The sequence below is a fragment of the Lygodium microphyllum genome, chromosome 21 (assembly GCF_053477565.2).
Source record: "Lygodium microphyllum isolate KBCC chromosome 21, Lygodium_microphyllum_v1.1.10, whole genome shotgun sequence".
Taxonomy (NCBI): Eukaryota; Viridiplantae; Streptophyta; class Polypodiopsida; order Schizaeales; family Lygodiaceae; genus Lygodium; species Lygodium microphyllum.
Genome location: NC_141155.1, coordinates 94,877,735 through 95,021,913, shown reverse-complemented (window position 1 = coordinate 95,021,913; position 144,179 = coordinate 94,877,735). Strand labels below are relative to the sequence as shown.

The window sequence follows — 144,179 nt, the reverse complement described above, 5'->3', positions numbered from 1 at the left end:
AATATCTTGTCAAATCTTCTAAACAACAATTAGAGGAACCAAAATGTCCTAGCTTCTGTCTTTGGGATAAGGTGGCAAATGACAAGGATGCAAAGGAATGTTTGGACCCTGAGCAAGAAGAATATATTACTAGCAAACTAGATGTTCCCCAATTCAAAGCTGAGACCATAATTGAAGAAAACCATGTAAATGTAGATATTATAACTGACTCTTCTTTCTATACCATTCCTTGCCTTCCAAATTTCCCTGTTAAGAACAAGGAATACATATTGCTATCAGACATCCAAAGGCTCTTCAATCTTAGGGAGGATTATTATTAAGCAATCATTGCATAGGCTTTCGATGTTGCAAATGGCATTGTTGATCAAAAATGAATCAAAAGGAGAGTTACTCAAACTGGATACTAAAATTACAGATGACAAGTTTATTTATGCAAGGGATTCCCTTTCTCTTTGTTTTAACAAGGCAAAGAATGCTATGAAAGAGTATGGGATTACTGATAAGGAGTTCAACCACCTTCAAGACCGACTTGGAATTTCCAGTTTTGGAATAGAGGAGTTATGTTAAAGAATTGGAAGATACCGATGAGGCACAACCATCAATTAATATATGGAATCCAACTAAGCTAGAGAATTATGAAAATCAATTGGTACTATTATCTCTAGTTTTGTAAGATACATTAATATGTTTGATTTCAACATTCATTTGACATTCATCTTTTTTTGCAGTTGGAGATTGAAGATTTTGATAACTTCTTGGGACGAAGTAACGGGTTGAGAACTGGTATTAGTTCACCGAAAGATGTTGAACTTGGCCATTACTTAGCAAGGATTGATCTCCACATTTTCTTGGTATTTGATAACATCCTCTCAGAGGAAGCAACACGGCCTATACTATGTATCAAGGCACTTACAAGGCTACTTGGTTTCTCTAGGTTACAGTACAATGCACACAAGGTGATGTTTTTGGAGAAGACCACATCAATTAGGATTTTTTGTTATGGTCCCAGCTTGAACAATGTGATATCATTTTCTCCCCGTGCCTCCTCTATTTCTTGAACAAGATTTGTAATCGAACATTTGAACTCTTCTGAATATGTGTAGGTTGTCTTTTGTTGCTTGAGGATCTTTAGGAAAACATCGAGGTATCTCCAAACTTCCATCCTTAGAAATGCAAGTCATAGAGTACTTGCAACATTTATCATTATCCCACACAGCTCTCTCCAATACTCCCAAGTAATGCTCACCTGTTTTCCTGTATGGTTTCCTAAAAAGAATCTAGCTTTTAAGCCTCCCATTAAGACATCAACCAAGACATCTCTTGTTTTCCCTGAAAATGTTGGATCTTTTCTTAAGTGAACTTGACCTCTGTGAAAACCTATGTTGGAGAGTAATGCCTCACACTTGTCAGTACACTCATCTGATAAAGATAAGGGCTTAATTAAGTATGCATAGTCGAGATGCAACTTGAGAAGTTTGTCAATATTTCTAATCGTTGAATGCAAAGTACATATATGAATATTTATAAGGGGAATTGAAAGAATGGGATCCCATATATCTTCTTTGTTTTTATATTTACTCAGATCTATAGAGTCTCTAGTTGGGGCTCTTCTTTGCAAGACGCAAGTTGCTCCAATCTTTAGACCCAACACTTTCCATGCAATAAATACAAGGATATTTTGTATTTGCCCCATTACATATTCTAAGCATAAATTTAGTTTTTAAGTTAGCGCTCATATACCATTCCACATTAAAATTACCAACCCCATCAACCACCAACATTTCTCCTTCACTTTGAGACTTAATAATGTTTGGAATACCTATATGAGTGAACAACCATTTCAATGTTTGATGATTCTCAATTGGTACTTGAGCTGCACCAACCCACCAAATCTCCATCTTAGATTGGAACTTATGCACTGATGCTTGACCCCCACCATTGTTGTAGTCCAATACCTTATTCATGATGCAAATGCTGACTCTTTCCATCTTTTGTCCTTTTTGAATTTGTGCTTCATCTAACTTCAAAGCAAACTTCAAAACACCATGGCATTCCTCTAACGTGAGTCTATGCATGTGAACCATTGCAATGTGCACTCTTCTTAGATCAACCCATATATTGTTAAATGCATTGTATTCAAAACTATATTTTATTTTTATCTTTTCATATGGCATAGATGCCTCAATATGAATGTGCTCCCCAAAACATGTGGAATCTTACGATTCATGGCAGTCCTTACAACCGATATTGCAAGGGCTTGAGGCAATCCAAATGCAATTATTCTATTATATTTAAGATTTTTAAATCATAATCTAGAGATAGAACAATAATCTTTTCGGCTAATACCCATAGTATCACATATCTCTACAATTTTGTTTGGTTTTAATGTGTCCTTAAAGTCCTTTACCAATTCTTTGAGAGTTGGGCCTCTCAAATCCACGTTCTGAGGTGACTTAAGAATCCTTAAAATATCATTCTTATTCATGGTCTCTTTTAAAAGACTAATTCTCTCCTCACTCTCTTGAATATTAATGCCTATCGATATGTTAGAGACATATTTCTTTGTAAGATCAATCTTTTTTTCTTTTCTCTCTCACACAAGCTAGTTATATTTGTTAATGCTCTGTTTCTCTCTCTGAATCCTATCAGAGTTTTCTTTGAGTGTGCTAGCTTGTCTTGTAATGACTTATTAGCATTTTCTAGACCATCAATCTTATTTGTAAGCTTAGAAATTATTGTTTGTGCAATTAATAATTCATTTTTCATTTTGTTCATTTGAGCCATGTATGTGTAAGGTGTAGAGTATAACCTTGTACAATAGCCAAGCATCCCATTATAACCTTCCCCAACGTATCTCACATAGTCATGAATATTTTAAAAATTAGGAGGTTTACCTATGGAAGGATCCTTGGGATAAATATTTCCTTCCACCCACAAATCTATATGTTTCTTTCCTTGAGTTCGCAATCTATTGACCTCCATCTCATCTATTAATACTCAACGATGTATAGTTCTCCAAGATGAATAAATTGGATCTAGTTGGATGGTAAGTTTGTACTTGCATGTGCCCGCATTTGTATTACTTGTAGAGGTATTGCTAATAATTTTAGCAAATCAACAACAAATGAATGTCACAGTGATAAGAAAGTGAGCACAAAGAAGAGAATGGTGAAATACTATGTGAAAAGAAGATGTGGAAGTAGACAAACACAATTTAGGTGGACATATCCCAAAAATACAAATTCTCCCAAGTTTCAAGACAAAAATTGCCGAAAAGATGATCCTGACATAAATTAAAGATGAGGGGCAATTAATGGTTGACATCTTCAATGAATTAAATATTCTCTCATTAATCACATCTAAGCGACCAAATTTCACGGTTTCATTCTTCCAAAATCTCAACTAATTAGAATCGTTTTCTTACAAGTGCCTTTTTTTATGTATTGTTGGTCCTAATGGAATTGTTTAGAGAATGATTTGAAATATGTTGGAAGGTTTTTGATGGATTGAATTGGTTTTACTTTGAACTGAATGGTTTTTTTACTTCCTATTCACTTGTTGAGCTTATGTGGATCTTCTGTTATGTTCTATTTGCTTCTATGAATGTTTTATTGAATGAATGCATAGTTTGGGAAAGTTTTTTAGTCTTGAAAATGGAATAATATTAGCTCAAGTGAGATTGAAGAATTGAAGATGTAGCTGATGAAGACTTAAAGTGAAGACTGAAGTGACAGTGGTGCCAGTAGTAAGCTCTAAAGGATTGCTATAGTGGCTCTATTATCTATTCATATCAAGCATACCTCTTGAGAGGTGTATTCATGAGACCAAAAGGGGATTATTGTGTATTATTGTATGGTATTCCATGAGGAATGTGACATATGAGTAATTGAGAGCATGTGTGAGAGTACGGCTGAGTGAAAGATAGCCATTTCAAGGCATGAAACCAATGTATCTATATGAGAGATTATTAGAGATTGAGAGAAGCAAACTTTATAACATGAATAATGAGATCTATGTGACTAACTTCATTAAAAATTGAGTGTTCTCTTGTTCAATTCATTGTTGATTTGCTGCTATGAAGAATGCATGGTGATCTATAATAAATCCATGGGAGTAATACATATGATATTGCATACAAAGTTCTTTTGTTCCTAGTTTTCTTTTTTCTTCTCGTGGTTTCCTAAAGCATGAAGAACATGCTTGTTGTTGAAACAAGATAGATTTTTTTGTAGTAGTTTCCTCGTGTCTTTTGTGTTTCTCTTGGGGCTCCATGCTTTTAGAGTGCAACCGAGGAAAACTACCCTCAATAAGCATCTAAACAGGTTGAAAATGAAGAAAATTGCACTATTGAGAGATGAAGAATTCAATGGATACTTGGAGAGTCTCTAATATCTCTTAAAATTTAGAGATTTTCCTTGCCAATGCTACATTCTGTAAAAATTTCATCCCTCAACGGCGAAAACATATCACTATCTTGATACTAGCACTCTATGGTAGATTAATTCCATAGTCTTCTAAAGCTACAGAAAGTTGTATCACTATAGCCAATTGTTTCCCACAAAGCTTAAGAGCAAAACAAAAAGAATGAGAATCAATGGAAGATTTGGCCTTCATTGAAAAATTTTCAAACATCATCAAGTGAAAAATTATAAAGAAGCTTCAAGAGTCGTAGTTCATTAGAGATTCATAAGAATAAGAAAGAAATGAGTTGGGACTTTTTCGTGGACACACAATAGTAGGATACATGGGACACTTGGTGTATAGATCCAAGGTAATTCAATATATGTCTACCCTCTATATCAAGTGCGTTCAAGGCCTATTTATGAATATCCTTATCTATGAATTTTTCCTTAATAAAACCCTTTTCTATTCAATCTATAAGTAACTGCTTTATATGGGACCCTTATGTATGTAAAAAATGTGTAAAAATGGTATTTTAAAAATCCCTTATGCCAAACCCATCTGATACATACATATATTTATGAATGATCTCCCAAGGGCATAGATAATATTCTATTTATCCAATTGGCAACCAACTAGAAGTTGGTAGATTGAGTGTTCTTTATAGCATACACAATTGAGACCCTCCAAAGTTGGTACTATTCGAGCGATGGCACTATGGCGATCCTCATAAGAATAGACTTTGATATCTTCAAAATAGAATATATTCCACTCTACAATGGTATGAAAGCTAAATTTAGAGACTATGGGAAGAAATAAGTAGAAGAAATGTTGGCAAGTGAATCCTTCAGAGACTAAATCCTTTTCTGTTCCCTTCTCTTGAGCACAACTAAACTAGGTAGAGCCAAAGTCCCTCAAGAATGAGGCAATAAACAGACAAGCACTAGAATGAGCCTAGAAGTCCCAATGGTGAATCAAGGTTCCCTTCCAAGCCAAATCCGTCATAGAAATATTGATGACATGCTTGCAAATGTAATCCTATTCCCAATTTTTAAGGGAGAATCCAATGAAGACCCCAATCTTCATGTAGCTGAGTCCATGCTAGTCTGAGTGGCTAACAATGCTAGAACCCCAAAGCATTGGTTGTCAATACTCCTCGTCACTTTCAAAGGCATGACGTTTTAGTATTATGAGAGACAAGGAATAGGAACTTTTGGCACATGGGACAAGGTGGCCTTTCTCATCAAATTCAAGCATGAAGGTCTCAAAGAGCATATGCAAGAGGAGTTCATGAATTTGAGTCAACAATTCTCTATAGAACGAGTGGAAGCATATGTCTGTAAAATGGAATCGATACTAAAGAGATGGACCAACCATAACTTTGATGAAGGCGCCTAGAAGAGAGTTCTTTTAGAGGCTTATAGCCAAATTTCGTAAGTTTTTAGAGCTAAGAAGACTAGTCAACATGCAAGCTATAGTGGAAGGTGTCATACTATATGACAAAGTGGAAGTAAGGTTATCTATGATCTCCGGAAGAGGAGTCCTACCTTCTCCAATCCTAAAAATGGTCTATACACTAAATGTAGCCCTAGAGATTATTTTCTACCCCTATCCTCAAATGCAAATAGTGTCACTGTATAATGCATCGAGTCTAGAGTGGCAATGCACACATTGCCTCAAATGATGGTTTAACCACAACAATAGTGGCCTCAAATAGTTCCTCCAATAGAAAATCAACATCAATGGAACCCTACTAATTGGAATCAATAGCCAATAGCCTCAATAGTAGCTTTGAAACTAGAGTCAAAACAGAGGACCCTCTGTCACATTAACCTAACTAGTCTATGCAATGATTACAAAGACTTCCCAAACCCTTACTTCAAGTTCTTCAGGAGGAGAAAATTTGAAGAACTATTTGTCCAACTCATTTACAAGCCTCAAGAGAGAGCTCATGGATGTGATCATAAAATAGCTGTAAACACTAAAAGTGAATATTATTAGCATATCTAATACTGCATGAGTAGGAAGAGGTGTGATGCGGTTGAATATCCGGTGTGGAATGTGCCATCAAGCGGGATATTTAGCCACTAGATGTACCAGAAAGCCAACTATCCCTAGAGCATTCTATTGTTACTGACTAAGGAGAAGAACCATACAGAAGACGTCTACTCTTTGAAGGAGATACATGACAGAAGAAAGAAAGATGAGGAAGCAAGACAAGAATCCAAGATGACAACCCGAGACATTGGACCAAAGCCTAGAGTATGTTATTTCCCAATTGTTGAAAGAAATTTCAAAGCATCCTGATATGGAGACATGGGTTAAGGATTTCTCCCCCAATGGCAACCAAGTCCAATAAGGCTTAAGAGCCAATAAAAGAAGTGGATGTAGCCAATGCCTTCTTGGATCCCAACACCCTAGAGACTGGCATTTGGATAGAAGTATATTATATTCCAAATGCTTTGATTGACAGGGGGAAGGGGGGTTCATAAGTTAAAAAAATGACAAATGTGATAATGAAGAATCTAGGCCTAAAATATGCAACCTATAGAATGGCTTATCAGACTAGCAAACTAGAGTGGAATCAAGACTTTTGGCACTCTCCCATATGTTAAGACAACCTTGGGGCAAGAAGAGATTATTGGCTTACCTATTTGTTGGTGGTGAAACCAAATTCCTATGGGACCTCCTAACCTTTGCTACTAGGAAGACCATGGCTATTCGAAGCAAGAGGAACGACCTTGACCTTAGGCATAGGACCTAACAAGGTGGTTTTGAAGTTTTATGGCTCACAAAAAGGTAATGGTTCCACCTCCATTGAAGTCTTATCAGACTCTTCCAATGAGATTATAGATGGCACATCAGTAGGTAGAAGAAGCTCTCAAATAGATCTTTCCCAAGGAAACGGAGGCAGAACCTCTGATAATGGGTATTGTAGGTCAAGTTCCAAAGGAAGCAAAGTCATTAACCATGGGTGAATACCTCTTTCTAAAGCCTAGAGTTACCTCTAAAATTAGTTCAGACAAGAAAATAGAAGCATGGATGTACTGCTCGCCTTGTTACATAGCAACATTGCCAGAACCAAAAGAGTACTTTGAAACAGAGAACCTCTTTTTATCCTATAGAGACCTTACTTAAGCAAAGACAGAGCCTACAAAGGAAGATGATGAAAGTGAAGATGAAAGCGAAGAGCAAGATTATGAAGGTGTCATAGAGACCTCAAAGACTGAGGATCTTAGGCTACTTGAAGGAATGATGACGGTGTTGATTGGATTGATTAATGGATCGCAAAGCATGCAAATATTGTGTGAGCAATGTATCAAGGGCACCAAGGTTTCCTTCACGAGTGGCTCTTGCCACCTTGACCATTTATGTTGAAGACAAGATGAGATTATGCCCCCTGCCAATAGGCACCAAATCCTCCAAGGCAAAGAAACACAAAAGGTTCATGTTATATGATACTTTTTCATGTGTTCTCCAAAGATGAGTCCTCAAATATAAAAGGAATTTCCCCTAAAGTAAAAGTAAAAATAGTATTGGTAGCATTCTAGCAGTCCAAAGCACTAGATGAGTTAGCGGTGAAGAAAGAAGAAGCTAGTTCTAGTAGAGCATTAGAAGAAAAAGCCACTCCTTTTTGAAGGAGTAAGATTTGTACCTAGAAGCAATTCGAGGGACCTTCATCAAAGAAGGGGAAGGTGAGAAGCAATTGACCTTTATTGACATAGATGGTAGTAAGTGTCACCTAAAATTGGGAAGTAGTCTCCCTGATGAGAAGTTAGTGGTTATTCGAGACCTTTTTGAAGGATAACCTAGATGTGTTTTCCTAGTCTTATAAAGACTTAAAGGATATTGATCCCTCAATGTACCAACACCACATTGATCTAGAACCTGATGCCAAGCTAGTAAGGCAATGTCAAAGGAGAATGAATCCAAATTACTTAGTCTTGGTGAGAATAGAGTTTCTAAAGCTCTTGGAAGTTAAGCTCATTTATCGTGTGGCAAATAGTGAATGGGTCTCACCTATCATGGTCATGCTTAAGAAGAATGGAAAACTACAAATATGTGTGGGCTTTCACAAATCAAATTCCAAAACTAAAAAATATCACTTTCCTATTCCTTTCACATACTAGTTATTGGACACAGTTACAAGACATGAGCTCTATTCGTTGTTAGATAGATTTGGTGGATATAATCAGGTGGTGTGGATCACCAAAGGGGACTGATCCAAGACATGCTTCACCATGGAATGTGGAACTTATGCCAACAAGGTGATGCCATTTGAGATTTGTAACACCCCTACCACATTCCAAAGAGTGATAATGGTTATGTTCCAAAATCATCTGCATGATTTCATTGAGATATATCTAGATGATTTCTATGTATTTACTCTTCTCTAAAAACACTAGAGACACCTGCAACAATGCTTTGATTGATGTCGGGAGCATGGAATCTCTCTCAACCCTAAAAAAGTGTATATTTGGAGTCTCCTCAAGTGTCTTGTTGGGCCACATTGTTTCTACAGAGGAGATAGCCAAGTACCCTACCAAGATTGAGAATATTTCCACCTTAGCTTCACCAATTAACCTCAAATAGTTAAGGGGATTTATTGGCCACCTAGGCTACTATAGGAGGTTCATTGCACATTTTGTGACTAAGGAAACTCTTTTACAAAGGCTCTTGAGAAAAGATGTGGAGTTTAACTAGGAAAATGACTATAAAGAAGCCTTTAATACCCTAAAGGAGTGCCTCATTAGAGCACCTATCCCACAATCTCCCAATTGAATGAAGGAGTTCCATGTATACACTAATACATATGTCAAAGGGCTAGGCCCTGTCCTATGCTAAAAGGGCTCTTCAAAGTCAGATCAATTGATCTACTATGCAAGCCTAAAGGCCAGTGATAGAGAGTGAAATTATACAATGACAAAGCTTGAGTGCTTGATGATGGTGTTTGCCTCTCGGTACTACCTGCTCTATCAATCAATTTCAAATTTTGTGTACATCATGAAACAATGTCATTTATGATGAACAAGACAGATGTCAAAGGATGAATGGTAAGATGGCTCTTCCTATTTCAAGAGTTTGTCTTTGAAGTGGTTACCAAGCCCGTTCACTCCCATGTCTTAGCTTATCATCTCTCGTGAATCCCTTGGAGTGAAGAAGAGAATCAACATGATCCAAACCTACTTGGTGCAACCCTATTTCTAATGGAGACTCTAAACCATTGGTATGCAAACATTGTCAACCTCCTCTGGTGACTCAATAGTGCACTCCTTGCCTCTCCATCAAAGAGAAGAAGAAGCTTCTATTGGAATCATCCCCCTATGTCTCGCTAGGCGATGCACTATATAGCAAGGGAAAAGATAAAATGTTGCAAAGATGTGTCACATGAGATGAGATTAGGATTGTTCTAAAGGCTTGCTATGAAAAACCATGTGGAGGACACTTCGTAGGAAAAGCCACAGTAGGGAAGACTCTGCTCATAGGATACTATTAGAGCCAATCATCCACAAGGATGTCGATGATTATTGCAAGTGATGTGATGCCTATCAATGCATAGGGAAGCCCACCAAGTCTAGTGCCATGCCGCTATAGTCAATCCTTCCCCTGAAGCCATTCAAGAAAGGGGCATCGTCTTTGTGGGCTCGATTGATCCTCCAACCAAAAGAAAGAAGAACAAATACATCTTGGTTTATGCAAATTATGTGCCAAAGTGGTGTGAAGTCAAAGCTCTCAAGGGGGATGATAGCAATAGCATGGCCCTATTTCTATACGAGAATATCATCACCATTTTGGTAGTCCCTTAAAGCTAGTAATTGGTAGAAGCACTCATTTTCTAAATAAGATCATGGATGAGTTGACAAAGATTTATAAGATCCACCATCGCAAGTCCACAACCTACTACCCTAGAGCAATAGCTGAGTCAAAATTACCAATCCTCTACTCAATCTTGACATGGATGATTGTCACACATCACCACAATTAGGATGATCGACTTATAGAGGATCTCTAGGAATACAGAACCTCCCATAAGGTGACTACAAGACAAACACCCTTTTAGTTGGTATATGACACAAAAGCTGTTTTTCATGTGGAGTTGAACCTTCCCTCTCTATGAGTGGCTATCAAAGAGCACCTCAGAGATGATGAGCCCTTGTAGCATTGTCTTTTGTAATTGGACTGCTTGGACAAAATATGACAAATGATCCTACAATGCATGGAAGCCACACAACCTTGACATAAGACCTGCCATGACAACTTCATGAAGCAAAAAGAATTTAAAGAAGGCGATCTCGTCCTAGCCTATGATTCGCACTTTGGCAAGTTTCCAAGAAAGCTCCAACTATGTTAGATAGACCCTTGTAAAGTGTTAGTAATCAACCGTAAACGGCTCTATTTAGATACAAGCTAACCATGCTCTTGAGGATCCCTTCCTAATCAATGAGTATCACTTGAAGAAGTACATTCCTCTGTAGGGATTCTGACAATTAGAGTAGTCGATAGTCCCTATCTCTCTTGGGAGTTGCTCATTCCTAATTTTCATGTTGTTATTGATATCCATATTTCTCATGTTTAACGAGGTGGATGAAGTCCTTTGTCCCCTTAGCACTAGCTCTTGTCCATGTTTTGTTACCTTTCCTTTCAATCCAATAGACATGGTATGGATGGTCGTGTAAGAACATTGTAAGAAGGTAAATTATGTATCTGTATGAGTACATACATACTACACATACATCTTAGTTAGTTCATCATAATCTAGCTCGAAGCAAAAATCATGATTAGAGCCTACATGCATGCATTATGAGGTCTCCAATAACTTACCGCATCATCCCTAGTCCTTAACAAGAGTCATGGCGAAAAAAAGGACTTCATTCCCTACCATACTAATCTAATTTTTGAGAAAATGTGGAAACACTCGAGAGTAAGCAAAAAAAGAAAAAATAAATAAAATAAAAAATGCAATCAATTATGGGAGAAAATAAAGCAATTTCCTACCACTGTAGACATTGCTCCAAGAAAAGATACCGACACCCTTTGGGCGAGAAGCTGGCTATGGAAAAGGTGACAACACATAGTAGTCCTCATTAGCTAATTCATTAGTCAAAACCCTCTAGGATGGAATTCCCAAGCTGCGTCTCTCTTGGTGCATTTATCATGTCACTTCAAAAGCGTATCTGACTCCTACATAGTAGACGAAATCTCCTACACCTAAACCAAGTTCTAAATCTATTGGCTACCTTCTTGGGTATGTCTTTGCATCAACACCATAATATCAATGGCAAGTGATCTTCATCAACAACCCCTTGAGTGACATAAGCTTTTATCCTAACTCGATGGGGATGTGAGCATGGGTTTCCCTTAAACCGTGACATAGAGGATGGGGTGAGTGACCAGTCTTTTTCCCTTCAATTAATGTGAGGTAAGATATGTAGAATGGAGCATTGCATGCATAAGATGGGTCTCTCGATACAAAGTACGATATGTTTTGTGCACAGCACTATAAGGCTCCATGGCCTTCCTTTCTCACATTGTATGCCAACACGGGGCAAGATACATGATTGCACCATCAACTACCCATAAGGTATACAACCTCTACACAAGTGACATTCACAATTATAACAATGGGTATCAAGAATCAAGTTGCCCTCTTGTGTCCATCAACAGAGTGTGAGACAGAGAAGGGGGAAACTAAGCATGAGTGATTTTTCCTCCAAACAATTGAGAGGTGAGAATTGAGAGAGGTTGCGACAATTGGTGATATGTATGTTCTCCTTTCCTTTTGCATGTACAAGACGGGCCTTTGCCACCACCATAGGAAGATACGTTCTTGTTCTTGCATATTGCACTACAAGACTTCTTATTAGTCTTTCTTCTTATACTTATGCCAACCACCAGGCTGGAATTTAGAGATGCCCCATCACTTGTACACATTGGTACATACTTCTCATCTAAGCCCCTCGTGTCACATTCTAAATCGAGAGTAAGATCATGGGTACTCCAATCCTCCTTTGAGCAATGCGAGCATTTGGGGTGAGTGAGTGATCTACTATGTTTACCTTGAGTGACACATGAGTTGAGTACTTCATTCTTTGGTAATAACAACTCGATGGCCTTCATCGACAACGCTACCTCCCTACATGTTGCATGATCCCTACCATGTGTACATGTATTGTGCTGAGTTGTGGCACCTTCTGCAGTTGCTTGTGGTACCTTATGCCACAACGATTGTCTACTTCAACGATCTACTAAATGGGCCAAGTGTTTCTAACCCTACTCTCATGTTTATGAGTATATGTTATGTATTAAGTGTGGGAACATCAAGATCAAACTATCTATTAGTATATAGACCCTGTAGGTTACCATTACCTGATCCAATAAAGTCATAAGTGTGGGAACGCATCCCTGCACGTCCATTTTGCATAAACCCATGTGAATATCCTTTACACTTGACTGATTGAAAATATTTCTTTTGTAAACCCTACTTGAGTCTCTATTCCACCCATCCATAATGTCATACCCCTCTACTGGAGGTCTTTCCCTTTCCTTTTTGCACTTTTTTATTTTTTAGATTTTTTATATAAATACACCCTAAGTTTACCAAAACTAAAATCTAATGTCACATCCAATTTGTCCTTTGACTTGGATGCTTTTCCCTTGTATAGTCAAGTGTTTCGAGGAACAACTCATTAGTTATTAATTTTGAAAGGATCTTACGTGAATTAGATGTGTTTACGTACAAATGCACCTTGCTCACATCGGAATGGCAATTTGACATCATAGCCTTGACCTTCCCCTTTCCTATAACATTTGCCCTTTTACATCCCGTTAATCATATACATGAATTGGTTGTTATTATTTTTTGTGTGTTTTTGGCTAATTTTCGACTGCATTCTTACAATTTTTCCATGTGAACACGATCTATTTTCCTCAAAGTTGTGTTCTGACCACCCGATGTCCTATGGGCTCGTCCAAGCAAACATTTTTTCTTTTCATCACCCTCTGTTCCAACAAATGGATTTGTCATTATTAATTTTTCAATGTGTTTTTGGATATTTTTCCATGTGAACACCCCTTTTTGATGCCCAACACCTCGTTTGGGTCGTCAATCTTGTTTTTGCGATTGCCCTGCCTACTTTTCCTTGTTTTCTACATCTTACTCCAATAGATGGATGTTTCACAATCAATTTTTCCATGCTTTTGCATGTTTCGGACTCCCCATGTGCCCAAGTGAACGCATGTTTTTAGCTTCATGCCATGCACCATCATGTCCATGACATGTTGCCTCTACCTATCTGTGCTCCCACGTGTCATTTTGATTCCTTCGTCGTAAATTTTTCTATCTCGTACCGTGTGCATGTCCGGAATGCAAGGGAGCAAGGAATGGCCACACACTTATTTAAATTGGTTATTAATTTCTTTTTTTTAGTTCAAATCAAATAATTTTTTCGTCTTTCTCCTCCCCCTCCCTCTCTGTCGCTCACAACCACCTCTGTGTCCCCTTTTCCTTCTCTCTTGCTCTCCTCTTCCTTCTTCTTTCGTTCCTCTCCTCTCTCCTCTCTCTCTCCCCACCAACCTCTTCATCCTTCCCTCTCTCACCTCCACCTCCTTTCTTCTTTCCTCCCCTCCTCCTACCTTCCTCCTTCTCCTCCCCTCCCTTCCTTCTCTCTACCACACCGCCCCTACAACCGCACTTTCCCATGCCCTACCATTGCCTCCCTCCTCCTTTCCCTCTTCTCTCCCATTTCTCCTCCTTCTCTACCCTCTTTGTCAGTGCATTTTCTCCTCTCTCCTACTTGGCTGCTCGCCCACCACTGCCACCCTATTGGCCACCACCCCTTACCGTCCTCAATGGCCCCTCTTCCACTTCTTCCTCCTCGCCCTCCTCCTTCTCCAACTCCTTCTCCTCCCCTCCTCCCCTCCCTTCCCTCCCCTCCCTACTCAATCCCTTCTCGGCCCCCCCAACACCATTATTTTCTTAAAACACATCCCTTAGCCCCCCTTCCCACCCCCACCCCTTCACCCCCCTTCTCATGACATCCTCTCATCCCTCCCCCCCCCCCCCCCCCCCACACACACAAGAAACCCTCTCTACCTATTTATATCTCCCCCACCCTGACATAGTGGCCCACACCTCAACTCCACCCTACCACTAGCCCTTGTTCAAATGTGGGATTGTAGTCCCATTCCTACATCTCCCTTGAAAGCTATTGTTCGTGTGCAAGATTTGGCTTTTCATGGTTTGTTCGTGTGTGCATACTTTCTTGTTACCATTCACGTGCAAGGAAGCACGTATTATTTTTACTATGTCACGAAGTTCGGAGTTGTTATTCACAAGCATGTCGCCCGGATACCCATACTTTTCCTCACCAACAACCAAAAGGGGGTGCAAGTCCTTAATCCCAATATGAAAGGCGGACCTCTCAAGGCTGTAGATAGTAAAGCCAACCCCAAGAAGGATAGGGAGTCGCCAAAGAAGAAGGCAAAAGCCAAGAAAGAAGCACCAAAGCCGATTCAAAGACCAAAGGAGAGAATGGACTGGCGAGAAAAGCGAGCTCTTACTAGCTATCATGATTTGATTTAGCGAGTTCTCTTTGCAAAGTTAAGCCTGATGTAAATCTTCTACATTTGATTAAGTTATCTCCAGGAGTGCACAAGGAATTTAAGAAGATTCTACACATCGGGTATATCGTTGAGCCCTTGGGAATATCGATGTTTTTCAAACAAAATTTTTTGAAAATACATCATATATTTAACAATTCAAAACATTTAAAATTTTAAAAAATAAAAATCATGAAAATTTCTAGAAAAATAAAGTCCTTTTATCCTAATTTAAATTTTTGAAAATTATAAAAAAGTTAAAAAATCCTTGAAAACCCACATTAAAAACTCAAAATTTGCAAAAAATAAATCAAAATTTGCAAAAAATAAATGAAAATTTGCAAATTTTTTGAAAAAACAAATCTTTAAAAATTTACAAAAACAAATTCCAAGAGAATCAATAGAAACCCAATAAAATCAACCAAAAATAAAAATAAAAATTCACCCACATAGATTCATACATGTGTGTCTATATTACTCTTTTTTTTGCTATTGTGAATAGTTAAGTTTTTTAATTTTTTATTTTATAAGAGATAAACTATTTCTTAGTCACCTATCTATTTATTTCATACATGGATTTCTAGTCATCGCAGAAGTTGAGGAGCCATATCTTTATCGTTGTTTTCTTGTCAGACCTTATGGGTAGCCCACACACTGTTAGGTTCTTTTTATTTTTCCTTCTCCACATGTATCCTTAGACACAATTAAATTGTAATGAATTAGGGGTTGCACCCTCTTTGCCACCCTACCTACTTTATGAAATCTAGGTCGTTCAATCCTTTAAGCATGCTTTGTCCTATTCTTAACGTAAATAGGCCTAGCTTATGGCATTGCAAGTACAAATACATGTGTGTAACCCTCAAAATAGTAATGCATGAGAGAATTACAACTATGGGCAATAATACAGTGTGCATAAGAGTGAGTTTGGCTCACAAAAAATAATACAACCATGGTAATCTGATGTCCTTGAAGTATAAAAATAATACAAGTGTCCAAAAATAATCATTAAAGCACTCCAAAAATAATAATCCACCATCAAATAAATCATTCTTTACCATCAAATAAATGTGGCACTTGTACTTTGGACTTTTCCTTCTCAAAATATTGTTAGCAAAGACTAGTGTGAAAATAATGAAATATCACTCTTTTTGGAAATAGTGAGGTAAAAAATAGATTAGACCTATTGCCCTTCAAAGAAACAAGAGAGAGAGACTTCATAAATGATGCAAAAGGGAAGAATAATAGTTCTTCCAGTTATCTCTCCTTAGGGAAATAAGTATAGACTCCAAAATAATAAAAAGAGAGAGAGAAGAAGCAGCTCAGTTGAAACCAAAGGGTAATAACTCTACCTATTAGACAAGAAAGAGTAGCCTTGATGAGAATGTTCAAGAATGTGCTTATGTATCCATGGAAGTTGTGATTGACAACATTAGCTCCTCTAATTACAAACTTTGCTTTGATACCAATGTTATTAATCATCCACCATGAACCACAAATTAATAATATTCTCTTGCACAAAATTCAAATTGTACACAAGAGAAGAGAAGAGAATGAAATGCAAAATGTGTGTGTGTGTGTGTGTGTGTGTGTGTGTGTGTGTGTAAATACATATATATACATATACATCTATACATATATATGTATATATACATATATGTATATATATATACATGTGTGTGTGTGTGTGTGTGTGTGTGTGTGTGTGTGTGTGTGTGTGTGTGTGTGTGTGTGTGTGTGTGTGTGTGTGTGTGTGTGTGTGTGTGTGTGTGTGTGTGTGTGTGTGTGTGTGTGTGTGTGTGTGTGTGTGTGTGTGTGTGTGTGTGTGTGTGTGTGTGTGTGTGTCCTCAATATAAGATATCATGTCCTTGCAAGGAAGGCTACCATGTTGCATACTTTCTTTCGTCAGCAACAGCCGTGGACTTGTATGCTAGCATCCATGTGTGCCAACATGAGCACTTCTGCATATGGTCATTGGATTACGGATTTCTGGGAGGTTGTCATTGGCAAATTTGTGGGCAGAATACCTGGCTATCCTTTCTCTCCTGCTTTGATACTTGATTGGAAACAGGTTCTCTCTAAGGTCAAATGGGCTTCTGATAGTTGTTTGGGGACAAACTCCATGCGAAAAGAAAGCATTCATTGGAGTGCCATTTTTGACATTCCTCTTGCTTTACAGGAACCTGTTCGGGCATACAATCTTATGAAACTGGGAATTAGGTACATACAGGATGTGGTGGATGATCGGGGATATACTTTATCCTTTCCTCGAGCCATGACCTCTTATGCATTGGGAATGCATCATAGGTTTATATGGAAGAAAATTGCTGATTTACTGCATCCCTTTCTACCAATTCCACCTATGCTTGATACAAACAGGCTTATGGATTGGCAATTACAGCCATCTGCTACATGCATTCGTCATGTCTCTCTTTCTGCCTTAACTTCCATCAAAGTAGACAAGCTTCTTCAGCCTGCCCCATGGATTCAGCAGCATGGTAATTCTCTGTGGCACTTAGTGAAGTCTCTTGCATGGTGGCGGAAGAATCTTAGGATGCTCTGGAAGTGTAAAATACCACTGAAACAAAGGCTTTTTCTTTGGAGATGTTTGACAGGCACACTATCAGTGGGGGTCACACTTGTTAAACGTCACATTGCATCATCCACATGTCTGAGATGTTTGGCTTCCTCAAAGACTGTCCCTCATTTATTTTGGCATTGTCCTTGTTCCAGGATCCTCCTCATGAGAATTTTAGATTCGCTTCGACTTTGTTTCCCGAGTCATAGCTTTGGGAAACATTTTGTGGCTCTTTGGCCAATTTATGTGTTGTTTGTCTCAATACTCACTCTTTCTTTTTTGGGTGAGATATTGGGCTCTTTGGACAATCTGGAGTGATCATAATTTGGCATACTTGGGTCGCCAAAATCACCAGCAATATGAATCCTTATGAGCCTCACTGCGGCAATCTCTATATGATGCCAGCTATGAGGGTGACATGGATGCTTCCTGCATAGAGCTTTTCTTTTTATGTTTCTGATAGTTTGGGATAGCCCCCTTTTCCGAGGTTCCCCAGCTTGTAAATTTGTGAGCACATAAATATACTGCACTGGATATTACCAAAAAATGTGTGTGTGTGTGTGTGTGTGTGTGTGTGTGTGTGTGTGTGTGTGTGTGTGTGTGTGTGTGTGTGTGCGTGCGTGCGTGCGTGCGTGCGTGCGTGCGTGCGTGCGTGTGTGTGTGTGTGGTCACTTCGAATAAAACAATAATCAATAATCATACCAATAATGATTAGTTATAAATATATAAGTTTAATCATTTATTAATAATATAATATAATTATTAGTTAATTTAATAAAACTTTGTAAACATAAATAAATAGACATTTGATAATCTTAAAAATTTTAACCTTTTGTTTTACAAGGCCTAAATAAGTAGTGCCCCTATTATGCTTAGATACATGTGTAGTGTTGGTCACATTGTGCCTGGTAGATAGATATGTTTTGTGTTGTGTACTGAGTAGATTATTAAATGAAGTTATGTGAAATCATTATTTTGAGTGGATTAATTATTTTTGGACACATAATTAGCATCAAATTAGTATACTATTGGATGCTCTTTAGCACAAGATTATTGTATATGCATATGCATAATTTATATGTTTTATTATATTTGAGCAAGGATTAAAGGACTATAATATCTTTGTATAAGCTTTAGAACAATTTATTTAGTTAGAAATGAAAAGAATTAAAGTCCAAAAAGTAAAATTTGTACAAAGAAAGCAATATCCCCAAAAAACGTACTTTTTAATTTATTTTGAGGATAAAGATATAATACAAATACATAAATATATACACAGGGGAGGTGCTCACCCATGCATTAAGGAGATTATACCTATTTCTCTTGTCTCTATTTTCTTTCTTCTTATAATTTGTGTGTCCCAACAATTTCTTATTAATTTATGGTATTGTATGGTCAAGAGCTACACTATAGGACAACAACATTTACCATAAATTGATAGACTTGATAGCATAAATTGAATTGCTTACAAAGAAATAGAGAGACAAATGAAAAAAAGAGAGAGTAAAATATAAAGTGTATATGATCTCCTCATGCATTGAGGGGCCTCTTCTCAATGCAAGTAATTATGGATTTCATGGATCTTGTGTCCAAGCATTGGATATTACATCCTCACTTTTACCTTCTTTTCATGTCTATGCCTATTTTTCTTATCTCTAAATAAAATATAAATTCTAAATAATATATTTGGGCTTAAATAAGTATGTCCAATCATAAGACTACAAAATAGAGGTATAAAAAATATAAAATGTATTGTGCAAGCATCAAAGCACACAAATAATACATCTTAAAAATATTAAAATAATTATCCACACTCCTCACTCCATATAACAATAATAATTTTCTCCAATATAATAATCTACCCACCAAAAATACAAAACACTTCAAATCCCCTAATACCCACTTAGTATGATACAACCAATGCTATATGTTTACATGTACAACAAGTCAAGACCATGTGGCAAATAATCAAAAGTAAAAATCCACATAAAATGTAATAATTGATCACTTATTTGAATGAAACTAAATCAATAATCATAACATTGCCCAAATTATGATAATTGCTATGAAACTATTTGTGTAAATTTTTATTTATTTATTTGCCACATGATAGTGACTTGTTGTACATGGACCAACATATAGTATCTCTACTAGATAGATGGTGGAGAACTAATATGTTTTATATTGCGGTAAGTAGACTATTAGATGACATTATGCAAAATAAATGTTTTAACTACAATGCATTTTAGTGTGCAAGGATTAATTATTTTTTGGATACTTATTTAGCATGAAATTATTGTATTTTTATATTCTTTCTAGTGTGGAATTATTGTATGTGCACACATTTAATTTATTTCTTTCATTGTAGCATTTAGGCAAGGCCTAAAGAAATAGACAATCTTTTTTGTACAAACCTTAGAATAGTCTATTTAGTTAGAAGTTGAAAAAATAGAATGTCAAAAAGCATGTGGTCAATGCAAGGAAAGCAATAGCCCAAAAATGATGCTTTTTCAAATGTATTGTAAAAATAAAAAGATAATAAAAATCCATAAATACATACATGGAAAAGATACTCACTCATGCATGGCAGGAGATTGTACCCATTCTCTTATCTTATATACTCTTCACTACAAGATACAGGCCTCATACCGACATTCCAAGCGAGGCAAATGTTCATAGAAAAATTTACCCCCGTCGTCACTAAAGCATCAATATAAAATACAACACAAATAGCAATGCAGATAGCAACGGTTTGTGACATAGATAATGACGGCAATAGCAACGCAGAGAAATCAGTGGCTCAAATAGCGATAATTAGAAAGGGGAAAAAATTTTGTGGCATGTCTACAAAGCAATTACATGTTGGGTACACAATGTCCTCAAGATTAGCACAAAAACTACTTAAATCCACAAGACTGATAACTCATAGAATAAGTACAAGACTAGTGATGACAACTCGTGATGACATTACATGAAACCATGGAGAGAGAGGAGAGCCAAAACAAACATGAAAATCTATCTGTAAATATCACAAGATGTGATTTTATACAAAGGATGATAAGTGCATCTAAGGAATACTACATGGAAGATGCCTACACAGATCACAAGACTAAAAAAGAAGAGGATCTGTGCTCCATGAATCTAAGCGCGTGCTACAAGTCCTCGCCATCTGAATAGCTCGTCTCGACGTAAAGGAGCGTCAAACGGATTAGGTATCCTTTCTTCGTAGAAAGCCATGGTGGGATATTGTGGTTAACAAGGACTACTACATGCCACACATTGTAAGAAGTTGAGCAAAGACCAAATGGATTCATGCCATCCATAGCAAGACTGAGCCGAAGATTCCTTACCTCTCGTGCAAAGCCTAGAAAGGTGGAGTCAATGTGGCTCCATGCACATGAATCTACTAATATTTGTCTTACTCCATTTGTGGATCTATTTTATGCATGCCACATATCAAGCTCACCATGCCCAACATACAAAATATGTGACATATACGCCATATAAGTGGAAAGTGTTTAAGAACTTTCTGAGGGGTGGTTTGCCCTTGCTAGTCCTATCAATACATGTGAGCACCACACTTTGAACATGTCTCCATAGTTCCATAGTCTCCTCGAAACAGTACACAATCATTGACACATGCATAGATGTTGTTGTAGTCCATACCAAGCTTTCGTAACACCAGTTGCGCATCATCACGAGACTTAGGCATTGTGTTTCTAGGTGGTAATATATGATACTTTCGCAACCTGAAAAAAAATCAAAAGATGCCTTGAAAAGCACAATAAGTGTTTTTAATAATAAAGTTAAAAAAAAATCAACAAAGCATAGAATGTACATGAACAACTCGGTCACACTCGCATCGCTCCACCCATACTTTGCATGCACATTTAGGAGCACAAGCAGCGTCTTTAGACAAGATATTTGGCACCCATCATATAGTAGTATGGACACTTCCTCTCTCAGTGGATTAGAAGACTTGGCATCCATGGGCATTAATGTATTGATCATTGCCTCCATCTCAAGCTCCAAGATTGGAGAGGAAGATTCAAAAGGCCAACTGTCTTCTTTGTTATCGAGGGTGTAGACTGAGTCATACCCTCCAATTGGTGTATTGGCTTAGGCACTCCATCCATCGCATCCCCAGGAACTCTTCTAAAGGGCCACAATAGGTGCATTCCTTGGGATGAGGCGGCACCTTCCTGTTCAAATTTCACAGGCACGTCTAATATTTTTGTATATGATATTCAATTACTTTGTGAATGTAAAGCATGATGATACACACTTTTATCACTGTTCACTCAAAGTTTGAGATCGCATGATCAATTATCTCCGATTGAAACTCGCCAAAGCATTGTACGTGTTCTATGGACAAGCGATGCTTTTGTCTAATCATCAGCTTGCATTGAGTATAAGGATACGAGACACGCTAATTAAGATATGCCTCGTGATCTTAGATATCATAACTATCATCCTTCTCTATTTGGTCTATGTTATGACAAAGAATAGGCTTTTGTTTCCCTCATTGATGATTTTCCTTCATTTTTATCTCTACTCCTCCTTCTTTATTTCTCTTCCCACCTTTCAAACTTTCTCTTTCTCTTTTTTTATTTATCTCCCTTCATCCCTCTTTGTTTCTCTCTCCCCCCTCACTCTCTCTCAATGTTTCTTTCTCTACCCCATCTTCCCTCTCTACACTCACTTCTTCTCTCTTTTCCTTTCCCTCCCTTCTTCTGTCTATGTCTTTCTCTCTTTTCCTCTCCACTTGCACTCAATGCATCTCGTTATAATCAAAATCAAATATAGAAAATAAAAAACTCATAAAACAAGACATTGAAAGACCCTCTCGTCCCACCCCTCTTTGTGTCTCTCTTCCCCCTCTCCCTTTATTTTTCTATCATTCTATTCTCTCTAAATCTCTCGTTGTTTCCATTTTTCTCTCTCCTTCTCTCTCGCTCTCTATTTGTTGTTCTCCCTATCTCTCTTTTCATCCCTTTTTCTCCCCTTGTCTTTCTAGCTCTCTCTTTTCTTTTCACTCTCCTTCCTTTCTTTACCTCACCCTTTTATCCATCTCTTCGTTCACTCTCCATTTTTTTTTCTCTCCTCCCTCTCTTTCTTTCTCTCTTTCTCTTTCTTTGTCACCTCTCTCTTCGTTTATCTCCCCCCCTTTGTTTCTCTCACTCATTCTCCTCTCTCTCTCTCTCTCTCTCTCTCTCTATTTGTTACCTTTCCTCTTTTTCTCTCTCTCATTCTCTCTCCCTCTCTCATTTCCTCTCTTTCAATGCATCTCATTACAAAGAAAAACAAAAAGGAAAAGAAAAGAAGAAAACACAATAACAAAGCAAGAAGAGGTAATGTATCTACCACAAAGGCCCAAGGATGGATTCTTTGTCTCCTCTTTGCGACATCCCTTCTTTCTCCCTTGCACACTTCTCCCTCTTCTTCGTGTATAGTGGTGACGGCGACGGCAGTGACGACGGTGAGAAGCTCTTATTCTCTCTCTTTTCCTCTTCCTCTCCCTCTCCCTCTCAAGATGATGATCTCTCTTGCTCTCTCTTTTACACTCTCTCTCGAAAATGTTTGCAGCAAATGCCACGCTCGGGTTTTCAGCCCTTTTTTTTCTTAGAGCTAAATTTAGCAATGCTATTTGGAACGCAAATAGCGATGTCACTATTTTACATCACAAACTGCCATCCTTATTTTCCCATTCCTTTGTAGTGCTTGTCTCTCTTTTTTTATTATTGTATTTTGTATATTCTGACAATTCCTTACTAATTTATGTTATTATATTGTGAGAGCCATAATACAGACCTATAATATTGGTATTAGAGCAAGATTATCAGTATTCAAATTAACATCATAGAGAAGGCATGCATCCATCCTTGGAGTTAATATCATCATCAAACCTTGTTAGCGCTCTCGCGAGCACACTACCAAGTCCCATGGACTGCTTATTGCTTCAAGTATTTCAAGCTGGGAGCTATGGCTACCTCTCACATAGCCATGCACAATCTCTCACATGCACAAGTGTAGTGAGCTTACCTTTAAATCAAATCAAGTTGCCTCCTTTCATGTATCCTTCTAGTAGCTTCATGATCCAAGATGTGCTTTCACACAAGCTCCATCTCCAAGCTCCAATCTTCAAGCTTCATAGCCATGCACACGAGAAAAGAGAAGAGAAGAAGGAGAAGATGAAGAGAGGAGAAGAAGAGCTTCTCATAGTCTCTCACTCTCACACACACTCACACTCTCCCTCTCTCACACTCCCTCTTTCATATACAAGAATGAAGCAAGAAACAAGAAACAAGAAGAGAGCAAGTTTTGCCACACACCAAGAATGAGTCTTCATTCACTTTTTGGCTTTTATACATGCCCTATCTCCTCCTTGGGCAGGCATTCCTTTTTTGATCTGATATTTGTCCATTCCTCCACTCTTTCCTCCTCCTTTCCTATTAGCATGGCCTTCATCAGTGCCTTTTATTCTTTACAACTTGCATCGGAGAGAGCCCAGCACTCTTTTACAAAATAAATTGAAAAAATATTAAGCTGTACTTAGTGGAGCTCCTTCACTTGGTGCAAGTGAAAGCTCTTGTACTTTGCTTACAAGATATTGCACCTAAGCCATGACATTACTTTCATTGACCATTGCCTCTATGGCTCCTTGCATTGGGTAGTCATGGAAACCATGTTTGATAGTATTGTGTGCATGGGGCCTTTCCCTTGCCTTGCACCACTTATCTTTGTCTGGTCTCCTCTCTGCAATATCACTCATGCTAGGTATGTTCTCATGTGTAGGGCTCATCATGGCTCTCAATGTTCTTTTTCTTCATTATTCATCACACTTTCTCTAACTGAGTAACACAATACAATGTACTACAACCCAAGTCAAGTAGAGTAAAGAGACTTAGTCTAACTATACCAGCTAAGTCTAACCAAATTTATTGCACGCACATGTCATCCAGCTAATCTACTCTTGAGAATAGAGTAGATAGGTGGTAGGTACACTGAGCGTGCATATCTCAACATGAGGAATAAGATATTAAGAATAACATTGTTGTTATGCATGTTTAAAATGAAGAATTTGAAGAAGATTTGGATTAAGCACATTTTTATGATACTTTATATGGTTTTCCATTTGATCCCACACTGGGAATATCCCTTTTGATCTAAGTTGTATTGAGACACATACTACTACTCCCAATACACTTTGTTCCATCTCCATGGATATATGGATAGGTTCTAGGAGCCCCAATACACTTCGTATAATGGGTATCATCTATGGAAAATATGTTATGGCTAACTCCTGAGATCAAGAGGGTTACTCCATTGATCTTATGATAGCAATGGCCACTTGCTCCTCCTCCTCTCATGTTAGCCTTTCTTCCTCTTTATCTTGTCTCTTTTTGCAATCCTCTTCGAGTTTCATGGATTCTTCTTCAACCCTCTGTAATTCTCTACTTTCTTCGGAGGTGGATTTGGTTCCATTGATAGGAATCTTCAGCATGATTCTTCTTCTTTCTCCTTGGCTTGATGGCACACAGAACCCTACTCTGCATGTTCACTAACCATCCTCTCACTTGAAGTTTCTTGCATACTGAGCTGGGCGATCACCTTCCTTCTTAGAAGCTTGTTCTACCTCCTCTACTAAACTTTGTTGAATTCTTCCTCCCCCAAATTCCTTATAGAGAATGAAGCGAAAGGGCTCACTAGAGTGGAAGAGCAATACTCTTCTTAGATCAATGATCATTCGGGGGTCTCCTCCACTACTTTTTCCCTTTCCACCTCCCTGACAGCTTCTTATATTATGGCTATCAACACCCCTTTGAACCCTACGATCAACGCCGTTGCCCTTAGAGCTATTGCTAGCACCTTCTCCAATGCTTGCATTGTTTTTTGGACATAAACATTCCAGTTTAGCTCATCTAGTGCATTTGCTGCAAGGCTTTCAAGTAAGAGTATTCTTATTCTGTTCATAAGGGCATTATATCTTTGATTCCAGAAGAGAGTGTGAACCATCTTTGCTTGCAGGATGGTGGGCTTAGGAAAATCATCTAAGTTGATTTCATCATTTGTGTAAACTTTCTTCTTATCCATTCGTAACCTCCCATAAAAATCTCTCTTTGACCTCTTTTTTGGCTTATCCACTAATCCCAAAGCCTTTTCTACCATCTCCAGGCTAAGTTTGACTTTCACCCTCCTAGTGGCATCTCCTTGTTTGATTGTCATTGTGCCACTATTCTTCTAGACATCAAAAGTTTTCAAAAATTTGGTGCATTTGCTATGATCTATGTCTTGGCCCACCTTCTCCATGTACTTAGCAAGAATGTATTGTTCTATTATAAGTCTGACTACCTCTCTGATGTCACCAGCTCCTCCAAGTTATGGATGACTGAGGAGTATTTTTTGTGTTCTTCCTTTGAGAATGGGAGCTTGTTGGTTTTATCCTGCTGCCCTACCATTTGGATTCTTGTCACTGCACAACAGCCCATAATGAGTTCTCTTTGAAGGACATTTCTTGCATAAAAGGTAAAGTGATTAGAAAGAAACACTATTAGATGGTGAAATGCATAAACCAAAAAATAAAAATTTCCATATCAATCAATCCATACATTCCACGCAAGAACTTCATGGAGAATTTTAACCAAAAGAAGAAGAAATTTCAATTCATCCTTTTCTTTTGAAGTTCAACTCTTATTTCGATTTTTCATTCACCTTCCACTTTACCCCCTTCCACTTGGAAATGATAAAAATCATTCCTAGGATTGTGGAAGTAGAGGTGTAAGGGCCTTCAGTGCATTCTTGGTGTGCCTCATTGTTTTAAGAGCCAGTCATAAAAGGTCTGGTTATACTCTAATGTCGCATGACAGTCCATATCATGTGAATGAATGCCCACCTATGTGATATAAGTCAATACGTCAATCAAGAGGTCATCTAAACTGTTTCGGCTCGCAATGTGCAGTTTCTTCTTTGTTAGGATCCTATCCAAGTATGGATGTAGCATGATATTGTCTTCTAATGGTCAATTTCTTGTCATTGCTAATACCCTAAGTGAAGTTGGGGCCACATATATTTGGCTATCCTTGAAAGTCTTGATGGCATGTCCTTGCTCCGCATTGGTCATGATTTGATGGCCCTCTTGTGCCCACTGAATGCCCAGAGTAAACCACTTACATAAGAAATTGGACTCAATTTCAACCAATCATTGGAGCTCAGCAAGTTCCTGTGGTGGCATGGGAATTTCGCTCCTCTTGAAGGATATGATTAAGCATCACCTTCATGCCTATTCTCTTGAACTTTCATTGGCAATAAACTCTTCTACAATGATGAAGCCCTTTGTGAAGATGAATTTGTATTCTTCCCAAGAACACGGTAAGGAACGTGTAGATTATTTACTATGTGTTTGTCAGGTATGCCTAGGTTTAAACATTTGTAACTTCTAGCAAACAATATGAAAGTTGAGTCCAATTGTCAGATGCACATTACTAAGTCATCTTCTATGTCCATGGCTATGTTGGAATCCAATTCAAGAATGGATTGTCATTGATGTAATGGCTTAAGGCCTACTAGTGGCTTTGGTTTAATTAAACTGGACTGGTTGTAGTACATGGTGTTTCTACTTTGGGATTCTCATCGAGTTTGGCGAGGATGGTTTGAGAAGTTGATTAGATTTGAATTTTGATTGATGCTTTGTCACCCGATTGTATAGTGGTGATCACATTAGAGTTATTAGGTTGGAGCTAAGTGATGATGATTGGTTGCTCATTGATGATTAATTGAGCTTTTGGCTGATAGACCATGGGAGTACTCATGGATTGAGCACCCTTCCTCTTGGCTTTTCTCTTACTCTATTTTGATTTATATTTATGGGCATTATCTTTTGGAGCTTGGGATTGAGGGGTATGCTTGCCACTTGTGAGTTTGGGCAACCACACTAAGGTGTTACCTTCATAGTAAGCTTCGGCACACGATGAGGCTTTTGGGACCCAGTGCCTATGGAAAGGTAAATACGATGCAAGAGTCGTACTCAACATTACAGTAAACTTATTTTTTGAACACAGCACCCAATAGTGATTCATTGCCAACACTTTGTTTGTTAGGTAGTACATAAAAGAGGATGGGTAGGCTTTTAGTCTCGATATAAACCAATAGTTTGTACTTCCCCAAGAGTGGATAGGATTGCCCCCAAATGGGCTAAGTTTTGCATTGGTTGGTTGCAATTGGGGTTGACCAATAGTGGTCTAGTGATCGTACATTAAGATATTATAGTCAACTCTCTCATCAATTACTGTGTCAAAGGTGTATGCCTTTTGAGCAGTCACTATTATACACACGTAGGCTGGTGCTACTACTGCTTCCTCATCCTCATCCTCTATTTCAGTGATAGTTGTAACTCTCACATTCATTGATGGTTCTATCATTGGAGCTTCATGGAGTGCATGTGATGGAGGGTAATACTTTTTTATGCGACTTCCACTGAAAAAGCCTATGCCCTCCCCCTCTAAGGTTTTGAGTTCTACATTGCTTATTCTACTGATGTTACAAACCTTGAAAGGTTCCAATCCCCTGAACTTCATCTTCTACTTGTGTCCCTTAATAGAGTATAACAAGATTAGGTCTCCTTGCTTGAAGTCTTGTTGTTTGATGTACTTGTCAAACCAACTTTTGCATCGTGCCTTCTCACAGATTAGGAAATGGGTTGCAATGAGAAAAGTTTAGATACGCATTCTAAGTCTACCAAATGATCAAAACTAATATGAAAAGTATTGTGGATTTTTTAGTGTTGTGGTAATTCTAGTTTAAATGCATTGTCATTGATTTTGTGGATGATCTTGAAAGGTCCATAAAATCTAGGAGCTAACTTTACAACAGGGTGTTTGTCAACACTTTGTAATCTTCTCTTTTCAATGCGTAACCAAACATAATCATCAACTTTGAAACTCATAGCTTTTCTTTTCCTGTTAGCTCGTTTTGTATATGATTGCTGGGCTTTCACAATCATATCTTTAACTTCATCAAAAATAGTAGCATGCATGTTAGCAATATCATCAGCAGCTTGAACTTTGTTTGACAATGATGTAATAGGTGTAGGCAATATATATCCATAAATGATTTCAAACGGTGCTTTGTGTGTAGCTGTATGTGGTGTGGTATTGTATGCAAATTGAAGTAAATGTAAATGTGTATCCCATGTTTGTGGTTTTGAAATTGTGTATGCATGCAAAAGATCTAAAATTGTACAGTTAGTAGCTTTTGTTTGCCCATTTGTTTCAGGATGAAATGTAGATGAAAAATCAATCTTTGTTCCTAAATTAGCAAACAAAGTAATCCAAAAATTATTGCAGAATCTGGAATCACGGTCAGAATTAATAACTTTTGGCAAATCATGATTAGAAAAAATAGTTTTCAAAACAATTGAGCAGCTTGAGATGCAGTTAACATTTGCTTGCATGGAATGAAATATGCTTGTTTGCTAAACCTATCGACAATAGTCCAAATCATATCATGATTAGCTTTAGTGTTAGGCAAACCAGTGATAAAATCCATTAAAATCTATTCCCATGGTCGTTCTGGAATTGGTAAAGGCATTAATAAACCATATTGTTTACCATGGTGTCGTTTAACTCTTTAGCAAATTAAACATTCAGATACAAAATTAGATACATCAGATTCCATGTGTGGCCAATAAAAATCTTCAATCAGTGTACGTAAAGTAGAAATAATTCCTCTATGGCCTTGATATGGGGGACAATGAATTTCGTGCAAGACAAATGATCAAAATGGAACAGTTACACATAATCTTTTTTTATAAAACATAAATCCATCAGCGTAAGATAATGAATCAATTGGAATCGAGTTATTTGCAACTAATTTATTCCAATCATCTTGAAAACTAGGGTCTTGGTCATAGGTATCTTTCATAGGGAGAAGAGAATCAAAAGATATTACAGAGATATTATGGATAGTTGGTCTTCTACTCAAGGCATCGGCAACAACATTCTCTTTTCCGGGTTGGTATTGGATAAGTGGATGAAAACTTTAAATAAAAGCAGCCCATTTAATGTGTCTATCAGACATTTGTGGCTGACTAAGGAGATGTTTAATACTTTGTTGGCCAGTTTTGATCATGAATTCAAATCCCATTAAATAGTATTTCCATTGATGCAAAGCTTGTACTACAGCTAGCAATTCCTTATCATAGGTAGAATACTTAAGTTCAGAGAGTTTAAATTTGCAACTACAGTAGGCTATGGGATGGGAATCTTGCATAAGGACTACTCCTATTCCAAATCCACTAGCGTCAGTGACTATTAGGAAAAATGTTCTATTGAAGTCAGGTAATTGCAATACATGAGCATGAGTTAAAGCATGTTTTAGTAAATCAAAGGACTTTTGTTGATTGTCAGACCAATGATACACAGTACCTTTCTTTAATACTTTTGTCAAAGGTAATGCAAGCAATGAAAAATTTCTCACAAATTTTCTTTAAAAGCTAGCAAGACCTAAGAAAGAAAGTAATTCGTGCACATTTTTAGGTATCGGCCAATTCAAAATTGATTCTATCTTTTTAGGGTCAACTTTAATACCTTCGTATGAAACAATATGTCCTAGGTATTCAATTTGTGTTTGGAAAAATTCACTCTTTTCAGGATTAGCATATAATTGATTCTCTTTCAATAATTTGAAAACCAAGGATAAATGTTCATAATGCTCGTTCTCATTCTTACGAACAACCAATATGTCATCAAAGAAAACAATGACACAATGCTAATGCTTCAAAAATATGCGATTCATCATATGACTGAATGTGGCTGGTGCATTAGTTAAACCAAAAGGCATAACAAAGAATTCATAGTGTCCAATTTGTGTTCTAAATGTAGTTTTGAAAATATCAGATGTGTCCAATCGTACTTGATGGTATCCAAATTTAAGATCTATCTTGCTAAATATTACAGACCCTTGTAGTTTGTCCATAAGATCATCTACCCTAGGGATTGGATATCTATTCTTGACATTGATCTTATTTAGGGCACGATAATCAATGCACATCCTATAGGTATTGTTTTTCTTCTTCACTAATAGGACATGTGCACCAAATGGAGAACTACTGGGCCTAATGAGTCCTCGGGTTAACAATTCTTCAACTTGGACTTGAATTTCTTTCTATTCAATTTGGTTATTTCTATAAGGTGCTTTACATGGTGGTTGTGATCCAGGGATTAGGTCTATTTTGTGATCTTTAGGACATATAGGTGGTAATCCATGTGGTAAGTCAGCAGCAAAACAATCTTGAAATTGTGAAAGAAATTGTGTGTGCTTAGGATGCATCTGATTTTCTTTAACTTCAATTTCATTCACCCATATTAAGTAGGATTTGCTACCTTTTTGTAATGCATGTTTAGCATGTGTATGAGTAAGCAATGGAAAATTATCGAAAGTATGCATACAATGCAATATGATTTGTTTCCCATTAGAATGAATCTTCATTGAATGCGTGGAATAATCTACATCGGGATTATACTGATGATGCCAAGGCATTCCTAAGATAATGTCACTAGATTGCAAAGGCACAACTAAGAAATTTCTACGTTCAGCATAATCACCAATTTTTATTTCTAAGTCATGCACTTATTGTGTTCCATTGTATCTAGTACCTAAGAATGCAGCCTTGATGCGATAATGAGAGAAAACAATATGTAAATTCAATTCTTTGACCAATTTTGCAGAAATAAAGTCGTGTGTGCTCCCATCATCATGTAAAACTATCTTTTCTCTACCATGCACAAGACACATTTTATCGTTAATAAAGAATGGGGATTTGACATACTTGGTAAAGTATCTGAAGTAGTACCGATATCGTCATCGTCTTCCATGAAATCTAGCATTTCTTCATGGACTTCATCTTCTGTCGCTCCCAAATAGTTGATGTGAACAATTGGTTTTTTGGATTGACAATTCACCGCTAGATGTCCAGGTTGATGGCATTTGTAACAGACTATGGGTTTGGCCTTAGATACATTATTGGTAATAGCGGGAAGTTTAGGAATGTTGGGATTTGGCTGGAAAGATGGCGTAGGATTTGGATTTGTGTTTGATGGTAAAGCAGGGGGTCGTGTCCAAGATTTATGGAATGAAGATGGAAGGAAACGGTTTTGATTGAATCTTCAAAAATTTGAATTGAATTGTTTTGAACCAAAGTTACCAGTAGTTGAGAATTGTTGTAGTCACTTTTCTCGTCCTCGAATTTTGTCTTCAGTATCATGGGCCAAGGAAATTGCATCTTCGCTTGAACATGTTTACCTCTGTATAAAAATGACCAAGTAAGCCAGACATAAACTTGTGTTTATGGGTTGCCTCAGGTACATCTTCGAGCATTCGAAGTTCTAATAAAGCATTCCAAAAATGCTCGGTATATTGTGAAATAGGTTCGCGATTCCTCTGTTGTAGAAGATCCCACTGTTTGATTGCTTTTTCATGGAATTGGGGTGGAAGAAAATTCTGCAAAATTTTATTTTGGAAAGTCTCCCAAGTAGTAGGACAATCAATGCTTTTGCGGACAACGGTCCACCATAGGGATGCTCTGTCCACTAAATGATTAGTGACACACTTAATTTTGTCTTTCTCAGCATACTGTTCTTCATGGAAATAATCATCAAATTGACTGATAAAAGCAAGTACAGTCTTTCCATCGCGTGACCCATTGAAAGTACGAAATTTGAAATTTCTTTTACTTATCTTTGTTTATTTTCGAATAGATTGCGCTTCAAGTGTCGCATTGATCATACGTCGTATAATATCTTCAGATTGTGGTCCATCTTGGTCGGCGGTAGATCATTGTAGACTAGCCAATTGAGCTTGCAAAGTTTGACGTGCTTTTCGTTCCTCTTGAAGCTGCATCATAATTAGGTCCAATTTTTGCTCCATCGTTGGTTCCGGTAAATCACCTTCGACCATAAAATCTTCCATGGTTTGATCAGACATCCTACAAAATTTCAAACAACCTCATACACTCGAAATCTTATTAGCGGGATGAGCATAGCTTAAAGTCAGGTATACAAGGCTTATTTCTCTTTTTTTTTTCAATAGCTTTTTGCAGTATTTCTTCTTTGTGGATGCTGGAGTTGATGTCAGGGTCTTCATCCAAGCGTATACTTCGTTCGTGTAGACTGTGTATAGCAATCTACTTGCTGAAAATCAACGATGTCACAATGCATGTGTGAATAGGGGCTTTCAAGGAGGTTGAAAACCAGGTTCAGAATTAACCAGTGTGAACGCAGGCAACTGGAAGCTTCAAACTGGTTCAGGAGTTCAGGTAGTGTGAACACCCATGATAGAAGATTTAATTGGTGACTATTGTGATTAAGCTTATCAAGCTTAATAAAATTTATAGGCCGTTTTTTTAATGACAACGTTGTGTAAGGAGGGCCGTTTATTGGTGCCACCGTCTGTGACGACATGCTCCCGCCGTAGCAAGTCAATGTTTCAAAGAGCTTTAAGCTCTTATAAGCTTTTTTTTTTATAAAGCTTATCTTTTACTTAAGCAATGAATAATAAACTTCTTCTTCTTATCTGTAAACAAGTGACTTGATGTGGGAGTTTGTCTGTTGGTCCTCCGTCTCATGCAACTAGTCCTTCACGATCAGAGGGTATAGCAGGGGGTTTTTCACTGCCACGAATACGTTGATATCGACAGATTGCTACGAGAGTGACTGTAGAGCTCAATCATTCTAGAAGCTTTGCCTTCGCGTGGATGATAAGCGATTAGAAGCCCTCAATCTCAGCTTCGCTTTGATACCACTGGTGCACAAATCAGATGTTGTATGTGTACGTAGCGAGCGCCGGAAGGTCCCTAAGAACAAAAGAACTCTACTTTTGCACAAAAAACAAGAGAGAAGTTTTGCACGACATGAAGCAAAAGACCAATTGGGTACAATCTCCCCCCATGCCTTATGTGAGCGCTCCACAAAGCATGTATTTGATATATTATTTATCTCCAAGCTCAAAAAATAGCCCAAATTTACAATTAGCTTTTGTCCAAATAAATAATAAAGCGGTTGGGCGCCCAAAGAGTCGAGTTGTGTCCAAATATAATGTCCAATAATAAATATTTAAATTGTATGCCCATACGCATACAAAATAATAAATATATGTCAAGAGCTTCAATAAATAAGCACGTCAAAATAAATATTGGCGCCACGCCTATGCGCGCCCATAAAAAATGATAATGTCTTCTAAATAACTTGAATACACGCTATCGCCCAGTGCTTCCCAACGCCACCGCTGCTTGCTCTACACATCAACTGAAGCATTCACAATTGTTAGAAAAATAATAAAATTAAACGGAAAAAAGTGAATACCTAGCAGTCTTCAACTACAAAATAAATAAATTGGTTAGAACTCAATCCTAACCTTAACTTATTACAAGTGTGCACTCTAAACTCATAAACGTCCATTAATTTAAATATGTATTTTGCGAAATCACCCACTTCCACATTAAATTAATGAGACGCCTGAAAAGGACAGGTGTCCCCATCGACTTTTCGCACAAGGAATCCACCTTGTGTATGAGTCCTTGCAACAAATATAATTTTACGGAATCCACCGCAAAACCTCACGGAATCCATCGTGGAATATGCCTCCTTGCATCAGCGTAAGGTTGTTGGTAAGGTAATCGTCTTGGCAATCAAGTGTGCATGGTGTCATGCTCGAATCTTCTGCAATCGGCACAAGGCCACGATCTAGGATTGGGACATTCTAATTGCAAGTGGTTCCCTCCACAGTGTACACACTGCACATGAGGTCATACTGGCCTTCATATTAACTCTTGTAGCCTGGTTAGCTCTAACTTTAGATCAACTATCACTTGGATGGGGTGAACACTCTTGCCTTTATCTTGTTCAATGGCAACTACTTGTTTGCTAAGTGCAGCAGTTCTCTCAATGTTTCTAAATGCGTTGCTCCCTTGTTGTGTAGCCCTAGAGCTTCTCTCCCTGAGCAAGTGATCCACCCATATGGCCTCCTCAAAGACTCTTGCAAGCACATCCCTTTGCAGGTTCGAGTTGCTCGCTAAGGCCTTATAGAGTTCTTCGTTTGCAGATCGCGTTAATGAATATGGTAGAGACCGCCTTCAGCAACAAATCAATTTTCTCACTCTCCAATGATTGCTGCTCATCGGCATCCAACTAGACATACTGACTTTCAAATTCATGGAGTGAAGCTCCAGCAACCAACCCTTTACTAGGATTTTCAATCCAATCTGTAAATGTCTTTTTAGTTACCAATCCTGCATCTTCCAAGAAAAACTCTTCTCTCAAAGCTTTCTTAAAAGCTGCCCAATCAAAATCTCTTCTATGTAACTCATCAATCTGATCATGTAATGCATGCATGGCCAAACGGGAGAAATACCGACTCCATGCATACTTCGATACCCCATGAAACATCTTTTCTTCATACAACCGAATGAAGGCCAAAACATTTTAACCCTTAAACTGCTTTAATTCCTATCCCACTACCTAAAATGCATTCACAGCTAAGGAATCAATTCTTTCTGCTTCCTGTCAAGTTTGCATTTGCTGTTGTAACAACAACTGCCTAGCTGCTATTGTTGTTGTTGCAACAAAGCAATCATTTGTTGTAAAGCACCACCACTACTTAAACATGTAGAATCCCCCATCTTTACACACATGCTGCTGACTTTCACGTCGGGTTCACCACTGTCGGAACGTTTGGGGTCGAAAGTCTACCACAGGGGTAAGAGATAGTAGGGTGAAGACGGAGATTCAGGGAGAAAAATTGATGAAAGAAAAGGGGTTTGAAGAAATAGATGTACAAGAATACTCATAGAGGTGAAGCCTATCAATTTTTTCTGCATCCTAAGAAGATAAATCCCTTGTAGACCAAAAACGTGCATCAAAATGGTAGCTTCTTCTCTACTACCCAGACTACCAATCTGATGCTTCCGTTGGCTCTGAAAGGGGAGTAAAATACCATAACACCTGGTCAAAATTCTCCCAGATCACTCCTTCTTCTTCTCCCAATTCGGAGTACTGTTTGATGCCTGTAAACTGCGATCACACGTCGCACTGTCGTCGTGTTGGAGGTCGAAGGTCCACCACCGGGGTTTAGAGCAAAAGAGGAGTGAAAGATTCAAAGGGGAGAGAGGAAAAAGATTGGGGTTTGATGGATTCTCAGGTTATGGAGAGAGTAGATGAGATAGAGAGTAACCAATATCTTACATAGCCATGTCATACAAGTTTACCATAATAAACTTGGATCCGATTACATCAATAACCATGAGGTTTATGCATAGATCTATATCAGATTTTGTTCCATTTCCTACAACAAATTCCCTCCATTTCATGAAGATACATGTATTGAGACTTCAAGATACAAGGTATAGAGAGGTAGAACTCATTACAACTGACATAGAGTCCAAAGGATGATAAAAATGCTTCAATAGAACCACAAATGTACTTTAGCCCTAATTCCCTCCATTTCATGAAGATACATGTATTGAGACTTCAAGATACAAGGTATAGAGAGGTAGAACTCATTACAACTGACATAGAGTCCAAAGAATGATAAAAATGCTTCAACAGAACCACAAATGTACTTCAGCCCTGCATTAAAACAGTAATTTCTAGCCCTCAAACTTGACTCAAAAATGTATACAAACTCATGGGAAAATCTCTCATTACAATCTCAACCAATGCCCTATTGTTTCGGGAGCATTGTCTACACAAGAAAGTGATTAGATTTTAAGAAACCCCTTCAAATGAATGAGTTTTAATGGCTGCCTTGTTTATGACAATTTTTGGGAGAGCCTATTCAGCCCATACATTGGCAAAAATCACCTCTTGACTTGCCCCAAAGTCACTCAAGTACTTGGGCACAAGAAGGGCTTCAATGGTACACAAATATGGTAAGAGAATGGAAGAAGACGCTCATCAGAGCAGGCTGAATACTTTATCTTTGTTTTTCCCTTTTATGGACTGTCATATAACTCATTTTCGTGATACCAAATGGATGAGACAAAAAGGACCCTCACCTTCTTTGTTTGCATCTCCTCTTTATCTTCAGTTTGCTCTGTGTTTGCATGCTTTGGAGCATTCACCATAGTCTTCAACTCTCCCTCCATCTTCCACGGGTGTGCAGGCTCGAAAAATGCACTGAAAAATGCAGGCTGCACTCCTCTCCTTCTTCCACACAAAAAAGAGTTCACATAAATCATATACAAGCCATATAAGTCCTTTGCAACTATTACTCCGTGTCTCTTGTGGATCTAGTCAAATTTGGAGTGCTCTTGACAACAGTTGGATCTTCCAAGCTAATGAACTTCATAAACCAATGTGACATAACCTGTAAACAATCAATTACCACCTGTTGATCAAGTTGAAGTCCTCATATACACTATCATTGCCATTTTTCTTGATACAAACTGAAAATTACATATCAAGTTACAAAAGAACTTATGAGATTAAATGACATCTAAGACAAATGTAAGGGAATAATGATTGAATTATGTATGAAAGTTTCTTATGTGGATCCTAATGAAGTTCTTCTGCAAACATAAGAACTCCATGTTTTATGCCATGAACAGAAGATCCTTTGACAGCGAGATTTTGCCAATCCTTCTTGTTGCATAAAATCCCCCAAAAATGGCTAAAAGCCACTTCCTTTTTTTTTTACATATCATCCTATTCTAGAAGTTGTCTACATCTTTTGGATATTTACAAGAAATAATATTCAAAATATAAAAAATAGACTAAACTTGTCCAAAAATATAGTATTTTTGAACCATCCACACTATGGACACTGACACTAATGACTAATATGGCATTGGCGCTCTAGATCAATAAGGAAGCCGAATGACGATGCACTCTAGAGTTTTTTACACTATGTCCGTGTAGCGGTACGACAATGGTCCCTCACTCTCTGACATACATACTCTCCCTCTCACACACACTCTCTCTCCCTCTCATACACAAGAATGAAGCAAGAAACAAGAAGAGAGAAAGTTTGGCCACACACTGAGAATGAGCTTCTTTATTCACTTTTTGACTTTTATACATGCCCTATCTCCTCCTTCTTGGGTGGCCATCCCCTAGCCTTTGTCCATTCCTCCACTCTTTTCCTCCTCCTTTCCTATTAGCATGGCCTTAACCTATGCCTCTTATTCTTTACAACTTGTATAGGAGAGAGCCCAACACTCTTATACAAAATAATTTACAATGCGCCTGGTGCTCTTTTTGCAAAAATATTAAGGTGCACTTATTCTCATGTATCTCCCTCTTTCATTTACAATTTTTTCCTACGCTTTGTGTTCTCAAATTTTCCTTAGTACGCCTTTGTCCCTTCTTGCCTTGGGACTATCTTTCGCTTCCACTTTTCTAGATTTTCTATCTTGGTCTTTCAAGCATTAACATTCCCAAATAGACAGAATTGGAATAAATATTATTGTTTACTTCTGCACCATCCATGAGAGGAAGAGGAGGGCTCCTTTATAGAAAAGGGAGGTGTGGATTATTAATTGGATTTCTCTAGCCATCATCAATTGTGAGTTGTAGAAGAAATATCCCTTCCTACCACCCATGTTAGATCTACGTGCTTCTGTTGTTGTTATACACTCACACATCAATTGTTGTTTTCTCTCAAAAGACTACCACCTCAGAACAACACAATGCCTCCAAATCTACAAAAGTAAATAAATAAAGATAACCTTATTTTCATAGCAATTACTAGAACACAAACCCTTACCATATTATCCTAGCACATGTTGAGAATTCCTTAGGCACTCCAAGTTCAAGTGATTAATACACTTCTTCTTAAAGGCTCAGTTAGCTCAATTGATTATTCCCCATTATGTAGCAAATTCTACTCTTTAAGTGCCTAGTTAGGGTGTGAGTCATGCTCTCAAATGTGCCCTAATTGATTATTCCCCATTATGTAGGGGACTTTAGTCTCTAAGTGCCTATAGGGGTAGGGCATGATTTATGCTTTTAAAAGTAACCTAATTATAATGCACTTAAGGGTTGGCACCTAAGTGGTTCATGTGCCTAAGTAGGGTGAGAATTCAATTTGTGGGTTGATAGGTCCAATGTTTGTGTGTGGCCCAATGGTTAGGTTTCTATGTCCCTTGAAGGGATGGTAGCTTGTACTTCACAGGGTGTGATGTCCATTAGTGGATGCAGAAGGTGCACCCTAGGTTTAAGGTTTAAATACTCAAGGTTTGTATAATGCAAGAAAGGTGCACTTCTCATTAGGTGTGAAAGATGTAGCCCTAGAGAATGTGTGCACATCTAACCCTAAAATGTAATGTCCTTACGATGTTTGCCTATGATAACTAAACTATGTGGTGCCTTACTATTCATACAAAGTGTGAGACCATTTTCCTCAAGTTGTGATGTGTTTCTATGTGCAAGGTCTATGAGAGAATATTAAAAAGGATTTAAAGATAGAGCCCATGTTGAGATGACAAACTCAACACATGCAAACATTGATGATGGATGGCCTAGTTAAATGGGTATGCATGCGTACATTGGTGGTCATTATGATTCCCAAATGGCCAATGACCTATTATTTGTTATATTTTGCTTGTTACACCTACCTGTAGTTGGCATATTATAACACCAGTTGATTAGTATAGTTAGTTATCCATTGTTTGACTTAGTAAGCTACTTTTCTTTATATTGTATCTCATCTATACTTTGTGTACTTTGTATTGTGTGAGGAAGGAAGAAGAAAAACTAAAAAGAAAATGTTTTGACCTCCATCTCTCTTCTTGTGTCCTTGAATGAGCTTCATCTTGTATGTATTATGTGTGTCTACAATAACACAAGTAAGTCGTCCTACCAAGTGATTGATTCATGGCATCGTATCAAAGTGGTGCCATTGAGAGAGGCTAGTGTTGAAGGCTAAAGTGAAGAAGAAGGAGCAAGGATTCAAGTAAGCAAGCAATCGAATAAGAACCTCTCTAAGTCTCTCTCTTTCTTTCCCTTGAATAGTGACTATGGAGGCACTGGGTGGACCAAAAAGCAAGCCCCATTTTAGCTCCATAGGCTTGCAAACAATAGTTTCAAGACATACTATAATTCAGTTGTGTTGGCCATTCTACGATGCACAAGTTATAGATTTTAAAATCTATAAGTTTTGAGGTATTTGTCAATAAGCAAATGCAAGATTTATCTACAAACAAGTTGTAGAGTATATGTGTTAGTAACCACTCAATGAAAAAGGTTGCCCAATTTATAAATGTGTACATCTTGTGAGGATCATATAATTTTTTATTGTGGTTTAATACTCAATTGTATCATGATGGCTAAGAACTATGAAAATCTAATTATTGAGAAGCTAGATAAGAACAACTATCCATCATGGAAGTTCCATATAATGAACTTCCTTACTAGAAAATGCCTCTACAAGTTTGTTTTAGGTGAAAAAAATGAACTAGAGCTAAGTAATCTTGTGACTATAGAAGAATTAAAGGCATGGAAAGAATGGAATATAAAATATGAAAAGATAATGTATTGCTTGTCTGCAATCATTGATAACACTATGCTGGGGCATATTAGAAATGTAGAAACTTCACATGCAACTTAACCTTTGAGAATATGTTTTCAGTAAATATAAAGGTATGAAAGATTGAAGTCAAGCAAGATGTATATAAATGAGTATTTTTTGAAGGTACGAAACATTGCAGATGCCTTAATACCTATTGATGCAATGCATGATGATGATGATTTAGTTTTATCTACTTTAGGTGGCCTTAATAATGAGAAGACTTGGAAATCCTTTATTAATTCTATTTATGTATAGAAGATATTTCTAGATTTTGATGAATTGGTCTCTCTCATGATCACTAAAGAGATCAACATGCAAGGTGAATTATCTGAAAGAAGTGATGAATAGGTCCAAGCATTTTACTCAAGTTCAAGAAGGGAACATGGTAGATCCTCTTCAAGAGGTCATGGTATGGGTCATACTGGTAGTAATCAGTAAAATAGGTTAAATCAACACTTTGGTGATATACAGATTTCGGGAGGCCATGGTAATTCTAGAGGTAGGGGGAGCTCTAAAGAGGTGGATGGCAAAACATAGGTTCTGGAAATTTTGATATTGTCTATCATTATTATGAAAGAATAGTATTTTGATAAGGATGACATTTGCAGTGTGAAGCATGTCAATTTGGGAAGCAAGCAAGGCAATTGTTTTTGTGTGACAAAGATGTAAGCAAGATTATGCTTAATGTTATGCATAGTAATGTTTGGAGACCTATCCGAATGTATCTCTTGGTAGCTAAGTACTTTGTTACATTCATTGATAATTGCTCTAGGAAACTTTGGGTATATTTCATGAAGGAAATGAGTGAAGTGTTTGAGCACTTCAAAACTTTCAAGGCTATTGTTAAAGTAAAATTAGGCCTGGAAATTAAGTGCTTAAGGTCAGATGGAGGTAGAGAATTCCTCTTTAATGAGTTCAATGATTTTTTGAGGTCTCATAGGATAAAGCAATAGTTTACATGTAGATATATCCCACAACAAAATGGGTTTGTAGAAAGGAAAAAATACATATTGCAAAAGTTGCATAGGCATTAATGGCTAAGAAAAAGATACCCAAGCATTTTTTATCCAAGGTTATTCATACTATTGTCCACCCTACGAATAGATCTCCCATAGTTGCAATTCATGGTATCCTCTAGCCTTTTGAAAATTATCTAAGCCATTAATTTTAAGAATGTTTTCTCTATATTTGGAGATGTGTAATAGAACCTCCATCCCACACTCATCCTAGGTAGTCCAATTTCGATTCTTTTTTACTCTCAAGAAGAAATTCCTTTTGGGAACATTTTCTCAAACTTGACTCACGTTGTAGGACGAGTAATAGTATCAAGTCTCATCCACCACTTGTAGGCCTTGCCCTCAAGTGTGAGGCTTGCCTCAAGGGCTCTAACAAAATTTGGTGTATGACATAACCAATACAAATCACTCCACTTTTGTAAAAAAAGTGTTGATTGCATCCTTGTTATGATCTCATTTCTCTTATTGAAACATAGATGGCTTCATGTTCTTTAACATATTATTAACCTCATGTGTACCAAGAGAGCCAAAGGCCTTGGCGCCTTCAGGTAGCCTTGTTGACAAAGTATCTTCAAGAGCAACCCCATCTTCAAGAGGCATACCTAGAATTCCCAAAGCTTGTTGTTGTACCAATTACTTTGAAAGCTTTGAGATTTGTATATCATTTTCATTAAGAGCAGCAACATTTTTCTCTAGTGCTGTTGTGCGGGCCAATAAAACACCAAAGTCGCCCTATCCATTAGTTCAAATGTATCTAAATCACTTATCATGCCTCTATTATAGGGGACAAAATGTAAGGTTTTGGAGGGGGAAAATGGCATAAAAAGATAGGGGACATTAACAAAAAACATGACACTTTGGAGCTCTCGTAGATCACCATAGCTCATGGGAAAGATGAAACATGAGGAAAACTCAATGGGAGTAAACCCAATGACATCCTGGAAGTTGCTTGAAGCTTAGAAGTTGAATATTAGACAATTTATGCTCGTGTAATAATAGTAGCCAATAGGGTATCTACAATAAAAAAGCATTCACAAGGAGATTCTAAGTCTTCCAGGGCATCTTCTTCATGTATATGATGCTCTATTCATGCTCAATCATTGCTAGAATAAGAATACATGGTTTTGTGAAGGATTGGAGGAGGAAAGACTTGCATTTTCACTATTTTAATAATAGTTACCAATAGGGTATTTGTTATAACAAAGGTTTCCCAGGGTGTTCTAGGGCCTTCAAAGTGCATCTGGTGCTCTAGGCATGGTAGAGCACTAATAGAATAAGAGTACATGGTTTAATGAAGATTTGGGACAACATAGGGATTCTTTTCCTTTTTTGTAATAAAACTATCATAACAAGGCTGAAGCAATAATTCAATCCCCGTATAGGATTTTAGTAGGAACTAATGTATGCTGAAGCTTGGCAGTATGCCCGATTGATAGGGGCTGCCATATATGACATTATTTGACAATTTACGCATAGTTTTGGAGCCAAAATCATTTGAGGAAGCCTATGTAATGCAAGATTATGTCATTGAATAGGGCACTCTTTGAGTCAAAGTCATAGAGCTTGGGTTATGTGTTTGTATATGAGTGCATGCAGTCCTTGTTTTTAACAAACTTTGTCATACAAAGATTGAATCAAAGGATTTTTTGAGGGCTCCTATCTTGATTTTCTATATCTAAACTTTATTTTGTTCCTCTAACCCTTGTGATTAAGGCTTTTGATAGTATATGCTTCGACATTGGTACACTTGACATGAAGGCTATTGGAAGATTACATGATGGGAGACCATGCAGATAATACTCTTAGTTTAGGATTCAAAGAGTTTGCGCAAAGTTGTGGCATGTGTAAGAGGGAAAAGAAAATTATTAAGGCTTTGCAAAGTGTGGTTGGAGTTGCAGAAATTTGATCGCAGTAATGTTCCTCGAGTCGGTACTTGAAGGTTTATGTGGAGGAAGTTATAATGGGAAAATGTACCTACAGATGAGATGCAACAATATTTTTATAAGGTTATGGTTCCTAAAGTTTGCATACAAATAAATGCAAATCATGTAATCCATGGGTGTTCTTGGATTGGTTTTAAGAGGGCCTTAAAGAAGGAATATGTAATTGAGGATATAGACATGGCTACAAAGATGACATTTCTAGAACGGGTTGCAAAGCATGAAAAGGGGCATACTACTCCTGAGTTATCGAGGGAGTTTGAGAAGCGTTATGATCCAGCTTGATGCTATTGAGTAGTTGTCTTTGGAAACATAAAAGATATCTTATTCTTGCAGGCAGCAAATTCACCATCACAAGGTGAGTTAGAAAAGCTTTTGAAATATGATACTGTAATGTAGAGGCTAAAAACTGATTAGGCTAGTCAATAGGTAGAAAATAAAAGAATTATTGATTACACCTGGTATTGTTGCTAGTCCTTTGCAAATTGAGTCAATTGTCAAGGCTAATCCTATTGCTAAGTTAGAGCTTATTTTGAGGCGGCCATTGGTTGTGCCTCCTATTGCTTCATCCAGAGATGATATTAATGAGGAGATAACAAAATATATGCGCAACTTGCATCTTTAGTATGCAAAGCTTGAAAATTTTGGTCATTCAGCAAGTTCTAAGGCACTTAGGGAGAGCTTTATTAGGATTGCAATGTATGTGGTGTGATGGCTCGAAACATGAGTGGTGAGATTGTGAATCGTATCGTGATGCTTTGGATTGCAGTATAATCTATTGGAAAAATAATAAAATTCATGCACATGAAACGGGTATGCCTCTTGCCTTGAATTTTGAAAAGAGAGGTATGGAAAAATTAATGGAAGAATTGGCTAACAAGAATGTAGTTTCAATAGTCCATGCATCTACTTTTGGTTTAAAAATAGAGGAAGTCCTTGCTAGGGTTGTTGCTATTTTGAAATTTGATGTATGGTCACAAGCTTTGGGTTTTGCAGAAAGGGGGAAAACATCTATGGCTAATTGGTGGGCAAAACATATGGAGTAGAATAGGTTGGGATGCTCCGATGGATTCACTCACATCATATGCATACTTGTTTAAAGTATGGAATCTTGATGCTGTTGTTGAGGAAAAGAGAACGAGAGACGATGAGGCTGCATGCACCTCAAAATGGATGACACGAAGTAAACTGAAGCAATAGAAGGCTACTAAAAAAGCGAGTCCTAAGCATGTTATGGAAGATATTGTGTAAGAAAAGATGCAATGTGGAAAAAAGACAAGCAAGTAGCATAGCCATGAACTGCAATTTGATAAAGAGACCACCATAGACATTAAGAAAGTGCTTGAGGAAAGAATTTTGAACAACAGGGTTGAATTTATGCTTTTGGTGAAGTGCTTGGAATTGCCAAGCATGAATTCCATGATGAAATAATAGACATAATCAAGAGAAAAAGACAATTTGTTGGAGAAACAAATAAAGCCTTTTTGCACATTGATGAAATTTTGGATTCTTTCATGTAGAGTTTACTAACAATTCCATTGTTGTGTGGAAGGGGGACTAAAGCTGGAACATGGACTAATAATGGGTGAAAAAGAGGATACTTTGGTTGAAAATGTAATTGTAAATAACACTACTCAAATGTAGGTTATGCAACACCAGTCATATGATGACAATGATGCTTGCCTTATTCCTAGTAGCCATTATTTGCATACACATTGGGTAAGAGCTACAACTGAGACTATATTTAAGTTAGCGAATAGGAAACTCCACGTATTGCATCATTAGACCATAAATCCGAGATCAATGTCATGTTACAAAGCTTGTATGCAAACAATGGTTAATAGATTGATGTAGATCCTAGATGGAGGACGAGGGCTACAAATAACTCATCTAGGGATTTGTATGCTGCATGCACAAATGTTCGGGTTACCATTGGGGATGTCCAAGATGATTGACATTTCTTAGTGTAGGATATGAGGAGTTATCCAATGATTTTGGGGCAACCATACATTGTATAGACTAGGATGGAAACAAAAGTGCTTGATGATGGGTTGTCATATTCTTATCTAAGGAGTAGATATGGAAGGAAGGCAATTCAATTTTTGATAGTGAGGATCAATTATCCACATAATCAGAATACACTCAATGATAATCATGTGTTGTCAACTGTCAAACAATTCAAGGGTTGTTAGATGTCCTTGTTATAAGGGGAGGCTATCACACTGTTGCTTCTAGAAAGCTCTTGCCTCCTTGTAAAGGGGAAATTACTTTTAATACTGGCTTTTATGTTTGGACACAACAAGTAGTTTTGGGTTGTTTAAGAGAATTGAAAGCATTAATAGAGCTAGAAAGAACTATGTTAAGGGGGTTGAAAAAAAGCTAAAAAGGCATGAGGTTTGGCTACAAATGACTGCATTATGGACTTGTTTGAGGTGTTGAATTTTATTGAGACCATGGTTGAAATTTTAGCAACAATACATGCTAAAAATGAGGTTGAAAACAAGGTACTTTCGATAGGTTCTTTGGAGATGTGTGAGGCTATTATGTTGTTTCCTCAACAAGAAGGGTTACAAGTAAAAGAATGGGATGATGCGATTGTAGAAATAAAATATAAGATGTTTGATAATAAAGTTAAGCTAGTTGCTTTGCCATTGCCATCATCGGGTAGTGAGGATTTGCAAGACCAAGTGTTAAGGTAGCCAAGCTTGCATGATTCGAAGAATAGAGGGCATAAATTTATAGGTGAAACATTGAATGAATTAAAAGTTGGTGGAGAGGCATTTCTCTTGCCTACTGAAAGGGAATGTTTCATGCAGATGCTGGCTAAACATGGGAAAACATTTGCATTTTAGCCTATTAAAATAGGTTGCATGGACCCAAATATTGTGTCTCTAATGGTGATTTTCATAGTGCCACGTGCTATGGAATCTGAGGCCCATTTTAGTACTTAAAGGGCTTATTTTCTTAAGTTAGTGGAACTCTTGAATGAGAAGATACGCATAAAGATATTGGAACCATCATACTCTAATCACTGGTTTACTGTATCCAAGAAAAATGGAACATGAAGGTTCATTCAAGTTATGTAGCTCATTAATAAAGTAACAATAAGAAGTGGGTGCATGCCTTGTAGTAGATGACTTTGTAGAGGCCTTCGTAGGTAGAGCAATTAATTATTTGGGGCACTTATACTCTGGCTATGATAAGTTTCAACAGGCTATTGAAAGTAAGGACATCATGACAATGAAGACATCCTTAGGATTAGTATGGATGTGTACTCTTCCATTGGGTGCCAATAACTTACTTGCACACATGATGAATGTAATGAACAAGATGCTTAGGGATTTTATTCCACACCTTACTATGCCCTTCTTGGATGATGTCATGATAAAGGGATGTTTGGTGGATAAGAGAAATGATGAGTTGGATTACTCGTGGTTAGAGACAGTTTATTGCAAACCATAATAGTGATTGTGAAATAATATTGTCTCGGAAGAGGTACACTCAAGTCTTTCAGGCTAGAAGTCAAGTTTTGGAGTTGAGGAGGCTTTGATTGTAGGCCATATGTGTGGGCCTTATGGGAGAAAGTGAGATTGACAAAATGTAGGATGTGTGCACTAGTGTATTAGAAGTTCGAAAGTTCTTGGGAACATGTGTATTCTACCTAATATGGATTTCTCATTTCGCACATGTAGCCATGCTCTTTATTAGTTGTTGAGGAAAGGTCAAAGGTTCTATTGGGAGAGAAAAATAGAGAAAAATAACTCCCTTCATTTCTCACCCTTTTTGAACCAAGTATAACATGGATCCACTTCGGTTTGAGCTGATTTGTGCAAGCAACTACTAAAAAATGAGTACTAGATAAACTGTTAAGTGACCTTAGTATTATATAGGAGCCTTTTTTAAGGTCAATCCTAGTTATGGAGCAAAGTTTCCCTTGCAAGATACATTCAAGAGAGCCTAGGTAACAATGTCAGCAATATTCCAAGGGACTTTTAGATGGGGTAGTTAGAAAACAAATTTGATCTCGTGCTATGAAAGATTAAGATTGATAAATTAGCCACAAAAGAAAACAAGACCTAAAAATTCAAGTGCATAATTATATTCACTTATATGCCTTTCAAATATTACAAAATAACCAAAAGCAAAACAAGGTCTTGCACCCACATCCACCTACATTCACATATATGGCTCTCCAATACCATAAAGAACCAAAAGCAAATAGGGTCGTGAACCCACATCTCACATGGTAAAGTAGCCCACACCTTTTCCCTCATAACCACTGCACCATATTAAGTGTTTTGAAATTCTAGCATGAGTGTACCATATTTGGAGCTCTGCCAACGACAAAAGAGTGCTCCAGAGTCCACATTTGGGGGTGTTCTAACTTGTACAATTCACGTGGTAAAGTAGCCCACACCTTTCCCTCATAACCACTGCACCATTCTAAGTGTTTTGAAATTCTAGCATGAGTGTACCATATTTGGAGCTTTGCCAACGCCAAAAGAGTGCTCCAGAGTCCACGTCTTGGGGCGTTCTAACTTGTACGATTGGCACTGTCACCGTGGAGGCTAGATGTGACTTTGGGTTCCAAAAGGAGGCCATTGTGGTTTACCACAGGGGTTAATACTAATGGCAAGGGAAATCACGTGGTAAAGTAGCCCACACCTTCCCGTCATAACTATTGCACCATTCTAAGTGTTTTGAAATTCTAGCATGAGTGTGAGCTCCGCCTCTGGCAATAGAGTGTTTGAGAGTCCATATTTGGGGGTGTTCTAACTGGTATGACAGCACCATCACTCGAGAGGCAAGATGTAACTTCGGGTTCCAAAGGGAGGCCATTGTGGTTTTCACATGGTTAATAATAATGGCAGGGAAAACGAGTGCAAACGAAATGTGGAGCATGTGACGGGTCTGCGACGTCACCTCTGTTCTCGCAGCTTGGACTAGTCCAAGTTCTGCCCAGCACACGAGTTATGAGCGCTCTCTTCTCTCCGGCAAACCTTTGAACCTCTCTCTCTCTCTCTCTCTCTCACCCCACCCCACCCCACCCCACCCCACCCAAGGCCCTCGAAGAAAAGACCTTTCTACCTACTAAAACTGAAACACGAGCTCGCTTCTTTCTCTCAGGCCATTCCCAGCATCCTTATGCTAGCGCAACCATTCCCGCTACCCTTCTAGCGGTCTCCCTCTTCCCAATCTGATTGTGTCCCTGTGTATCTCGTCTGGCTCCTTGCGGATTCAGTTCTGCCAAGGAGCAACAGTGACAATGGCGCACGTCTCAACTGTCAGATCCACGCTTGCATTCGTCGACACAGGCAATCAGAAGGCTCTTGTGGCCCATCAGAACTGTCCATCCTTCTTCAAGGTTGGGTTCCAGAGTAGGGGATTCTTCAACTCGGTAAGAAAAGCTATGGCTCTTGAAGCATGTATGACCAGTCGCAGAGCATGTCCGAGAGTGCAAATCAATGCTAGTTCCGCTGTGCTGGAAGGAACGCCGCGCACGGCACGAGAGGACATGACAGTCGTGGATGTCGATCTTGGTGATCGTAGCTACCCTATTTACATTGGGTCTGGTTTGCTTGATAGGCCAGAGCTGCTACAGAGGTACATTTTTTGTCCCTCTCTTCATCGAACTTTTAGCAACCTTCTCAGTAATTCTTCATTTAAACGATACTTTTGGCTTTGGCAAAATTTGTGCTTCTAGTGAGTCAGGCCATTACTTGGATCAGGATCTTACATTTCAACTGAATTCTTAGGTTAAAATGTCATCTTTGTGGAATGGAATGCTTGCTTGAGAGGATCATCTTTGTGGAATGGTGATTCTTGGGAAATTTCAGTTCTTCTGATTTTCTGATGGCAGTCGACTTGCCATGGCATCCATGTGTTGGACCCCATTGGCCTGGTTGGAGTTCCACATTGCCTTTGGTTGGGTTCGTTGCTGCCTTTTTTCACCATGTTTGTGGTTCCACATGTTACCTGTATTACCTGCTGCCTGCTGTCATGACTGCAGCCCATTGCACATGCTATCACATCATGCTGCTGCTCATCGCCTGCCCTCGATCTCATCAAATGACTACGATTGTCAATTTTGGGCCTAGCTCTATTGGTCTTCTAGAGCATTCACAGAGACAAGGTTGTCCTCCTAGCTGCCTATTTGGGCTGCTCAAATGACAAGCCTGTGTTCAAATTCCTTGGTCTACACTCTAGCACACTATCTGTGCGCTCACACATCCATGCATGTATCGCCTTCTCCTCTAGTTGCATGTGTCTAAGTAGACCGTTGCATGTGTCTATAGGTGGCTTATATAAACCTTTTTGTGTTTTGTATGGGCATGAAACATGGGGTTCTTTGCTAGAGCCAAGACACTCTAGCTGTCCACATGTGGCCCTGTGGGTCCTGTTTGTGGAAAGCTAATCTTTGCCAACATCTAGCAGAGCCATACTGCCTCCTGTGCGGTGGAGCAGAGGGCATGATACTCAGCTTTTGTCGAAGATAAGGCCATGGTAGGCTGCTTCTTGCTGCCCCATGAGACAACTCTCTATCCAAGGGAGAAAACAAAGCCTATAGTGGAGCATGGAGTGACATCTTCAGCCCAATCTGAGTCACACCAATCTGCTAGAGTGGCTCCTTCTCTAGACGTGATCTTAGAGGATTGGCTCCCTTGTAAATAGCGTAGAATGTGTAAAGTGGCCCTTTAGTGAGGCTGCAAAGGTGTCTTCATGAAAGAAGACAAGAGTGCTGTGAATATATGATAAGGTTTTTGTGGAGAAAATATAAAATGCAGGAACACGACTAAAACTTTAAGGGAAAAAAGAAACAAGGGAGTGACTATGTCTATGGGGGGCAATAAAGGGATGGTCAAATCCAACATCACAAAATAGAAGATTATCCCAACCACGGTATCTAGGGTGTTGGTGACAAAAGAAAGGGGTGAAGAGGTATGGAGGTGTGATGGTAATAGAATTGTTGATGGAGATAGCTCAGGATTTGCTTAGGGATGCCCTACATAGTGAGATGCATAGATAAATGCTACCCAATGAGAATGTGTATGTAGCAAGGTGTCACTTGGACATTTGTTTCTCTTGGGAAAATTATTCATGTTGCCCAAGTGCGCTTTTACAAAGGCGATGATGATCATGCAATGCAAAGGGTACGTACAACAAGGACGGGAGGTCAATATCAAACCTAAACGTCAAACGTGTAGCACCAAGTGAAGGGTAGGAAACCCCTCTCAACCATGGATGTCGATGCCGAAAGGAGAAAAAGAAACTTTGGGGTTGATCGCCGTGTGGTATGAATAACCATGATGAAAGATAAAGATGAAGCATCCCAGCCGAAGAGCTAGGTAGAAGTAGCCGTCGTGGTAGTGTTGAGTGAAACCAACCCTCCTTGGATAGGGTGGTAAAATCTGATCAAGTACTTAATTACAGCAATTAATAAGTGAACATAAATTGAAATTCACACATTACCTTAACAATCTTGGACAATAGGCATGTGGTTGGTCTTAAAACTGTCCCCCCCCCCACCTTTCAGTATTTCTTTAACTTTGATTGCTAATGGACAATGTACAAGTTGAGATTCCACTATCTCCTTTGCTGATCGAAAAGTCCCTTGCTGTACATAGGACTTGCACAAATGGAACCACCACTGGCAAAACACTGTCCCAATTTACAATGGATGGTTTGGCATTTGAATTCCTTGACAATTACACAAATTTCAGGTGCTGAATTCAGTGTACCATGCCTTTGCCTACTGGCACGGGTCTCGGGGTGGTTGTCAAACCCTTATTTCCGCAGAAATTTAGGGTTTACAGTAGAAATTCTCATGTTGTCCACCAAATTTGACTGAGATCTACTCCAAATGGCTGAGAGATGCTAAGAATGACCAAGCACAAGTTGGAGAAGGTGAGAGAATGGTAGAAGAGAGAAATTTCTGATTTTCATGCGAGAAAGCGTGAAATCTGACTGCTACCGGCTTTCTCAGATGGTCCTCCAATGGATGTAGATCAGACCAGCAACAACTCCTTCCTCTCTCTTGCAGGCTAAATGAATTGAATCCATCTCTCTAGCCCCAAAAACGTTTTTTCAATTTGTATGGGCATTTTTGCCAAGTAATCTTGAAAATTAATTTCAATCCTTCTGACCTTGCATAAAATTAAATGTGCCCATTCATAATTAAATTGGCTAGGCCATTTGCAGCTTGGAGTGGTCCCAACTTCTCTTGGGGGACTAGAATTAATTAATTAATTAATGCTAGTCCCTAGTGTCACCACTGACATTTATTGGCCAAACAACTGTCCCAGGGTCAAAATTGATACCTTTTTTGACCACCAAAACCTAGTTGGCATATCTTATCACAACTTTTGCCTTTGATACTCACTGCGTCCTTAGGATCCTTGGCCTGTTACCATGAAATAATTGACATGTGCATCATGTGGTAAACAACCTTGCACATTTCATTAATAACTTAATCAAATGTTATCGGTAATATTACAGCATCTCAAAATTTCATATCCTTGTGATATTGAGAGATGCTTGAAGATTCTCTTGGGAGGGAAAGCCTCTATGCTAGTAGAAGAGCAAGTCTCCAAGGAAGATGAAACTGTAAAGAAATAGCGAGTATCCCATGTCTCAAGCCCAAGGAGAACCAATATAAACTTGCGTGTTAGCCCTAAACTAAAATGTAAAACCCTACAAAAGAGATTAACATTTGTAAACTAAAGTTTCACAATGAGATGCTTTAGTGCTAAACAAAACAAAAGTAAAGCAAAAATGAATGAAGAAATAGCACAAGGGGCGTTAGTTTTGGGGCCAACAAGCTGTTCATTATCCAAGATGAAAGTGGTAAAGCATGGATTTCAGTTTATGTTATTTATTTACTTGTAATTATTGTTAAATCAGGTTATTACTATCCTTTTCAAGGAGGAAGGTTGGTTTCATGAGATGCTAAGACCGGCATTAGATGTGAGGGCTGTCGCTATAGGGAGTAGATATTAGCTAGGAGATGTCAAGGGTTGCAAGGGGGACTCTAGTCATAAATCCCATAGGTCGTCTAAGATTAGTCTAAACCCTTGCGAGCATAGGATGGTTCTTCTAGAAGGCCTCGATGCTAGTTGAGAACAGATTGGTGGTTTTTCTTTTTCGGGCAGAGTTCTATACATGAATTGTTGATTTGATGTAATAAGACAAGACTACCTTCCTTGGAATAAAAGACTTGTTTTTGGAAAGGATTGCCTTTAATTGTTTTTGTGTTTGTGATAAAGTTACGCAAACAAACCTTATTCTTAATATGTTAATTAAGGAACTTATTTTTATGTGTCGAACTAAATGTGGTAGGTAATTATATAATTAAGCAAACCTATTACAAAAGGGAAGTGGCAAGGTGGATCCTCAACGGATTCATCCTATGATAGGGTGGTCTTGGTTAGCCAAGAGGTTTTCCTTAGAAGCGATAGAATTTAGGAAGGGTTAAACGTTGGTTATCATAGGAAATTGTTATACTGTAACAAGCGGGATACACACCGACCAGGGTTTAGACACCCCGTCACATTGACCGAGGTATTTAAGGTGTAAGAGCCCTAGATTAGGGCAACCAGTTATTATCAAGATCACACTCTTCACCTTCATCTCCAGCTTCCATGGCTTCCTTCTCCCTTCTCTTCTCTTTTCTCTCTCTCTCTCTCCTCTTCTAGTCTTATTCCTTCTTCTTCTTGCTCTCTTTCTCTCTCCTCAGCTCTCCTTCTCTCTCCTCTCAGCTTCTTTCATTACAAGTGGTATCAGAGCTTCAAGCTTTGGTCCTTTTTCTCTTTCCCCTTTCTCCCTTTTCAAATCCCCAAAACCCTAGTTACTCAGCTTACAGGTACATGTACAGGTACAGCAAGAAGGATTGCAGTTAACTTCAGCTTTTTGGAGCAAGTAGGAGCTATGGCTGGAGACTCAGACATATCTGGAGGTAAAACTGTTAAAATAGCAGGTCGTCACTTCTTTTCATGCAAATTTTAAGGATTCCAGGCCAAGTTTAGAGTCTCAGGAGTTGGAAGAGGGCAAAACCTCAGTTACTTTTTGCCTCAGCCCTCTTTCTCTCTCTTCTTCTGCAAGCTGCCATGGCTGCCAGCCCAAAGAAACCCCAAGAAACCTGACCTAAGGGTGCTCCCCGACATCAACCAGCCTCGGGACTTCTTCCCTGACCTCCCAAGCTCCTGATTAAGGGGTGGACTGGGGGGATTTGCTGCCCAGGAGGCCTACAGGACAGCCCCGCAATTTTCGGCGCATTTTGCGTTGGCTGTCCTGCTCCTCCCCAGCCCTCCTGCCACTCCTCCTCTTGCTACCTTCCCCTCCCTGCCACTCTAGGGCACTGCTCCAGTACTTTGGCCTTTCCCCTTTGGCACTTTTGCTCCCAGGAATCAACTCCCATGGTGGACAGCAGCTGGGACTGTTTGAAACAATTTGAGGCAGCCATGGATTCTCCTAACTGAAGCTTTCTCTGACCCGGAGAGCTCAACCCCACAACCCCTTCAGCTCGTGAAGGATTCCTCTTGCCTAGATGAAGCCATTGAGCTCAGCATGCATAGGAGCTTTGCGGGCAGCTATGAAAGCTTCACTTGAAGCTTCCCATTCTTGAAGCTCAAGCTCGGGGATAAGCTTGGGAGCCTTCTTCATCAGCAAGAGCACTCAAATGCTGAAGCACTCTTCCACGGATGCCCAACCAACAACCGAACATTGATCAATGGAGCAAGCGGCATCATGATGATTCGGGCTTCAACGGTCGTCAAAAGCATTAAAGAGGTATGCCATTCCGATCTTAATCTCTCAATGTAGCCACTTGTTGAGCTTAATCCATTGTTGGAGAGATTCAAGATTTCATACGAGCATCATACCTCTTTCCGAATTTCATTGTAATGGCTGACATTAACCCTTGTCTTATGATCTTGGATGAATATTAGCCATTGTAAATTGGGTAAGTAGCAGCCAGTGAGTCATTGGACTGCCAAGGTAACCCCTATCCCAACCTTCATCATTCCTTGCATCTCATGAAAATGCCCAATGTCTTCTTTCCAATGCATCTCATGCTGATTGTTGATTAAAAATGTTTGCCATGTATACTCCGGCAAAGGAAAAAGGCCGATGCCAGGCGAGGTGGTAAGACAAAAGAGAGGTGACTCTCCCTTATCACTTAAGACCTTGAAGGGGTGCACAACCCGGCCAGGGGGGAACTTTGCCTACCTTCCGGTGATCCGGAGCCCAATACTTGTTTGCAGGTGCAGGTACTTCCATAAGCCCCACTTCCCTGCCCCAATGATCCCTCTTAGATACCTCGCAATGCTAAGAGTTACGCCCTTTTTATTGACAGCGGGTGCTGTGGACTGCACCCAGATGGCTAGCCAGAAAGGCAAAAGCAAGGCCCAAGAGGAACTCCAGAGGGAGATTAGAGACTCTCGGACCTCCATGAATGAGGAACCAAGCTTAGTGCAAGATTACCATGGTGACATACAAGAGGAAATGTCCAAAGTGGACCCGTATGCCCTTCTTAATCACACCCTCTACCAAAATGAGCTCTGTCATATGGAATGCTACAATGATATGGTCACCAACTACCGCTAGATGATGTCCAAGTTTGATGAAGCGATCGAGCACATGGCTATCTCAAACTCAAAGACCCAATTCTACTTATGAGATCGGGGAACCCTCTCATACGCATGATGAGCCCCTATTGAATTCCCCCATCCACCATACCGGTAACATTCACTTGAGGCCTTCTCCCACCTTGGGTCGAATTTCGCCCGCTCTACCTAGGAGCCCCCATGCACCACATATGAATCAGCCCCATCAAAGACAATATGGTACAAATGGCCAGCCTGGCATTCATGGACAGCATGGCTATAATGGACAACATGGGCTAAATGCACCACAAGGGATGTATGGACAACAGGGCATGTATGGCCACCACGGGATGCATGGACAACAAGGATTTCATGGGCAGCATGGCCCTTATGATCTGCCTGACAAGGTCATTCTCACAAAGTACAATGGGCAATTCCCCTCACCATCTGACCTGGAAGAATGGACGTCCAAGTTGGAGTCCTACTTCAACATCTACCCCCGCACTGATGATCAGAAAATACTTTTTGCTTCTCTCCATTTGGAAGGTTTTGCCCACACTTGGTGGCGCTATATCAATCGGAAGAATCATCAGTCCATTGATTGGGAAGATTTCAAAATGCATATGGTCCAAGTTTTTGTGTCCCCTGTGGAAAAAGAACGGTTGGCAAGACGATGGTACACTCTTGACCAACGTAACCTCATTGTATGTGACTACACCAATCAGTTCATGAACTTGACCATGTATGTGGAAAGCATCAGTGACGATGCTAAATTGCACAAGTACATCTATGGGTTGGAATCGAGTCTATCGGCTGATGTCATGGCCCAAAAACCCACTACACTGTTTGATGCAATCGAACTGGCTGAGAGATATGCAAGAAAGTACCGTAAGAATGAGCATTTTCAGCAAGGTATTGGACCTCCTTGCATCCCTTCATGATCAGCCCCATACGGAGGTGGTTTTCAAGGCTCTTCTATGCCTAATAACAGCCCCAAAGTACCCACTTACCCCGCCTTCCATGCTGAAAGAAAAATGGGCACTTTTGGGACAGCATCGGGCTCTATTGCTGAAAATAGGTATGCTGAAAATAAACAGTCCGTTGCATCACCTTCCCATGGATCCAATAGTCAACGGTTCATCTCCCCAGATGTTGTGAAGGAACGGAAAGAAAAGGGCCTATGCTTTAAATGTGGAGATAAGTACGCTGTTGATCATGCCTCCAAATGCCCGTACAAGACAGCTAAGGTCAAAGTTCACAGCATGTATGTCATGGAAGATTGGCACAATGAAGAGGATGACTTGGCCATTGATCAGACTGAGCCCACGGAGGATGTTGATCATGAGCAGTTCTATGATTTGGAGGATGGGTTTCCCTTTGACCTGGGCGGTGCTCCCTCGCAGATACTTGATTTAACATTCCACCCACCTCCCACTTCCCTTTGCTCGATCTCCTTGGATGCTTGGATGGGTTCTCGCTGCCCCAGTACCCTTCGCATTCAAGGCAGTATCAATGGGAAGCTTGTTTTTATCCTTGTGGATAGTGGAAGCACTCACAGCTTTGTCAATAAATCAGCCATTGATCGGTTGAAATGTACTCTTATGGCATTACACCACCCCTTGAAGGTCCAAGTAGCAAACGGAGAAGAAGAAATCAGCACACATGTATGTCCTGCAGTTCCCTTATGCTTGGCTGAAAATTATGTGGCACTGGTTGATCTGATTGCCCTAGATATAGGCCCCATTGATGTTGTCTTGGGTTGCGATTGGCTGAAACAATTGGGGAAAATTGCTATGGACTTCTCTCAGCTTTACATGGAGTTTATGATGCATGGACAGCCTATCCACCTAGAGGGAGTTCTAGATCATGCTGATTTTTAGCTCATTATAGCAAAGCAACTCAAACAGGAGTTTAAGAAATGCTCACAGATCTTTGTTTTGCAATTGAATAAGGACACTTTTGATCAGCCCTCCGCAGTTTCACATGACTTTGCCTTGCAGGCCTTACTTGAGGAATACAATGACTTGTTTCAGATGCCTACATCCCTCCCTCCAAAGAGACAAGTGGACCACCCACTTGACCTAGAGCCCCATTCCAAGCCAGTGAACAAACCCCCCTATCGACTCTCCAAGTGTGAGCGTGAAGAGGTTGCAAAGCAAATTAAGGAGTTGTTGGAGATGGGTTTCATTGAATCGAGTTCTTCCCCCTATGCATCCCCTATCCTCTTAGTAAAAAAGAAAGATAGCTCCTTTCGCATGTGTGTTGACTACAGAGATTTGAACAAAATTACAGTGAAGAACCGCTACCCCATTCCACGGATTGATGATTTGCGGGATGAGTTAAAAGGGGCATGCTTTTTCACTAAGATTGACTTGCGCTCTGGCTACCATCAGATTCGTATGCGGGCAAGAGATGAGGTCAAAACGGCCTTCAGGACTAATCGTGGCCTTTACCATTTTCTTGTGATGCCTTTTGGGTTGACTAATGCCCCTCCCACCTTTCAAAGCCTCATGAACAAAATCCTGCAACCCTTTCTGTTCAAGTTCGTGCTTGTCTTCTTTGATAATATCCTCATTTACAGCAAGTCATCTAGGGAGCACTTGACACACGTTTGGAGGGTGTTTGACATATTGAGAGAGCATCGACTCTTTGCTAAGGAGAGCAAATGTATATTCATGCAGACATTTGTGGAGTACTTGGGACACATTGTGAGCAAAAATGGTATACAGGCTGACCCCAAAAAGGTGCAATGTGTTAAGGATTGGCCCACTCCTTCCACCACCACTTCCTTGCGTGGCTTCCTTAATCTCTCTTCATTCTACAGACGCTTCATTAAGTACTATGCCACCATTGCAGCACCTTTGACTGATCACTTGAAAAAAGAGTCATTCTTTTGGGATGCCACTGCAGATCATAGCTTCAAACAGTTAAAGGACGCGCTTACTTCAGCCCCCATTCTTGTTTGCCCTGACTTCTCTAAGCTCTTTACCATTCATTGTGATGCTAGTGGCCAGGGTATTGGTGCAGTATTGTTGCAAGAGCATGGTGTGATTGCATTTGAAAGCCGCAAGCTTGATGAGACGGAGATGCAAATGAATGTATACGACCAAGAGATGTTGGCCATGCTCCATGCCATCAAGAAATGGCACCACTATTTGTATGGCAGCTGCTTCCAAGTGAAAAGCGATCACTGAGTCCTCCAATACTTCTTGACTCAATCTACTTTGACTCCTAAGCAAAGGCGATAGGTGGCAACCTTACAGAACTATGACTTTGACATTTCTCACACGCGGGGCAAGGATAATATTGTGGTTGATTCTCTCTCTCGAATGTGGGCATGGAGAGTGTCATCTATCTCAGAATTGCACAGTGATTGGGTCGAAGAGCTCCAAGACGCTTATTTGTTAGATGATCATTTCAGCCACATATTTCAGAAATTACAGCATGGGGTCATGGCTGAAAACTCCCAATATCAACTCAAGCATGGCCTTATCTGGTCGCATGGCAAGATTGTCATCCCACACACTTCCCTCTTCACACAGAAGATCATGGAAGAAATGCATTCTTGCCCCACTGCCGGTCAATTGGGTATTTTCAAAACATATGACAGGATTGCCAAGAGCTTTCATTGGAAAGGCTTGTGGAGGGACGTCAAGGACTTTGTGACCAAATGTGTTCCATGCCAACAGAACAAGGATAGTACACTCAGGCCCGCTGGCCTTTTGCAGCCTCTCCCTATCCCTGAAGGGAAATGGACGTACATCACAATGGACTTTATCACTGGCCTTCCCGTGACTAAGAAAGGGTGGAACAATATCTATGTGGTAGTTGATCGCCTCACCAAAGCTGCCCACTTTATCCCCACTAAGGTCCAATACACTGCCTCTCAGGCGGCCACTCAGTTTATGGAAAATGTCTTCAAGTTGCATGGCTTACCACAAGTCATAGTATATGATCGGGATGCAAAGTTTATGAGCAACTTCTGGCAGACAGTTTTCACCTCCATGGGGACCAAGCTGTCTCCATCCACTGCATACCACCCTTAGATTGATGGCCAAACTGAGAGAGTGAACAAATGGCTTGAGACATATTTGAGACACTTTTGCCATGATGTACAACACAGTTGGGATACGTGGCTTCACTTGGCTGAGTTTGTATATAATAACTCCACATACTCTAGCATTGGAGTTTCCCCTTTTGAGGCTTTATATGGGTATAAGGTTTCCCTTCCTACTGTCTTGTTTACTGATAAGATCAATCCTCAGAGTCAAGCTGAATTGGATCGCATGCAAGCTTTACTTCAGCAATGTAAAATGAATCTTCAGAAGGCCCAAACACACATGAAACTCTATGCTGATGAAAAACGCAGGCATTTGGAATTCCAAGAGGGGGAATTGGTCCTTTTGAAAGTGCCTAAGTCCCGCTACTCCACTCTCAAAGAGGGCAGCAGTAACAAGCTAGCCCATCGCTTCTATGGCCCATACTGCATCCTGAAGAGAGTTGGTGACTTGGCCTACCGCTTAGAACTCCCCCCTACCACCAAAATCCACAATGTGTTTCATGTCAGTTAGCTGAAACCCTTTATAGGCTGAAACCCTTTATAGGCTCCTCAGTGGACTATGTGGAAGAACTTTCCCCCATAGATGAAGAGGGCATCACTCAATATGTTTCTGAAGCAATCATTGGGCAGGGAGATAAGCACTTACGATCTCGATCCATCAAAGAATACCTCATCAAATGGCAGGGCCTACCCTTGGAAGAAGCCTCTTGGTGCCCAGCAACCATCCTCGATGAATTTCCCTACCTCCGTGAACCCCAATGGCTGGAAGACTAGACGGTCATGCCCCAAATTGCCGACTTCCCGCCCGCAGACTGCACACTGTTTTAGAACAGTTTTGTACTTACTCAAATCACATTCATGTGCATTCTACATAGGCTGAAAGTACTTGTCATACGCTCCGTTTTGACATATAGTACGCCCTATTCGGAGCAGCCTATCAAAAGTGATGACCAGTTTACTTCAGCAGACCGGTTCAGGACTGCATGCTGTCCCTAGTCTCTCCACACCTATTCTTCATTGTCAAAGGGCTTTGAGTAGTACTCTGCAGTCCTCCCTTAGCCCACCCATAACTCCCCTCTATTTCTCCTTGTTTTTGAGGGCAAAAACCTTTCGAGTGGGGATGGATTGTAACAAGCGGGATACACACCGACTAGGGTTTAGACACCCCGTCACACTGACCGGGATATTTAAGGTGTAAGAGCCCCAGATTAGGGCAACTAGTTATTATCAAGATCACACTCTTCACCTTCATCTCTAGCTTTCATGGCTTTCTTCTCTCTTCTCTCCTCTTTTCTCTCTTTCTCTCTCCTCTTCTAGTCTTCTTCCTTCTTCTTCTTGCTCTCTTTCTCTCTCCTCAGCTCTCCTTCTCTCTCCTCTCAGCTTCTTTCATTATATATACATTATGACCTTGCGTCGTTTTAGGGGGCCGGGCTGAGGCTTTCACTCATGGGCGAGGGTTTGACATGCTAGCTTCCACTCGTTCCTCTCTCTTTACATCAAGTGCAACACGGGTTTGCTTCGGTTCGTGTTGACTTGCGTAAGCAATTGCCCATAGTTGATGCTAGAAAACTATTAGGTGACCTTAGAAGTTCTTTAGGAACCTTGTTATAGGTCGATCCTTGTGGGAATGGAGTGGAGCTTCTCATGCAAGGGTCTACTCAAGCATTCCTATTTTAAAGATTCCTACCATTTTAGGATTTAAGGAATGCACCTGGTTAATCGAGATATCCTCGTCTCGAAAGGAATTGGGGATATTGTTGGTTGAGAGTACTCTTGTCAATCCATGTGGCATCTTCTTTTGGAAAGTCCTTCCACTGGATGAGGTACTTCTTGAGGATTCTACTCAATCTCTTTTTTGAAGTGTCTAGGATTCTATCTGGCCAGAGCTCAAGGACCCCTTGGCTTGGTATTACAACTTGTTGATCATTGAGTACATGGCTAGGATTGGATATATATTTCTTTATTAGGCTAACATGGAATACATTGTGATCCTTTACATTCTCCGGGAGTTGGAGTTTGTAGGCATTGGGCCCTAGGCATTTGAGGATCTTGTTGGGTCTGCAATACCCTGGACTCAGTTTTTTAAATTCTCCCAATGATAAGGAAGTTCTGGGCTGTACACAAATAAAAACCATGTCTCCCTCATTGAAGAGTTGCTCTTGTCTATTTAGATCCGCATAGGCTTTCTGCCTATCCTTGGCGGCTCTAATGTCTTGCTTGATGGCCTTAACCTGCTCGTCCATTTCCTTGAGCATTTCCTTAGAAGCTTCTACCCTTAAAGTAGGATCTGAAAAGCTCAATGGAGTACAACAATCATGCCCATACAATGCTTGAAAAGGTGTCATTTGAATGCTTTGTTGGTAAGAAGCATTATAGACAAACTCTACCAATGGTAGATATTTGATCCATTTCCTGGGTTCACGACAACAATAAGCTCTAAGGATATCTTCAATGACTTGGTTGACCCTCTCTGTTTGGCCATGAGTTTGAGGGTGATAGGTTGTACTGAAACAGAGTTGAGTTCCAATGGCCTCGAATATCCCTCTCCAGAAGTGAGATGCGAAGAGGGAGTCTCTGTCACAACTCTATAGAAACAGAATTTGTATCCTTTTTCATTAATTTGTCTATATAATGATTTATTAAATTTGTTTCCTTTGCACTAATTAGATATAAAGAAAAGTGCATTGGAGCTGGCCACTGATGAGTGGTCACAGGTTATGGTGGACCCACATGGTGGGTTAGAGAAAAGATAGTTCACACTTCCACCTATATGGCCGATTGGGCGCCTGTGACCAGAACTCACTCATATCAGGGTTAGACTCGTACACAGAACGGATTGATGCCTTGAAGTGTGGGCTAGGTTCGCCAAAACAGATAGTTACAATCAACAAGATGGCATGATCATGAAATGCTTGTACAATGTGCATGTGTGGGGTGAAAGCTTGAAATGCAGATTTCTTTGCATAGGAAAGTCACATGAAGATTCTGATACCATTTTTGCGATGTACACGGAAAAAGCTTTCATATGACACCCATATTTGGGGGGTCCCTAAATTTTAGGAGGTCCCTAAATTTTAGGAGCCTCAAATTAGCCTAAAAATGCTAGTCCTAAAAATAGAGATGACATTCTAAAAATAGTAAATTCTGTACCTTGACTGTGCTTACTAAATTTGGTTGTTTCTATTCTTGACAGTATTCAGCCCAAAAAGGAAGGCCATAGAGAAGAGACAAGTGTCAAGACACTTGTCACACAAGTTTTCAAGTGTCCCACTACTTGTCACATCTCATGACATGTGGCTGGACACTTGTCTTGTGCTACTCCACTTTCCCCTTTTGTACTAGCTCTTCCCTCTCCTATAAATGAGAGCTCGTTTTTCTTCATTCAGCATCATTTTTCTTTGCTGTAAACTGATGTACAGCACCCACAGACAGCCAGAAACTGGCCCCATCCATCCCCATCATCATCCCCCACTTCTCCATTATCAAATTCCTCCATATTCCCTCTTCTATCACTGCTGTTTTATAGGACAACAAGCCTGTAAATTCATTACAGCACCTCCTTCTCGAGCTCTTTCTTCCATTTTAGCAACAAGAAGCAAGCCCTATCCATGTACTGCTGATCAACGATGAAGAAATGCTGATTTCCCCTCTTTCTTCTCTCATACTGTAAAGAAATCAGTTCTTATCATTGCATAATAGATATTGCATGTGTGTTTGTACATCTTTGCATGATCTTGTGAGAGTGAGAATTACTTCTCCTCACTCTCAGGTTGATTGTAACTGAGCTCTTCCCTAAGGGACTTGGGTTGAGCAAAAATACATTCCTTCGGGGGGGTGGGGGGGGGGGGGGTTGCCCATTTTCAACCCTTAATCTTGTCTCCATTACTTTTACATTTTCATGGTTGTAATTTTGTGAGTAATTTTCATTTTCAGCTTTAAGTGTTCATTCTCTTTTATATTAAATCTCGAAAACAAGCGAATATCATAATTGTTAAGCATACTACATCGTTTGGGGCGTTTACAGTGGTATCGGAGCTTTGGCTCGGTCCTCACCATAACACTGGTAGTGCTTACAATCATAAGTTTGTTTGTTTTCAGCCTTTGCATTGAGTGCGTGAGCATATTTTTCTTAGAGTCTCAATGGATCAAGTCGAGTGCTATCCTGCAAGCCATTCAAAGTCTTAGAGAGGAGAATCAGCAAATTCGTGAGCATCTTCTCAAACTAGAAAAAGTTGAGAATCCCAAAGAATTCAAGGAAAGAAGCCCATCTGCTTCAAGGAGACAAAGCCTGTTAGCAGAGTATTTGTCAGCTCATGTGTGAGTCTGAGCTTGATCTAGGCTGAGCATTTTTATTAGGTATTTTAGGTATTTTTTCTGCTGTGGCATTTTATGCCATTGGGGCATTTTATGCACCAGTCGGCCAGCTTTAATGCTGTCCGACCAGCATTATTGCTCCCTACTTTTTCAGCCTATTTATACTCAGTGGCTCCTCCTCAGTCAATCACTTCATCTTCACCATCTGCAGACTCTGTGGAGAGAGGAGCCAGTGCCAGTGCCCACGCAGCCAGTGACTCACTGTTGTATGCGATTGTCTCGTGTTCAGATATACGGATTCCATTTCCCGTGCATACATCTGAGTTCTCATCTGTATCGTGTTCTTTTCTTTTCTCTTTTTGTCTTGTGTTTCAGCAGTTTATTTCAGCACATGTTTATGCTTCCACCGCTGCTCCACTTCTGACATGGTATCAGTTTTCAGGATTTGTGTTTCTGCTGTGTTTTCTTGCTGATTTCAGGACTGTTTTGTACCCCTGCTGTGATCAGACGACTGCTGTCGCAGCCAGGCGACCTGTTTTGGGGCTGTTTTCAGCCTGCGTTTTTTGCAGTTTTGCCATCGCCTGCTGCCTCTGCACCCTCTGCTGCCTACGCACCCTCTGCTGCCTGCGTTTTTCATCCACAGCTGCTGGTGACAGTTTTCTACCTGTTTTTCTCCAGTTTATAGCCTGCATTTTGCTGATTCAGCATCTCTCGTGGCTGGGTGACTGTTACTTCAGGCCGTTTTCTCTGTTTTTGGCAGTTTTTGACTGATTTTTTGACTTTCTGCAGCAGATTTTGTCTTCTCTTGATCAGATTTTGGGTTCTATTGCATGTGAACTCTCATTTTTTGTAGTCTGTGCTTGTGTTTTGGCTGTGTTTCCTCTCTCAATTCCATCTCTTCTCTACTTCTCTTCTTATCCTCTCCATCTGGCTCCTCCGTGCACTTCCACTGATGATAAGTTACATGGACCTGATTATCTCACATGGAGTGCTGTCATGAAAGCTTGGTTTGTGCAGAAGCGGCTATGGTACATCGTCTGTGGAGCTCTTGCTCGACCTCTCCGTCCTTTTCCTCTTCCTGAAGACTTTGATGAGGACAACCATGAGAAAGCGGTGCTCACATGGGACTCGGACGATGCCCGTGCTTACTCGGCGTTGCTTCGGTGTATTTCTAAAGCGGTCTTATCGGCGGTTACCTCCTGTAGGACATCTCCTGAAGTATGGCAGAAGTTGCAGCAGATGTACGAGGCACCTTCCACCATGCGGGCCGTCACACTTTATGGCCAGCTCCAGCAGATGAAGTTTGAGCCGAAAGATACTATTCAGTCTTTTCTTCTTCGTGTTACGCAGGTACAGGACCAGCTTCGGCACATGCAATCTACTCTTCCCGAGGTGCATCTTGTCGGGACGGTTCTCTACAAGCTCCCCCCGGAGTTTGATGGAGTGGCCAATGCTTTGCGGGCGCAGACATCATCGACTCCTGTCAGTTTTACACATATGACCTCGATGCTTCTTGAGCATGAGGCATCCTTGAGATTACAGGGGCGGCTTCCGGCACATTATGGAGGTGAGGTTTATGTAGCTTCAGAGAGGGGTGACGGGAAGAAGAAGTCGAAGGCCCAGTGTTACCACTGTGGCAAGAAGGGACATTTGCGGAAGGACTGCAAGAAGTTAGCGGCTTCCAGGAAGAAGGAGCAGAAGACGAAGCGGGATGCTGACTCTACCGATGAGTCCTCTCCTTCATCAGACTCCGACTCCGATCCTCCGACCAAGGTGAAGTCTAAGGCGCGGAAGGGATCCTCTTCTTCGGATCGCGGGAAGGGCTTGGTGGCCCCTTCCTCGGCTGCTTTCTAGTGGTGGTGATGAGGTCATCCCTCACGACTCTCTTGTGCCAGAGAGGGAGTGTGAGCGGGTGTTCAGATGGGGCAGCCGCGCCTCATCTATATTTTTATACAGGTGCACAGGTTCCAGAGAGGGACGTCCCTGACGCATCGACTTCAATCTGGCGGAATCAAATCTTGGAGCTGGGATTGACATCCAGGTTCATGCTGAGCTGGTTATCTGACAGAGAGCAGGAGGCTTTCATCTGGAGCTCACATGAGGGGACACTTTGGTGGTCTGGCCAAGGCGGGGAATCCATGGTCACATATGTTCAGCGGCATTTTTGACAGGCTGGTCTTGTATGCTACTGCAAGACATTGGTGATGGACACAGAGACATGCTACGATCTTCTCTATTTTCAGGTGTTTGGTACGATGGACATCGACATCAGGTTCTCTCCGAGGCACCTTGGTGGTGGCTTGATCACCCACTGCTTGGGTATCCATGGTTCTACTTGGTGGTTCTATGTTATATAGTTTCTGATCCCTTTTCATTGTACTATTGTATTGTATCAGATCACTCATGATCTGAGAGAGGGTGTTAGCAGAGTATTTGTCAGCTCATGTGTGAGTTTGAGCTTGATTTGGGCTGGGCATTTTTATTAGGTATTTTAGGTATTTTTTCTGGTGTGGCATTTTATGCCATTGGGGCATTTTATGCACCAGTCGGCCAGCTTTAATGCTGTCCGACCAGCATTATTGCTCCTCACTTTTTCAGCCTATTTATACTCAGTGGCTCCTCCTCAGTCAGTCACTTCATCTTCACCATCTGCAGACTCTGTGGAGAGAGGAGCCAGTGCCAGTGCCCACGCAGCCAATGACTCACTGTTGTATGCGACTGTCTCGTGTTCAGATATATGGATTCCATTTCCCGTGCATACATCTGAGTTCTCATCTGTATCGTGTTCTTTTCTTTTCTCTTTTTGTCTTGTGTTTCAGCAGTTTATTTCAGCACATGTTTATGCTTCCACCGCTGCTCCACTTCTGACAAAGCCATACCAATGAAAGGAGCCGATCAAGAAGTCCAACTACTTCTAAGAGGCAGTCCCATTCTACTTCAAGACAAAGAAAGAGATCGCGTCGAAGCTCATCCTCTTCTTCAAAGTCATCTGGCGCCTACTCTGATGGACCCTCTTCTAGTGACGAAGAGTCACACCCTTCTCGTGGAAGACCTTATCATCGTCAAAGGCGTCGACATTCTTCACCCTCGTCTCCATCTTCATCCCCATCAAGCACATCATCATCTTCAACCTCAAGATCCGGGCATGGACGAAGGCATAAGAAAAAGAAGAAGACTAAGTCACTATCTCAACTTGAAAAGAAGATCAAGTTTAGTATGTATGATGGTTCCCGAAATCCTTATCTTCTTCTGAAGTTTATTCGTCAATTTTAAATTTTGTATGTCCGTGACAAGTATAAAGAAAAAGAAAAGATTAAGTTTGCAGCTTTACATTTGACCGACTTAGCCCATACTTGGTGGACGGGGTTGGAATATGATCATGCTGCCCCAAAATCATGGCGGTCCTTCGTTCGCATGATACAAAGCCAATTTCTTCCTGTTCATTTCAAAAGAGATGTAAAAATGGAATGGGATCGGCTTTGGCAAAGGAAAAATGAGTCACTTGGTGACTATACCAAGAGATTTTGGGAGCTACTTTTGAAGGTCCAACATTTCAAGAAGATCAGCAGTTCGGAAAAGCTTAGGAAGTTTCAAGGAGGTTTGCATTTTAAACTTCGTACTGCTCTTAATCATTATCATTGTTCTAGTCTTAGGGAACTCATTGACCATGCTAAGACATGGGAAATGGAGCACAATGGCAACAAATCATTCCAAAAGAATGATAAGAAGAGAGTAGCTGATGATGAGGAGTATTCAGCCCCAAATGAAGGACAAAAACAACGGCAAAAGCAGCCATCAAATCAAAAGAAGATGAAGCCCTATGCACCTCCCAATGCTCCTCAATTTCGCTCCAATCTATACCCACAAGCAAAGCAACTTTCCGAAGAAGAAAAGCAGCGCTTCATGAAAGAAGGGAAGTGCTTTAAATGTGGACAAACAGGCCACATAGCGAAGCAATGTCCAAACAAAGGGCAAAGCAAGGTTTCTGACAACAAGCCTAAGTCGCCAGTGAAAATCAATGCTATCCTTGATGTAGTTGCAAACACAACTCACACTCCAGAGATGCGCAAATTATTAAAAGCTTGGGGACAGTTGCAAGGTAAGCAAGCACTATTCTTGATAGATCTTGGGGCGAATGAAAATGTCATTTCCTTGCAATTAGCTAAAGAGCTTGGATTAAAGAATGAAGAGATGGACACTCCGGCAGAAGTTCTCCAAGCTTTAAATGCCGATGAAGGTGACACAGTGAAGACTGTGACACCCTACATTGGCAAGCTCAAGTTTCAAATTCAAGGCTACAGTGACGAATATACCTTCTGTATCGGAGACCTTGATGGTTGCGATGTGATTCTTGGCATGCCCTGGAATCATAGAGTAGATTCAACCATCTTCTCTCAGAAAAAGAAGGTAGAACTCACCAACAAAGGCAAGAAGTACGAGATCTAAGCTGGAGTTTCTGGAGACACCATACCTATGGTAAGCCATATGCAAGTCTCTAGAGCAATTAAGGATTGTGTTCAATGTTGTTTGCTTTATGTCATTGATGTAAAAGATAATATGAATGCTGAAAACCAAGAGCGACTTCAGCTCTTGAAAAAGTATAAAGATTGTTTTTTGGAAGATCTTCCTTATCAGCTTCCCCTAGAAAGGCCAGAAGACCATCATATTGATATTATTCCGGGCAGTTCTCCTCCTAATATAGCACCATACCGTGTGAGCCGTCCTCAACAAGAAGAAATCAGAAAGCAAGTCGAAGACCTACTCAACCGTGGGCTAATTAGGTCAAGTAGCTCACCATTTTGTTCACCGGTTCTTCTTGTTCAAAAGAAAAATGGCACATTTAGGATGTGCATTGATTATCGAGCCCTCAACAAAATCACTGTGAAGAATCAGTTTCCTATTCTCAGAATTGACGACATTTTGGATCGTCTAGGAGGCTCAAAGGTTTTCAGCCGCATTGATTGAAAGAGTGGTTATCATCAAATTAGGGTAATACCACAAGATGTACACAAAACTGCTTTCTGCACTTCATACGGTCTTTATGAATTCTTGGTGGTTCCTTTCGGATTAACCAATGCACCAGCCACCTTTAATCGAATGATGGAGCGCATCTTTAGAGAGCGTCGACAATATGTCGGTACTTTCTTTGATGATATTCTTGTCTTTAGCAAGAATGAAGAGGAGCATCATTAGCACTTGGAGATTGTTCTACAATTACTTCAACAAAATCAACTCTTGGTAAATGGTAAAAAGAGTGAATTTTTCATGCATAAAATAAATTACCTTGGGCATGTCATCTCTTCTGAAGGGATTCAGATGGATCCTGAAAAGATCAGGATAATCCAAGAATGGCCTCATCTTCATGATGTACATGAGGTGCGATCGTTTCTTGGCTTATGCTCTTATTAGCGCCGCTTCATCAAGCATTTTGCACATATGGCTTCTCCACTTCATGACCTTACAAAAAAGAAGACCTCTTTCCAATGGAAGGAAAAAGAGAAGGCAGTCTTCACAAGGCTGAAAATAGCTCTTACTTCTGGACCTGTTCTTATCATTCCAGATTTGGTAAAACCATTTGTGGTGGAAGCAGATGCTTGCGGTGATTGTATTGGTGCAATGCTAAATTAAGAAGGCCATGCCGTAGCCTTTGAAAGCCGCCGTCTAAATGATGTGGAGAAAATGTATGACATATATGAAAAGGAGCTCTTAGCAGTGGTTCATGCTTTGAAGATATGGAAACTTTATCTTTTAGGCAATGAATTCCTTATTAAAACTGATCATCAGAGCTTGAAGTATTTCAAGACTCAAAAGCATTTGCAGGAGAAACATGCAAGATGGAAAAATTTCTTGTCTATGTTTCATTTTCAAATTATGTACACTCCAGGGAAACAAAATGTAGTTGCTGATGCACTTTTTAGAGTGCCTCGCATTGCAACTATTACAGTGGCTCATCATGAAGATTTTCAAACGATGAAGAATACTTATGATGAAGATACTGATTTTGCAGCAATTTGGTCAAATTTACAGCAAGGAGGTTCTCATCCAGATTATTCCATCAAAGACGGTTACCTTCTCATGAACAATCGCCTTTGTGTTACTCTTCCTGTTCGACAAAAGGTGCTTAAAGAAAGTCATGAACCCCCATATGCAGTGCATAGAGGGAGGGCAGCCACTCTAAGTGCAATTGAGCGCTACTTTTATTGGCCAACATTACGAAGAGATACACATAACTTCATTGAGGCTTGTCTAGTATGCCAAAAATCCAAGTATGATAGGCAGAAGACTCCAGGATTGTTGCAACCTCTTCCAATGCCCAAAGATCCATGGGAATCTATCACAATGGATTTCATCTCAGGTATTCCAAGAACACCTCAAGGTCATGATATGATTTGGGTCATAATTGATCGATTCAACAAGCAATCACATTTTATTCCATGTCATAAAACATTGAAATCCGCACAAGTTACAAGACTTTTCATTCAACATATCTTCAGATTACATGGTATGCCTTCTGAGATCATTTCAGATAGAGACTCCAAATTCACAAGTAACTTTTGGCGTGCTTTATTTGAGAATTTGGGAACAACTTTAAAGTTCTCCACTGACGGCCAAACGGAGGTGATGAATCTCTCTCTTTTGGATATGTTGAAAGCTTATGTTAGTGAACATAAGTCACAATGGGAGAAATATCTTCCATTATTGGAGTTTGCTTACAACAATATAGTGCACTCATCCACAGGGAAAGCTCCAAATGAAATAGTACAGGGTAAAGTGATTCCTCCTCCAATTATTCGCACTAAAGATAAGATTTTTGCTGCTGATGAGTTTGCTTCAGATTTAAAAACAGCAATGGATCAAGTTCGAGCCACTATCAAAGTTGCCCAAGAGCGACAAAAGAAGCAAGCAGATAAACGAAGAAGACCTTTGACTTTTGAAAAAGGTCAATATGTCTTGCTAAAGTTTGATAAAAGCAGGCTCAAACAAGGTTCCGGTCAATATTCATCTTTTCCAAAGCTCTCCAGTAGATACTTTGGACCCTTCAAAGTGATTGAGAAAATAAATGAAGTTTCTTATCGACTTGAGCTTCCTGCTCATTGGAAAATACACAATGCTTTTCATGTAAGTTTGCTAAAACCTTACATAGGACCAAAACCAAAGGAACCCATTACTAAAGATCCCCCAGAAGTTGAAGAAACAGAGCAACTCTTGGAACCTGAATAGATTTTGTTTCACAAGGATTGAACCACGAGAAGTGGCCTTGTGACACGAAAATTCTTACTAAAATTCAAGAATCTACCCACAACAGATGCACAGTGGGTAGATGAAAAATTCATGAAGGATTACCCAGACATTCTTCAGCCATATCAAGAAGCTTTTCAGCTGAGGACAGCTGATTAAAAGCTAGAGGACTGTCACAACTCTATAGAAACAGAATTTGTATCCTTTTTCATTAATTTGTCTATATAATGATTTATTAAATTTGTTTCCTTTGCACTAATTAGATATAAAGAAAAGTGCATTGGAGCTGGCCATTGATGAGTGGTCATAGGTTATGGTGGACCCACGCGGTGGGTTAGAGAAAAGATAGTTCACACTTCCACCTATATGGCCAATTGGGCGCCTGTGACTAGAACTCACGCATATCAGGGTTAGACTCGCACACAGAAAGGATTGATGCCTTGAAGTGTGGGCTAGATCTGCTAGAACAGACAATTACAATCAACAAGATTGCATGATCATGAAATGCTTGTACAATGTGCATGTGTGGGCTGAAAGCTTGAAATGCAGATTTCTTTGCATAGGAAAGTCACATGAAGATTCTGATACCGTTTTTGGGATGTACACGGAAAAAGCTTTCATATGACATCCATATTGGGGGGGGGTCTCTAAATTTTAGGAGGTTCCTAAATTTTAGGAGCCTCGAATTAGCCTAAAAATGCTAGTCCTAAAAAGTAGGGATGACATTCTAAAAATAGTAAATTCTGTACTCTGACTATGCTTACTAAATTTGGTTATTTCTATTCTTGACAGTATTCAGCCCAAAAAGGAAGGCCATAGAGAAGAGACAAGTGTCAAGACACTTGTCACACAAGTTTCCAAGTGTCCCACCACTTGTCACATCTCATGACATGTGGTTGGACACTTGTCTTGTGCTACTCCACTTTCCCCTTTTGTACTAGCTCTTCCCTCTCCTGTAAATGAGAGCTCGTTTTTCTTCATTCAGCATCATTTTTCTTTGCTGTAAACTGATGTACAGCACCCACAGATAGCCAGGAACTGGCCCCATCCATCCCCATCATCATCCCCTACTTCTCCATTATCAAATTCCTCCATATTCCCTCTTCTATCACTGCTGTTTTACAGGACAGCAAGCCTGTAAATTCATTACAGCACCTCCTTCTCGAGCTCTTTCTTCCATTTTAGCAACAAGAAGCAAGCCCTATCCATGTACTACTGATCAACGATGAAGAAAGGCTGATTTCCCCTCTTTCTTCTCTCATACTGTAAAGAAATCAGTTCTTATCATTGCATAATAGATATTGCATGTGTGTTTGTACATCTTTGCATGATCTTGTGAGAGTGAGAATTACTTCTCCTCACTCTCAGGTTGATTGTAACTGAGCTCTTCCCTAAGGGACTTAGGTTGAGCAGAAATACATTCCTTCAAGAGGGGGGGGGGATTTTACCCATCTTCAACCCTTAATCTTATCTCCATTACTTTTACATTTTCATGATTGTAATTTTGTGAGTAATTTTCATTTTCAGCTTTAAGTGTTCATTCTCTTTTATATTAAATCTCGAAAACAAGTGAATATCATAATTGTTAAGCATACTACGTTGTTCGGGGCATTTACAGTTTTGGTCACTAACGATCCTTCTAAGCAACCCATGGAGTCTGAATATCTTCTTGATGAACAGTCTAACATTATTTGAAGCTTTGTAGTTTGCTTGATTGGAATGAGGTGTGCAACCTTGGTGAGCATGTCTACTATAACCATAATTGAGTTGTAGTCTCCTTGCACTGAGGGTAACCCAACAACAAAGTCCATGCTGATAAATTTCCACTTCATTTGGGGGATGTTAAGAGGTTGCAGCTTTCTAGGCATCTTGACATGTTCTGCCTTAATGCGTTGGTAAGATAAACATTCTGTGACATATTTGAGCACGTCTCCTTTAAGCCTTTCCCAATGGTAGCTCTTTTTGACCATGTTGAGGGTCTTGACATATCTGGGATGGCCTGAAAAGGGGGGGTCATGTGCTTCCCAAAGTATTCTCTATTTGAGTTTCTTGCTTAAGGGTATGCATAATCTTGTCCTAAAATAGACAAGTCCCTCATTGACGGAGAATTCTTGATATTTGATCTTAAGTCTAGGGTTTTGGTCCTTTTCAGAAATTTCCTTTATCATCTCCAGATATTTTGGGTCATGGCTAGCTTCTTCCTTAGCTAGTTCAAGGATAGGGTTGCTAGGTATTGACACCATAGTTGCTAATGATTCGGCCATTGAGAGTTTCTCCATGATAAGAGAGTTGAGGAACGCCTTGCGACTTACGGTGTCAACGATTACATTCTCTTTGTCGTGCCGACACCTGATCTCAAAATCATACTCGTGTAGAACTTCTATCCAACGATGTAGCCTCATATTGAGGTCGGCGGTCTGGGTGAAGATCCATTTAAGGCTCTTATGGTCCGTGTCTCAAAGAAAACTTGTTACCAAGCAAGTAATGTCGCCAAAGTTCGAGGGTATGAATCACTGCTAGGAGCTCCAGGTCATAGGTGGAATAATTTCTTTCATGGGTTTTTAGCTTCCACGAGGAATAGGCTATAGGATGACCTTCTTGTATCAGTACACAACCCAATGCAAGTGAGTTAGCATCCGTAATAACTTCACATTCCTTGCTTAAGTAAGGGAGCTTCAGAATTGGTGTTGTCACCAAGCTATGCTTGAGTTGATCAAAACTTGCTTGTTCAAAGGGCGTCCATACTATGGCAACTTGCTTTTTCAGCAAATTTGTGAGGGGTGTTGCGATTAAAGCATAGTCCTTAATGAAGATCCTGTACCAACTTGTTAATCCAAGAAAGCTATGCACTTCTTTAATAGTAGTTGGTGGAGACCACTCTTGGATATCCTTAACCTTTGTAGGGTCTACAGAGATTCCTTCATTTGACATAATAAATCCAAGATATTCAATTTGCCTTTTGAGGAAGGCACACTTTTTCTTCTTAGTATAGAGCTTATGAGTCCTCATGGTCTCAAGGACGATGCGAACTTGGGATTCGTGATTCTCGTCAATCCAAAAGACATTACTGTGAATTCAAAATGACCATATCTGGTATTGAATGCCGTCTTCGGAATATCCTCATCCTTGATGCGGATCTGATAATACCCTGACCTTAAATCAAACTTGGAGAAGATTTTTGCTCCCTGCAGATGGTTACTTGGTTGAGGCCTCTATAATTGATGCAAAGGCGAAGTGTACCATCCTTCTTCTTTTGGAACAAGACTGGAACCCCCCAAAGGAGAATTTCTGGGGCGTATGTACCCTTGGTCCAGTAACTGTTTGTGAGTTGTTCCTTTAACTCAATGGCTTCAGGAATGGACATCTTGTAAGGCTTTTTCGCAACTGGTGCATCTCTTGGCATTAGCTTAATCTCATGATCCACTTCCCTAGGCGGTGGTAATTCAGTCAATTCTTCTCGGAACCATGATGGTTCTTCATTGGTGTCCTTTACCTGATCTGGTTTGTTTAGCTTGATTAAGTAGACGGGTAATCCTTTTCTTATTCCTTTAGCTTTTCGCGTTGCCTTAGCTAGCTGGATCTTTGGTTTACTTGCTTCTCCTTGTGTTGTAATTAGCTCACCCTTAGGATTCCGAAAGGAGACTTGACCCTTTCCACAATGAATGTGAGCATCATTGGGGATTAGCTAATCCATCCTGACTAGGCATTCATGGGCTCCTAGATTCATTACCTTGAACTTAACAGTTGTGGGCTCGTTTTCGAGTAGGAATTCCACCTTAGCAGTTTGTCTAGTGCAAGTGATTTCTCGCCCATTTGCTAGTTCGACAAGCAAAGTGGGTGCAACTACAGTGGTTATCCTTAACCTTCTTGCATAGGCTGGTAAAATGAAAGAATGAGTGCTGCTATAGTCAATCAGGGTTTTGAATTTCTTACCCTGGTGGTCTGATGGTGTTTGAATCACCAAGAATTGGTGGTTCGGCCCCTTTTTATGGAGAGCGGCATGAACGGTTGCCCTCTTAATCTCAACTTCCATGGACGGATCTTCTTCTTCGTCGAATCCTTTAGGGGTAATATTGGAAGTTTTTGCCCTTCCCAATGCTGCACGACCCCAGTCATGGGTAGCCTTGGCTTGGCCACCGAATTTCCCTTGACGGTGATCTGTGCCAAGTTTGGAACATTCCCTTTTGAAGTGCCCAGGTTCATTGGAGTGAAAACAACACAGGCTTTGATTACTTCTTTGAGTGGGAACAAAGTCACTGATTGCATTTGCTCTCGGCTTTTTCTGTTGGCCTTGACTCTGTCCTTGCGTCCTTTTAATTTGAGTTTTCGACATCCCAAGGACGCATTGATTCCAGCCGAGCGTTTATTGGTGGGTTGAGCCTCCTAGCCTAGCTTCGCTAGTGAGCTTGAGCTTGGCAATTATGGCTTGGTTCATAGGTGTTGTTCCGATTGCACTGAAATAGTCCTCCATGGATTCAATCCATATTTCGGCATCGGCTTCAACAGTCTTCCCTTTTCCGTCAAATTCTGGTGGTTTAATTTGTTTGAGAAGAAACTTCTTCTCTTGTGCCTCTGCCGGGCTTAGTGCGGAAACATGATTCTGGTTCTGTGCTTGGGGTTGTATTTGGTTACTAATTTAAACTCTCTGTGTTAGGATTGCATTTACACATCCCTACACAACTTAAATCAATGCGCATATTATTTTCCGTCGCTACTGTGCAACAAATCGAATGAACATAAAATTCTTATCTAACCATAGAGAAGCGTAAGCCTCAAGGACAATTATTCAGGAATAGATAGGGATTGACTGAGATAATTCTCTTTTCAGGAGTTACATCAATGCCAGGTTAATAATTCTCTATTGGATTTAGCTACAGGGACAGAATAGTAGTATGGATTGGGGGAATGGATTCTCAGGAAGCGATAAGCAATGGGAAGTTTAGGAAATCCCTATTTTTGATAGCCATGACGTTTATTTCGCCCCATTACTTTAATTCTGTCTGCTAGTAAGATTTTAACCACCTCTTCGTAGATGTAGCGGTTTTGATCTACTCGTCGGCATCCGATGTGTAGGATCGAGTTCACACGAGTCTCATGGAAGATGAATAACTTGATAACCTTTAAGTCCTCCAACCACTTTAGCCTCTTCAGATTGTTTTGAAGATAGGGGAGTCGGTTGGCATCTATGTAGTAGTATCTCGCACTTCAAGTCCAACGCCTTTCCACATACAACGGTGAGGGGTTGTAGAGCCGATCCAGGATCCCCATCATGTCGAACCATCTGCAATAGCTTGAAGAGTTCATAGTTGTCCTGAACATGATATGAAATACGAGGAACTTGCTCCATACCTCGTAAGTTTGAAAGCGGCAGCAATCCACAAGTGAGTAAAAAGAAAAATATTTTCTAATGAAAACATCACTTCACTCTTTTCGATCTATCCTAATTGTTTTAGTCGTTGGTCGGCTCTGATACCAACTGTAACATGTCTGTCCAAGCACGTTTTGGGAGTCCATCGAGAAACGAATCTAAGCGTCACCACCCAGCACTCCCATGGAATGACACGGGGTTTGTCGCCTAGGGTTTCCTGAGTCCGCCTCGCAACGGAATGTTCGCGGCTGAACCCACTAGGATCGACCTGAAACTTGGGTTCCTAGTGGTCAAGGTCTCCTGGACAATCTACTTTACGCGGAGTTACCCAATCTGAAGCAGATCCATATTGCACTTGGTTCAGGGAGAATGAGAAACGAGAGGGATGTGCTACTCAACCTCTTTGCCCGTAGGGCATAATCCCATTCCTGTCTCCTAAAACGGCATGAATCGAGTTCTAACCTTGCACTGCCTAGAAGTCGAACGACAATAAAACCTTGTGAGAAGCCTCCTAGTTCTTCGGGACCACCCTATCACATTTATGGGAGATATTTAAAAGTAGCTTCCTTAATTAAGCCTTTTAGGGAACATGGTTCGTTCACGTAATCTTATGGTACTGACATGAAGACAATTTTGGACAGGTGCCTTGGAAGTAAACCTAGTATTAGCATTTTAATTGAGATACAAGTCTTGTTTAAAAAGGGACAATATCCGCAATCCGTGAGGATGCACCTTATTTCCTCCAAGATCCCGCCCTTGTACTAGTAATAGGGGCCCTCCAGAATCGATCTCGAGTCACGCAGATCGTTTAAGTAGGATTCGGAGGCAGGGAATTTACAGCAAGAGCTCCCCTTGGCATCCAAGCGTCCTCCTACGTTCAATCCAACCTGCGGAGAGACCTCTTGTGGCGGGTTTGGTCCACGTTCCCGTCACGGCTATTTAGAATCCCCTTGGCTAGGGTTGGCGGCTAGCTAGGGGTGGTTTGGCACACCTTCCAAAAGTTCAACCTGATTCATTATTCCCATTTCTTTTATGAGTTGGGGTTATACAATCTTTTTACAAGCAGTGTTTCTAAAATTTTAAGCACAAACAATGGTGTAGGCGAGTGCTCGGGACATCTGCTAAGGTGGAGTCCCTATCTTTGACGCTTAGTTTTTGTCCTTCTTGCCTTGGGAGCAATTTCCCACATCTTGTGAGGGATAGGGAATACCTTTTTTTCCGACTCCACTCCTATGTGATAAGGAGCGAGCAATTATGCAATTTGTTCTATATCCGATAGTTCTCGGATGGTAGGAGTCCTAGCTTGCTAGCCTTTAGACCAGGGTTCTTGTCTTGGAAAAACGATACTCGAGTTTTCTTGTATTAACATTGAGTTGTGTCATGGTTAAAGGTGATATCTTCAAGGTTGTTCTAGTTTTATTGAGGCCGATGTAGGATAGAGACCAATGAATGTTTTACTTGTCTCAAGGTCCTCCTACGAATCTAACAATAGATTGGCTCATTACTTTTAAACCCTAAATAAGTCGAGTTAAGTCCAATCCTTACGTATATATGATTCTTCTTATTGAACTATCCTGAGCAGTTGAGTTTAGCATGATCTTTAAGATGAATCCCTAGCAGTGTAACTGAAATTGACCATGTTGCCACGCAATCTGGATGCGAGTCTTCCTAAGACGATGATGCAATGCGGAGCTTTCCCTCTTGGGAATTCGTTTCAATGCACTTATGCAAAATATAAATAGGGACTTGTATTTTTCTTTTGTGTGGGGGACATGAAGTTATCAAGCCTAATGCACATGCGAGCTACTTCTCTTTAAAGGTTTATGAGAGCCTAATACTCGGCTTAGTATTGCAACAATCCCACCGTATATAACTGTTATCATAGTAACTCATGGTCCTCATGGACTTGATTCAATCCTTTACTCCTACCTTTCACAAATTTTTCGATGCAAAAAAGCATGATTTCTGCTTAATGATGTCCATGCTTTATTGTCATGATAACCCATTTTTTTCCCAGTTTCTTTTACGACTGAAGCATGCCGATGCTAGTGCATAAATCCAATGCACTATGAACACAATCAATGAAGTCCTTGATATCAGAGTGCACCAATGTGTAAACTTTTGTGCAAGTTGTTCGCTCTAAGACATGCCAGAGTGCAATAAAACACAATGTGGAACATGATTTTTATAATAGAGCCTAGTTGGTGGTTAGCTACCGTAGATTTTCGCATGAAAAACTCCTCCTAATGTAGTCGATCTACAAATTTTTTTTTTTCAAAGTTTCCTATCATTTTAGGATTTAAGGAATACACTTGGTTATCAAGTGTCGCGGCTCCTTGACCCGTAGCTCCATCGGATGAAGCAGGATTCCCGCTCGATTGGACCTTACTTCGCTTGGGAGGCATCTCATAGTTCGGCTTTTTCCTTGCGGCTAAGCACCGGGCTATAAGAGAGTTGATTCCTCGTGGAAGGCGATCGACTGTGAGAACCCTCTCAAAGAGGGGAAAAAGAAAGGGGAAGCGTGGAAGCCTCCAGGGGAAAATTTCCCTCTCCCCCCTCCCTCTCTCTCTCTCTCTCTCTCTCTCTCTCTTTCTCTTGCTCTCTCTCTCTCTTTCTCTCTCTAGTCTGACAACAGGAAAGTGCGACGATGGTAATCCCCCCCTTCTCTATGCCTAAGGGGCTTTTATAGTGTATTGGGGGGGAAAAATAGCATGGTATGGAGCCTTCCTCTTATTCCTATCAAGGCGGCCAGGTGGATGACTGCGTGCCATGCTAAGTATGGTGGAGGGGAAGAGGGAGTAATCGTTGCCTCCTCCATGTCGTCCCGTCCTCCACTAGCCGTCGGACCCCTGTTGCTCCCCCTACCTTCCTCGTGTCGTCTCGTCATCCGCAGCAGCCCCCTCTCTGTCCGCCAGCTGACGGCATGAGTGAGGGGGGCGTTAATTCTTCCTTTTTTCAAAAAAGAAAAAAATTAGTTAATTAAGGGGGGGGGTCATATAGCAGGAGGGAGGGAAATATTACAGGAAGAGAGAAGAAACTCAAATGAATGGAATGATGATCTGAATCATGGAGTGAATGTGATACAAGGGAACAAGGCTGCTGTAGCACAAGGAAGATGATGAAGATAGCCACGAACCACGAACTGCAATGTCTTCTTGAAGGGGTGTGAGGGTAGTGGAGAGGTTGGAGAGAAGAGGTGACGGACTGAATGAATCAGCCGTGAAGTAGTAAAACACATCGGAAAAAGAAAAGAAGTGGATGCCGAACCCGTAATCGGTCTTTGTCTTCACCAGAGTGGAGGATCTTTGCTACTGTTTGAGCAGATCCAGCTCTGATACCATGTCAAAAGATGACGTACCAGCGAGACAATAGGGTTTGCGGGGAGGAACACTGAGTGAACTCAGCAAACATGGAGAAGAGAAGGGAAGAGAGAAGAAACTCTGATGAATGGAATGATGAAGATCTGAATCATGGAGTGAATGTGATACAAAGGAACAAGGGTGCAGTAGCACAAGGAAGATGATGAAGACATCCATGAACCACGAACTGCAATGCTCCCCTAAAGGGGTGTGAGGGTAATGGAGAGGCTGGATAGAAGAGTTGACGGATTGAATGAATCAGCCGTGAAGAATGAATGAGAAAGTGGCCTATAAATAGGCACAGTCAGTCTAGGATGGCGCCCCTTTTTGGGACTGCAAATCCTAAACGCAAAATGCAAAAACGAAAAAACGCAAACTGCGGGTGAAGGGTGAAGTGTTTCTCAACATTCGCCCTTTTGTTTTGATTAGATTTTGGTTTCCATTGTGTGTGAACTCTCATTTTGTGCATTCTTTGCTCTTGGTTTGGTTGTATTCTCTCTCTGGAGTCTGTATACCTTCTATGCTCTTATCTTCTCTTTTCCTCCTCTCTAGATGGCTCCTCTATGCATTTCTATTGATGATAAATTACATGGCCTTGACTATCTAACTTGGAGTGTTGTTATGAAAGCCTCATTTGTGCAAAAGTGGCTATGGTACATTGTTTGTGGCTCTATTTTGTGTCCTTAGGGGCCTTTTCTAGTTTCGGAAGATTTTGATGAGGACAACCATGAGGAAGTTGTGCTTACACGAGATACATATGATACACGTGCATATGCGTGCCTATTATGCTCTTCTTTGATATATTTCTAAAGTAGTTCTATCGGCGGTTACCTCTTGCAAGACATCTCTAGAAGTACGAGCAAAGCTTCAAATGTTGTACGAGGCACCTTTCACCGTGTGTGCAGTGATGCTTTATGGACAACTCTAGTTGATGAAGTTCTAGGCCGGACACTGCTTAATCGTTTTTGCTTAATGCTACATAGGTACAAGACCAGCTTTGACACAATAAAGGTGCTGAGTAGGAGAGAGTCATACTCCTGATGGATCCCAAAACACAACAAAGGCAACCCCCCAGAGTCGAACACTTGCAAATGCAGCCGAGGAGGTAGAATTTGAAGCAAACAGACAATAGGAATGGAAGAAAACAAGAAATGCAAATACCTGTGGAGTGTAGGCAGCCTAGGGGTCAAACGCAGCAATTTGGAGTGGTAAAGTATTGGGCGGCAGCTGGAATATGCAAATGCAGACTTGGGAGCAGTTGCCAAGTAGTGGGTTGCTCTAAACACACGGAAAGTAGGCCACTAGGCTGAATTGCAGCCACTAGGAAGGTAGGGCACAATAGGCGACAACTGGTGGAGGTGCAAACTAGTTGGAAGATGCAAACACAAACTCAGGAGCAGCAATTGCCAGGTAGTAGTTGCTCTAAACGCAGGGAAAGCAGGCCACGAGGCTGAATCACAGCCACTAGGAAGGTAGGGAACAATAGGCAATGAAACCAGCCTTCCTTCTCAGATAGGGTGGTAAATAACTTGATTAAGCATTAGTTACAACAAGTATAAAATTCACATAAACTGAAAATGTACACTTTACCGCTTTAATCTTGGATATTGGACACCCTGTTGGCCCCAAAATTGGTACCCCTTGCGTTATTTCTTTATCTTATATTTCAAATGGAAGGAATACAATTGAGATCCTTTGATCTTCTCCACTAATCCAAGTGCATCTTGCTGTCAAAATTGATCGGCAAGCCTCCAAACCAATTTGCCGCTTGGTTTGCTTGGGAATTGGCCTTCACCCTACTCCTTGAAGGACAAATTCAGCCCCAAATGTGATATTGGCTGGTTGGCTTTTTGAATCTCTTTTAAATTCCTCAATTTCAGCTACTAGAATTCAAGTCCTAGGCCCTTAATTTTTGAGCACACATTTCAAGGCAGTTGTCAAAACCCTAATTTTTGCTGTAAATTCGGGTTTATAGTGGAGAGTGATTGAAAATTCTTTCTTTGATGGCTCAAATTGCTGGATAATTTTGAGATAACTTGAGCATGGTTGGGGGATGAGAGAGAATATTGTAGAGAAATTTTAGGTTTTTAGCGTGAAAAACTCCGGCTGCCCTGCTCAAACAGCCATAGAAGCTATTACCTACAGCTTAGGACCACAAGAAAGACTGTTGCCTTCTTCTATATGTTGTGACCTGTACCACAAGGACCTTGGGCTGCTGTCACCTTCTCGTAGAGGGTTCGAAATTGCTATCACTTGCTGTAGGACTGGTCTTGTTGAGATATTTGCAATCACACCTACTTCAGTCCCTTTGTGAGGAGCAGTGAGGGCTCAGGACCAGAATTCCATATGCACTCCAGTAAAGTGTCATGTCATTGTCAATATACAATCTTCATGAGTTTCTTTTTCCTCTTTCAACCTCCATAGCTTCCGCATCTACCATGCTCTAGATCCTGCGTATTTTACATGGTATCAGAGCTCAGTTGAGCATGGCCCAACTCTCCTTTCACTCCTCTCAGCTCCTTTCCATCTTTGCTCAGCTCCCTTTGAGTATTGGATCCTATCTCCAACTTCATTTGCATTCCTACCTTTGATGAAGCTTCCATGGTAGCCATAGCCAGTAGCACCCTGTCAGCTTGAAGCTTTCATATCTCTCTCCACAGGCCAAATCTCTCTGAACTTCCTTTTGGAAAAGTGTTTCTCTACTTCTAGAGCTCCTCCCTGGCACCTCAATCATTGAGATTGGGCAACTATAGCTTCAGCATTGCCTCTTTACAGAGTCGTTGCCATAACTGTGTCTGTGGACAACACCTACCTACCTCTGTTGGAGCAGCCATATCTCATCAACCAGGTCATATCTCTTCGAGCTTTCTTCTCGAGAGTTGTTCTTTAGGTCAAGGTGCAACTTCTTGGCACAAAAATCAAGGAGATTGATGCACACCATGCCCGACATTTGCATTGTCCCAAATCTGGGCGCAGTTTTGACAACGACCACTTTGAAGGCTTATTTCTCTCAACTCGGGCAAAATGAGTACAAAACCTTAGGGGGAGTTAGACCCATTAGTGAGGGTCCTCCATCTCAAAGGGTTTGAGCAGATTCGACCCTGTGGAGCTTGTGGGAGCTCATTTACCAGTTGGTTCTTGTTTTGACCGGACAACCATAGCCAAACTTCACCAAGCTAAAAAATCTCATCATTTTTTCTCTTCTGCCACTGGAACAACCCACTGCCACTCAGAACTGAAGGTCCCAGCATCAAATCAAGAAGGGTAAGATCTGGATCTGAAAGAACTTGAAGGATTTTTGCAGGTTTGAAAGACTCAGGGAAGAAACATAGTGTCTATTGACACTCATTTTGAGTGATCTAAACACTTGTGTCTCTTGACACATCTCAACCAATTCTTCTGTTGCTTAAATTTGATAAGTCTGAAGCTGATTTGCTGCTGGTCCCTCAAGTCGAACATTGGCAAAGATTCTCCAACTGCCCGTTTCAAAGGAGTCGGTTTTCATACCTGGTAGACCCGCATCAAATTGATCCTGATGAAGAAGGGCCTCTGGGCCATTACCACTGGAAAGAAAAGAAGCCTTGTGATATGGATCTTGCTATCACTTGGCAAAATAACGATGATAAGGCTCAGGCCATTATCAAACTGGAGCCAGACGACAACTATATCCACCATGTGGATAACTGTGAGACTTCACAGGATACATGGAAGAGACTTGACACTTTGTTCAATGCACAATCTAAATCATCAAAGTATGGTCTCCTGATTGAGTTTTTCAGGTTTGAAATGAAGTCCAACACATCACTTGCCACACATCTAAATTACATAGAAGGACTTCTAACCCAACTTGCAGGATTCAATATTAAAATGAAAAAAGATGTTTGCAGTAGTGCTCTACTTAAGAGTTTGCCTCCTGAATATAATAATGTATCAACAACTCTAATTAATATGCCAAACCCTAAACTTGTTGATATCTAGGCATCACTGTTAGAGGAGGAAAAGAAGCTAAAAACTAAGGAAGAACCAAGTACCTCTAGAGATGAGCATGCATTATATGTTGGCAACAGGTACAAAGGCAAGAAGGATCAGCTCTTCTGTGATTTCTGCAAAAGGACCTGATACACTGAGAAGTTCTGCCTCGCCAGAAAGAGGTCCCAAAAGGCCTATCTAGTTGCAGTCAAAGAAGAATAAGAAAACGGAGAAAAGGAAGAAGAAGAAGAAGACCACCAGGAGAAGGACAAACCTCATCAGTCCTTCTATTCAGACAAACTTTTTTAGCTATGTATTTCCTAGCTCTAATGCCTCAGACATAAACTTGTAAACTCCTTAGTTATCCTTGTATTACAGTCTTTGTACACTTTGTGAGGCCCCTACTACAGCCTCTGGATATCGATCATGTTTGTGGTACCCATACTTCGCCTTTTTTGCGATAGCTTTTGGTGTTTTGCCATTTTTATGGTGTGCCCACACTTTGCAGGTGTTGCTTTCACTAAAGCCTTTACACACTTCGTACTTTTGGTTGTGATTGAGGAGGGGTGTTGAGATATTTGCAATCACACCTACTTCAATCCCTTTGTGAGGAGCAATGAGAACTCAGGACCAGAATCCCATATGCACAGTAGGAGAAAGTACCACCACTCAAATCCTATAAAGCATTATACTTGCCCTATTTTTCTAATGCAATGATAGTACTCTTTTCTTTCCAGTAAAGTGTCATATCACTGTCAATACACAAGATTGTGTTTATGAGTCCAAGTCTCAATCTTGGAACCTAATTCACTTGTGTAACAATTTGTCCTAGCCAGGGTCAATGTCTTCATGAGTTTCTTTTTCCTCTTTCAACCTCCATAGCTTTCGCATCTGCCATGCTCTAGATCCCGTGTATTTCACAGGTCTATGGTGGCTGCAAACCACATTAGCACTTGCTCTCTAACAGCCTCCTTCTCTCACAATGATTGGAATAGATTCCACCAGTTCCTAAAAACGTTTTTTCCACTTACATGGGCAAGTTTTGCCAAGTGGCAGCCTTCTAATCACATTTTCCAGCATAATCCAGCCTATTAAATTAAATTTTAGAATATTAATTTTGAAAATGGATTTAGTAATTATTCTAGTATTTAGGAAATTAATTTCACAAGCCAATAATTAAATTGGCTAGACCAATTTGTCTTTCAAGTATCCCTGAGCAGTTATTAGCCCTTAGATCAGCATTAGTTAATTAATTAATGCATAGTCTCTAATGTCACCACTAACATTAGTGGCCAATAAATTGGTCTAGATTCAAATCTGACATTGGAGTACCATCTATTACCTGTCAGGCATAACTTATTACAACTTTTGCCTTTGACACCCACTGCATCCTCGGGGTCCTTGGCATATTACCATGAAATAATTGCCATGGGTATCACATATGCTAAACAACCTTGCATATTTGATTAATAACTTAATCCAATATTATCGGCAAGATTAAAGCATCTCAAAATTTCACATCCCTATGATAGGTGACAACTAATAGAGGTGCAAATTGTGGGAAGAAGGTTGGAAACAAGCTTTAATGTAATGTAGACAGCAAAGGTTTCTATTGAGATGTCCTTCTTGAGCGGTGTGTAGGCAGGGAAGCTAGAGCATGTGAAACTTGCAAAAACGAGATTTAGGCTGAATGGAGGGCAGCTGGTCTATTCATAGAAAGTTTTGGGACTTGGTACCATGCACAATTTAAAACTCTCTCGAAGTGTACACCATTTTAGTGATTTAATTAATTAAGCAATTTTGGGATTGTTTAAGTGGCTAATTCAATATGTTATGCATATGTTAGCTTAACACCCCTTCTCAATATAGTTTCCATGCGTTTCGGAAACGGGAGTTTCGGAAGCTGGAAGAAACGGAGTTTCGGCCATTTGAAATTTGGGTGGAAACGACGTTTCGAAGAAACCAATAAATTATGATTAAATATACATATATATACACATACTAAGTATACTAGAGACTAGAGTCATTGGTGACTGAACAATCTTAACTTTTAGCATAAGAATCCAACTTTCAAGACCTATGATTAAATTTCAAAAATCACATTGCGCAGCAATTTCACATAGTTATCAATTTCGCAAGCTGCAAATCACAAGATTGAAGAAATCTTAAATCACCCAAAATAACTTACAATATTTTGAAACAAAAGTGTAACATACTAACATCATAACATTTGTCATCCAAGAATCGTGATTAAAACTTAAGAGTTAAAAGTCAAGTTCATCATTCATGAGACTCATCACTCGTCACTCCTGATAATACGAGTAGTCACCGGTGACAGATTATAGTACTAAGTAGATACATGATACATCAAGATTCATAATTCATCATTCAAATTCAAAAGAAGACAACCTAGATTCTAGAATCTAGATACATCTAACATCAACAAAAGCCAACTTAAAGACTCAAGAGTCAAGACTACAAGCTATAACAATGATCATATGATGTATCATGTGAGTCGTGACATGTCTCAAGAGTCAAACATCAAAATAAGATAATAGATCTTTGAGATCTCAAAGAACTGATAACTTCAAAGTTCAAACAATGGCCACTGGCCAGCCATGGGAAAAAACATAAGCAATTGACAAGTGTCAACAATGCTTGACATCAACGATAAAATCAAGGCTCAAGGCTCAAGCATCTGTAGCAACATCATCTAAGCCAATAGAGGTGCTGTCATCCTGATCCTCCTCTGGCTCATCGCTATCCACATCAGTTGATGAGCCAGAACTATCAGAAGCCCCTGAATCTGCTAGAGCAGCTGAAGTGCTAGCTCCATCTATGGCTCTCTGACATTGTGAAGCAGTCATGTTGCGTGTGGTACGGCTCGAGGCTATCATCTCTTGGTAGAGCATGGTATATATGTTCCGCTCCTCTGGAGTGATGTCTGGAACAAACCTCACCTTCTCTATGTCGATCTTGTCAATATTTACCTGTGTTTATTTGACATAAAGATTTAAAAAAGTTATCATCTTTAGATTCTAGAATTGGTATTCAAGAGTCAAACTTCAAAGACTATAAGCTATTAGCAAAATATAAATATAATCACCTGCGCAGGCTCGGGATGAATATCGTTTTTCTCAAGCAGTTGGAGGTTGCAATGGCAAAAGGCCAACCTCTCTAACTGAGCAGTGGTAAGTTTATTTCTTTTCTTTGTATGGAAAAGGGCTCAAGTACTCCAATTTCTCTCATAAGGGCTTGAGCTACAATCTTGTGAGAGAACCCGTATAGCAATGTGTTTCTATAAATCATCATTCAAATAGAAACACAAACGGAGCCATAAGAATCTAAGATTCAACTTTCAAGAATTAAACTATGCAGTGAATGCTAGTGATAATAAATTACAAATATGTGATTATGTATAATTATTAAAAGAAATATAATTATTAAAAGAAAACTTGGGATTGCTAATTACCAATGTGGGCGCACAATTTCTATACTTTTCCCACTATGAGACAGGCTGAAGTTGAGTCTCTCTTAACTTCGCAGTCTCTCTACCAAAATGCAAGCTCTCATTGCGGAATGTCAAAAGATTATCCTCAATCCTTTGAAGCATTAACACATCGCCACTTATCACCTTTGTTATATACTCTATGAATCCCTCCTCTAGCTCCTCACACTCACTCTGCTTATCATCTCGCCAAAGAGGATGCAAGACATGGGCCACTGCATGAATTGGTCTATGAAACCAATTCCGTCTTCTCTCCCTTATAGCTACGATTTGAGCAGTCCTTAAGATGTCAACATTGAAGAAATGTCAATTTAAGTCTCAAGAATAGTTATTCAAATTTCAAAATTCACACATATAATATCAATTTGTGAAATAAAGACTCAAGAGTTACTTACTTGTTTGAGGGCAAAAATGTATTTTTTTAAAAGAGTTTCTCCTATCTTATCCATATACTCATAAAGAAGACCCATAGTGCTACCCTCCATATCGGTAATGCATAGCACTGTGTAGATAGAATTGAGAAATCTCACCATAGCCTCCACATTTTTGCGCCAAGTATCATTCATGACATTGCACTGAAATGCCATGGTCTTTGGATAATCATACTCATCCCATATAGTGCGCAGCAACTCCTTGTGAACGTACACCAATCTCTCAAGCACAATGAAGATATAGGCAAATTTGGTGGAGGGTTTTAAGAGCTCAAGGTGGCTAAATGAGCGAAATATGGTAAGAACCTTGGGCCTCCTCCTCATAAAATTGACCATACTTGTGGCCGTGCTGAATATGGCCTCAACCCATTGAATTTTGCCTATATCCTCAATCAAAAGATCAATGGAATGAGAAGCACATGGTGTCCATACAATGCTTGGAAACTCCTCCTCTAACATGCTGCCCATGGAGAGACAATTGCTTCCATTATCGGTCACAACCTGCACAACATGTTCAGGCCCGATTTTCAAGATGACATCCCGCAAATGCTGCCATATAAATGCACCTGTCACTACAAGGCCTGGCAATGAGGCATCAATGGCCTTCATAAACATAGTGCCCTTACAGCACGAGACCATGACATTATACACATTTCTCCTACGGGCGTCAGACCATCCATCACACAAAACGATGCACCCATACTTCTTCCATGTATCTTTCAATGGCTCTAATTGAACCTCAATGCATGCCTTTTCCTTCTTGAGCTCCCGTGTGCATAGTGCCTTTGAGGATGGGCCCTCCCATTCACATCCAATGTGGCTGATGGCTTTTATGATTCGCCTCCATTGCTTTGTTTTAGCCACATGGAAGGGAATAGCACATCTAATGAACAATCTCATCAACTCTTGAGTTGCCTCAGCTATGGCTTGCTTTTGCATAGCAGCATGTATGCTAGCCCTCTGTAATGAACCTCTAGGAGTACCTGAAACATCAGGCTAAGGCAAAGGAGTTCTCGTCGCATGTGAATCAAAGACCAAGGCTGAAGCGGATGCACTTGCAACAGGATTTGATGCAGCCCTACTTCTCTTTGACGGTCCAACCACACTTGTGCTACCCTCTTGTTGCTAAGCTGTGGCTAAGCCTTGGTCATGTTCTATACCAACTGTCGGAAGACCAAGCCGTTGCCTCCTCCATAAATCAAGAGAAAGCTTCACATCTCTTGGCACATTTGCACATGGAGCTGTGTCTCTTCTTGGCACATGAGCAAGATGGTCTTTGACCCTAGTGACACTCCCTGTTTTCACCATGCCACAATAAATACATTTCCACTTTTTAGATCCACGTGACCCCTCATATGAGGTTATGAGAGTAACATGGCGCCAATTAGGATTAGGAGCCATGGTATTTTCTTGGCTGCAAACATCAAACAAATAACACATAAGGCTGAAATAATGTGCACATGGCTGGCAAGACAAAAATTTTCTTATATCTTGGCTGAAAATGACAAAAATTCAGTTCTGAAATCTACATGTGCCATGAAAACAGGCTGAATGTTTGCAAACAAATGACACATAAGGCTGAAATATGTGCGCACAACTGGCAAGACAAAAGTTTCATATATCTTGGCTGAAAATTGATTAATGCAGACATTCAGATCTGAAATCTGCATGAAACAGTCTGAATGTTCACAAACAAATGACACAAGGCTGAAATAGTGTGCACACAACTGACATGACAAAAAATTTCATATATCTTGGCTGAAAATTGATTATTGCAGACATTTAGGTCTGAAATCTGCATGAAACAGGCTGAATGTTCACAAACAAATGACACACAAGGCTGAAATAGTGCACAGACAACTGGCATGACAAAAGATTTCATATATCTTGGCTGAAAATTGCAGACATTCAGGTCTGAAATATACAGAAAAACAAGCTGAATGTTCACAGCTGAAGGTTACCTTTCGAGAAGAGAGCTTTCAGCGTTACTGAGTGACCACAGGCTGATGTGCAGCAGTTCAGGCACGATTGCTTCAGTTCGAGCAGGTGCAACAATAGGAGAGTCCAAAACGAGCAGGGGGAGAGATTAAATATGCAGGCGACTAAGAAACGCAGTGTGTTTTGGGGGTTTTACCCTGCCTGTCCCCTACCTAGTAGAAACGCTGTTTCCCTGAAACAGAAACGGCTAGAAACGGCCGTCCCGTTTCTGGCCACCAGAAACACCGTTTTTGGAAACTATGCTTCTCAAGCCCAAAAACTGAGCAAGAAAGCAAGCCCAACTCGAATTTAAGTTTTCTTTTGTTTTTAGGTAATTATAACCCAAGGTGTTCCACTCCAAAGCAACTAGGGCATCAGACAAAGGGCTCATGGTGGTTGCCTAGAGGCCTACCGAGACTACAAAGGTGATGGTTATCTTACCAAGGGAGTCCAAGTGGTTATCCTAGAGAGGTTAGGCATTGGATAAAGGATGCACATTGGCTGCCCAGTGGTTAGGGCATTGGATAAAGGATGCACATTGGTTGCCCAGTGGCATGCCTGCTAAGTCTTGCAAAGACAAATGGAACCACAATGAAACTTTTTTTTTTTTTCGGTAGTTTGATAAGCAATGTTTCAAAAAGGGGAGGTGACGATTGATTAAGTAACGGACGACAGACAAGTAGCCAGTCCCAAAGACTTTTATCATATCCCTACCGCTAGTGGATGTCAATGGCAAAGTGATAGGCTAGTGGAATGTGCAACAAATACGGGGAGTATGTGGAGAGGCAAAAAGATATGTGGAAAGCAAGCTAGCAAGGCGAAGCAAGCAAGGGAGACTATCTTGGAGATTACCGCGAATATGGTGGATCTAAAGTCGACTACTTAGAAAGATAAAAAAGGGATAAATGTACATAGACGCATATTTGTAGAACAGAATGCTAATGCATTGGAGTTATGTAAGAGGCAATGCATGTGTGATCATGTTTATGCAAAATGCAATGCAATGGTGCCACTTGGATAGTGCCCTTGCAGGGGAATTGTTCACTTGTCCAAGTGCTCTTTTATAATCAAGTCATCTTGACAGTGCGGATGAATTTATGATGTTCAAAATGTTCAATAAATACAATGACTGAATCAAAATATGTAAGTATCATCATTGTCAATGTTAAGAGAAGAAACCTCCTCTCAAACTAGAAGGGAAAGCTAGAGGGAATCACCCTCTCCCTGTCAGTTTGAAGAAGTAAAGGAGGGTGTACCCAAGCCGATCCTAGGTAACAGATATTGCAACACTAGCCAATTGACTTGCTTTGGTCAATATGTTTGCAAAGTTGTCATAAACATGAATTGAAATGTACAATTTACTTTAATAATCTTAGACCATAGACACCTTGTTGGCCCCAAAATGGTACCCCTTTCGGTATTTCTTTAACTTCAATTGCTAATGGATGTATTACAAGCTGAGATTTCATATCTCCTTGGCCGATCCAAAAGTCCCTTGCTGATCCAAAAATTAGCAAATAAATTGGGCAATTCACCCCTTGATTTTCACGCAAGACTTGCTTTAATTGGATCCCAACTGGCCAAATGTTGCCCTAAATTTATAATGGAGGGCTGGGCATCTGAAATCTCTGACACTATAATAAATTGCAAGTGTTGATTTTAGTACATGATGCCTTATCTTGCTGTCATGGTCCCGAAGTGGTTGCTAAACCCTAATTTTTGCAGAAATTCAGGGTTTATAGTAGAGATCCCTCTATTGTCCACCAATTTTGGTTGAAATTTGCTCAAAATGGCTGAGATCTCCTGAGAATGAATTGGAGAAGATGAGAGAGCCAAGATGAGAGAGATATCTGATTTTCTTTGCAAGAAAATCCTAAAATTTGCTAGTTGGATACTCTAGCTTGCATTTAATGCAGTCACCTATTGCCAGGCTATTGCCAAGTATGTCTCCATGCTGTCCCTTGCATGTTGGGGCCCCCAAGATGGTTGTCTTCTGCAACAAATTGCTATTCTCTGATCAGAAAATAGACCAACAACTCCCTCCCTGCCTCTCCCAGGTTGTAAATTGATTAAATGGCTAAGACCTAGTCCCCAAAAACGTTTTCCTAGTTTGCATGGCATTTTTGCCAAGTGGTAGTCTTCTAAATCCATTTTTGAGCATTATCCAGCCATTTAGTTAATTTTTAGAATTAAATAAATTTGAATATTTATTTCAGCCCTTCTAACCTTGCCCAAAATTAAACGTGCCATCCATAATTAAATTTGCTAAGCCATTTGCAACGTGGAGTGGTCCCAATCTCTGTTGACCCTTAGACTAGCATTAATTAATTCATTAATACTAGTCCCTAATGTCACCATTGACACTTATTGGCCAAACAACTATCCTAGGGTCAAAACGGACATCAACTAACCACCAAAATCCAATTGGCATAACTTACCACAACTTTTGCCTTTGAATACCCACTGCATCCTTGGGACCCTTGGCTTGTTACCATGAAATAACTACCATGTGCATCACGTGTGAAATAATCTTGCATATTTGATTTGTAGCTTAATTAAATGTTATCGAAAAGATTAAAGCATCTCAAAATTTCACGTCTCCGTGACATATGGCCTCTGTCATACCATAAAAAAGAGCCCAATACTTAGCCTCCGCCATGGAAACCGCCATAATCTCTTGCTTACATCTAGCCCAAGAGATGGGAGCTATACCCAAGGTAAAGAGTTGGCTGCCCTGGGAACGCTGGCATTAGAATCTCTTGCTCAATCAGAGTCAGTGTATCCTTGCAAACATAAACTAGACCCATAAGTTAGGCCATAAGAATAGGCGCACCGCAAATATTTCAAAATATGCAAACATGCAATCCAATGTGACATCCTAGGTGCAATGAAATATTGACTAAGAAAACTATCAGAGTAAGCTAAATCGGGCCTAGTGTAAATTAACCAAAGAAGCTTCCCTACAACAGACCTTTAGGTATACTCATCAAAGGGTTGACCGAGGATCCGTGCAATGCTAGTTTACTAACAAAAAAGCATACTTTTGGTGTGAGATAAAATCCTTCCCTCAGATCAAACTAGCCATTCCCAAAAAGTAAGACAATAAACCAAGGTTAGTCATCTTAAAAGTAGAGTAAGGTTGGGCCTTTATCTTTGCTATTGCAGCGAAATTAGAGTTGGTGATAAGTAAATCATCTATATACAGCTGGATGTAGTTGACCCCCTTTGAGATGGTACAAACATATAAATTTGGGTCTTAAGGGATAAAATGGTATTCTAAGTCCTAAGGAACTCATGGAACCAAGACCACGGTGCTTGCTTTAGCCCATAGAGAGCTTTTTGGAAGCGAAAGACCTTATCTTTTCGGTCAGCAAAAGAAAATCTGAGAGGTTGCTCCACATAGACTCTCTCTTCCAAATGGTCGTTCACAAAGGCATTTGATAGATAAGTCAACCGTGGTGAGTAGCGAGCACAACCAATAGACAAAATGAAGTTAATTGCGCTGTAGAAGCAAAAGTCTCTTTATAGTCAATACCTTGCTTTTCTCGAAACCCTTGCATCACAAGGCGAGCCATGTATTGTCCCAAAGTCCCATTAGCTTTTAGCTTAGTACTAAAAATCCACTTTGTCCCAATGACTTTCTTGTGGCTTGGACGATCCACCAAGATCCAAGGTGTTGAGAAACCACTTATTCAGTTTCCACACTTTAGTTAGGGTTTCATACTCATATCCCCAAAAAGGACTCTTGTCCACATTCTGGTCATTTTATCAGTGGGTGGTGCACCACCCTAGATAGCATATGCCTGCAAATAGGCCGTTACTTCATTCATCTGGCATCGTCTCTACATTTGGCGACTCTCCATAGAGGTGTCAGCATCTAGGTTCCTACAGTTTATGTTTTCGGCATTCTGGCCTTTGGGATTTGCGTCTGCTACCTAGGCCATCTCCCTTGCATATGAGGATTGTGGTTCGCTTCGTCGATAGTTGGTGATCATCTTCCTCATCTCCAATGACATCAAAGGATTGTGGTTCACTCCCTCAACAACTGCCCTTTACCTTCCAGTGATTCCTTTGATAGCCCATCGCCTAGAGGATTGTGTTTCACTCCCTACATATGTGCTGTGGCTGGAGTCAGATAGGACAGTGCAATTATCTGTTGAGCTTTGGCTCCACTCTATTAGCTTTTCTTCTCTTAGTATGATTCAGTGCATCATCACCACCTTCTTCTTATATTTTTGAGTTTTTCTTCTCTCTTAGTATTTGCCATACACACTTTGTGTTTCTCCCCACAAACCCTACTCTCTCTCTACACAGTCGCATATCTTGACATGGTATCACATACTTGCTATCTTGACATGATATTGGAGCACAAGAGCTTAGAGAGCTAAAGACCTTCTTCATCAGAGAAGGCAAAGACAAGTTGTGGGTTCGGCATCATCTATTGATTTTTTCCCTTCTGTTGCATCACCAAGAGACATAGATACTCTTCTCTTCCTCTTTGACCCACCCTTCCTTTTTACAGGTTGACACTTGGGTGCTATGATTTCTTTATAGGTAGCTAGATAGAACATTGGATGCTTCTTTTCTAGCATCATCGGGCCTTCGACCAATGCTTGCCAATATGGACCTTTGTTCCCTACTCCACCGGAGTGCATGTGTCTACTCCCTGGCACTTGTGCCACCTCTTGCTTCTCGGCCACAGAGTTTGTTGTGCATTGAATTTCAAATTTTTATGCTCGAGGCCATACAACGCATGTGATGTGCTCTAAGCCCTTTCGAGCCACATGAGGATCATTTGGTACCTCGACCTCCTTGTAACTATTGTAATGCGCTACGGAGGTTGCTTTTACTTCTCCTAGGGTTTCAAAAATGCCACATTGACAACTCGTAGTTTTGCAATCTGCTCCCTTGAGAGAGAGTGATTGTTAGTTACCGTCCCCTTAGAGGGGGATTCTTTGCCCTCGGAGGGGCCTCTTACCTTTGCTTTAGCTTCCGAGAGGGCCCCTGCGTTTCCACCTTTAGAGGGGGCACCTACTCATAATGAAGTTCTTCTCCACCCTTCACTCTTGGGGATGACTATCATCCCTATCTTCGAGCAATCATTTCTCCTATTGATACCCACGATCTTTAGGTATTGCCTAGATCGGGGCCAAGTTTAGCCACGACTTGGTGATGAGGCCTTTGAATTTCTTTGAGTATGGAGTTACGGAGCTAGTGGCTTCTTTCCTAAGGTGGATTTCGGTTCTACAATTCATCCTGTCTACTTTTCCTTACTATAGGTTGCTTATCAGGTGGAAAACTTGGATCTCTAGGATCCTCTACATCTTCTTCGTATCTCTCTTTTCTCCTCTTTCTTCACCCCTTTTTGGGCCTAAGAGGGGGGGCTTGAGAGGGGGTGTTGAGAAACCACTTCTTCAATTTCCACACTTTAGTTAGGGTTTGGCATTGATAGCCCCAAAAATGGTGGTTGTCCACATTTTGGCCATTTTATCAGTGGGCGTCCACAGTGGTGCACCACTATAGACGGCTTATGCCTTTAAATAGGCCATCACTTCATTCATTCTTTACCATTTCAGTCATTCTTCATCCCTTTTTCATTCCGTCACTTTGACATTCTCTCTCTTGCCTCTCCATTGCCCTTACACCCCTTTAGGCGGATATTGTGGTTTGTTGTGAGCATCCATCCTTCTCCCCTTACCCTAGTGTCATCTTTCCACACCTGGTGGCATATCTACTGCTTGCATTTGTTGATCAGGGGCATTGGCGTCAACTTTTCTCACTTAGGGATTTGCGTTTATCATCATCTGGCATTGCCTCCACATCTGGTGACCTTCCACAGCAGTTTCAACATCTAGGTTTCTATAGTTTGCGTTTTCAGCATTTTAGCCTTTGGGATTTGTGTTTGTTGCTTAGGCCATCTCCTCAGCATTTGAGGATTGGAGTTCGCTCCCTGAACATCTATTGATCATCTTCCTCATGTTTGACGGTATCAGAGGGTTGCGGCTTACTCCCTCAACAACAGTCCTTCACCTTCTAGTGATCACTTCAATAGCCCATTGCCCGGAGGATTGCGTTTCGCTCCCTTCATTGTGCAAATTTCCACAAGTGCTGCCACCTGAGTTAGACAAGATAGTGGAGTCATCCTGTTGTATCAACTTTTTTTCTCATAGCATGACTCAATGCATCATCACCGTGTTCTTCTTGTGTTTGTGAGTTTTTCCTCTCTCTCAGTGTTTGCCGTGCACCCTTTGTATTTCTCCCGACAAACTTTACTATCTCTTTGCATCTTTGCATATCTTGACATGATATCATAGCATACATTATCTTGACACAAGTTTCATTTCGATCAATACTCTCAAGCTCCTTTTCCATGGCCTCTTGTCGTTGGGGTGTTGAAGAGCCTCCTATCAAATATTCAACTTAGAATTTGCTATATAGGTAGGTGTAAACAACGATGCAAATGAAGCTTGAGGTGCAAGCCAGACATATCTTCTGGGACACTCCAAAGTGGAGTCTAGTGGAAGGATCCCTGAATCCTGCATGGTTTGTTGGTACTAGCGAGATAATGCGTCTTGCGGAGGGTGTATGAGGGGTGAAGAATCTACAGGTGGGTCAATAGCAGGTAGTACACATGGCTGAGAAGGCAGTATCTCAGTAGGAACAATGTAAGGAAAGGGCACATAATTTGGTATAGAAGACTGCACAATGTTCTTTTATCAAACACTACATCTCTCCTAACAATCACCTTGTTTGTTCGAGGATCCGATCAAACGATAAGCTTCGTTGGGAGGACTATCCTATAAAAATCAAGAGATGAGCTTGGGGAGTGTGCTTGCCTATTTTGTCATTAGGGGTGTGCATGTAAGCATGAATCCCAAAGACTTTGAAGTGGGAAACTACAAGCCGAGAGCCAAATGTTGGGTGTAAAGGCCCTTACACTACTTCCATGTATATATTTATTTACACATGTGAACACACCCTTGTGGGTGTAAGTGTACCGTACCCCAAGTATAAATACATTCTTTTTATTCTTTGTGTGTACCACACTGGTACACATCCATCTCTCGACTCTTCACTCTCATTGCATTGCACAGCTGAGCACACCTTGATTAACACACACACTTCCTAAGTGCTTCCTCTCACGCTCTTCAAATTGGTAATAGAGCATTGGCAAATGAGTCCGTGTTCTTGAGGACTGGGACAGGCACATAGCCAATCAATGGTCAGTCTGACCAGTAGGCATGGCAGTGGTGACAACAGGCGTGAAGCGACAGGCAGGTGTGGCAGGTTTCTGCAAGTGTCAGCTGTCGGGAGCAGCTGACAGGCACGAAGTGCAGCTGGTGGGACAGGCGACAAGCTGGCTGGGTCGATTGCAGGCAGGTCGAACAGCAGCGGGCGGCACATCAGATGGACATGTGACCAACAGTACAGTCCCAGCATGCAACAGGCAGCATGCGACACGTCACAAGTCAACAGCCTGACTCCTCTACACATTTTCAGTCTTTTTGGACAATTTTTAAATTCCTTCCAGCAAGCCCTGTTCATTAACAGGGGTTCACACGCACAAGCACAGGGTCCAGATGTGTGCCTGAAAATTTGGATCTTCTCCCAGATTTGATGTTGGTCATGCAAAACAGTGACATCTGACCCAGAAATTGCAGACATTGTGTGTATTTGCCTCAAAACATTTGGGGCTTTTCTTACACAAGTGAAATTTTGCTCAGCAGAGTCAATTTCACTGTAAATTGTGCATAGTTGGACCCCAAAATTTGGGGGTTTTGCAGAATTTGTGAAATTTCTGCAACATTTGCTCGTATTTGATACTTGGGATGATGAATTAATGCGATTGGGGCAGATTTACTGCAAAAATTTTGGGGCTTTTTGCATCGGTGATGCATTTTGAGCCAATTTGTGCCTTGACAGTGAAATTACAGCAGATTTACTGTTGAGTGGGAGAAATTTGGACTTGGCATGTATCAAATGTTATAAAAGGGTAGCTTCTCTTGGTACATGTATTGCTGAATGCTCATTATGCAGTGAAACGGTGGTACATATAGCACTTGGGTTATTGCATTTTGGCATTATGGTGATGTATTATTGAAGTGGGAGCTGTCATTTATGCAAATATATTAGATTTGATTCATGTACATGCTGTAATCAACGCGTGGGACTGAAATTGCAGCAAAAAATTTGCTTCTTGGACACCTTTGGAAGTACAAGTGTGTGTACTTGCTGTTATATTCAGCAAACTTGCTATTAGCTGAAGGTATTCAGCATTTTATTGCAGTCTTTTATTGTTGAAGATGATTGGTAGTGCATCTATATCTAACACAAACAATCTTTTTGAGATTCGTAAATTTGATGGCAATGGCTTTGATCTTTGGAAAGATCATATGCAGGGTATACTTTTTTTGAAGGATTGTGATGATGCTTCAGTAGAACATAAGCCTGTTGCTTTGTCAGATGAGGATTAGGATAGAATGAATAAGAAAGCCATTACGTACATTAAAATGGCTGTCACAGATGATATCTTGGTTGATATCAAGGGACTTACCACTACTTATGCAATGTGGGAGAAACTCAAGGCTACGAATGAGAATATAACTCGTGTTAATTAGGTCTATATCATGCGAAAGTTAGTCAACTTGAAGCTTGATGAGTCTAAGCTCGCCTCAGAGCATTTAAATACTTTCATTGGTATTTTGAGTTAGTTTTACAGGATGCAAGCTTGCAAGCTTTTGATCCCAAGGTGAGGGCTATTTTCTTGCTCATGACTTTGCCAAATTCACGGGAAGCATTGGTTGTGTCATTGAGCAACAACCCTAACTTGACATTTGATGGTGTGCGTGGTTCTATTCTCAACAAGGAGATTAGATGCAAAGCAAGTGGGGAAAATAGTGGATCAGCCTACAATGTAAGAGGACGAACTGAAAAGAGGTCAAATGCTGCAAATAAGAACAAAAGCAAGGAAAAACAGCAAGATGTCACTTGCTATCAGTGTGGATGCAAAGGGCATAAAAAGCCCGATTGCAGGTACTTTAAAAAAGAGCAAGAATGCAAGAAACATGCTAATGCAAAAGGAAAAGAAAATGAGAAGGATGACAGCTCTACCCCTAAAGAAACAGAAAAGGCAAATGTGTTATCTAATGTTGTTATTGAGGAGATAGAAGAAGATAAAGATGCTGATTCGTTGGTTGCATCTTCAGATTCACATGCCATGACAGTGGAAGGCATGTATATCACTTAAAGGGATGTGATAGATGCCTTGTTTGCTCATGATGGTTTGTCACAATCATGGATTGTTGACAATGACGCTTCATTTCATGTAACTCCATTTTTGGAGTGTTTTTTTTCTTATGCAACAAGTAACCTTGGAAAAGTCCACCTAGGCAATAACCATGCATGTGATATTGAAGAAATGGGCACCATACATATGGCTCATGAAAGTGGCTAGAAATTGATTCTTCATGATGTTAGAGCATTAAGAAGAGCTTGCTTTTTGTTGGGTAGCTAGACAACAGGGGCTACACTACCTTTGGTGGTGGAATGTGGAAAATACAAAAATGGTCTATCACTAGAGGTGGTAAAAAGAAAACTCTATATTATCTCTCTTGCAAGGCACTTCTTGGAAAGTTTGTTACAGTTGTTGAAGTGCAATCACACAGGAGTTATGGCACAAGTATCTTGGACACATGAGCCAAAAGGGTTTACAGGCATTTTCTTCACTTGAAAGAGTTGATTTGAAAAACTCAAAGCTGGACTTTTGCGATGACTGTGTTTTGGGAAAACATGTAAAGAGTTCATACTCTCATAGAGCCTCTAAGAAGGCATGTATCTTGGATTTAGTCCATTCTAATGTATGTACCATGCCAATAAAAACTCATAGTGGTTTTTGCTATTTAGTGTCTTTAATTGATGACCATTCTAGAAAGCTATGGGTTTTCTCGCTTAAGCTGAAAAGTGAGGCATTGGACACCTTTAAAAGGTTTTATGCATTTGTTAGTACTCAAAAGGGTTTAAAACTAAAATGCATAGGGACAAACGACGGGGGAGAGTATGTATCTAAAGAGTTTAATAAGTTTTGTGATGTCAATGGGATTGAACGGAAGCTTACAACTCCTTATAATCCGTCATCTAATGGTGTGGCTGAGCGAATGAATCATACTTTATGTGAGAAGATTCGGTGCATGCTGTTCACAGCTAACCTCCCACAATCATTTTGGGGAGAGGCACTTAAAACCGCGGTGCATATTTGCAACTGATCTCCACATCGTGCACTTGAAAGTGGCATCCTTGAAGAGGTTTAGTCTGGCAAACTTGTTTCATATGACCACTTAAGGGTCTTTGGCTGCGAATGCTATGCATATGCACCTATTAATAGCAGAACCAAACTTGACATGAAATCACATAGAGACATCTTCATGGGTTATGGAGGTGAAGGTGAAATGGGCTATAGCGTTTGGGTTCCAAGCATGAGAAAGATGCTACGCAGCCCAGATGTGGGTTTACTCGCTTAAGCTGAGAAGCGAGGCATTGGACACCTTTAAAAGGTTTTATGCATTTGTTAGTACTCAAAAGGGCTTAAAATTAAAATGCATAGGGACAAACGACGGGGGAGAGTATGTATCTAAAGAATTTAATAAGCTTTGTGATGTCAATGGGATTAAACGGAAGCTTACAACTCCTTATAATCCGTCATCTAATGGTGTGGCTGAGTGAATGAATCACACTTTATGTGAGAAGATTCGGTGCATGCTGTTCACAGCTAATTTCCCACAATCATTTTGGGGAGAGGCACTTAAAACCGCGGTGCATATTTGCAACTGATCTCCACATCGTGCACTTGAAAGTGGCATCCTTGAAGAGGTTTAGTCTGGCAAACTTGCTTCATATGACCACTTAAGGGTCTTTGGCTGCGAATGCTATGTACATGCACCTATTAATAGCAGAACCAAACTTGACATGAAATCACATAGAGACATCTTCATGGGTTATGGAGATGAAGGTGAAATGGGCTATAGCATTAAGCATGAGAAAGATGCTACGCAGTCGAGATGTGGTATTTAATGAGTCAAAGCTGTTAAAAAATGCCACATCTAGTGATTTGGACAAAAAGAAAGTGAAATTTCAGCATGATTAGCCACTTGAATAGCCATCAGCCACCACTGAAAATTCAGCTCCATTTGATGCTGGTTATGATAATCAGCGTATCATCATTGAGCCAGATGATAATGGGCAGCAAAGGGATGCGGAAAATCAGCTTGGGCAACAAAATCAGCATGCCGAAAATGAATTACAGCAGCCTGAACATGTATTACAACCACCTAAATATACAGTTCAGCAACCAAATAATGAGATCATTGACATTCCCTTGGATGTGGATCCATTGCCTGATAACACAGATCATTGGGTGAGAAGGTCTACATGTGTAGCCACCACTGAAAATTCAGCTCCATTTGATGCTGGTTATGATAATCAGCGTATCATCATTGAGCCAGATGATAATGGGCAGCAAAGGGATGCGGAAAATCAGCTTGGGCAACAAAATCAGCATGCCGAAAATGAATTACAGCAGCCTGAACATGTATTACAACAACCTAAATATACAGTTCAGCAACCAAATAATGAGATCATTGACATTCCCTTGGATGTGGATCCATTGCCTGATAACACAGATCATTGGGTGAGAAGGTCTACATGTGTTAGGAGACCTATCCAGAGGTTTGATCCCTCTTTGGACTACATTTTACTCATAGATGAGGATGAGTCTCTCACATATAAAGAGGCATTATCATGCGAGTTAAAGAAAAAGTGGGAGCTAGCTATGTAGGAAGAAATGGAGTCATTGTATTAGAATGATACTTGGGATTTGATACCATTTCCCAAAGATAGGAAAGCTATTTCTAACAAATGGGTGTATGAAATTAAGTGTGTGGATAGCAGACCCAAATACAAAGCCAGGCTTGTGGCTAAGGGCTATACACAGAAAGAGGGAATTGACTTTTAGGAAGTTTTTTTACTTGTTAAAATGACCACTCTTCGGGTATTGTTTGCTATCGTAGCACCTATGGATCTTGAACTCGATTAGATGGATGTTAGAATTGCATTTTTGCATGGTGATTTAGAAGAAGAGCTGTACATGAAACAACCAGAAGGCTTTGTTATGCCAGGAAAGAAGGACTTGGTGTGTAGACTTAAGAGAAGCTTGTATGGTTTAAAACAGGCTCCCTGATAGTGGTATAAAAAGTTTGATGCCTTCATACTCTCACATGGGTTTAAAAGAAGCAATGCAGATCACTGCTTATATATAAAGAAACCTGATGATAGAAGCCTTATAATACTTGTGCTTTATGTGGATGATATGCTTATTGCTGATAAGCATAAAAGCCAGGTTAATGCATTGAAAAGACAACTGAATTTAACCTTTTCCATGAAGGACTTGGATCTAGCTGAACACATTTTGGGCATGCGTGTGACAAGAGATAGAGAGGAGTAGTTTTTAGTTGCTTTCACAAGAAAAGGACATAAGCAAAGTACTTGATGTTTTTCTATGGCAGATGCTAAGCCACTTGGTGTTCCATTACCACCATACCTTAAGCTTCGTAAAGCAGATTACCCAAAAGATGATAAGGCAGTCAGCTCTATGAAGGGTGTTTCTTATGCTTCAGCTTGTGGGTCACTCATGTATGCTATGGTTGCCACTAGACTTGAGATTGCTCATGCAGTGAGAGTTGTGAGCAGGTTTATGTCAAATCCTGAAAAAACACATTGGGAAGTAGTGAAATGTATCTTTTGGTACCTTAAGAGCACACAAAGTAAATGTATTTGCTATGGAAAGGGTACGTTAGATCTGCAAGGGTATTGTGATTCAAACATGGCAGGTGGCTTGGATACTCTAAATTCTACTAGCGGATACATTTTACTTTGACTGTTGGGGCCATTTCTTGGTGCTTTAGGTTGCAAAAGATAGTAGTTGTAGAAGCTCGGAAAAATTGTGGAAGGTGAACTTGCCCCCACTGTCACTCCTCATGTGCCCTACACGGTGATGAGTCTGATTATGCACTAGCAACACCCAAGTAGAAGAATATGTGAAGGCATTGGACTTGTGCTTGGGATGGGTGGGCAGAAATAGGTTGATAGTGTCCAATGATGCCAATTGATGCAGAGACATTGAAGCTTGAAGGTTTCCATAAAGTGCCGGTGGAGGAGGAGGCACCAGACATGTAAGCTGTGTTGAATAGATGGTTGGGGTATAACAAAATGACCAGAAGACCCACTAGGTAATGACATGGAGGCTAATTGTGGTACCAACTGATCCACACTCGGTGGTGGGTGGGTGACATTTCTAAGTTGTGGAAAAACCGAAAGGGTTGGGATGGAAGGATGAACATTTATCATGGGGACGCCACTCGATTGAGGAAAAGACCAGGTCCTAAGGGGCGTGCCTATGGGTGAAGGACCCCTTGGTGTGATATGAGGAAACATATATGGTGCGCTTAATGGAGGTTGAGAGGAAGGTGTAGTGGAACTAATGGGTGGGAGATTAAATGGATTTGTCATTTGAGTTGTTGTGGGAAAAGTGTTAGGTTCCTTTTGTCCATTAAATGCAAATGAAAAAATAGATGCATCAACAAAATCATACTGACCATGAGATGTAAAAATTGAAGGAAAATATGAAAAAGGAGCACTCACCACAGATTCTTGCAAATTTTGTTCACCTTTTCTTGAGTGCAACTTGAAATACCTATCCTCTTTAGGGCTAATGTACGAGCACTTGGTATAGATAGTTCCTTCATCATGAGCATCTCCGATATCTTGTGGAAAAGAGGGAGTAAAATCAAAAGAATGAGAAGTAGCATGTGTACCTAACATGGGAGTGAATGAAGGTGGAGTAGAAAATGGCTTATAGTCCATGCGAGCATCCACGTAAGGGCGATTAGTCCTTTGTGGAACTTTCGTCCTTCTTGTAAAATCATTAGACCGGTGCATTGAATCTAAAGGGGAAAACTCAAGTTTACCTTCAATTTGTTGTTGAGCTCGATGCATAAGAATGAGGTTGTATTCGGCTCATGAAATCTCGTATGGTCTATGGATCCCATGGTAGTCCAAAGACTCTCCGGCCATGTCGGATGGAGGAGCAAGCTGCAGAGCCCACTCCGTTGTGTGTCTCGATGTGCTCGGCTCAAGAGTATAAATTTGTGTTCAAAGTCATCCTCCCTTCCTGTTGTCCTTGCTTCTTGCAAAGGGCCTCCCGATCAAAGGCCAAGGTTTGGTGGAAGAAAATCTTGCCCTAATACCATGTGAAGAAATATCCTAATGCATAAACATAAACTAAAGTGTACGCCAAAGCATAAACTCAGAAGAATATAGTTAGGGTTAGGGTAACACATAGACCAATGAACATAGAGAATCTAAATGAATGATTGAATACTGAATATACAATGCTCATGCAGCAAACAAACCATGTAGGAATGAAAACTATACTCCGAATTCTTGTGTCTTGAGGATGGTGGCAGAGGTGTTGAGCGGGAGTGTGTGTCTTACTCTTGATGGACCCCGAAATGCAGCAAAGGCAACCTCTGAGAGTTGAACACTAGCAAACGCAGCCAAGGAGAAAAGATTTGATGCAAACAAGTAGTAGGAATGAGAGAAAACAGCAAATGCAAATCCCTGTGGAGTATAGGCAGCCTAGGCGGCAGCACCCAGGGTCAAACGTAGCAATTTGGAGTGGTAAAGTGGTGGGCGGTAGTTGGAAGATGCAAACGCAGACTTGGGAGCTGTCACCAGGCAATAGGCTGCTGTAAACGTAGGGAAAACAGGCCACAAGGCTGAATCACAGCCACAGAAATGTAGGGAACAACAAGCAATAGTTGGTAGAGGTGCAAATTGTGGGAAGAAGGTTGGAAATAGTCTCCAATCTGATGTAGATAGCAAAGGGTAGTATTGGCTGAGATGTCCTCCACAAACGTGGTGTGGGCAGCGAAGCTAGAGGGCCTGAAACCGGCAAAATCAAGATTTAGGTTGAATGGAGAGTAGTTAGTCTAGTTATAGAAAGTTTTGGGACCTCGTACCATGCAATGTTTAAAACTTTCTTGAATTGTGTATCATTTTAGGGATTTGATAATTAAGCATTTTTTGGACTCTTTAAGTGGCTAATTCGGCATGTAATGCTTATGTTAGCTCAATAGGATAGACTTCTGTCTTATTATGGAGGTTTTCGTGAGGCTCTTGCATCTTTAGAGAGGGGTGACAGGAAGAGTCGAAGGGCCAGTGTAATCACTGTGGTAAGAAGGGACACTTACAGAAGGATTGTAAAGAGTTAGTGGCTTCCAAGATGAAGAAGGAGAAGAAGAAGCATTGGGATGTGGACTCCTCCATCAGATCATCCCTCTCCTCAGACTTTGATATAGATCCTTTGGCCAAGGCAAAGGCCAAGGCGTGGAAGGAATTTAGTCTTCAGATCGAGGGAAGGGCTTGGTAGTCCCTCCTTCTGCCTCTTTTTAGGACAGGTGATATAGTCATTCCTCATGACTTTCTAGTGTCAAAGAGGGAGTGTGAGAGGGTGGTGAGGTGGGACAGGTGTGTCTCATCTATACTTCTATATAGGTGCATAGGTTTTAGAGAGGGATTTCCTTGATGCATTAATTGAAGTCTAGCAAGTTCAAATCTTGGAGTTGGGATTGACATCGAGGTTCATGATGGGCTGGTTCGTGACAAAGAGCGGGATTGGCTCCTAGTCTGTTGCTTGTATGAGGGGACATTTTCGTGGACAGCCAAAGGTGGGGAATCCATGGTCATATATGTTGAGAGGCATTTTTGATAGGCTGGTCTTATAGGCTATGGTGAGACATGTTGGGATGTAAAGGTCCTTTATTCACCTCCGTGTATTTTACACGTGTATTGTTATGTTGTACATGTGAATGCACCCTTACGGGCCCTAAGTATAAATACATTTTATTCTTTGTGTACCAACACATTGTTGGTACACCCAAATCTGTTCGTCACTCTTACTCTCACTCTCACTCACCTGTTCACTTCCTTTGCTGCAAATCTTCACGCTTCCGCTACCCGCGCGCTCCAACAACTGGTATCAGAGCTTCGGTTAAGGTGCTTGCGCTCCTCGGAGTCCGGGTGAGACATCTCCAGTGTTTCGCTCGCGCGAAATCAACAAGTCGTTTTTTGACCAGGCGACAGCAGATTCAGTCAGGTGACAGGTCGTTTTTGACCTGGCAGGCAGGGACAGGTCGTTTTTTGACCTGGCGGCAGCAAGACAGGTCGTTTTTGACAGGCGACAGTAGATTCAGTCAGGCGACAGGTCGTTTTTGACCTGGCAGGCAGGGACAAGTCGTTTTTTGATTAGGCGGCAGTCAAACAGGTCACGAGCAGCCAGGCGCAGGCTGCACAGGTCAATGCTGGTCACAAAACTGCAGCGACAGGCTGCGTGGCATCAGGCGCAGGCTGCACAGTCACGCGATGCAGTTTCGTCTCATTTTTTGAGCAGGCGACAGCTCACGCAAGGCTGCGTGGCATCTGACGGGCAGCGCAGGTCAATGGCTGCAGTTCGACACATTTTTCCTTCCAGAAAATTTTAAAATTTTTCTAAGGTTTATTGCAAGCAACCCCTTTGCCATTGACGGGAGTTCGCGCACGCAAGCACAGTTCTCAGATTTGGTCAAATTTGAACCTGGAAATTTGGGGCTTTTCCCAGATTTGATGCTGTTTATGCTTGACAGTGACATCTGTGTCAGAAATTGCAGACATTGTGCGCATTGACCTCAATTAATTTGGGGATTTTTCAAAATTTGTTGGAATTTTGCTAATCCGAGTAAAATTTCTTGGCATTGGACCAAGAAAAATTGGGGCTTTTCATGTATTGATGTAATTTTGCCCAGCTGCGTCAGTTTGGCTGACATTTGCGCACATTTGGACCTGGAAATTTGGGATTTTGTGCAGAATTTGATAAATTTTTGCATTATTTGCCTGTGCAGTGGCTGGTTTATGTCAAAACAGCAGAGGATTATTGCTGGTTATGCAAGAACAGCAGTGTATTTGCTGATTTAGCTTGTGCTCTTGCAGTTCAGTGCTTTTACACTTGTACTTGTGAAAAATGGCTGCAACTTCTTCCAGTTCTGACATTAAAAGTTTGATGGAAATCAAGCGATTTGATGGTTAGGGCTTTGATCTTTGGAAAGATCGTATGCAGGGCATACTGTTCCTAAAGGATTGTGAGGATGCTTTGCAAATGGATAAACCCGCACAAATGTCTGAGGCGGATTGGGCCAAAGTCAATAAAAGGGCTGTGGCTTATATAAAGATGGGTGTCACTGATGATATTTTGACAGACATTAAGGGTTTAGACACTGGTCATGCAATATGGGAGAAGTTGAAGACTACCTATGAGATCACCACACCTGTTAATCAGGTGCATTTAATGCGCAAGTTGGTGAATATGTGGCTGGATGAGTCCAAGCCTGCAGCTGAGCACTTGAGTGCATTTACTGGCATTTTAAATCAGCTCAAGGATGCAAGTTTGGATTTTGATGATAAGTTGAGGGCGATCTTTTTGATCATGACATTGCCTGACTCTTGGGAGACTTTGGTTGTTTCTCTCAGCAATAACCCCAATCTCACATATGATGGTGTGAGGGGTTCGATCTTGAATGAAGAAATTAGACGTAAGTCTAGTGGAGAAGGCAGCAACTCAGCTTATAATGTTAGAGGCAGGGCTGAAAAGAAAAATGCAAACGCTGGACAGAGAAGCAGGAGCAAGAGCAAAGGAAAAGAAAAGAGTGATGTTACATGCTATCAGTGTGGTCGGAAGGGCCACAAGAAGCCTGATTGCAGGTATTACAAGAAGGAACAAGAGAGAAAGAAGAATGCAGGATACAAAAAGAAGAAAGAGGAAAAGACAGATGCATCTGAGGCAGGTAAAGGCAAGGAAAAGGCCAATGTGGCCTCTAGTGTTGTCATAGAGGAGCTCTCAGATGCAGAGGTTGATGTATTATGTGCAGTGGATTATGATGCCCTTGTATGTCACATGCAGGATATGCAGATCACCAAGGCTGATGTGATTGATGCACTTTTGTCAGTTGATGATTGTGTCACTCAGACTTGGATTGTAGACTCAGGTGCCTCTTTCCATGTGACTCCATGCTTGGAGTGTTTTGCTACTTTTGATGTAGGCTGTTATGGCAAGGTTTACCTTGGAAATAATCATGCTTGCAGCATTGATGGGATTGGCACCATACACTTGTCTTTGGATAATGGGCAAGAACTTGTGTTGAAAGATGTCAGATATGTGCCTGGCATCAAGAAGAGTTTACTATCTGTTGGACAGCTTGACTTGCATGGTTACACCACAATGTTTGGTGGTGGTTTGTGGAAATTAAAAAGGGGTTCCATATTGATTGCTAAAGGAACCAAGAAGGGCACACTCTGTATTGTCTGCACTGTAAAGCTTTGAATGGCAAGTTTCTTGCAGTTGCTGAAATTGGCTGTCATTTGGAGTTATGGCATAAGAGATTAGGCCATATGAGCCAGAAAGGTCTTGATGGTCTTACCTCTTTGAAGAGGGTTGATGGAAAAGGCTCTAAACTTGATTTTTGTAATGACTGTCAGTTTGGAAAGCAAATGAAAAATTCCTTTTACTCTGGTGTCTCCCATGAGTCAAATGTATTGGACTTAGTGCATTCTGATGTATCTAGCATGCCTTTGAAATCATTGGGTGGTGCTGCATACTTTGCCTCTTTTATTGATGATTGTTTCAGGAAGATTTGGGTTTATTTGTTGAAAAAGAAAAGTGAAGTGTTTGCTGTTTTTAAAACTTTTCATGCATTCGTGACCACTCAGACAGGTAGAAAGTTGAAATGCTTGAGAACTGATAATGGGGGTGAGTTCACGTCTAATGAATTTAAGTTCTTTTGTGACTTGCATGGGATCAAGAGGGAGCTTACAGCCCCTTACAGCCCTTCTTCAAATGGTGTGGCTGAAAGATACAATAGGACTCTATGTGAGAGAGTGCGGTGCATGCTGTCCACTGCCAATCTCCCTCATGAATTTTGGGGAGAGGCACTTAAAACTGCGGTTCACATTTTCAACCGCTCTCCAAACAAGTCCCTAAATAATGGCATTCCTGAGGAGGTTTGGTCTGGCAAACCGGCCTCATATGACCATTTACGAATATTTGGCTGTGATGCTTTTGTGCATGTTAGAAATGAGCTGAGGAATAAACTTGACCCGAAATCCACCAAAGGCATTTTCATGGGCTATGGTGATGAGGGTGAATTTGGCTATAGAGTGTGGCTACCTCAGTCCAAGAAAATTGTTCGCAGCTGTAATGTTGTGTTTAATGAGGCAAAGTTGCTGAAAAGTACTTTAGCCTCTGATGAAGACATGAAAAATGTCAAATTTCAGAATTCGCAGCCACCTATTACTTCAAATGATGAGCCTCATGGTGCTGTACCACAGGCTGAAACTGATGATCAGCCGGTTATCTTTGAGCCAGATGATGATGGACAGCAAATAGAAGCACAGGGAGGTCATGGACAGCAAGATAGACTTGCTGATTATGAAAATGCAGGTGCTGGAAATGAAAATGAAGGTGCTGTACAGCATGAACAGCATGCTGAAAATGGCTTACAGCAGCCAATAAATGCTGAAAATAACATGCCTCCAGATGTAGATCCGATTCCTGAGAATGTAGATCATTGGGTACGCAGGTCTACACACCCAAGAAGGCAGCCACATAGGTATGACCCCTCTTTGCATTATGTGATGCTTACTGATGAGGGTGAGCCTCTGACATATAAAGAGGCTAAGTCATGCAAATTCAGCAATAAGTGGGAGCTAGCTATGCAGGAAGAGATTAAATCTCTGTATGCTAATGATACTTGGGATCTTGTGTCGTTGCCTAAAGGAAGAAAGCCTCTTCCAAACAAATGGGTTTACAAAGTAAAGACAGTTAATGGGAAACCCAAGTACAAGGCAAGATTGGTTGCCAAAGGGTATGCACAGAAGGAAGGGATTGACTTCCAGGAGGTCTTCTCACCTGTCGTGAAGATGACCACACTATGTGTGCTTTTTGCTCTCACTGCTGTATTGGATTTAGAGCTGTACCAAATGGATGTGAAAACAGCTTTTCTGCATGGTGACATTGATGAGGAGATCTACATGAAACAACCCGAGGGTTTTGTAGTTCCTGGAAAAGAGCAGTTGGTGTGTAAACTAAAACGCAGCTTATATGGGCTGAAACAAGCACCACGGCAGTGGTACAAAAAGTTTGACACTTTTATGCTCTCGCATGGGTTTACACGCAGCCATGCAGATCATTGTTTGTATATGAAAAAGGATACAGATGGCAGCCCTATCATACTTGTTTTGTATGTGGATGATATGTTGCTAGCTGGGAAGAGAAAGACTAGCTTGGATGCTCTCAAAGATCAGCTGAAATCAGCTTTTTCCATGAATGGGCATGAGGATTCGTAGGCATACAATGCAGAAATTGCTGTTCTTATCTCAAGAAAAGTACATTGAAAAGGTACTGGACAGATTTAACATGGTTGAAGCTAAGCCTCTCGGAGTACCCTTACCTCCATACCTTAATCTTAGTAAAGCCAACAGCCCAAAAGATGACATGGAAGCCAATGCTATGAAGGGAGTCCCTTATGCATCAGCTTGTGGCTCTCTTATGTATGCTATGGTGGCTACTCGTCCAGACATTGCTCATGCAGTAGAGTTGTCAGCAGGTTTATGTCAAATCCTGGCAAACCACATTGGGAGGCTGTCAAGAGTATTCTTAGATATCTGAAGGGTACACAAAGAAAGTGTATTTGCTATGGGCAGGGTGCACTTAATCTACAGGGTTATTGTGATGCAGACATGGCAGGTGACTTAGACACTCGCAAGTCCACTAGCGGGTATGTCTTTACAGTTGCTGGAGGGGCTGTCTCTTGGTGCTCCAGGTTGCAGAACATTGTCGCACTGAGTACTATAGAAGCTGAATACATATCAGCTACTGAAGCTTCTAAGAAAGCTATTTGGTTGAGCAGACTCGCAGAGGATCTCGGCATGTCTATGAGTACTCCAGTGTTGGGATGTGATAGCCAGAGTGCTGTGTATCTGGCTAAAAATGCCATGTATCATTCACGCACAAAGCATATTGATGTGCGATATCACTTTATCAGACAGATTCTGGAGGATGGTCTAATCACATTGACCAAGATCAAAACACAGGACAACCCTGCAGATGTTCTCACTAAAAGTCTAGGCAAGGCTCAGCATGAGCATTGCATACGACTAGTGGGAGTTGGTTAAAGGTTCACTCCGGACCTTTAAGTGGGAGGTTGTTGGGATGTAAAGGTCCTTTATTCACCTCCGTGTATTTTACACGTGTATTGTTATGTTGTACATGTGAATGTACCCTTATGGGCCCTAAGTATAAATACATTTTATTCTTTGTGTACCAACACATTGTTGGTACACCCAAATCTGTTCGTCACTCTTACTCTCACTCTCACTCACCTGTTCACTTCCTCTGCTGCAAATCTTTACGCTTCCGCTACCCGCGCGCTCCAACAAGACATTGTTGATACACATTTGCTATGATTCTTCTATATTTTCAAGAGTTGGTATGATCGACATCGACATTAGGTTTTCTCCATGGCACCTTGGTGGTAGCTTGAGCACCCTGCCACCCATTGCTTGGGTAGCCATGGTTCTATTGTGGTGGACATTGTTGTATGTACTATGATGAAACATTATCATTGCATATTATATTGTATTAGATCACTCATGATCTGAGAGAGGGTGTTAGCAGATATGCTGGTTCATGGTTGAGTTTGTGCATGCGATTTAGTGGGCTAGGCACTAGGATATTTGTCAAATGATTTACGCATTTTATTTTACCATATTCTATTTTAAATTGGCACATTTCAGCTACTTGGCCGATTGACCTATCATATCACGTGGCAATTTCTTGCCATATGTGCAAATTTCTCCTCCTCCATAGTCATTCATCTGTCATCACTTATGGGTCCTTGGTGGAGAGAGGAGCTAGTGCGAGTGCCTTTACAACTAGTGACTCACATTGGATCTGTATTGTCTCATGTCTTGGGATATGGATTTCATTTCTTAAGCATTCATTTGAGTTTTCTTCTTTTGCAGTGTTTTTCTATTCTCTCTTTTCTTTCCCTTTTGTCTTGTGTTTAGGAGTCTATTTCAGCATATGTATACACTTTCATTGCTGCATCCACTTCTAACATGTATATCAACTTTATCAAGACATTGACTCAATGATTCAAATTAATTTGATGCTCATTTACTTTGAAAGGCGATTTATAGTATTTGAGTGTTTTAAAATATGGTAAAATGTTCATTTTTTGATTTAAGGGTGACCAATTGCTAGAAAGCCTTAGAATTATACTTGGGTCGTCAAAGATGAGGTGCCCAAGAGAAATTGCAAGTTCAGTTGGGCTGTCGGATTGATAAGAAAGCTAGATGACTAAGACTTTTTCACTTAGATAGTCACATTGACTAAAAGCCCATATAATGTGTGGTTTCAAAAAGTAAAACTGGATACGCATGATTAAAGAAACAAACCATGAACCGATGAACCCATACAATTAAGCTCTCCAAAATCTATATTTGACAACTCCTAAAAATTAGGAGGTTATTATTTTTTTAAATTTTGTTTGTGTCAAAGAATTTGAAATTTAGCAAGGAACAATTTTATCTTCATTCTCAAAATCTTAACAATTCGAGAGATTTTTAGAGTAGAAGGTTTAGAAGCTTCTTTCTCTAGAAAAGTGACACGTGGTATCTAGAATAAGACGTTTCATTTTGAAAGAGACAAGTGTCCTTACACTAGTCATTTTTAACAAAGACTTGTCATTTGTAACCTTTACTTTTCACTTTTGAGCACCTAAACCCCACACCTATATATTGGAGGTCTCTCTTTTCATTTCGAATAAGCTCTCGTGTTGAAATTTCTATCATATGCTTTGTATGTTGGCATGTTGCTCGAAGTATATAGAAATTAATGTCTGAAAATCCTAATTTTTAGAATTGCAGCAAATTGGCCCTTTGTATATGGTTCAGGTGCTTGGTGCTTGATCTAGTGATAATTGATCAAGTTGGTTAAGCTCAAAGTATTGTCATTTTTACATTATAACTTGTGTTTACAAGTTGTTGCAAGAATTCACTATAGCTTAGACAAATATTAAAGAAAATTGATAAATCGACAAATTGAAAAGAGAGAAGAGTTGAGAGACGATGCATGAGACACTCATTGGGTACAATCATCCCCCCATGCATTGGGAGGGTTCTCCCAAGTGCATGTATTTGTAATTTTAGATTATCTTCTTGCCTAAGATACATGCTAGGTCTCACTTTTAGGCTCTTTCTTTGCACAAACGCTTTTTTCCAAAAGTAAGGTCCTAAAAATATGAAACTCTATCCAATGCTCATAGTTTTACAACAAAATAATATTGTAGCACTTTCTAGGCTTGTTACAAAATAGTATTCCAATAAATCCTTTGCGCATATGTGCATACAATACGTGTGCACTATGAAACACTGATAAAAATATAATAAATCCTTACCAATGAAATATTAATAAATAATCAATGTGTGCTAACTTATGCTCCACTCAAAAATAATAATCCGCCAATCGCTATAGCATAAAACACATTAATTTACTCGACATCCGCCTTGCACAATGCAACTGGTGCTATGCATTCACATGTGCGACAAGTTGTGATCATGTTGCAAATTGCTAAGTAAGCATTCACAGAAAGAAATCCTAAAATTAATCACAGATCTATATAAATCCTCATATCTATTTTTATAACATACTCCCTAGTTGTAGAGCAACTACCCTGAGTTGCTTATGCTCTGAAAAAAAAATACTCAAGGGAAAAGAATTAGTATCAAGTCTTAAACAATGAGTACAATAGATTTAAAAGACTCGAGTCAAGAACATAAACAACTCAAGTATTTTCACCTACATATCACACATTCTAGTGTCCCATACTACTAGAATATGGAATATGCATCATATTCTCATAACTCAGAAAATCATTGCTAACCAAGCTCGATAAAATTGAGCATCTAAAATTTGCAACTTCCATAATAGATGTGGGTAATGAGTCACACATCAGTGTTGCCTCAATGTGGCAAATCTATACCTCGAATCAAATTAGCTGCCTCATGCAGTGAATTTGCACGGAGGTTACGAATGGACAAGGGAAATACTTGGAAAGAGTATCAATATCAAATCCATAGTAAAACAAAAAGAAAGTTACCCAACATAAATTGTTGATAACATAATCGAGAAGAAAATAATTGTCATGCAAGATAAAGAAATGGTTCAATTGGAAAGCACATTGTTGATGCCTCTTGGGATTATGAATGATACCTAATCAATAGAGATACTATGAGTATAACACCGCGAGTCGTAGTTTAATATATTCAATTAGATCTTCTATAGCTTGTAGAAGGCACTTGCAGCAACCATAGTTGTCAGGTACAATATGGTATGGTACGATAAAATACGGTACTAAATGGTATTTTTAAGATTTTATAAGGTACAGTACGATATTAGTACGCAAAAAATAACTTGATTATTTTGGACTAAAAATAATAGAATAGAATAGATATTTCAAGTCTAAATAGCAATGCTATTAGAGTATATAAGATGAGTACTTGAGGGTAACATGCCAAAACCTAATGCTACATGCACAGCATGTGCTATTGCTACCTACAACTCATAACTACATAGATGGGAGTGGATACATTATACATGCATGATCATACAAACAAGTGAAGTGTGGGCTTAAGAGAGAAGGTTGAGAGATTGTTTGAATTTCACATAACCTAATTTCATGGGAGAATCATATTAATATAAGGAGCATTTAGCTCATCCCAAAGTGCAGTTCGAATGGGAAAGATGTATCCATTAAGTTGGTACCTTATGGTACTAACATGTAAGGTATGGTATAGTATGAAACCTTTCGTACGTGGTACTAGTGTAACTATGGCAGCAACACTAAATTGTGGAAACTGTTAGGAACTACGTTGTTTACGTAGATATAAAAGTATGCGCCAAATGAGGTGAGAGAAACTTGGTCTAGAGATTTTAACTAGAAGCTCTTGTAGAATAGAGTATGCCAAGAATAATAAGAGAGAAATTGAAATACCTCCCCCTTTGTGTTCTATAATAATAAAAGAAAAATGTAAGGGTAGTATTATTATAATTTTTGTGTAAGGAAACAACCAGAAAGAAAATAGCTTCCCTTTTGTTGTTTGTAAAGTGTGTTGTCACAAATTGGTCTTATTTGAAGAGACCCATGGCATGTGAGCAAAACTCCTTTGTAGTAGCCTTATTACTTTGTGTTTTAGTTGTCCATAATGTAGGTATCCTTCATGATTCAAGATAACAATCTTTGTATAAAAACAAGAGTTTAAACAATCTTACAGTATTAATAAGTTTGTAGAATAATAATTCTAGCATAGAAATAAGCCACAGAAGATCTCCACAAGATAATTATGGTTTGAGTGGACAGGCATGTGTGTAATCAAAAGTCGGAATTATTTTGATATGTGATTAAGCTTTCAAGAGACCCCCTCGAATGAATAATATACTACATTGTTGAAATAGGAAACATGGGAAGGTATCATGTGTGGAAGGAGAAAGCTTTGGAATATATTGAGAGAGATCTTTTTGGGTGAGAACTAAGATTTGATACATCCGCCTTCATGTATGCTATGTAGAAACAAATATTGAAAGAATTGGAAATATCAACACACGAGCTATATCGTGCAAAATGTTTTACGAGTAACTGCCAAATGGTAGATGGAACTCATAATATTCACAAGAAACAAGGGCTTGGTTAGTGCCTTTGTGCCTTGAGGACTTAAAATGGACATGGCATAAAAACAAGCTATCAAGTGGCCACCAAGATTGAGAATTTTGTAGAGTAATCTTCACAAATTAGACTTTCCTTGAACTTGATGGTGACCTTGATAGCAATGCACATGCCAATCACTATGCTCTGATACCAATGTTGTAAGAATTTGCCATATCTTAGACAAATATTGACTAAAATTCATAAATCAACAAATTGAAAAGAGAGAAGAGTTGAGAGACAAGATGTACGAGACACCCATTTGATACAATTTACCCCCCCCCCCCCCCCCCCCCCCCCCCAAATAAATGCATTGGGAGGACACTGCGCAATGCATGTGTTTGTAATTTTAGATTATCTTCATGCCCAAGATACATGCTAGGCCTCACTTTTAGGTTCTTTCTTTGCACGAATGCTTTTTCCCATAATTATGGGTCCTAAAAATATCAAACTCTATCCTATACTCATGATTTGGTGGCAAAAGTGTGAAGTTTGAGTCTTTCAGTGGTGCACAAGATAGGCTGAGAGCACTTGTTCTTAGTCAGCAGTTTGATGCAGCCTACTCTGGAGGCAACTTGATAGAGGCATCTAAGATACGAAAGGTAGTCACATTTTTGAAGGGAAATGCATTGTAGCGGTGGTCTACACTTCTTATTCAAGGGAAGTCACCTACCACTTGGGTCTAGTTCAAGCAAATGTTTGCTTCAAATTGGTTGACAAGTACCTTTGAAGTAGATATTATGACAGCTTGGAATCAGTTGAATTTCAAATATTGCAAGAACTTGGATTAGTATAATAAGAAGTTTTGGGATGCATTATTGCTAGTTACTTCTTATCGCACAATACCTCTCCATGAGCAGGTGGAGAAGTATATTTGTGGTTTGCCAAAGGGTATTCAGGATTTTTTGTTTAAGTCCATTGTTTCCAGCATGTCTTAGCTTATAGAAACTGCCACTATAGACGACACATTGTTGTGTGGAAAGGATGTAGAATTCCAAGATAGTGATGCCAATCCACATGTCACTGAGGCCGAGACTAAGAAAAAGGGTAAATCTGAAAATCAGGGCAGCTGATCATCATAGGTGTGCTTTGCACTTTGCAGAGTGCGATTATGAACTGCTGCATTTTGAAAAGGCACTACTGAAAAAGATGAAGGGCAAAGAGCGATTGTATCCAAAGCTATCTATGAGATACTATAGACCATTTCATGACATTATGATCATTGATGACAGTGTGACACTTGGGCTGTTGTGCGATGCTGATATTATATTTGTACTTGCAGTCTTGCAGTTGCCCTTTGGGCTATTTCGGCATGCCGCATTTTACTTTAGTCTAGAGATTAGGCTTTATATTTGTAGTCTTTTTTGGGGCAATGAGCATATTCTTTCAAAGATTAGACTTCATACTTGTAATCTTTTAAGTTTTTTGGCATTGAGACCATGGGCATGTTCTTTCAGCTTAGACTTTAAAGTTTAGTTCATTGTTCATTGTTTTATCATTTATGGCATATGTATTATGCATTTTATAATTGAATAGCTTACCTCTTGAGCCTTGTGAGTTGCAATTCAATTTCTAATGAGTAGTTTTAGAATGATGCATGATATCTTAAAGTTAAAACTTAAAATGATTTGTCCTTGTGGATTATATACCTTGATTTTAACACTCTAGAGTCCACATGGATTATGAGTGAAAGATTAAATTTTTTTCATGAATTTTAATTTTTGAAATGCCGTCTCTATTCCCACGTCCCCGTTCCCTAGATTTGGCATCCCCGTCCCCGTCCCCGTCCCCCATCCCCCGTTTCATGTTTCTATGGGCTAAATGGCTAGCAGCCTGTCTATTTATAGATGTGGAAGGATCCTCCCAAATAAGGGTTTTGCATGTGTGACACAAAAATTCCCTAGAACTACTCCCCATTTAATGAAACTTTTGGTAATTTACTGTTTTGGGCTGTTTTAAAGAGCTAATCAGTGGGTAATGAATTTTTAGCTCAACAAGGGAGTGATACTCCTGTGCTTAGTTTCTTTTCATGGATGAGAGGCCTCTTTAATGTGTTGAGGGTATAAGCTCAAATATCACTTTGGAGAGTGAGACATCTTATAGTGAGGAGATAGTTCCTCAAAGGAAGCCATCCTTTTGGATTGCAAATATGGTGGATGTGGAAGGGAGGCTTAGGGGTATACATACTTACAGTATCTCAGAGGGACCAGAAAATTCTTCACCATGCCAATGCATGTACTGGATAGGTCAGTTCCCTTATAGTATGTATACCTTCCCTTTGGTTATTATTTCCGCTGTTTACTTCACTATAGGTTCATTTCTCACCAATTTTTCTTATAAATTACAAGCAACTAAAGGATAAAACAAGTATTGCCTTTTGGTTTTTTTGTTGTAGCTTTAATTTATGTCCGATTTGCAAATATTTGATGTGTTCTCCTGTATACATAGTTATATGCCCTATTTTGCACATATCTCGAATCTTGATGTGTGCTTCTCTATACTCTGCATCATATGTAAAGTACCTTCCATGCCTTGCATGCCTCAATTCTTGTCTATTTGCATGTATCTTAACTCTGAATAATTAACATGCATTATGTATCTCAACAGTGTAGGTCATTCTCTACCTTTATTCTGATGAAATTCATGAGAGTGGAAGCTGGAATTCATTTTTAATCCTTTATAGTCCTAGATTGGTCAGTCAACCTGAAGGTGAAATTCCCTTTCTACATGTAGGCACATCAAAGGCAAAAAAGTTCTTATTGTGACAAATTCAACTGTTGCACCTTTATACTTGGACAAGGTTACTGCTGCTGTTAAACATGGAGGTGCCCATTTTATGGTCGAGCATGTCATCCTACCTGATGGGGAGCAGTATAAAGATATGGTATGGACTTGCAGTTATTTTGAACTGTAGTGCTAGTTGATACTAGTCACAAAAGACCAGGAAAGACACTTGGTTGCTTATCTGAAGGTAACAAGCACTTTCATTGCAGGACACTTTGATGAAAGTGTTTGATAAAGCCATAGAAACACGTATGGACAGAAGATGCACTTTTATTGCCCTTGGAGGTGGTGTTATAGGTGATATGTGTGGATTCGCTGCTGCTGCATTTTTACGAGGGGTGAATTTCATACAGATTCCTACAACTGTCATGGCACAGGTTTGGTGGTTTCATCTCACAGAAATCAATGAGAGCCATACTTTCTTAACAGTTGTCAAGTGTTCGAGATTGCTATGCAGGTCGACTCATCAGTTGGAGGAAAAACTGGGGTAAATCATCCCAGGGGGAAGAATTTGATCGGTGCATTTTACCAGCCTCAAGCTGTTCTTGTAGATACAGATACACTGGGCACTCTTCCTGACCGAGAACTTGCTTCAGGGATTGCAGAAATTATCAAATATGGGCTCATCAGAGATGCTCCATTCTTTGAATGGCAGGAGAAAAACATGGAAGCATTGCTAGCAAGGTACACATGAATGACCTGCAACACCCTAGACAGAGGATGTTATAAGCATATGAATCTGTTGCTTTAGATACTTACAGATGTTCTTAAGGTCCCTGCTTCTGTGACTTATGAGCCTTTTTGTCTTTAGTCTATTTTGATGCTTTGCAAGTTTAACATCGTTCAATATAAGAGTAATTTCTAGCATCTTGAGTTTAAAGGTTATTTGAGGCATTTATATCACTTGAATGAGAAAAAAGGAAATGCAAGATAGCACCATGAAATCCTACATGCAAAGAGTTAATAATGCAAATATAAGAACAAAGAGAGTTCCATAGTGCTAGTAAAATGGCATTTTTCTAATTTTGCTATGATTGATTTCCTATTAGGTATGAAACTTGCAATAGTACTTAATATGGTACATAGGGAGTTCTCGTATGTGAGAGGTACACTTGTGTGCCAAGATAGCCCTAAAAGGGAGAGGTACACTTCTGTGCCTAAAAGGGAGCAAGAAAATTACAACTATGGTTCCAATGCTTATAGTTATTAATTCGTTGTCAGTCCTCATTACGAATGGCAATCTATCCTCCTCATAGACAATCGTTATACATTTTGAAGTAAGGAATTCTAGCAGAGGTAAAGACTCTTCTGTCTTCTGTTCATGTCAGTAAAATTGGAATATTTGTCTATGAAGTATCTAAAATATACTCCCCAGAACAAAATAATAGAACTGAAATCCTTTTAGTGTGAACTTTTGTGCTGAGCTATAATATTCCTCTTTCCTGGATTGAAATGAGCCATTTTACTGAATTTCTCTGTACTTCCATCTAGGAACTTTCTAGGAATGTTAACATAGCATCATTCCGGTTTGGTGAAATTTATAGCAGATTTCTTGCATGGTTCAAATGGCAATGAAATGGCTGAAATAACCACGCAGTCTTGTGTCCATCAAACGTTATCCTTGTATAAAGTCTATCTAAATGAAGCCATTCTCTTAGAGTGCATGTATTTATATTAGAATTTTACAATCTGTCATCATGGCCTGTCCACAGTTTCCTAGCCTTAGATTTTGTGGACCAAAGCTGAAATTGATACCTTTATGTCCATAGCAAAGGGCTTTTTATGGAAAAGTAGGCGACATAAGAAAGGTGTCAAACTTTTGGCTATGAACTTCAAGGTTGCTTGGTGGATGGAATGCTCTTAACATACCTTATAATGTATTGGCACACAAGTTGACATTGTTGTAGAAATTTGTTGAGAGACCGCAACCTTGGATTACAATGTTGAGTGGTTAATGCATATGTCCTTGTAGAATGCATTTTTGTTAATTGTAGCATTCATGCAGAGGATGTTCAATGTTCCATCCCTGAGTGTTCTCTTGCCACAACACTGGTTGTTAGCAAGCTTCTTCTCACATCAAATGGACGGGTAGAACTGATGTTGAAGGTAGCTCACATGCTTGGAGATTTTATGCTGGAGCAAAGTTTTTAATTCTCCTTCACTTCTTGATAAATTGAAAAATTATTTGACAATGATGGCGTATTTGTAGAGTGACTGATGTTCTCACTCCTTAGGGTGCACTTGTGACATCTCCCAAGCTAGAGGACATCTGCTTTGGTCATCACTATAGGCCTCCTTGGAACTAGATCTGAAATATAATTGAGCCTTTTCAGCCGGTTCCTCTTGAAAATTGAGGACAAGCTGCAGGAGTGGAGCATTTTATACAACTGAGCAAACTATTCTCCTTCATGATATGACAATCAAGAGATGTATATTATCTTGCAACATGAGCCTCAAATATTTTAATGTGCCAGTTCCCTTTGGCATCATATATTGAAATTCTTAGGTCATATGTATATTTGGTTGTGACATTCATAGGGCCAATGTTCTTCATGTGGGAGGCTCTCAAGGCTAGACTAGCATGAGGATTTGTAGCACTATATGTACTAGAGAGATAATGTGGACAACGGACATGTAAAGGTTGGGGACCCATGCACCAAACCATGGTCTTGTGACACATTAGTCACACTGTTAGTTATTTATCATCCTTTGTGTGTGAAGACACTCTTAAGTGTGATAAGTGGTGTGTAGGTGTAAACACCTTCTACACCACCCAGCCATCCAAACATTAAATAAGGCCAAGGGTATTGGTGTGAACATGGGCCTATTTTACCAAGGCCTATCTCATGTACTTTGAGTCATCAATCTATCCATGACTGTTCTTTTTGCAGTATTGTAGTTTCTTTTTTTCGTGACTTCTTTTCTGCAGTATTGTAGTCCCTCTCTCTTTCTCTCTCTCCCTCTCTTTTATATTGTAGAAGATGGTGATGTAGTTGTGCCACTGCTAGTATACCCGAACAATGGTATCAGAGCATCAAGATCTGCATGTGTGAAGTGTCAAGGCTGCTGCTGTTGCTTCTTCTCTTGAAGAGAGTTGTTGCAGAAGAAGAAATAGAAGAGGCCTTGCTCCATTGTGTCCCCAATAGGCTCTTTGTATCCCATCACATCAAGCCCTGCTCCTGTGGAGGTGTGCCTGCAGAAACAATCAAGTACTGCAGATAAGCAGCCATTGTTCATTCACAGAAAGGTCCACCCCTCTCCCAAGTCTCAATCTAGCTATCTAACATGTCAACCCAACCATCTACTGTATACATGTCACCATCCTACCTTCAGTGACTGCTGATGTGTCGACCTGCTTTGCTGCAACTCATACTCTATAGACCCCACTACCGGTGCTGACTTTGACCCTACCACAGATTCTACCTTGGATTCGAGATATAAGTCCTTCATTAAACCTTAAATCTTTTAAGGTCTTATATTTACCATTTAACTCTGCTTTTAAGGAGCAATTCAAATGGTTGTTTTGAAACTCTTAAAGTTGCCACTCTTCTTTCCATTTCAATCCCATTCAATCACGTGCAAAGCTGCTGTGGTATCATTGCTATCACTTGTGGAGATGCAAGCAGCCCTCCAATGCTCTGCCATCACCCCATTCCTTTATGCTCATTTCAAGTCCGGTATTTTTGTTTTGCAAAAGGGGCACACCCATCTTTTTCTAATGTTCATCATCATGATCACTGAGTGTTTGGCTATCCACATGTGGGGTTTTAATGTCTTGACATGGGCTCTTCTAGGCACTCCAATGGCATTGATAAAATCTTTAGGTGAATGACACAACCTGCATCTGCTTGAGAGGGGTAAGTCTTCTATCAAACTTGCCTGAATCTTTGATTGATGCCAAATTCCTCTCTATTTTCTGTCCAACATTAGGGATGTTTGTATGATACTCATCCAACAAGAAACGTCTGGTCCGATAGGAACAAAATTGAAAAGAAATGACACCTATGAATTGATGAAATCAATTGCTATGCCACTTATGTCCGTTGGACTATTGAAGGTGTTGGCATAGGTTTGTTGAGTGACAAGTGACACAATGAAATTTGTGAAAGTTTTGCAGATTTTAGATGATTCGTTTCTATGTTGTTTGCAGAAATCCAGATGCTTTTGCATATGCGATTAAGAGGTCTTGTGAGAACAAGGCAGAAGTAGTATCCCTTGATGAAAAGGAAGGAGGAGTTAGAGCTACCCTGAATCTCGGTCACACATTTGGACATGTAAGTTATGTTAGTTGCTGCTTGAAGCTTTCAAAATATGAAGTGTGAGTACTATTTGCAATGAGTAGTTTATGTTATCTGGCCAGGTTTGTGGATGGTGTATTTCTAGAATAGCAGAATGGTAATACATGATAACATTTAATTGCATAAAACTTGTGGGAAATATAGTCAGGTGCCTTAATGCCATATCATTCCAGGAGATATTTCAATTGCTGACGATGTTATTATTAATTTAAAAACTGTGACTGCTCTTATAAATATCCACCCGTACACTACCTTCTTTTGATTCTTGGAACTGAGCAAATGGATTACTTAAACTGGCTTGCTGATTTATATGACAAAATAATATTAGATTCTTAATCTTGACATGGAATGCAACCTAACTCAAAATTCTCTCAGTTTAATAGAGGTATGCTTTGCTCAATTGGCTGCTAGAACATATCAAATAAGTGTAGGTCTCTTAACTCGGTAGCTATTATGTGCGTCAACCGACAACAACATTTAACAAGCTTCTCCTTTTATCCATTCAAGAACCTAAAGAGTAGGAGACCAGTGAAATGATTGTTACTTGTTCTTTATATCTATACAGTGGAACATCTTCAAGAGCTTCATTTCTTCTGCTTTTCTCATAGTGTCTTATAGGCTTCTGTTCCTCCAACAGTTATAGTGCAAAAAGCCCATCACACTTGCACTTCTTGCAAGCTTAAGATTGTGCACAGGATTTACATGTTTGGGAAAAGGGGTAGGCTCACAGTTGTAAGGGCTGGTCCTTCAGCTGGGTATTGCAATTTGCCTCTAGGTAATTGTACTGCTGCATGCTGATATTAGAGCTGCAGCATTGCCAATCATATCACAATCAGCTATGTTATTTGTCTCTGAATATTCTGCTATTCAACAAACCTTTTGGTAATTAGTTACATTCCGGTGTTCCACTGTGTTATATCCTTGTCACTCAAGCAACTTGTTGTTAATGATATGTTATGGGCATCATGGAGTAATAGTCTTGCATGTGCATGCAGCGTTGTACTGATTGGTTTCTTGTTTTTGTGTTTCCCCTTTTTATTTTTGGGTTATAGGTCTCTTGCCCCTTTCTTACATGGCAGTTAGTTTATGGTCTTTGCAGGCCATAGAGGCTGGTCTTGGCTACGGGGAATGGCTGCATGGAGAAGCAGTAGCTGCTGGAATGGTACATAAATGCCTTTTTTTTGGGAGATGAAGCACAGCTGTAGCGTGCATCACTAGCAGGGATAATCTTCACTGTTGATGGTGATTACATCTCTTTCCCTTTCAAATGGTCTTATGCAGGTCATGGCAGCAGATATGTCATACAGGCTGGGTTGGATAGATAAGGTGCTTCAATATCGTATTTTGAACTTGATAGAAAGAGCAAAATTGCCTACAGCCCCACCTACAAGTTTAACAGTCGACACATTCAAGGAAATTATGTCTGTAAGTTTTCACTTCAGATGTCTTTTTCAGTCATGATATTGCTTGAAGTTAGAGCTCTTCTTGATCCACAAGATAAGGCAATAGATATAGTACACATATAATGTACATCTAGTTACCACAGTTAACAGAGCATTAAAAGCTGGTCAGAGCTTATGGTTACACAACTTTTTTTTGTGCATTTGCATTATTGAAAAAGAAATATGGTTACGGATGACAAAGTTGGATCAGCTATGCTTGTGCTGAAAACAAATAGAGAGGCACAGCTTGTGAGTGTTGAACATGTTTATAAGGTGTGGTCAAAAGCTAACTACAGGGCACCTTTGATGTTCTGTTTTGTCATTTTCTAAAAACTCTGCTCTGACATCGTTCCTGTGTGGTTGTGCAGCTGGATAAGAAGGTGGCAGATGGGAAACTGCAGATGATACTGTTGAAAGGGCAGCTTGGAAACTGCCTGTTCACCGCAGATTTTGATCCCAAAGCGCTTCAAGAAACCCTTGAGTTCTTCTGTAAATCCTAGCTGCCCCCCCTAACCCTCCTCGCTTCTCTTACTTTTGCTCCCTGGGGGAAGTGCTGCATAGTGATATTTGGATTATAGAAAACAACTTCAGACAGCAGGTCACCTCCTTGCTGTCTATACCATTGTTGTACAATAAGACTAGATATCATCTTGAGGCATATGCAAAGCACTACATAGTACTGCATCCTTCATGTTTGGGAAGACCGGTCACTTGACTAGGCTTGTACAAGTGCATGGATACAGCATACATATTCCAAATATATTTGAACACGTTACAGTGGTTTTTTATTCTGGTAGAGGGGTATGTGTTATAGCCAAGATCCATTGGGTTACAACAAGCCTTAGGTGAAGCCCCACAAGTAGGTCTCTCAACAGACAACCATGTTTGGATGTTTTTAACATACAAGGCCCTACGTACATTCATCTTCAGTAAGTCTGTGGTGTGTCACAAATAAGCAATGGGACTATCGTGGATTTTGTGATGAGGCTCGCAAGCCTGCGTAATGTTGTATGTCTCATTCTAGGATCCACAAATACAGCACTTATTAAAAATGTCATAATGTGTAGCATCTTGTTTGTTGTGTCCATAAACCAAACCTCTACGAATGCATAAAAAAAGGCAACACTATTATGAGATGCTTTGTCGGGAGGGGATTTATTAATAGAAAAGGCAACAAATTACTAAACTCAAGAAATCGAGTATGCAAATAGACCAAACGATCGTTCAATTATTAAATGTGCTACTTGGAACTCTTGAGGAGATGAATGTCATTTCGTCTTGTCCATAGAGGCACATCCATAGAAGGTACAAGGACCTTTCGGCTTGGTGCTACATAGATCTTTGTGCCTTGTGTGAAGGGCTATCCTTGTTTGTGGGAAAATATGAACTATTGATTGATGAAAATGCATATTTCCTAATAGTTGAACTCTAATCTATACTCTCTCCTAATCGATGTTTTGAGCCCCATGTTCATACCATGATATTAAAACATCAATGTGAGAGAGAGAGAGAGAGAGAGAGAGAAATGATATTATTAACATATGCAAGAGGCCAAAATGACATGTGATCATGATCATAAGTTACAATTGTTTGTAACATGAGCATCTAGAGATAAACAATATAACAAGAGAATGTAGATCTAAATGGTGATAATGAAGAACTAGTTGGTGGTGTCATAAGTGATGAATTAAACCTAGCAAGACCACATCCCTCATTGATCGTTGAAGCATAGTCTCAATCTTCTCCCATGTGGAGAACTTGGGTATTTTGGCTTTGCCTTAAGCAATGATGTGTTTTATCCACATCCATGTGTCATTGATGTATTTGTTGAGAGCACTAGGATGCATGGGATTGACTAGTTGAATTGCTTGATCAATCAATGTTCTTTGGGTGGACTTTTTTGACCTCTATCAGGTGTAGGTTGAGTGTGGTCCAAGGATATGTTTGGGTGCTCCTCATAAGAAAATCTATGAGACGTCTTTGGATAGGCCTTGCACAAACTAGTGCTTTGTCTTTGAGGATGATATTTCTCAATCCTCATCTCCAAAAGAAAAAGTCCAAGGTATCTTTGGTTAGTTTAGTCCATGACTCTTAACATTGGTTCGAATGCTATATACCCTCGTGTAAGTTTATCTCTATTGTCTCATTCATAGAGAAAGTGGGCATTGTAAATAAGACACCCAAATATGTATAAGAATGAACATACTCCAATTGCTATCCATAAGTAAAGCTTAGTGTTGATTTTCGATCCACTTTGACATAGTATTAAACATCATAACCTTAGTTTTACCGAGGTTAACTATGAGAGTCCACTATTTTGCACATACGAGCATAGTGTATCCAAATGTCTCCATGGCCCCTTTGGGTAGTCAACTATAGTATGATATGATCTATATACAATAAGGGGATACTATGAGATCCTGGACATGGGGGGTGAGCATGGGGGGGGGGGGCGGGGGGTAATACATGGTCCACCATGCCAACACCATGTCGTTGGGGATAGCATGGGAATGCTCTTGTTGAGGAAAATCTAGCTATACCATTGAATAATTGTTAATCCATCCACCGTATTCAACTCAATGAGGTAGCACCCATACTCTGCATATTTTGCCATGTGTCGTATAATGTCTCTAATGTGAAAAAAACCATGGCTAGTGGGAGGATTTTGCCTTAGATAGAGAATTCTTGTTAGGTTCTTTTCATGGGAAAATTTGGGGCACTTCATGGTTGAATGTCTTGAAAAGCTAGAAGTTAGAGATGACTTAAATAATGATTGAGGTATGATGCTTGATGGTTCTAGCATAGATGGGCACCTTGTGGAGGGGGAACTAAGAGAACCCAAGGAGGCCGAAGTGAGATAGGGGCCAAGTGAAGTGACACATGAATAAAGGTAAGCAACCAAATGTTGACATTGCCTACTATCGAGCTTGGTTGGATAGATGTCCATATCAAAAAAGTTAAAAAGCAAGATGTTGACCAATATGGTGGTGCTTTGGTAGACCCTCAAAACCCTCAAGATTCCTTACGTACATGTATATGTTTTAAAAAAAAGCCCTCCCTAGAGCAAAATACGAATCATAAAGGACCATCTAGATCAAAGTTGCCTTATAATTTGAGGCCTCAAACAGATCGATCATGGGATTTACCCTCATGCCTTGCCTTTGACAAAAAGGGCAAGGTGATGACTCCTTGGGATAGGTGATATCCATGCTCCACCTCTAAGAATGTGGTTAAGCCTTCCACCTTAAAGTCCAAGTGTCATGGGTAGAATGTCTTTGCTATCTTGGCAAAATCCTTGGATGATGGAGTGTTTGAGACGTAAAACAGATATTAGGCCTTGTGATAGTCAAATAAATGAGGGATCCAATCAGTTGCCTATATGTTATAGCATCACAAGAAGGACTATTTTCATCCTTAGTTTGAGAGTTGATTCCATGGGTGTAGAAATAGCTTGGGAGCTAGCTATACCAAATCTTTCAAGGATGGAGTGAAAATACTTCTATTGAGAAATGAAAATGTAACATCATCTTGTAAATTTCAACACCTAGGACATAATGCAAATACCCAAGGTCATTCATTTTAAACTCATGGGAGAGTTTGGACTTTACATCCTCCACCAGGGTATCATTGCATCCTATTAAAATAGAAACATGCACATAAATGAAATTAAGTACAACATAATTCTCTTTAATATTGTAATAGAGAGTATGGTCTTTTGAAATCCTTGCCATTTTTTGCAAATTCATTCACAATTGGACCCGCCCCTACATTTCTAACACTCTAGTTACCAATTGTACATCTTGAATAAACCTCAATGTTCCATTTTTCTTTGGTGTTGCAAACCACTTGAATTCTCGATATTTTGGTTTATCCACGCACGTATTGCGTGAAATGGCACATGCTTGTTTGTTACCTGGTTTAAATGAATATGGACATGAAGAAATCTCTAAAATTCCCATCCTAATCTTCTCATTCAACAAGTAAATCAACTTGGGGAGATGAGCTTCATGCATTCAAATTAACTGCAAATTCCAAGGTACATGTGGGATAGTAAAAATAACCATAGAATGCTACAATGCTTAGATCAATGAAGTCAATTTCATGTGGCTGAATGAAAATGCTCTATCATGCCTAGATAGCATATCCACAAAGCACAACCTCTCTGTAGGTGCAAGAAAATCCTCATAACCAATCTTTAGTTCCTTTAGAGACTATGTTGAAAACCAATGTCCAATATTTTTCAGGTCTCTCAAATTCGGTCGATGAGAACCTAATTCAATCTTCTCCTTATCACTATCAGTAGTAGGCAATGGTAATATAACAAGTTTAACCTTTTAATCCATAGTTTTATACTTCATATCAACTCTTACTTTAGCCCTTTCATGTGAACATACACATCCTTGTATCACAAACTCTTCAATCACAATACATATCCAAAGAGTATACTTTAATCATGCTATTTTCAGATTTCAACCCAAAATTCAACATAGTTGAAAGTTTATCCATGGTATTAGCATAGGACGGTCTATTATACATGCTTGAGATACATTCATCAACTTCAAGCAATCCATATCTCTTTATATCTTCTAGTGTCTTGCGAGTATATTGTTTTGTAGCCCTATTGAGATAGTGAGTGACCAGGGCACCCACTTCATCAATGAGGTGATTGCCCATCTATTCTCAACCTTCTTGTTGGAAACGTATTATTCTATATGTTGAAAATGCAACAAAATCTATAGAAAAAGCATATGGACCTACTATATGAGACGAGAGCATTTTTTATCTCAAACCATCATAGTCTCACTTCACAATGGTACATGTTGAAAATCCATTGACCCATGAGAATCCTTGAATTCTTTAACATTAGGACGCAAAAGATAGTCTTTGTAGACTATCACGACTTCTTGAATGATAGACACATATAGCTTGCTTCCCATCTCAGCTTCTAATTCTTGTATATAGTGAACCATTATCCATAAATTTGGTTTCCATGTGTATTCATGTAATGTATGGTTGCCCAAGGATCACAGAATATGAAGAAGAATCTTAAACAAAGAAGCGTTGTTCATCATGAACATCCCCAACAGTAACTTTCACATTAGGACATGTTGTATATAAGTCCCTAGGAGCATCATTAGCAACAACTCACATCCTGTGTGAAATCAACCCAGCCTTCATGTGACAAATGATCATTGATTGTATGCATTCAACATATACATAGGCAAGTTTAGTCCCATAGGCACAGATCAAATCCTATGATTGATGATGTTCCTTAGAGTTTTAATAGTTGAACTTTCAGCCACATGATAACGTTTCTGTACATTGATAGGTGTCATTTTCTTTTTGAATAAGCTCTTCATGTTTTTGTGTATACATAAAGAAATGAGTGTATATGGCAGCATTGTTCTAAGTTGTGCATGGATTGCCTCTGTTGCAACGATTGGGATTACATCACCATGGCATCCTTTCTATCTTAAAATGAGAATGTTAAAGCTTTGTGGCAAAGCTATGTGTCTTTTGATAGTGGACAAGGCGAGTTTAATTTCATACATTATTGAGAGCCACATCCCTATCAACAACCTCAATCCATATCTTATATATATGGAGAGGGTTTGCTGTTTGACAAGTAATAATTGCTATTCAATGAGTAGTAAATGGTGAAGCAAAATGACAAAGCATCTATTGACATAAGGGATGATTACCTAAAGTTGTCTATGTATGTGGGCCAACATTCGCAACCATTGCTTCTACCTCTCATTCTTCCTCTATATTTATTCTTTCTTAAAATGAAGTCATGCTTCTCTTTTGCAAGTCAGTATACCCTTCATATATTGTAGTGTTATTGGCCATCCGATGACTAAACATAGAAAGACAATTTCTAAACCCACTTGTTTCACAGTATCTTCCATGACAACAAAAACTTGGACCCCTCCATCTACATATATTAGTCTACTCTTATCCCATTCACATGAGTATTAAGAATACAAATAATATCTTCATCCTTGTGAGATCCTTATTAATCCTAACCACGTGGATATCCTCCTCCTTTTGTCTTGTCTTCCTTTTAATGCTACCAATTTGATGCCGATTCCTCCTCAACTTAGAACTTAGCTACAATGTTTGACTAGAAGTCATATCTACCTTTTGATTCTTCATATCTATAAGAAAGTTATAAGGCATGCATTACAACTTCTTTTTTCGATTGAGGCTACATCTAGGTTACTAGGCCTTGGCAATGATATGCCGACCTGCTTCGTTTGTGCTTGGGTCATATCATGCAACGGGATAGGTGTAGCCTCTCCATCGAGTGTTTCAACTCCAAACAACCCCAATGGTACTAATGGCATGATCACTGAACTAGAGGGTGTTTCCGTCTAGGGCAATCAACAAATAGGTGGGTGATTCCACACTCTGGGCATCTAAGGTTAGCCTTTTCTCGATTGGCTTGCTCCCTCTCGGGGCACCATGAAGAAATGTGCCCACAAGTCCAACATGCAATTAGCTCTTGGCATCCCAAATAGATAATCTCCCAACCAATGTGTCTTATTCTCCTCCTCCTAGCAGACACTCATGCTTCCATAGGTCATGGACCTATATTAGATAGCTCTATTCTCCTTGTAGCCCTAGCTGCCCTATGTGCATCTTGCATTGGTCCATTCTTGGCCTATGATTCCTTGCTCTCTTATGTGCCATGATTTTGGCATTCTTCTTTACTAGCTCCTCTCGTGATGATCTCTCCTCTAGTTCAACAAGATTAACTCCTCCTTGTCATGTGCTTAGACATACACATACATTTCCATCTATATGAGATCTACATTAGTTCTTCTTGCATTGCCTTCTAGTCTTCTAATAGGATAGATTCCCCTTGGATACATGACCTAGCCTCTTTCACCACAATTAAAGCATTGGAACACTATGTTCCGAGTCCATGGTTCTCAGTGAGTCTATGAATATCAACATACAAATCAACTTGATATCCTTCAAAAGAGGCTCTTAATGTCTTACTGGTATCTTTTCCATGGAGTTTTCTAGTTGTACAAAAAGAGGTTGAAATTCTTTCTTAGAACCATTATGAATGCTTGCCTCTTTCTCTTTAGCTTCCAAATGTCTCATGTTGCTCTTTTTCCACTACTCTATGGCAATCCTTCTAACTTCCTCATGAGCATATGGGTCTTTCATTCCTTCTAATGCTAGGATGGAAAGAAGCCACAAATTTCTCCTTCTTGATAACTACACTAGGCTAAGCTACACTTTTTTCTAATTGCCTCCATAATGCCTCAAACCTTGATTGCATATTGTTCCACATCTGCATGTTCTTCCTAATATGCCACCACCCTATCAATCCTTCCATACTTGCTGAACCTTTTCTGTTCTTCCATATTGAGCATATGAAGCCACAACCAATCTAGACCAACTACCCCTTGTGGCATTATCTTGTATCATGTCATACCATTCCCCAACTTCTTCTTCCAACAACAATCCAACCAAGTTGGCCTTATGTTCATTAGTATTCATATTAGTTGAGACAATCATCAACTCAATCCTTCTCATAAACTAAACCACACCTTCATTCTTAGCTCCCTCGAATAATATGCCATCATGAAGCTTGAGGTGAAATCAATTGGGGCTCCAACTTGGATTCAAAGGATCCAAAATCATTATTGATCCCTCCTTAGTGAGGGCACCAATGGATATGAGGAGTTGGGAAATGCCCTCTCTAGTTAACACACTAGAAGACCTTAGGGTAGAGTAGAGATCTTCTTGTATGCTACAACCACTCACCAACTACACTCCATCTATCGCCTCCTCCAACCATGCTTTGCTTTGGATTGAAAGTTCTATTGAGAGAGCACTGCTAATGTTGCTTTATCATTAAGAGACCCTATCAAATGAGATGAAGGCCATGGTTTCTAAAGCTCAAACAAAGCATACAAGTTGACAAGCAAGTTAGACTATATAGGTCTACACCTCAAAGACTGACCACGAGAACTGATCACTGCATGTTAATTTTACAACTCTATGATACTTCTATCAATCACAAAACATGCAATCTAAGAAAGATATATATCTCTTTCTAATTGGAAATGCCACCGACCACTGCAACTCAAAACAGTCCTATAATTTATGTACTAAGAAGGGAGTATATCTCTTTTCAAACTTGCTACAACATTGTCGATAAACCCACATTTTTGGGCTAATAGGACACATCAAAAGCTTCATCCCTGCTGACAACCATGATACATTCCATTTTCTGAAACATAGTAATGCTTGATAAGCTCAAAAGAGGAGGAATTTTCTCCCTCTGAAGGGAATGCTGCAGGTACAGATAGCTGCAGGGCCCAGGAATCCTGAGTATCTAAAATCTGCCAATTCGTATTTAAGCAAAGGTATGCAATACCGAGTAACAGAATCAGACTGATCTAACAAACAGGTCAGATTCCTTGTATGTGACCGGTGTAGCGCATGCACCGATGGGTATGTCCCAAGAGTTGCGCGCAATTTCCGATTTCAAAGCTGCATTAATACATTTGCATAGCTATCCCATCAAATCAAATTAGGAATTGGACGTCAATCTGCAATTTAATCTTCTGCAAAGGCTACTACGATGAGTCTTCAAACAATTGCAAACCAATTGTCATTGAGGTTCATTGGAAAGTATTACTAGAAGGGATAGCACAACTTGCACTTGATTCAATATGATTCCAAAGATTGACAAGAAGGGAGCTCCACAATAGTCTCTACCTCAACACAATAAACATAAAAGGTCTATAAGGAGGGGTAACCGACTCACTCTCTATCTACAAGGGTGACCAACACATCCTCTTCCCACAGCAACAACTCTTGGCTAATCACCACACAAAGTACCCAATTCTCAAGTGCCAATAGAATCTCTGTCTCTAAGTGCCAACTCCTGACTAATCATCACACGAAGTACCCAATTCTCAAGCTCTATCAATCATGGACCTACTTCAATCCATGCAAAGTTTGAGAGTCACATATTGATTCCTAACCTCTAGAGTCTATGAACCCTCAAAGTCTCATGTCTCCTAGCCATGCATCGAATTTCCTTTTAGTTATTGTGACACTCCTAATGATTTCATAATGTGCACCCTGGGCTAGATGAGTTAAACTTTTTGCCAAACCATGTTATCAATGTTTTGGACTTTTCACGCTTCTAGCAATTGGTTGTTGACTATGTTTAAATCTATGACACCTTGTTTTGTTTGAATCTATAACACTTTTTTTGTGGCTCTATTAAATCCTCTCACCATAGCTTAGCACTTCAATACATAAAATTGAGAAGAAATCACACGAAAGCACAAAAGCATTAAAAAAATAGGACAAAAAGCATGACACAAGATTGGGTGCAATCTCCCTCCATGCATTGCGAGGGCTCTCCTCAATGCATGTATTTAGTTTTTTAGATTTGTTTTTGTCAAAATAAAGCAAGTTTTTTGCTCACTATGCATGTTGTATTGAACTAAGGTTTTGAGCCTTCATGTATCATATAAATAATCAAACTCTAAGGCTAAATAATATTACAATGCCAATTATAATATGCCTAATAAATAATGATCAACAAATCATGAGCATCCCCATAAAAATAAATACATCCATTGGGGTATCTCCAATAAATAAGTTAAATGGTGCCAATAAATTCCAAATCCTCACTTGCCTCTATACATCAACCAAGTCTAGCAATAAATAGAGTCAGTTTGAGAATCAATATATTAAACCATTTTTCAACCATACTAAAAACATAAGTTATTAAGCATTAGGTGTCTAAAAAAATAAATACTCAAGGGATACTGCAAAGGTCCATTTATATATAATGGAATCACCTTGCTACTAGTGGAAATCACTCACATACATAAGAGCAAGTCTCACACTCAAAAAGAACAAATGTCTTTGTCAACTTTTTATTTAAGGAAGAACCATCTAAGGTCACCATTTGTTTATCTATACATAGAGAAGAACCATTTAAGGCCATCATCCCTTTAGCTAACATCTCATAGCAATATACCCTCTATGTAAAAAAAATAAAAAAAATTGTCATTAGTTGCCCATGATAGGATGTGTCGAGAATAAAGTAGGATAAGATTACAAAGCGTGGGCCATTAGGGGACTTTTGATGTCTCAAAAGTGCCTTTTAGGATGTAGAGAGAGTGCTCTAGACCAATGGAAGCAAAGCCTTCATAATATAATTTCTATGTTAAGTGCTAAAAATATTTTTAATAAAAATAATAATATTACAAGGTTTCATTAGGAATATCTATTTTTAGTTCGTTATTATTGTGATTATGACATCCTTTACATTAATGGCATACGATCTTGGACTACTTTATGTTAGTGACATATCTAAAATTGTATGATAATGATAATGATAATTAAATCTAAATTCAAATAATAAAAAGTTATACTCATCTTTTTTCCTCCTTTCTCTTCTTCCTCTTGTCTCTTTGCTTGCTTTGTTTTAGCTCGTTCCTTTCTCTCCCTTTCTCTTTGTGATGGATACAAAAATCCGACCTTCAAGGAGCCTAAGCTCTCAAATAACATCCATATTGGTGTTTCATTCATTTTGAAATGATAGTATATGGATTCTTACTATTATTAAGCAGGAAGGGAAGAATCAAATATTTCAAACTTGAAGCAAATAAGAATAGTGTAAAAGAGATACTCGTACAACATGTATTTATGTATAAAGAGTCACATTTGAAACCTTGAAACTTAAACCTTCTGATGCATAGGCCTAATCGTAAGTATTTGATCCTTAATGTCTTTCTTTTCTCAAACTTGGTATCATATTATACTATGGCAAAGTTTGTTTATTTTGCAAATGTTTACCCATCTTATCTTGAGGAATGATAATCAATTGAGTCTATTATTGATATTACGTATGGTTCTATTGGAGAAGAAATGTACAAATGAAGGAGAAAAATATCGCTTGGAGAGAATGAGGTATTCTTTTATGACCATTCTTATGTTGCTCCAATATAGCATTACTAATGGGGAGCAATATCCCTCCTTGCTTTGTTTGAATTTTCAAGCTTTGAATGGCCTTTGCCAAGCCTAGCCACTAGTAAAAGCTTTAGATGTAAAATGCTTGTTGAGATACAAAGAGCATTCAAACCTAATATTGTTGGGGGTAAAGGTGCCTATGCCTAGTTGTTTGTGTATTATTGTAGTGACAGTACCTGTACATTGCACATGGTAGAGATACCCATCATTGTTACTTCATTCTTTGTTCTTTCTCTAATATTTGAGTAAAGAGAAGGCCAGTCACACATTGTTACTTCATTCTTTGTTCTGTCTCTCTCTCTCTCTCTCTCTCTCTCTCTCTCTCTCTCTCTCTCTCTCTCTCTCTCTCTCTCTCTCTCTCTCTCTCTCTCTCTCTCTCTCTCTCTTGCTCCTTCCAGCATAGCTCTTGCTTTCACTCGTGTGCTTCTTCATGGTTTGCTTCAATCAAGGAGCTTCTTCATGGTTTGCTTCAATCGGGATTCAAAGCTTCAACTCAAGGTTTCATGGCAATCATTGTTTCTTTCTCTCGATGTATACATTGTGTCTTTCCTTCTTTCAACTTGTTCCAACTTGCTCCCTCTTATTGAGGAGCTTCCCAAGTATTAGTTGAGCCTTGTTCCATGCTTATTGAGTTGAGGAGTAGTCATTCTATCTATTTTTGAGTGGATGGAGAACATGTTGTAGAAGTCATAGATAGCTATAGCAACTTGACAACATTATCCTATTTTGGCCATAACTTTTGCATGTGGTATCAGATTTAGGCATTCTATAGCTAGAAATGAAGAGCATGACAAGATCTACAAATCTAGGTACTTAGAAAGTTAATTCTGTGTAGTTTCATATTCTCTATTCCACATAGAACAAAACAATTGTGGTTTGGATAGCAAATAGAAAATTCCATCATGCATGTTTGATACTTTGAGGATGTTATTTTGCTACCCAGATGGTATGATTATGCTTTTGGGCTGATTTGAGCACACATTTTACTCAGTTTTCTCAAATATTTTATTGCTATAATAACAAGACTGAGTGTCATTTATCAGTAAAAACTTATGCCTAATGCTCATTGATGCTTTACAAGATACTTAGATATACCACTACTTTGATTGTTATGTATACTTCCCAATATGCTATGGTATGCTCTCGGTATGCTTTTAATTTGATATTTGAGCTCCATTACATTGATATTGGCTGTGATTACATGCCTTGATTGCTCAATGGCTTATGCATTTACAGGCTTGAAGTACATATTGGGTTTTATACTTTTAGATACATGCTCTATGGATCTTGGATATTTGGATGTCATTCCATAATGTCTTGAGCTTTGCTTGCTCATTTGGCATTCGAATTTTACTTCAGTGGGACCTAATTGGCTTTATGTACTGATCCACATTGACACTTGGATGTACTACATAGCATTTGGTTTATGCAGTTGCACTTGAGCTAATTACAGTGAGACAATGCGACTCATTGTGACATGTACAAGCTCTTTTGATATTTATTGGATGCAATTATACTATCATGGGATGATTGGATCTCTTGACTTAGACTTGGTAGTTATGTCTGTTAGGGTATTGTTAGTGGTATTTATATGCTTTTGGGTTATGTATTGAGCTTTTGCTCAATGGGTTATGCATATGGTAGTTCTCTTCATTTACCCTTGAGACCTAACCTATGCATGACGTCTATGCCTCTTGCATGTATGGTTTCTAACACATTGCAGTTGTGAAAGTCTTTAGTACTAGTTGTTCTTGGCTTCTTCCTTCTTGGTTACTCACAACTGATTGTTGGCATACTGTTGCAATTTATTATAGCAACTTGTCATTTTAGTTCCATGCATTCTATTTGAGGGGACTCACTTGGACTTGTTAGTTTTTTGCTTACAGGTTGTGACACCTCATTACTTTGACAGTATCTTCTCTCTCCCACCTGATTTAGCTATGGTTTTGGGATTGATTTGTGGGGTATTACAACATCTCGTCTTTTCCTTCTATGTACTTGCTTGGTCTCATTATGGCTAGTGGTTCTCATGACAATTCTATCTTCGATATTGAGAAAGTGGAGACCAATTATAGCTATTGAAAGACCTAGACATGGCAGGTTATAGTGTAGAAATTACATGTTAGACCACTTAAAAATGAAGGTGCCAAACCTGAAAACATTGCAACCGAGGATTGCGATGAACTGCACGAGGAGCTATGCAAGTCCATGATCATTTTATACTCTTTAAGTAGTTTCACTACAATATTGTAACCCGAAATCAAACTGTATATGTGATTTGGACACATATTACAAATCTTTATGGTAAGCAGAGTTTTACATCTCCAATGTATTGGCTAAAATAGTTGATGGGCCTTTGCATAAAGGAAGGGACTTCTATATCTGCACACTTGAATAAGTTTCACTCCATCATCAGCCATTTAGCTTCACAGGAGATTGAGTTCAAGGATACTTTGTATCCTTTATTTCTGCTTGGTACTCTACCTAAGTCATGGGACACTTATTGTATCGCTCTCTGTGCCAAAGGATGGGCTGAAATTGTAGGATGTTGAGATCATTCTTGACAAAAGAGATGAATAGAAAGAATATGGATGTTTCCCGTATGTCCCATGCATTGACTATGAGAGGCCAGTAAGATGGAAATTAGTCTAGGATACATGGACAATCTCATAGTAAGTCCCGTGGCCGTAAGTCCAGTCTTACTTATCATTATTGTGGGAAAGCAAATAATATTCGATCATAATGCCATAAAATGTGTGAAGACAAGCGCAAGGAAAAGGGAAAGGGTACAGTGCAAGACAAAAATGATGATTGGAACATTGTACCTAGCAAGTCTAGTGTCCATATTGAGGAGATTAATGTGGTGCAACACCTGATGTATTTGGTGATCTTATCATGGCAGCTTCTTCTTTGGATGTTTCACAGAGCTGATTGATGCTTTGTTAGGATATACTCAGTGTTGGTTGATAGATTTAGGGGCTTCCTTTCATGTGACTCCTCATAGAGAGTGGTTTCACTCCTATCGTAGTATGACTGGATCTATTTGTTTGGGCAATGACCTAGCATTGGAGATAGTTGGTATTGGTGATGTCCAGCTATGTTTTGGTTCAAGCAACATATTCACTTTTCATGATATATATCATGTACTAGCTCTCACGAAGAGCCTTATCAGTGTTGGCACCTTGGATAATACAGGTTATGTTGTCTCTTTTGGTGATTCCTCATGGAAGATTTCACATGGGATTCGTATTATTGCATGCAGTGCTAATTCTAGTACCATCTATCCTTTACTTGTATTTGGACCAGTTGATCATGTTTTGGCTATGGATGTAGTTCAACATGTATCTCTTTGGCATCATTGCCTCGGGTACATGTCTTTAAGAGGAATGAAAATGCTTACTGTTTTGCAATATCTTCTATCACTAGACTATAAGTGTTTTGACTATTGTCATCATTGTTTATAAGTGTTTTGAGTATTGTCATAATTGTTTATATGGCAAGCAGACACATAGCACACATAAAAAGTCTAGCATGAAGCGCATGGGTGAGCCTTTGGCTCTTGTTCATTCGGATATATGTGGTCCCATGCCTTGTTGTCGCTAGGTGGTGCAAAGCACTTTTGTCACATTCATTGATGATTACTCACATAAGGTTTGGAATTACCTTATTAAGCAAAAATAAGATGTCTTGTCTACCTTTTAGCATTTGCTTGCTCTTGTTGAGAACCAATATAGGTGTAGACTGAAATGCTTAAGATCAAATAACGGGGGTGAGTGTCTCTCAAAATATTTTGAGCAATATTGCAACCGAGATGGCCAAGATCCCTTATGCATCAACCATGGGTAGTTTGATGTATGCCATGATAGCTACTCCTCATGACATAGCATTTATAGTGGGAGTTGTGGCACACTATATGGCTACACTTGGTAGATGGCATTGAAGGCCACAACAACTATGTGCATATGTTATGTTGGCTAGGATACATGAGCCGTGGGGTCATATTATCTTTATAAGTTCATTTATCATTTAAATAAATAAATTGAAACAATCTTCCAGCATTTATAATTACCCTCCAACCACATAAGTGGCTATTTTCTTAATGAAGACACAATCGACAACACACTATGAAATTATCTAACGTATTTATGGTGATTTGTGGAATTGATTATCACAAGAACTTTTGATCAAAAGCTCACCATAACTTGTCTATACTTTATCTTTTAAGCAAATCAAAAGGCATATGAGGCATTTTTTCTGGTATTTCAATCATTATTTTTGCTCCTTTATATTATAAATAAATAAATTAGAGCATTTGTAAACAAGATTTCGAATGATCAAGTAGCCTTAAATTATTTTACTTATATCTTGGCATCTCCATGGGCACCCTTTAAATGATTAAGTAAATATTATTACTTGGCAATGCAATCTATTGTAATCACACTCCAGTGAGAATTGAAAATATTCATATACCTATAATTTAATAAAAAGGCATTAAAAAAATTAAGATAGAATATTAAACTACTTACTTTTCATGATATGGAATCAATAGGATCTCCAAAGTTTCCAATTCAATTGAATTGAGCTCATTTCGATCTCATTTCTCCTCATGAAATGAGATATTAAGGGATCAAGCACCTCAATTTTTCATTGTATTTGTAGGGGAAACTCATGTATACTGCACCTTAAAAGAAGTGAGATAGTGAGTATATAAATAGAAAAATAAATACCATAAAATGTAATTCTAAATTAAAAATTTGAGTATGTTATACTTTAATATTGTAAGAAAAATAGAATCATTGACTTCTCTTCTTTTATACATGAGGATCTCAACACACTCTAAGTAAAAAACAATAGTGTCCTCCCTATTGCCTATGTCACCATGCAAAAAGCAACATACATGGAAACCCTATTGATCAACACTTTGAAGTAGGTCAAAGATCTCAATTTCTAATGGTCCTAGATGTTTGCTTCCTTTTCTTCTACTTCCTTTCTCTTGTATTCCCTCCATTTCTCTACTTGTTCTTCTATAGCCTTTACCTCTTTTTCAAAAAGCCTTATATCTTTTTCATATGTGATATCCTCAATTCTAGGGCCTTCGTATGTCTTTTTCTTCATATATGGTGGAACATTCAAAATAACATATGTCGTTACATTTGTAAGAGGAACTAGGTCAAGAACCTTAGAAAAACTATATCTGAGTCTTCTAACAATGTTCATATCTTTGTCCATTAAGGTCACTCTATGTGCATGAGTAGCACAAATGTAACCATCTTGTAAAAATCAATAATAAAATCCTTTATAGCCTTTTGGATACAATCAAGAGCTATTCTTGTCTATCTAAAACTATTGAGAGAATGGTTATTACATACCTTCCTGCAAAGTTTCTGATAAGGAAGGTTTGGAATTACATTGTTCAAGGCCCTCATTACCTTTATAATCTCCCTTAGATATCTCATACTATCTGAAAACTTTCTATTTTATTTGGGTGAAAGGCTTTATGGATTGCTTGATATTTTGAGGCAGTCGTCTTGGATCAAACTTATGCTTCCTTATAGTAGTTGTTTGTCCTTTCCATATAATGTTAAAATTCAACTATCTAACCATTAAAAATTTCATTTATAAAGCTCAAATAAGAAAACCTAAGCCTTTATAGACACCAAAATCAATCGTTGCGCATTTTCAAATAAAAACCTCAAACAAGTCAAAATAATCTTAGTGTGTCTCATGAAACCTAAAAATCATGCATATGTTGAAATCGCATTTCATAAGAAACATTCCTCCCAATGTCTTATGAAACATGAAAATTGTGGGGATATGCACACACAATAATCTCAAATTACTTTTCATATGGCACACTCTTTAATAGTGAAAAATTTGGCATATATTGCAAAAACAATAACTCATTGAATAGCAAGTCTACATCAATACATATGTATCAACTTTTTTTGACCTAGGCTAGCTTGGGAACTATTATGATGATTATTCACATAAGTTCTGGGCTTATCCTACTAAGCAGAAATCGAATGTCTTGTCTACCTTTTAGTGTTGACTTGCTCTTGTTGAGAACTAGTCTTGGTATAGGCTAAAATGCCTAAGGTCAAATAATGGGGGTGAGTATGTCTCGAAAGATTTTGAGTAGTTTTGTGATGAGCAAAGTATTAAGCATTAGTTGACTGTCCCCTATACCCCTACCCAGGATGATATTGCCGAATGCATGAACAAGATGATTCAAGAGAGAGTTCACAGTATGCTTAGGCGGTTGGCTTACAATAGCACTTTTGGACTAAGCCAATTACTATTGTCGTACACCTAGGTTGCAGAGGAGATATGGATTGGGAAACCACCATCATATGCTCATTTGCACATCTTTGGTTGTGAGGCATTCTACCATGTTCGCAAGGACAAGCGTAATAAGTTGGATCCTAAGTCCATGAAATGGATCTTTCTTGGTTTTAAAAAATATACATACGTAGCTTGAGCTAGTAGTTGAGGTACACAAGGTGATCTTTCAGGAGGAGGCTACTGTTCTTGTATAGCTAGCTAGACAACCTATAGCACTTGATACTCCAATGGCCTAGGATCCACCTGTTGTATAGGATCAGCCTATTTTGAGACTCTCTACTAGAGCTAGACATCAACCTAAGCGCTTTACACCCTCCATAGATTATGTTATGGTAACAAATGGAGGTGAGCCTCTCCCTTATGATGAGGCCATGTATAGAGATGATAGTCACTCATGGGATAGGGCTATGCAATCAAAGTTTGAATCCTTCTAGATAAACCATACATGGGATTTGGTTCCTTTTCCTAGTGGCAAGAAGGCATTGCCATGCAAGTGGGTATACAAGTTAAAAAGTATCCTTGGATGTCCCAAGCCAGCTTGTAAGGCCATATTGGTAGCTAAGGGTTTCAAGTACGAACATGGTGTTGACTTCAATGAAGTTTTTTCTCATGTGGTCAAAATGATGAACCTATGCTTGGTACTAACATTAGTTTCTCAGCTATGGACCTTTATCAAATGGATGTAAAGACTCCTTTTTCACATGGAAACTTGCATGATGAGATTTATATGTAGCAATCTAAGGGCTTTGAAGAAAAAGGTAGAAAATACATAGTGTGTAAGTTGAGAAAGAGCATGTATGGCCTTAAGCAAGCATGTAGGGAATGGTACCAAATGTTTGATGCTTTTATGCATTCATAAGGATATAGCCGTAGTACTATGGATTTGTGTTTATACACGAAGAAGGCTCGTGATGGAAGCCTTATGATTTTGGTACTCTATGTGGATGATATGCTTATTGTTGAGAGAGCTCATGATGAGCTAGATGTGTTAAAAACTCAGCTTAAGAAGAGCTTTCATTTGAAGGATATGGGACAGACCTTGCATATTCTTGGGATGAGTATTACGTGCGATCGCTCTAAGGGGCTCCTTTATCTGTCAACAGAAAAAGTATATCTAGAATGTCCTTGAGCAGCTTTTTATGCAAGATGATAAGCCTACTGGTTGTCCTCTATCTTCTCATGTGAAGTTTAGTCATACCAATTGTCCACAATCTGATGAGAAAAAGGCCAAGATGGCCAAGATGCCTTATCATTTGCAATGGGTAGTTTGATGTATACCATGATAGCCACTTGTCCTGACATAGCATTTGCAGTGGGAGTTGTGGCATGCTATATGGCTACACCTAGTAGATGGCATTGGGATGTTGTGAAGGGTATCATGAGGTACCTCAAGGGCACTACAACTATGTACATATGTTATGGTGGCCAGGAGGCAGGAGTCATGGGCGGTACATTGAAAATGATTATAGAGGACATGCAAATAGTAGAAAGTCCACCTCTAGCTATGTCTTCACCTTTATTGAAGGTGTTGTTTCTTGGATGTTTTGGGTGCAAAAATACATTGCCCTCTCTGCTCCTACTGAGACCAAGCATATTGCAACCATTAAGGCTTGCAAAGAGGGAGGTTAGGTCGTCTGGTGGCAGACCCTTGGTATGACTGACGTGGTCCCTACATTGCATTCACATTCTATGAGTACCATCTACTTAGCCAAGAATTCAAAATTTGTTCATGTATATTTGAGTACCTAGATAACTGGTGCACAAATCGGATGTTGTACGCTCGCGTAGTGAATGCCGGAAGGTCCCCAAGAACAATAGAACTCTACTTTTTGCACAAAACTCAAGGTAAAAAGCATGCACGACATGAACAAGAGACCAATTGGGTGCAATCTCCCCCCATGCCTTGTGTGAGTGCTCCACAAAGCATGTATTTTATGTATTAATCATCTTCAAGCCCAAATAATAGCCCAAATTACAAAATAGCAAGCTTTTAGCTTTTGAGTTTGCTTTAGCACAAAATAGAAATAAAGCTAGTGGGCGGTGCCCAAAGAGTCAGGCATACCCAATACAATGTCCAAGTATAAATAACATAATCGTGCGCCCATGCGCATACAAAATAATAAATAAATATCCAATGCCTCAATAAATAGGCGCAACAAAATATAGGCGCCATGCCTAAGGTATGCGCCCATCAAAATATAAGTGATAAATCGAATACTCGCTATCCTCCAATGCTTTCCTCCGCCACTACTGCTATCTCTACACATCAACTGAAGCATTCACAATCGTTAGTAAAATAATACAATTAAACTCACAAAAGTGAATACCTAGCAGTCTTCAGCTATATAAATAAATCAACTGGTTAGAAATCAATCCTAACCTTAATTTATTACGAGTGCGCACTCTAAAGTCATAAATATTTATTAATTTAATATGCATTTTGCGGAACCATCCGCTATGGAATCACCCATGTGCACACTAAATTAATGAAATGCCCAAAAAAGGATAGGCATCCCCATCAACTTCTCGCACAAAGAATCCACTTTGTGTATGAGCCCCGGTCATCAAAGTTTATGGAATCCACTGTAAAACCTCACAGAGTCCACTGTGGCACGGAATCCACCGTGAAATATGCCTCCTGGCATCATACCCCCAGGGTGGGATAGCAATTGACCTCAATTGCCATTAGCTCAATGTGGAGCTAGCAGAGTGGGAAAAGCATTTAAGTCTCTAGCGTGCATCCATTGGGCTTCTTCTACAGGATGGTTCTTAAACTTGACTAGATATCTAGAATATCTTCGGCCAGTTCTAGTGGTCATAAAGTCAGTATCTATGATAGCTTCAGGTTCAAGTATTTCAGTCTCTTCCTCTAACAAAGGTGGGTTTTCATAAACAGGGTGTACATGTAATTGGCCTCTAAAGGGTCGTAATAAACTAATGTGAAATGTGTTGTGAATTTTCCAATGAGGTGGTAATTCTAACTTGAATGCATTGTCATTAATTTTGTGAATAATCTTAAATGGTCCATAGAATCTAGGGGCTAATTTCACAACTGGGTGTCTATCTACACTTTGTAATCTACGTTTTTCTATTCTCAACCAAACATAGTCATCAACTTTGAAATTCATTGCTTGTCTTTTCTTATTGGCTTGTTTGGTATATGATTGCTGGGCTTTGGCAATCATGTCTTTAACCTCATCAAAATAGTAGCGTGCATACTAGCAATATCATCAATACTCTGAATTCTATTTGATAAAGATGCAACAGGTGTAGGCAATCTATAACCATAAATCACTTCAAACGGTGCTTTCTTTGTAGATGTGCGTGGTGTATTGTTGTATGCAAACTGTAATAAATGTAAATGTGTGTCCCATGTCTGTGGTTTAGAAATAGTGTAAGCACGTAAAAGATCTAGAATAGTACTGTTAGTGGCTTCTGTTTGTCCATTAGTTTCAGGGTGAAATGCAGATGAGAAATCAA

General features: G+C 39.7%; 1 protein-coding gene and 2 pseudogenes across 1 annotated transcript; 2 read left to right on the top strand and 1 right to left on the bottom strand.

Annotated features, from left to right (window-relative positions):
* The first annotated feature begins 16,882 nt into the window (after positions 1-16,882).
* Positions 16,883-18,035, top strand: LOC148018306 (uncharacterized; annotated as a pseudogene).
* Positions 18,036-48,080: 30,045 nt separating this feature from the next.
* On the top strand, positions 48,081-124,320 carry LOC148018304 (3-dehydroquinate synthase). The gene is made up of 8 exons (XM_087661364.1): positions 48,081-48,692; positions 117,548-117,698; positions 117,808-117,975; positions 118,056-118,282; positions 121,749-121,872; positions 122,996-123,058; positions 123,178-123,321; positions 123,707-124,320. Exons 1-8 carry the CDS (start codon positions 48,355-48,357, stop codon positions 123,836-123,838), a joined length of 1,347 nt encoding a protein of 448 aa, XP_087517490.1. The 5' UTR covers positions 48,081-48,354; the 3' UTR covers positions 123,839-124,320.
* Positions 85,688-88,337, bottom strand: LOC148018305 (uncharacterized; annotated as a pseudogene).
* Positions 124,321-144,179: the final 19,859 nt, after the last annotated feature.

Excerpts from the sequence above, each read along its gene's own strand:
- LOC148018304 (XM_087661364.1), top strand. The coding sequence starts at position 48,355 with ATGGCGCACGTCTCAACTGTCAGATCCACGCTTGCATTCGTCGACACA. Across the intron at positions 117,699-117,807 it reads GGGAGCAGTATAAAGATATG|GACACTTTGATGAAAGTGTT; the intron begins GTATGGACTTGC and ends CTTTCATTGCAG. Across the intron at positions 117,976-118,055 it reads CTACAACTGTCATGGCACAG|GTCGACTCATCAGTTGGAGG; the intron begins GTTTGGTGGTTT and ends ATTGCTATGCAG.